The sequence below is a fragment of the Carassius carassius genome, chromosome 22 (genome assembly GCF_963082965.1).
Source record: "Carassius carassius chromosome 22, fCarCar2.1, whole genome shotgun sequence".
In the NCBI taxonomy this organism is placed as follows: domain Eukaryota; kingdom Metazoa; phylum Chordata; class Actinopteri; order Cypriniformes; family Cyprinidae; genus Carassius; species Carassius carassius.
The window spans coordinates 20,167,336-20,311,514 of record NC_081776.1 but is presented as its reverse complement, the minus strand read 5'-3'; the positions used below and the strand labels follow the sequence as shown (position 1 = coordinate 20,311,514).

Sequence of the window (144,179 nt, the reverse complement as noted above, 5' to 3'; positions counted from 1 at the left end):
AAACCAGACACCTCAAGACCACTAAGCAAGAATGTGTCTACAGACCTCTCTTGGCCAAGAGTACGAAGAAGAATGCTAGTCTTGACTCCTGAAAGATTCAGTTTTCTCATGAGATGTTGAGTACAGAAAGAAGCTGAACTCCCAGGGTCTTAAAAGGCATAGGTGTTCATAATCGTGCTCCCGGACTTGGCCTTCACCTGTACAGGCACAATAGAGAGAACACATTCATCACTTCCGGCCCCAGTATGGCCACATGTCTCCAATGACACAGATGCATTATTGACTGACACCTCATGTGTTTTAAGTTTAATGTGTAGGACAGTTGGATGTTTGTGTTTACATATATCACAAGTCAAAGGCTTGTCACAGTCCCTGCTCATATGACCTCTCCTCAGACAGCTGAAACACACTCTGCCAACCTTCAAAACCTCCAATTTCTCCCTGTGTGACATCTCATCAAGCTGTGAACACTTCTCCACTGAATGCTGACTCTTACAAACACAGCATGACTCTTCGTCATTCCTTTGTGAAGCTGGCCCTCTGTGCTGTTGGTACCAAGCTGCTGATGTGGTTGATCCTAAGGCAGTATTAATGGCAGCAACAGTAGCTTGACCTCTTCCGGTATGTCTACTCTTTTGTTTAGAGGAAGAGTCTGATGGCATACCCTGTAGGTCACAGAAGAGAGGATCAGACAGAATCTTTACCTGACGCTCCATGAAGGCCACAAAGTCTGGGAACATAGCTCTGTAACCACGGCGCTCCTGTAGCTCCCAAGCGACAGACCTCCATTTTTCCCTCAGTTTATATGGCAACTTTATCATTATCAGGTGAAGATTGGATGGCACGTTCAACTCCTCCATATGCTGTAAATCTTCCATAACATTACAACAGTCCCTTAAAAAGATTGAAAAGGACTGCAGAGCATTAATGTCATCAACCCTCATTGTAGGCCACGTCATAGCCTTCTCCATATAAGCTACAGAAATTTTTATTTCATTTCCGAAGAATTCTTTCAATAGATTCTTTGCTCTCTCATAGCCTACCCCAGGAGCCATGTTATAGCAACTCCGAACCAGTTCTCTGGGCTGCCCTCTGGTATGTTGTTCAAGATAATAAAGACATTCTTGTTTATCTGTAGTTTTCCTTTCAATTGCTTGCTCGAAAGCTCTAATGAAGGCAGCATACTTAAGTGGATCACCATCAAACTCTAGGATAGCTCGTGGCGGAAGAGAGGCTAAGGCTTGGTTCTGTACCAGCTGACAGATTATGTTAGTTTGCTGTTGCATAAGGTCATACAAAGTAGGGTGTTGAACATTGTCAACAGAGGAATGATGGTGCGACTGTGATTGCATACATGTACTCCCTTGTGAGGTCAGTGGTTGAAACCCTGCTGTTGAAGCGTTAGTGAGTCTGGATCTGTCAGAAGACTGGGCTTGTGGAATATGCGGCCTTTCCTTAGGCCGTACAGCCAATGGCAGAGAATGGTCCTGTTGGAAAGAGACAGTTTTAGGAAGTTGCAAAACAGGAACGGTGTTCGCATAACTTGATGTTTGTGATTTCAAATGAGCATGAAGATAGGTATTCATGGCATCCTCTCCATTATCCTCTTCATACTCATCCACATCTTCACCACCACACACATTTTCAAACACAGACAATCTAGCCGTAGCAACAGCCAATTTGGCCTCAACCTCTAGCTGTTCCTTTTTCCTTTTCAGCTTTGCCTTTTCCATTTGAAGAGCAGCTTCTTCAGCGTCAATGTCATGCTTTTTTCTCAAAGCAGCTGCAGACTGTAAAAGTGCAGCCCTTTCAGCCTTTGCCTTTAAACGCACAGAACTAATACTGGAAGCATTTGAATGGACAGAAGAGTGATCTTTATGTTTTGACCCTTTACTTGAGATATTGGAAATACTATCTTCAGGCCTTATATCAACATTTGTTATAGACAGCACATCAATATTCCGGTCATCATTTTTTGCAGCAGCATCGGCCAACCACTTCTTCACGTCATTCTCAAATGTATTAAATTCCACTGTTTTATGTGCAAGCCAATATTGTTGTTTGTCGTATTCAGAATCTGGCATAGGCTATTCCAGCAACGTAGTTTGGGTTTCTAAAGCCTCATTGCACAACGTGGTATATTTGTTTAGACATTTCTTCACATCAAACACAGTTTGAGATGTTATTTTTCCAGAAAGAACCTCATTAATCCTCTGCTTAATTTTATTAGCTTGCATAAGTTGGGATTTCCGATTTTTTCCGATGGAATTTGCAGATTTTCGAACAACATTGTAAATCCCTTAGCTGTTAAATTTCTTATGCGTTTCCCCGAGTCATCAACAGCAACACTCGACTTATCAGAAATATAATTTTTATCTGTAGCCACAGAAGCAATTTTGGCTCTATGGAGCTCAGTTTCTTCCTCTGCAATCATCTTTATGCATTAAGCGCATCCAATTCAAAGCACTCAATGATAACAGCACAATTAAACTTGCTCATGCAGAGGCAACCAACAGCACACACAACATCACTTTAAATTTTATGAAGCAACAACACTGAAACAGTCTTTCATTTCAAATTTGAGAATCCTTTTTCCAATTCCATACATTAGCAGAAATATATGAAAATGTACCCACCAGCTTTCCGTGATTACGGTCTGCGTGAGGACTTACAGATGTTTCAATTATAACTTCCAGGCTCCGTGACAGGTAAGCAATCCAATGAAATGGGCAATCCTTTCAATATCCAAGCGATCAGGCCACTCCTGTCCAATTCAGAAGCATCTCCCAACGAAAAGGAATAGGTTCTTACTGTGTTGAGGCTATCCTATAAGCCTTGGCATAGATGGCATGGTGTTCTCAACGCGTAGCAGAAAATTCTGAGTCCAAACATTACCTCTCTTTGGGTGGTGTTCCCGTTTATTATGAAGGTAAAAAAAGGGGATAATTTATATAAAATGATACTTCACGCAGTGCTGAATATTAAAGTGCTGTCATGCTGTTGGTAAGCTGAGTGCTCACGGCTACGGTAAGAACCGTATGTTCCTCGCCATCCACACCCTTTCCTAACTAATTGCAACACCTGTTAATATATCTACCTCCCAGTGACGTGTCACACATAGTGCAACACTCCCACCCAGTGGCTAGAATAATAATAGCAATATTAACCTATCCAGAGAAGGTGAATATATAAATGGCTCCTACATTTAGGCTGCATTAATTAGTTAAACCGGAATCTGGAACACTTCCCATAACACCCGATGTACTTGCCTCTATGCTAATATTTCTCTCTTATTCCGAGGTCACCGTGGCCACCAGATCCAGTCTGTGTCCAGATCAGAGGGTCACTGCAGTCACCCGAAACCAGTACGTATCCAAACCAGATGGTGGATCAGCACCTAGAAAGGACCTCTACATCCCTGAAAGACAGCGGAGACCAGGACAACTAGACACACTATTGACACACTGTTTTCCGAATGAATGTTGGTCAGTTGCTTTGATGCAATGTATTTTGTTTAAAGCGCTATATAAATAAAGGTGACTTGACTTGACTTTATTTACCTTGATGTGTGAGAGATGGGCGATACACACAAAAGCACACACATTTACACACCTGTCACTAGACTGTCGTGTTCAGACTGGCCACCTGAATACTAAAACCAGTGGAGATTAAGTTTTTCTTATAAACTGTTGGCTGGTATCTGGATCAGCATACATGTGGATGGCCATCTTGAACTGAGTAAAAGACCCCAAAAAAACTTTGTCAGCCTTTTTATACCTTTGCTGTGTTGCATCATGGGGACTGTGAGATACCAAGTATGCGTGGAAAGGGGTGGAAACTGTTCATGAGTTTTTGAATTTGACTTTTTATAATTGCTGTAATTATTGCTTCATAACTATTGAAGCTATGATATATTGGGCTATTGATATTTGGTGGAGGAAACAATGTTACTTGGTTTTTAATCCTTTTTATGTTAGTACTTTATATTATTTTCATATGATATTACGACTTCAGTCCACATGGTTAAACCCATGTTTATAAAATCTCACGTAATGAAGCAGTCAGGCAGGGATTTAATGGGGTGCAGTGAGTGCAATAGCTACTGAGGAGTACTCTGATTGAAACATTGTTATACCTGAACCAAAGTTGGTTGTTTTTGTGTGTTTGTTTGTTTTGTATTTCGAAGTTGGATTTGACCCTATTTAACTTTTTCTATGTTTTGCACCTGTGAGCACTCTTATTGGCTTGGGAAAAACAAAATAAAAAGAAAAGATGGCATTAAACGTCCTCCATTTATTGTTTGAAGAACTTTAGACGGATATAAAATTTGAAGAACTTAAGATCATTTTCCTATTTAGTGCCCAAACTCTGGAATAACATACCTAACATTGTTCGGGAGGCAGACACATTCTGTCCATTAAAATCTAGAAATAAGTCCCATCCCTTTAACCTGGTTTACACATAACACACTATTTCTAATATTCAAATCCATTAAAGGATTTTCAGGCTGCATTCATTAGGAAAACCGGAACCGGGAATACTTCCCATAACACCCAATGTACTTGGCATCTACGCTAATATTAGTCTATTTCTTTCTTATTGCGAGGTCACCATAGCCACCAGTTCTATTCTGTATCCAGATCAGATGGTCACTGCCGTCACCTGGATCCATTACATATCCAGCCCAGATGGTGGATCAGCACCTAAAGTGAAAGTGAAAAAAGTGAAAGTCGTGACATTTGCCAAGTATGGTAGCCCATACTCAGATTTTGGTGCTCTGCATTTAACCCATCCAAATGCACACACACAGCAGTGATAAGTGAACACAAGGTTAACACAAGTGCTCGGGGAGCAACTGGGGGTTCAGTTCCTTGCTCAAGGGCATTTCAGCCATGGGTATTGAGGGTAGAAGAGAGCAATATTCATTCACTCCCTCCCACCCTACAAAGACAGTGGAGACCAGGTGACCTAGATGAGCCCCAGAGACAGACCCACAGTCTATATCTTTCTCTTAAATGGCCACCGGGACAAGACCACAGGAAAAAGATGATTGTTCTGCACAACCTGACTTTGCTGCTATCTAGAATTGAACTGCTGGTTTTGTCTTGCCATAGCAGAACTGGCACCCTGACTGAGCCTGGTTTCTCCCAAGGTTCTTTCTCTTTTTCTCCATTGTCACTGATGGAGTTTTGGTTCCATGCCACTGTCGTCTCTGGCTTGCTTAGTTGGGGACACTTAATTTCCAGCGATATCATCGACTTGATTGCACAGATACTATTTAAACTGAACTGAGCTGTAAAAGTATTATATAAATAAAAGTGATTGACTTGATTTGACAAAAGCATGGGAAAGTCTGATAGATAGATAGATAGATAGATAGATAGATAGATAGATAGATAGATAGATAGATAGATAGAATAACTGTAATGTTAACGTGTAGAGGAAAAGCACACAAAGATGAAGGTCATCTACGTTCATTCAATTTAATAGAATCCAAGAATATGAAAATCCATGAAAGCAAAGGGAACACACAGCAAAACAACATCAACAATAACAGCAAGGACTGAACAGAAATGGGGAGTACTTGTAGAAAAGCAGGAGTAAAAGGACTAATGACTAAATTAACAGGAACACAGGTGAAATGAATTAACTAATCAAAGGAACTGAGGAATACCAGGTCAAGGGACTGAAAAAAGGCACGAGAACAGAAAAAAAAAACGAAAACAAGGTTCAAACTGTGACATTAACCTTGTCATAATCATCTTCAGCAGTTCTGTAGCCTGATGAACTACCACGTGACTAAGGCAGTTCATGATCCAAAGAAAAATTGGAACTCAAAGGAAAAAGCACAAAACCAAATAATAATAATAATAAAAAATAAAAATTAAATGGCAGAGGTCTCGGAAACAGATTAATTTTCATGAATTTATACAATGTATTGCTAAGAACTCAAGTATAGAATCACAGTTTTATTTGCCTCAGATATTCACACATCACACACAGTAAATCACACATGGAACAATTAAGCTGCAAATTAACCAACCTGTGTATACAGTTGTATATAGATATAGATTTTATTTTTTAGTTGTTTAATTTTTTAATTTTCTATATTATTTATACTTTAATAAACTTTTTAAATATTTTGCTATGCATGATTTTCAATTGTTTTAAATTACATTTCAGCATTCACCAGACTTGTGTGACACATTCATTTATTAACAGGTTTGATCCACTTCTCATTTACATTTTTTGTTCTAAATTTACATAGATGTGACACTTTAAGGTGCATGTTCTCCATAGTTAATCATATACTCCGGATCAAACCCTGAGTTTACAGTGAATGTTCATAGTAAGCATTGTGAACCTAACCTGGAAATGATCTTTAAAAGGTTGGATTTGTTTGGTTTTATCACCTCTAAACCTACTCTCAGTTTGTTCAGCTAACTTTGTTTAAAAGGCAACAGAGTTAATCATGCATATGGGAGTTGACAGACATCTTTGAATGGTAAGAACAACCTGAGCCAAACCTGACCTGAATCTGATCTTTGGTTTTATCAACTCTAAACTCTGTTCAGTTGTTCAGTTTCAGCCTCGTTCAGTTCATAGTCTCATTGTACTATGACATCATAATAATTGAGAAACTACAAAGTTATACATTTAGTAGTTATTTTGTTGTCACAATTAATTTAGTTAATTAAAAGTAGTTCAGCACAACATGACTGCCAGTCTGATATTAATTAATTTATGACACAGGGGCAGTCAAATTGCCAAACTTGAAAATAGGTTGCATTAATGTGTAGCTAGTACCATGATGTTGTGATTTTGCCATCTGTTGTGAAGAACACTAGACTCACAAGGCCTCAGATATGAGACTACATATAGTTTCAGCCCTACAACCCAGAGGCTTTTAACAATGATTGTCCTACACTTCTGTTTGTTCACAGCCATGACAACCATCAACTATAGCCCCTAATATATACTGTACTTCCACAGCCCCAACAGCTGTCCCTTCAGCATTCAATTCCCAGTACTTCTGCTTCTGTACAATAGAGGAGTGATTAGAGATTAGTCAAGCATTTTATGTGGTCTTTGGATCCACAGTTCCACAGTTGATGACCAGTTTTTGTACACTGGTTTGTCACATTTAGGCTACAAGTATAATTCAACAATAACAGCTACCATAAAACATACCTTCATCTGGGGTTTAAAATTATAATATATTTATATATATATATATATATATATATATATATATATATATATTAAAATGATATATAGGAGGTTAAAAAAAAGCATTACAAAATTCCAAAACATACAAAAAATGGAACTGGGTAAGCAGGCACAAATCAGAATAATAATAATTTAAAATAAAAACCTTTCCTGAGCACGCCTGCCAATCTGTCATGAGGTGCAGAGTGGAGAGGACCCTTGCTTCCTTTAGACTTGTCAATGGGTATCTAGCCCCAGTGGGTTTTGATGGTCAACACCAGTCCTCTAAAGACATTCTTTAGACTTTAAGTTGCTCCCTGAAGTTTACATCATCCTGTGTCTCCACTTAGAAGTTTTAAAGAGCTATTGAATGGGTTCCATTCAGTTCTTAATTTTTCCACCCTGGATGGAAAAACCATCTTACATAAGTAAAGGCTGCAAAATCACCAAATCGACAACACAACATGAATACATTTATACAAATACAGCCAACGATAAATTATCATGCATTATTTGCTCCTTCATAAGAGGAAATAAATGTTTATATCAGGAGGTGGCAGTCATCTATATTTGTCCTTAAAAAAAAGAAACTGTAACACTTCTAGAACACTGTTCTGTCGTTAATTAATAACTACACATGAAAAAATTACTAATCAAGTCACCTTTATTTATATAGCGCTTCTAACAATATAGATTGTAACAAAGCAACTGAACAGCATTAAATAGGAAAATAGTGTGCCAATAAAGCAAAAAGGCAGTTCATCATTGAATTCAATTATGTCATGATCCAGCTTAGTTCAAATAGTTTATGTGTTTATGTGTTTAAATAGTATATGTGTGTTAAGGAAGCAGACGGACAACCAGGTAAACAATAGTGAAGGTGGTTTATTGTGAACAGCTGAGTGGCAGAATGAATGGACGTGCAGGAATGGGTAGTGACAGAGTTCTGGTGTGTGGAATCCTTGAGTTCGACCCGTGAATGGATGACAGTACTTTCCGTAGTAGGAACAGCGAAAGGCCCTTGCCAGGACGGGTTTGGACTGGGGTTGTGGAGGATGACAGACCGATGGCACACACACACGCACCACAGACTGGGCTGACTGGATTTAGGCTCGCACACTCCTGGAGAAAGTATCTTGACAGACGGGGAACGCCAACGGTTACTGGTAAGTAAACACAAGAAGATTTGGTTAGTGACACTCGCAGAGAGAAGCACTATGAGTCCACTTTGAACAAACGAGCCCGGACAATGAGAGGTGTGTGGTTTGTGCTTATGAAGCAGAGTGGCTGATGGAGTGCAGGTGTGAATTGTCAGAACTCAGGTGACTGTGATCGCTGGGTGATTGTGGTGGAGGAACCTGGCCAATCCGTAACAATGTGCAATCAAGTCAACGAAAATGATAGTAATTAAGTGTCCCCAACAAAGCAAGCCAGAGGCGACAGCGGCAAGGAACCAAAACTCAATTGGTGATAGAATGGAGAAAAAACTTTGAGAGAAACCAGGCTCAGTCGGAGGGCCATTTCTTATTTCACCAGACAAAACCAGCAGTTCAATTCCAGGCTGCAGCAAAGTCAGATTGCACAGAAGAATCATCTGTTTCCTGTGGTCTTTTCCCGATGGCCGTCTAGGAGACAAAGAATTGCCTGTGGATCTGTCTCGGGGGCTCATCTAGTTGTCCTGGTCTCTGCTGACATTCAGAAAAGGGAGATTCGAGATTGGTCTGTAATTAACAAATTATTTTGGGTCAAGTTGTGTTTTTTTGATGAGAGGCTTAATAACAGCCAGTTTGAAGGTTTTGGGGACATATCCTAATGACAATGATGAATTAATAATAATCAGAAGTGGATCTATGACTTCTAGAAGCACCTCTTTTAAGAGCTAAGATGGAATAGGGTCTAACATACATGTTGTTGGTTTAGATGATTTAACAAGTTTATAATTAATTCTTCCTCTCCTATAGTAGAGAATGAGTGGAATTATACCTCAGGCGATCTATAGCATGATATCCAAAAATAATCTAGCTGAAGGCTGAATGGTTACAATTTTATCTCTAATAGTATCGATCTTAGAAGTAAAGTAGTTTATAAAGTCATTACGGCTGTGCTGTTGGGAAATGTCAACACTTGTAGATGCTTTAGTTTTCGTTAATTTAGCCACTGTACTGAATAAATACCTGGGGTTATGTTTGTTTTCTTCTAAAAGAGACAAAAAGTAATCAGATCTAGCAGTTTTTAATGCTTTTCTGTTGGATAGGTTACTTTCCCGCCAAGCAATACGAAATACCTCTAGTATTGTTTTACTGCAGCTGCGCTCCATTTTCTGGGCTGCTCTCTTTAGGGTGCGAGTGTGCTCATTATACCACCGTGTCAGACTGTTTTAGTTAATCTTAAGCGTAAAGGAGCAACTGTATTTAAAACGCTAGTAAAGAGAGAGTACATAGTTTCCGTTACATCATCAAGTTGTTCTGAGGTTTTGGATATGCTAAGGAATTGGGATACATCAGGAAGATTACTTACAAAGCAGTATTTTGTTGTAGAAGCGATGGTTCTACCATACTTGTAACAAGAAGTAGAATTTACAGTTTTAGCTATATTAATTTTGCACAAAAAAAGAAATAATGATCTGATATCTTTTACTTGAAGCCTGCCCTCTGAGAAATACTGAAAACTTTGTAATAAATTGAAGCACCACCACCCCCTTTACCTTTTGGACGTGAATCATGTTTATAACAGTAATCTTGGGCAGTAGACTTATTTAAAATAATGTAATCATCAGGTTTTAGCCAGGTTTCTGTCAAAAAGAGTACATCTAGGTTATGATCAGTGATCATATCATTTACAGAAAGTGCTTTCATAGAAAGGGACCTGATATTCAACAAGCCAAGCTTTATACTTTGTTTATCTGTATTGCATGTTTTTTATCTGTTGAACCTCAATTAAATTGTTACTCTTAAATTGGTTTGGATGTTTTTTGTATTTTCTAGTTCGGGGAACAGACACGGTCTCTATAGTGTGATATCTAGGTGAAAGGGTCTCTATGTGCTGAGAATTAACTGACTTCTGTGACGTGAGGCGGCAAGCAGACGGTCAGTTTAACCAGTCTGTCTGCTTTCTGACCTGGGCCCCAGTTAGTCAAGTACAAACTCTAAGACTATATGCCATATTTCTAGACAGAAAAGCAGCACCACCCCTGGAGGGATGAAGATCTCTTTTCAACAGGTCGGGTCTGCTCCAAAAACTTGTCCAATTGTCTATGAAACCTATGTTATTCTGCGGGGACCACTTAGACATTGCAAGAGTGTGTCTGCCTCCCAAACAATGTTAGGTAGGCAGTTTAAACCTAGATTAAAGACCCATCTCTTTAACCTGGCTTACACATAACATACTAATATGCTTTTAATATCCAAATCCGTTAAAGGATTTTTAGGCTGCATTAATTAGGTGAACCGGGAACACTACACATAACACCCTATGTACTTGCTACATCATTAGAAGAATGGCATCTACACTAATATTTGTCTGTTTCTCTCTTATTCCGAGGTCACCGTAGCCACCAGATCCAGTCTGTATCCAGATCAGAGGGTCAATGCAGTCACCCGGATCCAGTACGTATCCAGACCAGATGGTGGATCAGCACCTAGAAAGGACCTCTACTGCCCTGAAAGACAGCGGAGACCAGGACAACTAGAGCCCCAGAAACAGATCCACTGTAAAGACCTTGTCTCAGAGGACCACCAGGACAAGACCACTGGAAACAGATGATTCTTCTGCACAATCTGACTTTGCTGCAGCCTGGAATTGAACTACTGGTTTCGTCTGGTCAGAGGAGAACTGGCCCCCCAACTGAGCCTGGTTTCTCCCAAGGTTTTTTTCTCCATTCTGTCACCGATGGAGTTTCGGTTCCTTGCCGCTGTCGCCTCTGGCTTGCTTAGTTGGGGTCACTTCATCTACAGTGATATCGTTGACTTGATTGCAAATAAATGCACAGACACTATTTAAATGAACAGAGATGACATCACTGAATTCAATGATGAATTGCCTTTAACTATCATTTTGCATTATTGACACACTGTTTTCCTAATGAATGTTGTTCAGTTGCTTTGACGCAATGTATTTTGTTTAAAGCGCTTTATAAATAAAGGTGACTTGACTTGACTATGCACCTCATCACCACGGTAAGCAGGGAGGGGACCAGAGCATATTACATATTACCTCTTTAATGTTATTTTTAGTGATCTCCGACTGGCGAAGTCGAACATCATTAGCACCGGTGTGAATAACAATCTTAATGTATTTACGTTTAGCATTAGCCAGCAGTTTTAAATTTGCCAAGATGTCAGGTGCTCTGTCTCCCAGTAAATATTTAACTATGGTGACTGGTGTCTCTATTTTCATGTTCCACGCAATGGAATTGCCAAAAACTAGAGCACTTTGATCAGGTTTTTCAGTGGGTGCATCACTCAGTGGGGAGAACCTGTTTTTTGTTTTGATCGAAACGGAAGAGTGGTGTTTTGACCTGTGACTATGCCGACTCACTGTCATCCAGTTGCCCTGCTGCAGAGGCAGAGGTGTGTGAACTTTATCACATGTGAATCCCTCGTTGCTGACAGAGAGAGATAAACTATAGGTGTGGCAAGTGGTGCAAACACCAATAGCAGGAGAAGCCATTACTCAGCGGGATTGATGAATAATTCTTTCCACAGTTGTTTGATGAACCTGTGAAAAAAAACAGAGCGAGCGAGTGAAGAGAAAAGAAAAAAGAAAAGAAAACAGCAATAGGCATGAATGGAAACACTTAAGACAAGCTAACGGGCAAACAAATGCTAACACGCTGCAGGTGCGCTGCAGTCAAGGATTTAGAATAAAAGCGAACGATCATAATTAAACAGATTAGATTTATAGATAATATCAGAAATATGGTGGGAATTAAGTTAGATTTTATCATTTTAAACAACAGAGAGTGATATTAAGACAGTAAGAAAGTACAAACCAGCAGCATGGCAAGCAGGAATAACACTGTTCAATAGCGACAGCGGCAGTCAGATAAGTACGATTCAAGCCATGCTAATGCACTTACATTAATGCCAGCAAAGTTTTCTAGTCTATTCAAGAGAATGTTGTGGTCAATATTATCGAATGCAGCACTAAGATGCATTAGCACTAATAGAGAGATACAACCACAATTAGATGATAAGAATAAGTCATTTGTAACTCTAAAGAGAGCAGTCTCAGTAAGTTGATACGGTCTAACTAATGCGCTAATAACGTTCTAGTAAATACTATTAAACAACAAGAAACTCTGATCAATGATTTAGTTAATAATAGGGCTCAGTTGTGGTAAGTGGTAGTACAGTATTAGCTAATCAGTAACTATTTTCTTTTTCCACATATCCCTACTACTATATATAGAGCTACAACAGAGGTTCATAATTAAGGTGAATTATGCATAATGTATAATTAATTCTAAAGTGAAGATCATGGTAACCCACTAGTAGTAATGACTCAAGTATTGCCAAATCCTTCTAAAGTAACTTTCTAAATAGAAAAGCATGATAAATCCCTATTATTGACTGACGTCATTGTAAGCTTTTAAGGTATATGTAAGGTTTTGGATAGTAATGACTCAAGTTTTACTACTGTACATCCTTCTAAAGGAATTACAAATTATTTAGATCAGTATTCTAGAGTTAAGATCTCGGTAAGCCACTAGTGACTCAAGTGTTACCAAATCTAGCAAAAATAATTACTATCCAGAATCTTACAAAAACATCAAAAGCTTACAATGTTTTCAGTAATTAATAGAGTTATCATGCTATTCACTTTAGAATACTGATTCAAGTAATTAGTAATTGCTTCTAAAGAATTTGGTAATACTTGAGTCTCTAGTGGGTTATCATGATCTTCACTTTAGAATCAATTATACATAATGCATTATTCATTTTTATTATGAACCTGTTTATAGTAGTTCTTAGTGGTTCTTGGGGAGGTATGGAAAACCTAGTAGCTCCTGATAGTGAGCTACCACATTAAATTAAGCACTATTACTTACTAATTCATTAATCAGAATTGCTTGTTAGTTACTAGTAGTTTTTAGAGTGCTACACGTAACACGTGTTCTTGTGTAGTTATTCATTTCTAAAGTGTTACTCAAACAAACCATAAACAAAGCAGCACTTGCTTACCATTTTGAATATGAATCATACTTTACAATTTTTCATCACTTTTTTTCATTCCAGTTGAATATGTTTTGAAAATATATAAGCATATATGAAAATATATGCATATTGAAGATGACATAAAATTATATATACTGTTTGTGTTTGTCTGACTTCATTCTAGTGACTATAATTAACTCTGCATGTTAACTTATTCTACTAACCCTAACCATGACCCCTATTTGTGCTGGGAATCAGGGCAAGCTGATAGAGAGTGGAAGTGGAATAAGGAAAACATATTGGATGAACATTAAAATGTTGCATGCATCCATGCATTTCATTGTAGGGAAGTTACTGTAAGTCCTGGAACTGGTGTGATTAGTGTCGTATAGACTTTGAGCAGGTTTGTCTAGGGTCCAGGCATGTTGCTGATGGGAAATTGGCTCTGTAACACTTCTTCCCCCATATATCTATAATTAGACTCAAACTCATCTATGTTAAACGATTAATAAATATTTAGTTCTTGTTTGTTGTGGTTGACAGTCTTTAGCATTAGTAGCATGCCAGAGGATGCCAGCTGCATGGATGTTGGCTCCTCCACTTCATTCATTTATTAACACTATTCACACTACAAAACCCTTAATGTCAATCAAATACTGGCTGATAATAGGTTGCTCTTTTATAGCTTAGAAGATTTCATGGATCTCATGTATATCGTTTGCTGTTGTTGTATCGTTCAAGTACAGTATCAACAATGTTTTGTACAAAGTTTTCGTCAAATTCCCTCTAAAATGTTCCAACTTTGTTGTCTAAAAGAGTCTGCTAGGTACAGTTTGAGACACTGCTGGAAACTATTTTGAAACTTTAAAGGAGGCACATTTGGATTATTTTTTTTTATTGCTTTTGTTTATTTTTGTGGGGCACAGATGCTTTATCTTTTCAATTCTGTGGACTAAAATATCCATTTAGATAGAACGTACATCCTGACCTCTGTGAGAATAAACAGCATCACTGTGTCTGTCTTTCACTGAATAATAAATTATATTCAGTTAGTGTGTGTGAGGTGCCATGAACCCTTAAAGTTAAATTAAATTTAAAGGCTGACACCTTTATCCAAAGCGACTTACAATTGCTATATATGTCAGAGGTCACACACCTCTGGAGCAACTAGGGGTTAAGTGTCTTGCTCAGGGACACATTGGTGTCTCAGAGTGGATTCAAACCTGGGTCTCTCACACCAAAGGCATGTGTCTTATCCACTGCACCAACAGCCAAGTTATGTTAAGGAACAGCCTCACTTTGCTCCATGTTATATTGTGGTTATACATTTCTTGTGATCAAAGTAAGCATGATTGGTTATTTCTTTCTTAGCCTTTAACATGTCGATAGTCATGAGTAGTATCGCAATAATGGGACAATTGGGGCGCTTTTTACTTAAGGTTGTAAATAATGTATTAGGAACTAACCTTTTATATTGCTTCCATGTCAGTTGGAAATAAGTAATCTAATCAACATAGTGGCACAGGTCATAGCTGTAAAAGAAAATGGGGTCAGAGATCATCAGTTAAGGTCCGAAATCTACAATGCATTAATGATTCCACTCAAAAGTAATACTTTATTAAAAAGAATGCTTTAAATTGCTTAACAATGCTTTATGATTTTGTTAAGGAAACCTCTGTGTGCTTGACCCATGGAAATTTCCATAAGACTGTGACCAAAATACGTATGTAGTGTCAAGTATCTGGAGTCTACACAGAAATCTAGACCTCTAAAACATACTCCTGAGAAACGTTCCAGTCTGTATGCATATCTAACCGTCAACACCCCTGCACCACCATGAAGTGACATATCCTGTTTTGTGTTCAGACCACTTCCAGGAACAGTATTCCCATCAAAGGTTGATTTTTGGCCATGTACTGCTTTAGAATCTTTCACTTATGTGGCCTTCCAGCGTGTTGATTTTTCATTACATCCACTTATGAGCTATTGCATTTCCAAATCACTTTATTTAGCCTGCGCAGATGATGAAATGAACCCTCCCATCTCAGGGTCAGCATGGTTGAAATCTGAGGTTGAACCTATTCAGCTTGTACCAGGGGGACAGAGGCAGCCAGCCAGTGAGCGATATTACCAGACAGCTGAACTAGCAACATTTAAAAATGTTAAATGTCAGAGGCAGATACATTTGTGATGAGGAGTGGGGGTGGACAGAGGGAATATTATGATTAAGACTAATACTTAATAGTATTTGCTTGATCAGCCTGATTCAAAAGCACGAGGAAAATAGTAAAGGCTTCTGATCAAAACAAACAGGGTTGGATTGCTGTCTAAAATTGTTCCTATCCTCTCTGGAAGAAATCCCCAGGGTCTATATCTGTGACATGACTATTAATGGATATGCTGTTAAATAGAAAATTTACCTTTTTGCTTTTAGGGGAGTCGTGGCCTAATGGTTATTTGAGTCGGACTCCCAATCGAAAGGTTGTGAGTTCGAGTCCTGGGCTGGCAGGAATTGTGGGTGGGGGGAGTGCATGTACAGTTCTCTCTCCACCTTCAATACCACGACTTAGGTGCCCTTGAGCAAGGCATTGAACCCCCAACTGCTCCCTGGGTGCTGCAGCATAATATGGCTGCCCACTGCTCCGGGTGTGTGTTCACAGTGTGTGTTCACTGCTCTGTGTGTGTGCATTTCGGATGGGTTAAATGCAGAGCACAAATTCTGAGTATGGGTCACCATACTTCACTTTCACTTCACTTCACTTTATTTGTGAGCAAAATCAATCATCTCTTGGGACGTTTTGGTCATTATTTTTCAAAATAAAAAAAATCTTTTCTCACCAACTCTAAATCTGTTGAATTTTTGACTCAGAAATGTCTTTCCTGAAATGGGCCCAGGAGAGAGCTTTGGGGAAGTTGCATTATTTAGAATGCACTGCAACAAACTGGTTGCCACACATATTGTGGCCTTTAAGTCAGATAAACCAGATAAATAAAATAAAATATGCCCTCCATTTATTCCTCTGCTTTGGGGCCAGTATGGTGTTAAAGAAGAATATTCATGGATCTTTATACTAAAAAAAAAGAAAAAAAAAAAAAAGATTTTTGGCTAGATATTGTAGGTCTCTTGGGTTTGGTACATGTTTCTTTGGAGACTGAAAACAATACTGATACTACATTATAGGTACATCAGTCAGATAAATTTGTTCTGTTTACAGAGCCAGAACATAGATGGTTCTCTTACAGCATCAAGACTATTGTGGGTCCAATTATAAACTTATATAAAAGGTTTTTAAAAACTGTACTAACCCCAAACTTTTGAACGGTAGTATACCTGCTTTATTTTGCCCATTTTCTTCTTAGGAAGAATTTTACTCTTACTGACTCTTCAGAATTCAGTGTATTTGCTTAAATTTTTCTTGAAAGCTTATCTTATTGTCATTTTGAATGAGAAGTCCCAAAATCTATGACATAAAGGGTGGGGTGATTTAGACAACTTAAGTCAAGTCACCTTTATTTATATAGCGCTTTAAACAAAAAGGATTGTTTCAAAGCAACTGAACAACATTAATTAGGAAAACAGTGTGTCAATAATGCAAAATGACAGTTGTGAATCTCAATTCAGTTTAAATAGTATCTGTGCAATCAAGGACTTACTGTATTCATATTCTTATCTCTCGACTTTGGTTCCTGTAACTGGTTCCATTTCTTATCGCTGTGGTACGTGTCTAGACACATTTTCATTTAGTCATGTGATTTAACTTGACAAAGCAACTACTTAAGCCAAAATACATCGGCACCTAAAAACTGGATGGTCAACCTGGTAACTAATAAGATTACTGTTTATGAATATAGATCTATAAAATAACCATTAGGATAATGACATTACACTTGTCGTTTAATTTATTTCTGATGTTGTCTAAACAAATTATGCTTAATGATACAAGAATAACAGCAGAATAGCTCTTTAGAATTGCTTTGCATGATTTGATTTTTTTCTATTAAATTATAAATTCAAAGTGTAATATAAATGAATGATAATGACTTTTGAATGAAATTAAGGATTTAATTTAGGATATCCATTAAATCAATTCAGTTGTTAAGGTTATGGTAGCCCTTTGGGAATTAAAAACAAACACATGAAATAATTAGGATGCAGAAAAATTGGCCGCAGTAGTAAGGTCCTGAAAACTGCATTTAGGAGCCATCACTTCACAAAAGTCTATTATCTTTTGGTAATGTTAACAGTCCAGTGTGTTCATTACCAGTGGCTGTTAAAATGTTATTTTTTTTAATAAGTTTTGCATTAAGAAACTGAATCTAGATTCTTGGTAGTTCTCTAGGCATGAAAAATAGTCACTAGACAAAATTGTCTTTGGTCCTAATAATTTGTTTTTGAGTCACTTAACATCCTTTTAGCTACTGCCATAATGTAAAAGAATAATAATAATCATTATTATCCAAAACAACAAAAGTTTAAATGTGTTTTTGGAGAATGTAAGTTATATTTAAAAGGTATATATAATATTCCAGTGAATAATGCTATTCTGTTATTATGTTGCCATTTATTTACTGACAAAAAGTTTGCAACAAACTGTATATGATCATATGTATATGATGGGGTGGTCTAGTGCCCGGTAGACCTTAGTCTCAGCCTCAGACGTCATGGCCACAGACCATTGGCTGAACGTCTGATGCATACAGCACACAAAATTAGAAACACCTTGGAAGTTTTGAAGTCGTCATCGGACTGGTTGAAATTAAATATACAGGATTTCCGGGAGACCTGTAAACAAATATGCTGTGACATCAAACCCCCTCATGTTAGAAGACAGCCGTCATGTTTACAACTTTGACAGTGAGTGCTTATCAGGATCAACTAAACACTAAAATACATCCAAGAGTTTTACAGTCTAAGAGTTTTAAGAGTCTGTTATTTCTACACCCCTTTACATGACGTGGCAAAAAAACGAAACATGAGTTTCTGGTCTGGCTACGCAAATCTAGGTAGGCCTATGGGTTAATCCAGCCCTGACTGTAACTGAATAATGGTGCTCTAGCAAAGCCTAGGTCATGGGTTTGATTCCCAGGAAATGCATGAGCTGATTAACGTGCTAATTTTGAATGCAATGTGGGTTTGGATAAAAGCATCTGCCAAATGTAAAATGCAATTTCATAAATGTAAATAATGTAATATAATATGTATATTAATATATATATTTTTATAATGCAGTTGTAGTCACTTCAGTGTTTAGCATAATTCAGGATCAAACCACAGCAATACTTGCCTTTTGAGGCAGCACTGTAAAACACAGTCAATATCAATAGACATAAACCAGTATACTTCTTTATGGATCATTATTTCCTTTCATGTTGTTTGCCCTCATCCACCTTCATGAAACAAACATGATATATAAACACTGACTAACGGATATACAGTACATACAGCATAGGTGACAGTTCTGTTTCCTTGATATTTTGGGTAATCATTACTGGCCATACAGTACGATAGAAATTCCTGAATGTGATGTCACACATGAATGACCTTGCAGTTTTATTCCTGTCCCCCAGCAATCAAATTTATTGAACGTGTGGTGCCCCAGCACGCATCACTGTCAGTACAGCATAGCTGAGGGATGGCATTAGAGATTGATTAACTTGTGCAAAGGAACCTATTTATATCATGGAATCTCTCATGAGCAGTAAAGAGGCTGTGTGGGAAACACACATTAAGCGGAGCAGCTGCACAAATGAAAACAAATGCTTTGGCAAAGCCTGATTCCAAATAGCATCATATCTGAGGTGCTTTATGAGCACTATGACCCTGAATATGTATGTATGTATGTATATATATATATATATATATATATATATATATATATATATATATATATATATATATATATATTAATTCTGAATGTACTGCACAGTGGGGTTGACCCCAAAAAGATTTTTATCTTCTAATGATAATCTTGAGAAAAACAGCAAATGTGACAGCAAAAGTAAAACGAACCAGGGACTTCAAAAAAGGGTCCCAGACTTTATTGCTTTGTATGCTTTGTAAATGATCACAGTATTCAGCTGGCCAGCTTCTTTGCTCTCAGATCTGACCAGATCAGATCTGTATTTAGCTTGGATGTCATCTGAGGTGGGTGGAACGTTCATTAGCTCATTAGCTTTCATTTCTCTCCTGGCCTTGTGTATTGTTGTTGTTTTGTTTTTGTTTTTTGCACTTCCTGTAGCTGTTACCCTCTATTAACTGGCCCTCCATCCCTCCCCTGGTCCTCCGCCGGTCCACCTCCCTCCTGGTCTCATTGTTTTTGTTTTTTTGCCCTTCCTGTCTCTGTTTCCCTATATTACCTGGCCCTCCGTCCATCCCCCTGGTCCTCCACCGGTCCACCTCCCTCCTGGTCTCCTTGTTTTTGTTGTTTGCACTTCCTGTTTCTGTTTCCCTCTGTTGCCTGGCCCTCCGTCCCTCCCCCTGGTCCTCCACCGGTCCACCTTCCTCCTGGTCTCTGTGTTCCTTGGTCTGTTCTTGTGTTCGGGTGGAGCATCTGGTAGCTGCTCCGTAGAGGAGGGGGTAATGTCACGGTGTCTGTTCTGTCTTTCCCCGGGTGTCCACTAGTGGACTCACTTCCCCCACAGGCACCTCACCTCAGGCACTACAATTCCCAAAAGTTCTTGTCCCTTCATCACAGTAATTGCACTCCTGTTAATTGCACTCAGGTGGCTTCACTTCATAGTCATTATCTTGCCTATTTAAATCGGTCTGTTTCTGTTTGTGTATGGAGTCCTTACTTTCCGTCACCCAGTTTCCTCGCGTTCCTAGTTTTTGAGTTCCTGTTTGTTTGTTTGTTTATGTTTTGGACTGATTTTTGGTTTTGATCCCCTGCTTGTTGGATTCTGATTTTGGATTACCCATTAAAAACTCACACTGCTTTTGGATCTTTCGTCTCCTGTGTCTCTGTGTTCCCGATCATTACAATTGCCAGTTGTGTGTCCTTATAAAGGCAGTAGGCCGAGCAGCTCCTCTCGAAAGCATTTGCTGTAAAAAAAACGGACATATATGCACAACTGAGCAGTATCAGTTTTGTCTGTGGACTCATCTACTGCTATAGACATAGTATCAGCTTTCATCAGGTCTCCTGTAGCCGGCGTTGCATCTTGATTACTTGACCCAAATTTGACAATCTCTTCTCCGAATTGAAATTGTCAATAATTGTTCTAGTTGTGTTAATGTTGAAAGCTGTTCTGTGAAAGAGTTGGTTGGTTATCTTGCTTCTGACTTGTGGCACTAGGAATGATTTACAACATCCTGTTGCCTTTCTGAGGAATTCGGCTTGTGTTTCAACCACGGTCCTGACTGACTCTTTAATTTGTCTGGTTCGGGTCTGATACGCTACATCTGCATTTTACCCATCCAAAGTGCACACACATAGCTGTCAACACATACACACCATGAACACACACCCAGCAGTGGGCAGCCACTATATCTATGCTGAAGCTCCCGGGGAGCAGTTGGGAGTTCGGTGCCTTGCTCAAGGGCGCCTCAGTCATGGTATTGCTGGCCCAAGACTCGAACCCACAACCTTAGGGTTAGGAGTCAAACTCTCTAACCATTAGGCCATGACTTCCCCCCTTAATTAAATACAGTGGCTAAATAAACTAAAAATAAAGTATCAACAGGTGTTGACATTTTCCTACAGCACAGCAGTAATGACTTTATGAACTACTTTACTTCCAAAATCAATACTATTAGAGATAAAATTGTAACCATGCAAGCCGTCAGCTACAGTATCCACTGAGGAACAATTCCACCCATTCTCTACTAAAAGAGATGAAGAGTTTCATAAACTTTTTAAATCATCTAAACCAACAACATGTACAGTATGTTAGACCCTATTCCATCTAATCTCCTAAAAGAGGTGCTTCCAGAAGTCATAGATCCTTTTCTGACTATTATTAATTCCTCGTTGTCATTAGGATATGTCCCCAAAATCTTCAAACTGGCTGTTATTAAGTATCTCATTTAAAAAAAAAACATAACTTGATCCCAAAGAACTAGTTAATTACAGACCGATCTCAAGTCTCGCTTTTCTGACCAAGAAACTAGAAAAGGTAGTATCCTCACAATTATATTCCTTCTTAGAGAAAAATGGTAGCTCTGAGGATTTCCAGGCAGGATTTAGACCATATCATAGTACTGAGACTGCTCTCATTAGAGTTACAAATGACCTACTTTTATCATCTGATCGTGGTTGTATCTCTCTATTAGTGCTACTGGATCTTAGCATTGCATTCAACATTATTGACCACAACTTTCTTTAAAATAGGCTAGAAAACTTTGTTGGCATTAATGAAAGTGCATTAGCTTGGTCCAAATCATACTTATCTGACTGCCATCAATTCGTAGCAGTCGATGAAGAGATATCATATCGATCACAAGTGCAGTATGGAGTACCTCAAGGCCCAGTACTAGGGTCGTTACTATTCCACGCTTTACATGTTACCCTTGGGAGATATAGTCAGGAAACACAGTGTTAGCTTTCACTGTTATGCTGATGATACTCAGCTCTAAATTTGTGTTCATGGCCTGGTGAAACATACCAATTTGAAAAACGAACGGAATGCATAGTCAATATAAAAAAACTTGATGACGAGTAATTTCTAACTGCTAAATTCTGAAAAAAAAAAACACTGTCTAAAACTCGATGGCTGCTCTGTCAATTCTTCATCATCAGTTAGGAACCTAAGTGTGCTATTTGATAGCAATATTTCCTTTGAAAGCTTCTAGCATTTGTAAAACATTTTTCCATCTCAAAAATATATCTAAAATTACAACCTATGCTCTCAATGCAGAAACATTAATTCATGCATTCATGACCTCAAGGTTAGATTATTTTATTGCTTTATTGGGTGGTTGTTCTGCATGCTTAATAAACAAACTCCAGCTGGTCCAAAATGCAGCATGCATCTACTAGAACCAGTAAGTATGACCATATTAGCCCAGTTCTGTCAACACTGCACTGGCTCCATATTAAACATCATATGGATTTTAATTTATTGCTTATTACTTATAAAGCCCTGAGTGGTTTAGCACCTCAGTATTTGAACAAGCTCTTATTGCATTATAGTCATGTCAAGTCAAGTCACCTTTATTTATATAGCGCTTTAAACAAAATACATTGCGTCAAAGCAACTGAATAACATTCATTAGGAAAACAGTGTGTCAATAATGCAAAATGATATTGAATTCATTTGCAGTTCAATTTGCGTTGAATTCAGTGATGTCCTCGCTGTTCAGTTAAATAGTGTCTGTGCATCTTTACAGGGGATCTGTATCTGGGGCTCTAGTTGTCCTGGTCTCCGCTGTCTTTCGCTGTCTTTGTTATGGGAAGTGTTCCCGGGTTCCGGTTTACCTAATTAATGCAGCCTAAAAATCCTTTAACGGATTTGGATATTAAAAGCATATTAGTATGTTATGTGTAAGCCAGGTTAAAGAGATGGGTCTTTAATCTAGATTTAAACTGCAAGAGTGTGTCTGCCTCCCGAACAATGTTAGGTAGGCTATTCCAGAGTTTAGGCGCCAAATAGGAAAAGGATCTGCCGCCCGCAGTTTATTTTGATATTCTAGGTATTATCAAATTGCCTGAGTTTTGAGAACGTAGCGGGCGTAGAGGATTATAATGTAAAAGGAGCTCATTCAAATACTGAGGTGCTCAACCATTCAGGGCTTTATAACTAATAAGCAATATTTTAAAATCTATACGATGTTTGATAGGGAGCCAGTGCAGTGTTGACAGGACCGGGCTAATATGGTCATACTTCCTGGTTCTAGTAAGAACTCTTGCTGCTGCATTTTGGACTAGCTGTAGTTTGTTTACTAAGCGTGCAGAACAACCACCCAATAAAGCATTAAAATAATCTAACCTTGAGGTCATAAATGCATGGATTAACATTTCTGCATTTGACATTGAGAGCATAGGATGTAATTTAGATATATTTTTGAGATGGAAAATTGCAGTTTTACAAATGCTAGAAACGTGGCTTTCTAAGGAAAGATTGCGATCAAATAGCACACCTAGGTTCCTAACTGATGACGAAGAACTGACAGAGCAACCATCAAGTCTTAGACAGTGTTCTAGGCTATTACAAGCAGAGTTTTTAGGTCCTATAATTAACACCTCTGTTTTTTTTCAGAATTTAGCAGTAAGAAATTACTCGTCATCCAGTTTTTTATATCGACTATGCATTCCATTAGTTTTTCAAATTGGTGTGTTTCACCGGGGCGCGAAGAAATATAGAGCTGAGTATCATCAGCATAACAGTGAAAGCTAACACCATGTTTCCTGATGATATCTCCCAAGGGTAACATATAAAGCGTGAAGAGTAGCGGCCCTAGTACTGAGCCTTGAGGTACTCCATACTGCACTTGTGATCGATATGATACATCTTCATTCACTGCTATGAACTCATGGCGGTCATATAAGTACGATTTAAACCATGCTAATGCACTTCCATTAATGCCAACAAAGTATTCAAGTCTATGCAAAAAAATGTTGTGGTCAATTGTGTCAAACGCAGCACTAAGATCCAATAAAACTAATAGAGAGATACACCCACGATCAGATGATAAGAGCAGGTCATTTGTAACTCTAAGGAGAGCAGTCTCAGTACTATGATACGGTCTAAATCCTGACTGGAAATCCTCACATATACCATTTTTCTCTAAGAAGGAATATAATTGTGAGGATACCACCTTTTCTAGTATCTTGGACAGAAAAGGGAGATTCGAGATTGGTCTATCATTAACTAGTTATTTGGGGTCAAGTTGTGGTTTTGTGATGAGAGGCTTAATAACAGCCAGTTTGAAGGTTTTGGGGACATATCCTAATGACAATGAGGAATTAATAATAGTCAGAAGAGGATCTATGACTTCTGGAAGCACCTCTTTTAGGAGCTTAGATGGTATAGGGTCTAACATACATGTCGTTGGTTTTGATGATTTAACAAGTTTATACAATTGTTCCTCTCCTATGGTAGAGAACGAGTGGAACTGTTCCTCATGGGGTCTATAGTGCACTGTCTGATGCGATACTGTAGCTGACGGATGAATGGTTGCAATTTTATCTCTAATAGTATCGATTTTAGAAGTAAAGCAGTTCATAAAGTCATTACTGCTGTGGTGTTGGGAAATGTCAACACTTGTTGAGGCTTTATTTTTCGTTAATTTAGCCACTGTATTGAATAAATACCTGGGGTTATGTTTGTTTTCTTCTAAAAGAGAAGAAAAGTAATCGGATCTAGCAGTTTTTAATGCTTTTCTGTAGCATAGGTTACTTTCCCGCCAAGCAATACGAAATACCTCTAGTTTTGTTTTCCTCCAGCTGCGCTCCATTTTTCGGGCTGATCTCTTTAGGGTGCGAGTATGCTCATTATACCATGGTGTCAAACTGTTTTCCTTAACCTTCCTTAAGCGTAAAGGAGCAACTTTATTTAAAGTGCTAGAAAAGAGAGAGTCCATAGTTTATGTTACATCATCAAGTTGTTCTGAGGTTTTGGATATGCTAAGGAATTAGGATACATCAGGAAGATAACTTAAAAAGCAGTCTTTTGTGGTAGAAGTGATGGTTCTTCCATACTTGTAACAAGAAGTAGCATTTACAATTTTGGCTATATGAAGTTTGCACAAAACTAAATAATGATCTGAGATATCATCACTTGACTGCATAATTCCAACACTATCAACATCAATTCCATGTGACAGTATTAAATCTAGAGTATGATTTCGACAATGAGTAGGTCCTGAAACATGTTGTCTAACCCCATTAGAGTTCAGAATGTCTATAAATGCTGATCCCAGTGCATCTTTTTCATTATCAACATGGATATTAAAATCACCAACTATTAAAACTTTATCTGCAGCCAGAACTAACTCGGATGTAAAATCACCAAACTCTTTAATAAAGTCTGTATGGTGCCCTGGTGGCCTGTATACAGTAGCCAGTACAAACATAACAGGGGATTTATCATTAACATTTGTTTCTCTGGATAATGTTATATGAAGCACCATTTAGCCCTCCATGTCCGCTGCGTTCTAAAAACTGATATCAAAATATCAAAATGAACTGCCAAGGGCAGATCCTTTTAATATTTAGTGCCTAAATTCTTGAATAACCATCCTAACATTGTTTGGGAAGCAGACACACTCTGTCAGTTTAAATCTAGATTAAAGACCAATCTCTTTAACCTGGCTTACACATATCACACACATTTTTTATATTCAAATCCATTAAAGGATTTTTAGGCTGCATTAATTAGGACAACCGGCACTGGGAACACTCCCCATAAAACCCACTGTACTTTCTACATTATTAGAAGAATGGCATCTACGCTAATATTAATCTGTTTCTTTCTTATTTCGAGGTCGGCGTATCCACCAGATCCAGTCTGCATCCAGATAAGATGGTCCCTGCAGTCACCTGGATCCAGTACATATCAAGCCCAGATGGTGGATCAGCAACTAGAGATTTCCTCTATAGCCCTGAATGTCAGCAGAGCCCAGGACAACTAGATGAGCCCCAGCGACAGATCCAGAGTGAAGACCTTGTCTCCTAGATGGCCACTGGGACAAGATCACAGTAAACGGATGCTACCTCTGCACAATATGACTTTGCTGCAGCCTGGAATTTAACTGCTGTTTTAACTGGCACCCTGACTGAGCCTGGGTTTTCAGAATGTTTTTTCTCCATTCTGTCACCGATGGAGTTTTGGTTCCTTGCCGCTGTTGCCTCTGGCTTGCTTAGTTGGGGACACTTAATATCCAGCAATATCAACTAATTGATTGTACTTATACTACTTAAACTGAACTGAGCTTGATGATGACATCACTGAATTCAATTATGAACTGCCTTTAACTAAAATTTGAATGTTTACTACTGTTTGTATTATTGACACACTATTTTCCTATTTAATACTGTAAAGTTGCTTTGACACAATCTGTATTGTTAAAAGCACTATATAAATAAAGGGGACTATATGCAAGACTGTGTGAGTGTGTGCCAACGCAAATAGCAGTGAAACTTAAACAAGGTAAGATATAGGTCAGACTTACTCATTAAGAGCAATTATTTAAGGCATCTAGAGGCAGACTGTTTTTGCACCAATTATTATATTGTATTTACTGTATAAAAGTCTGTAGTAATTATCAAAAGTATGTATATATTTTTAATTGTTCATTTATATAGGAAATTCAGTGGTCTTTACACGTAGAAGTTACAGCACCACAGATTTATACCAATATACCAATTTAATTTTCTCATATAGCTACTGTATACATAGTTTCAGAAATAACATTTAGGCTTGATCACTGTGCAGTTTCTATTTTGTGTACTTTCAAGTTCACTCCTCAGACCAGAGTTTCTGACCCAACAGTAAATTAGCTTTTTTTTCCTGTCCTGCTGTGTGAATGAATATATCAGTATGATGAGGGAACCTCATTTTGTGTCTGGAAGCATGGGAACAAATAGTTTGGAGAAATAGTTTTGGAGGGAAAACCTCTGGAACAAATAAACATCCTTTAATGTTTGAATCACGTCCTCCAGTAACTTACTGGGGCTGAAGAAAGATTTTATTCAGTGATACAATTTAATTTGAATGGAATTCACCTCAAAAATCATCCCTCAAATAGAGTTTAAAAATTGAGATTATAGATGTCGATTATTTTTATTTTATTTTATGTAGTCCAAGGGTGTGCGTTTCTATTCATCCATTATATTCATCCATTCTGACTAGATTTAATGACTCAAAATATAATTAGAACTAACAACACATATCAAACTTTCAGGGGTTCAACAACAACAAAAAAGTGTCCATGTGCAATATCTGAGGAAAAAACAGCCATTGTCTTTCAAAACATGTTTTATGCCTACGCTGTTATATTCAAAATGTCACTTGTGCACAAAACTTGTTTGTAAAGTGATATTTACCTTTTCTGTTTTCTTTGTTTTCTTCACACATTCAGTGTCCCATATTTCACCTTAAAGGGATAGTTCACCCAAAAATGAATATTTGATGTTTATCTGCTTACCCCCAGGGCATCCAATATGTAGGTTTCTTCAGTAGAACACAAACGAAGATGTTTAACACAAACTGTTGCAGTCTTTCAGTCAAATAATTTAAGTGGATGGGAATCACAACTTTGAGAGCCAAAAAAAACAAAAACATACACACAAAACCAAATTAAACCCTGTGGCTCGTGACAATACATTGATGCTTAGATACGATTGGTCTGTGCAAGAAACTTCACAAATACTCAAAGCCATATTTATATCGTATTTAAATGACTCTCAAAGCAGTATTTATATAGTTTTTTACCTCTGATTCACACAATGTCCAAACTGTTCGAACTGTCCTAAACGCAAGTCCTGAGCATGTTCTCAAAAGCAGGCATGTGACCTGTCTTCTTCTTCTATAAGTGCATTACCGCTATAAAGCAAGAAGAAGAAGAAGATGCGTCATGCGCCTGCTTTTGAGAACGTGCTTAGGACATGCTCAGGACAGTTTGAACAGTTTGAACAGTTTGACACTGCGTGAATCAGAGTTTTAAAAAACTATATAAATTATGTTTAGTTTCATGCACAGAACAATCGTTTTTAGCGACATCATTTATTTTCATATTTTAAGTATTGCTAAGGGTATAGTGGACAAACTGTGATATTGTGGTGTTGGCAAAATGAAAGTGAAAAAAAATAGTTTGGAGAAAATGAGCTTCTCCGTTGCCTGTGGATCTTGATCGTTTTTCAGGGTCACTCAAGGACATTAACCTTTCTAATGTGATCTTTCCCTGAGTTTTTGCTGTATGTTTTGGATCATGGTCTGCAGTGCACTACTTGGATTACAGCATGCTTCCCTTTAGGGTATGATCTCCTTCCTTTTTTTATTTTCCACAAGAATTCCCAAAAGACAATGCTGTCGATCACCAAAATTCACTAAAGGGAAAGAGCTCTGTCTGGGATGTGCTTTGCGTATTGCCTGAACATCAAAACAAAGACACTCCATACTGAGTCTCTTGAACACCAAATGACTGCTCAAAGGAATAGTTCAGTCAAAAGCTCAGATTCTTCTAATCTTACGGTGGAGATCAAAATTAGAGAACAACATACAATTTCCTAAATTTCAAGGTAAATTCTTAGTCCTGTTTGAAGTTAACCTAACAGGGTAGTAGGGCAGTATTTAAGCATATCTCATAAATTAGTTGTATTCTGAAGCACAGTATATATATATAAAAAAAAACTTAAATCAGATATTTGAAAATGCACTGTGATCAAAATTAGAAAACACTACCTCCATGTATGTCCAAGTCATTGATGTTAATCTGGTACCTGGTGGTAATTTCCTTAATAACATGAAAAACGTCTCAAGGTTATGAATGTAACCCTGGTTCCTTGAAGGAACGAGACGCTGCGTCAAGCGCTTTGGGGAACGTCCCTGACGAGACCGACTCTGAATATCGTGTGCAATGTTTCCAATGGAAGGGCGTGACGTCACGGGCAGGGTGACGTAGCGACCAGGAAGCTATAAAGGCACCTGCCATGCAACTGGCTTCAGTTTCGAGTAGGGAAGCAAGCGCCGGCAGGGATGCCGGGAGTATGCCATGTCAGATGGCGACCGCTCCACAGACAGCGGGCAGGGTGGCCACTCATGACCGCACCCCAACCGGTGAGGGACACATCTGTCGCTAGCGTTACACGGCGACCAAGAGCTCCCAGCACAGGGCCCTGATTCAAGAACCAAGGTTTCTTCCACATGTCTAAGGCACGAAGGCATCGCCACGTGACCTTGATAGTTCGTAATGGATTCCCCCTCGGGGAAAATCCCTTGGTCTTGAGCCACCACTGTAGGGGTCTCATGTGCAGGAGGCCAAAAGGTATCACGTTGGACACAGCTGCCATAAGCCCTAACAGTCTCTGAAACTGTTTGACAGTGAGTTACTGGCCTTCTTTGACTCTCTTGACTGATGTGAGGATCGACTCAAACCGAGCAGGAGACAGACGTGCCTGCATCGTGGTCAAATCCCACACTACGCCTAGATAGGTGGTTCTCTGAACTGGAGAAAGTACACTCTTCTTGATGTTTAGTCTCAAACCCAGCTCCCCCATATGTGCGAGAACGACATCTCGATGTCGAACCACCATTTGCTCTGATTGAGCTAAAATCAACCAATCGTCGATATAGTTCAGAATGCGGATGCCCTGCATACGGAGGGATACCAGAGCCACATCTACACATATCGTGAACGTGCTGGGTGAGAGTGCAAGGCCGAAGGGAAGTACTCGATATTGGTAGGCTTTGCCCCCGAAAGCAAACCTCAGAAACTTCCTGTGTTGTGGAAGGATGGATATGGAAGTATGCGTCTTTGAGATCTATTGTGACAAACCAGTGCGATAACCTGTTTGACAGTCAGCATTTTTAACTTCAGTGACATTACTGAGAGGTTAGATGACGTAAGTCTAAGATCGGATGCAACCCCCCATCCTTCTTTGGAACTATGAAATACCGGCTATAAACCCAGACTCCCTGTCTAGAGGAGGGACCACCTCGATGGCCTCCTTCCTTAATAGGCTATTCACTTCTTGTTCCATAACCAGAGCCTGCCGGGGGCCGACTATTGTCGGTGTAACCCCGTTGAATGTCGGCGGTGGATGGCCGAACTGAATGCGATAGCCTTTTTCTACTGTGTGCAGGACCCATTGAGATACATTTGGCAGTAGTTTCCACGCTGCTAACTAATGTACTAAGGGAATCAGTCTCTGAGAGACTGACCTCTGGTGTAAAAGGCCCCCGAAGGGGCGGCGAGTGAAATAACTGAGAGCAGTGCTCGCTGGAAGCCGCTGCACCCTGAAACTCTGGCAGGGTTGGCAGACCCACCTCCCGAGGGCACTGAGGTGAGACGGGCACCGTGTAATGAGGTGGACACCGCTCTACCCCAGTGGGGGACGCCCTCTGTAGTCGTGACCGAAATGCGTCATGACTTCTTGGCCGTGGACCTCCCAGCCTGAAGTACGCTCCATCGGATTCGGATTAGGCTGAGAAGTCACTGGCCCAGAGCGTTGCCTCAGCCTCTGGTCCCGAAGCAGCAACGCTCTGTTTGTACGCGGAGGGGGCTGCTCCCGCCCAGCAGTCCCTCAAGTACCAGACACGCGGTCGGGTATGGAAAAATTCACATCAAAACTGAAAATGATGTAATACACGCGTTGCCTCGACAGCGCACGAATAGCTTATTCACACAAACAATATTAATCCCTTCGGAGATTAAATAGCTGCTCATTAACGCTGCCCGTATAATGTTAGGCATAACACTGTTTGTTGTATACTGGTGCTTATGCAACATTATGTTTGTGCAACTACAAGCTGGCCGACGCCCTCCGTGTCAATCTCCTCGGAGAAAGAAAGGCAGAGCGTCAAGCCCGATGCTCGGGGGGGGGGGGACCGAAGCTCGGGCTTCCGAACCCCGGAACCGGGCAGATCTGGTGGGTAAGGTAGGAGATAAGGACGTGCCCGTCTCCATTCCTTCCAGCAGATCGATCTGCGAACCCAACGAAGGCCGGCGACGCTCGCCTCAGCGAAAGCTGGACCGGCATCGCGAGGAACGCTGGCGAAGGCTCACTTCTCGAATAGAGCCCTCCGGGATCGAAGCGCACGTGAAATCATACGCAGCACGCTTTGATCCCGGGCAGACCACGCACAGACCATGTGTATCCCTGCCTCTAACGTTAGCTTTGACCAAAGGGATGATCTTTTCAGCCACTGCAAGAGAAGTTGGTCATTTCATTATGTTCCTGTTGCTCAAGTCGTAGAGCATTGTGTTAGCAGTGCAAGGATGTGGGTTCGATTCCCAGGGAACACATGTTAGGTAAAAAATGTTAGCCTGAATGCAATGTAAGTCGCTTTGGATACAAACATCTGCTAAATGCATAAATTTGTTTAATTTATTTCAAATATGTCATTTCCTGAATATTGCAGCTTTACAATGACACTAATTCATTCAAGCCCCCCCAAAATGCTAGTCATCCACGTAAGACAAATGCACGAGAAGACAGGATATCAGGACTCTCAGTTGGGAATCGGTTAAACGCTGCAGCTGGAACTTCTCACTAGATCAGTGCTGAACAGGGTAAGGATTTGTCTCCGCACATGGAAGAGAATTCGGACTGAAAACGTACTCTGCAGTGACCAAGCCTTTCATCAGCAGAAAGGATCACAATACTAGACTCGCCTTTGCTGAGGAGCATGTTGTGTTGTTTTAGTGATGAGAGCAAGTATATGAAAAACAAGTGCATAAAAAAGTCAGTGAAAGGTGGAGGAGGAAGTGTCATGGTTTGGGAGATGATGTCTGCAGCAGGAGTTGCGTCTCTTAAACAGATACATGGCAGGTGAGTGCAAATGTTTATCAGAACCTCCTTCAGCAACATGCAATATCTTCCCAAGTATTTCATAATCCGCCTGAAATTTTCATGCAAGACAATGTCCCTGTCACATTGCAAAATGGATAAAGCAGTTCCTTGAAGTTAAGAACACAAAAATAATGAAATGGGGATGAAGTAATAGCTAAGAAACCCATTACAGTTACCAAACTGTTGAAGAGACTGGAAGAAGACTGGACCAAAATCACACCAGCTCACTGCGAGAAACTAGTGATGTATATTGCAAGTCTGCAGACATCAACCTTTAGCTTTTTGTGAGGGACTAGAGCATTGAAATGCTTTCAGTCCAGTAGTCAAATCTGGTGCAGTTATAAATGTATTGTTTACAGTTTAACTTTAATATTATCTAAGATTACAATATAATTTTTATAATAATAATGTTGTGTTGGGCAGTCATGGCCTAATGGTTAGAGACTTGGACTAATAACACCAAGGTCATGGGTTTGAGTGTCAGTACTGGCAGGAATTGTTGGTGGGGGAAGTGCTTCCTGGGTGCCGCAGCAAAATAGCTGCCTTTGCTGAACATCATATTATCTTCTCATATCCAGGACTTGCTTGTTTGGACTACACAGGATATTATAGCTTTAAGGCAAAGCATTTTTTTTTCATTTCATTTTATTTATTTTTTCGATATCTGCATTAAAGTCATAAAGACAAATTGAGTTACAATAGTGTCCCCGTTTTCAGAGAATGGTCTAGAATTGATTTACTCTGTGTTATGGCAATCCAGTTCAGCTCAGCAGAATCTTATACAGTTCTTCACTACACTGAGGTGTAATATTCCAATCGATATATCTGTTATCCAATCCATATTTCCTACGAGCATCATACTATGTTGGATGTGCCGTATAAATATTTAATGTCGATTCAATATTTACACAGTACACCCAACTTAGTATGACACTGAGTAAAGAAAGCAATGACATTGCTCAGCATAGCTCTCACCTTGTAAAGAGGTAATACTCGGCTCATCATTACTGCTCCGTTCTGATTACAGGTCACTGATTCTGTCCAACCTCTTAACATCATGCAGCCGCTTGAAGAAGCGCTTGCATTACACAAGGATCTGTGATCTGTGAATCTTTTTGGTCACCACATTTTGCTGTTAAATGTAATGCTGATAAAATAATATCCAAGCATGTTTTTTTGTTTTTTTTCAGGCTGCAAAGCAACAAAATGTGGTTATTTTAAAGCGGGGTTATCCTTTTCTATACCCACTTTATAATAAAAGTTAAAGGGAGTTAAAGCTGTCAAGCTTCAAAATTATGAGTATACCATAAAGGAATCTTCAGACTATAATAAAGGTGCTCCATATGTCTGTGCTATGTCTCCTGTCATCATATCATAGCTTTTAGTAAGAAACAGATGATGGTGTTTTTGTCACATAATCTGTTCAGATTTTTCTCAGGTCTAATTGTCTTGACCAGCCAAGGTCAAAGTTGAGGTGATGTACTCTATGGCACCTATTTACCACTTTTCTCCATTTATAACTGGGAGAATAAGACCTGTTTATGCTAATTTGACCACCAATACATCACCTCTACTGTATTGTTATGTGTTAAATAGGCTGTAAATCATAATTAACGTCAATGTGTGGTGGGCTAAAGCTGTAAATAAAAAGTCATCAGGTCCTTAAAGAAAATCAATGCTCCTGTGCCCTTGCGGGATGCTGGTGGTGGACAAACGGGTGGGCTGCTTGACTTTCAGCAGTAGTGATGTTTCCCAACAGAGGTCAGAGCTTTTATTAGTCCATTCAAACCACAGACACAAGAACACACTATCAGCACACTGATCTGTCAATGCACGCGGCATCTAAGGTGGTGCTGTTGTTGGGAATTGTGTGCTATCACAGGAGATCAGATGTGGCTCAAGCAGGATTACGCTGGATGTGGAACCACTCACACAGAGGACGTGACGGCCCTGGCGCCATCACCTTTGTTAACTATCTGTGAGCCACAGAGTATATAATAGACCACCACAGCCTATTGTATACACCGTACAGAGACGATACGTCTCTCAGGGTTTCCCAACACATGGATGCATGTTACATGCAATCATTGAGATGATAATGAAGCCTAAAAGGGTATAACAAACAGTGTTCAGCTTTCCATATGAGCCCAAAATAGGCTTTATTGAACTAAATACAGTAAACTGCAATACTGCCATCTGCTGGATGATGTTAGTTTTTAGACTAGAATCTAGTGTGCTGTTGTGAGTGCAACAAGATAGCTACTGTAAAAAAACAAACAGATATTTGAGGTTTTATTCAGAGAGACAACTATTTATTTGCACTATGCATGACACAAATAGCTCTGCTGCTTGAGACTCCAAAATCATGGTTTTGATTCTCACAGTATGTATATGGTCCTCACTTTAATTTTCTGTTCAACACAGTTTACAGTGGTTCGTTTGTCTTTTGTAAAAATGCTCATTTACTTAGTCACTAATCTGTAGCCAACTAATTTAAGTCGTTTATACTTCTGCAATCAACCAGCTTGACATTTTTAGGCCTGGATATATTTGCTTTGACATAATATATGTTCAGTAAGTGGCTGTAAGTAAATAAGAGTTCATTTAAAAGAGTTTGCCCATATGTCATCCATCCGGGCATGTTTCCTTTCTATGCTTTGCTGTATAGGACTTCACCAAAACTGCTCTCAGATCAGCATATGTACACTTAAACCAAACATAGTGATGAAATTGTAATCTTCACTTCTCTTTATTCTGGGGTCTTCCATTTTCCATTTGCTTTGCTCTTTTATAAACAGCAACTGTAGGAACGAGGTCTATATAAGAACTCGAAGCAGCCTGTCTGAATTCCCACACTGGGTTAAATATACATGAGGAATTGCCTAGCCCCTCTGTCTATACTTATTATAACTCGATTATTAATATCATAAATGCATTAGCTCCATATGACTTCTGTTTACATGAGCAACACTGCACGAAAATAAAACCTGATGCCATTCCAATGAACATTTTTTTATTTTTTATATATTATATAAATTAATTATGAATTATATAAAATAAAAAATAGAATGAGATTATATTTTAGGACAATACATACACAATAAATGCACTGTCAATGCAGTACCCTATTAAAGGTTATACCTTTGTACCATATTTACAGATAAGTGGTGCATATAAGTACATTAAAGACACATAATAGTATCTTAAGTGCTTTTTAAAGAGCACTGCTCAAGTGACAGATTTTGTACCTTTTTTTCTGAGAGTGTAATAGTGTGTAAAAAGATAATGAAATCCTATCTCAAATAATATTTTAATGATTCATGGTGCATTGGTGCATCACTTTGTATAGGTATGATACAACGCTTTCCTACCAGTATCACAGACAAATGTATGATCTTGAGCTTTAAAGCTTAGCAATCTTCCTGCATCCCTCCCTATACAGCTAGTTTTTTTCTTTAATAAATAAGTATACATCTATACATGTTGATGGTGTGACAGCTTAAATCCAGTCCCTAGTTTCTCTGCAAAATGGAGTGAATACCAAGCTTTGCAATTGCCCTAGATTCAACCATGTACCCACGACCATGGATCACAAATCTCAAAAGTGTTTATAACATCTATACCAAGAAGCCTTGCATGTAGAACATTCCTTCACAACTTTTGTAGGTATAAAGCTGGTTTTATTTCATGTGCATTAAAAGCATTCAAATAATTTCAAAACCTTGTTCCCAAATGAATCTTTTTGTTTTTTTGTAAATAGGTTGAATGAATGATCCACTGACTCACCCATAAAGAAACTTGTATTTCTACCCATGTGTTTTGAAATGGTCCTGAAGACCACAAGTGTGTGTATTTTCAACAGATTTAGATTTTCTTTGAATGTTCTTTCCTTCATTTCCTGATTTTTGCCGTTTGGATGTCACTGTTGAAAAGCCATCTTCATTTCTGTTTCACTAAAAGTGACCAAAGCAACATTTTTTTCTTTTGTTATCAACACTCGTGCTGCCTGTGTGATCGCTGATATTCGAGAAACTCAAAGGGCTTATAAGAGCTTCGGTGACCATTCATTCATTCATTTAGACCATTAACTGCAGCTGTTATACCAGGAAACCTGGAGCAATTCTCCAGCTCTGGATTAAAGTGTTTGGAGCAGCAGTTGGAAACATTCAAAAGCCAAATGAAGCTGATCAGCATCACAACGGTCCAAATCTGAGGGTCATCAGCTCTTCTGTGCTGTGATTGGCTGTGAGAGGGGGATGTTGCATCAGTCATCATCCATCGTCCAATCAGAAGCGCAGAAGGAGGGGCTCTCGTGTGTTGCTGGGAGGCGATTGTTAATTTTGGGTTGTCAGTGTAGTGGTTTTATTCGTGCAGTGAATGTGCATTGTTTTTGTGATATGTTGGAAATCAATAATGCAAACCGAGTGGCAAGTGAGCAAAATTTAGATAAAAAGAAAATAGCAAATACACTTATATTGAAAATCCAATCCATGAAAACAGGTCTTAATATTTTGTTGCTTATGAGGATTATAGTTAAAAGCTCATTTTAGTTAATTAAAAGCTTTAGGACGTTTTCTTGTGTGTTTGCTAAGGTTTTCTTAGTAGTTTTTAATATGTTTCTATGCAGATGGTAGGGTGTTTTAGATAGTTGCAGAAGAGATTTTTATGTAGTTTCTTAGCACTTTTTTTTTTGCGTTTCCTTTGTATGGTTTTTTTGCACATTGTAATGCAATTTCTAGGGTACAGTGGGTAACTGCTAGGGTATTGCAAAGTGGTTACCATTAATTTTTATAGTAGTTTTTAGTATGATACTATGGTGTTGCGGGTGGCTGCCATGGCATTACTACACAGAATGATTTTCAGAGTGTTTTCTTCAATCTAATCTTACAAGAAAATGTAACTATGTTATGAGGTAGTGATGTGGATCATATAAAATCAAGCTTTTTAGCTCCAACTTAAACATAACTGTCATTGGAGCGTAAGCAGCTAGTATAAAACCATGAGATTATGTTAGTTTTTTAGTGTGTTGGCATGCGATTAGTGATTGTTACGCCATTTTTGTCTATAACTATGCAGACGTCAGGGGGATGTAGGTGGTTGCCAGGATAGCAATACATTTGCTTAAGTGTTCTGTATGGTTTATAGCACTATGTGGTTACGGCTGTTTTCTGAGTGCATGACAAATAATAGCTTTTTCACCTATTCAATTTTTCACCAGGTGACCATTGTAAAGTAGCCACACATCTAACCACAGTAAAACACATGATTTGTTCAAATCACTAATAGTAATAGGACTCAACTGTAACAACCCTTAGCACACAATTAACATGGTATCATATTCCCAGAATTCTCAAGAAGCACAAAAAGGGAGACAAGTCTTACAATTGATGAACTTCCATCAATCAACTTTAATAGATCATAAGATGATGTAAAAACTACATTGGCATATGTAAGACAAACACTCTTCTATATGTACTATCCACTGGACAGTCCCCTTCAGAATGACGAAGAAAAACACAGTCCAAAGACATCTAGCTAAACACCTCTGGGTTGTCTTAACCGATTCGCTTTGCTTCCTTCTCCACTACAAAAGGACAAGTCACACATCGCAAGCTAAGTCAAAATGTATAATTAGCAAACAATAAAAAATGTTTTGTCTTCCCTCATTTGTTCATTGATAAAAGAATATAATTAGATTTTTGTTCAACGTAGTGTTGAGTGTAGTAAAATAGATCTGTATAAGCACTGCACAGTTTCTCCCGGAGAGGAACATGGGCGACAGCGGGTGAACACCATCAGGGAAGTGTAGCAATGTAGATGGAAGTGATATGAAGAACAGAGCACAGGTATAGTTTCATAACAAATCAATAAATTAAATACAAAATAAACACAGATATTACATAAAGAAATACTAATAAAAATATCTTGAATATTCATGGAAAGGGTTAATATTAACGTCACATCCCACTGCCCTGTCATATGTTATTTTCTCAATCAGCATCATCTTGTCGTCCAACAAAAAAAAAACAAGTAAACATCTGTAGAACAAGACTAATTACTTCAAAATAAAAACCATTTCATTTCCAGAAAAAGTAAATTAGGGGTGTTTTTTTCTTCTACTGATCTCAATGCAGATGATATGCAGTAAGTTACATTCTGAGTATGGTAATACAGAAACTGAAAGAGATTGTGTCAGATGAGATTAAAATTTGGTCAAAAAAAAAAAAAAACACTTTTTATGATGTCTGTATAGAAAATGCTTCATAATATATACAATAAATACTTATGGTTATACCTTTTAAATATCGAACACAAAACAACAACTGTGTTGATGTCGTTGAATGTATTGTACTGACCATAAATAATTACTGAAATATTATAACTTTTTATCTGTTATAAAATAATTTGACAATAATACTTTTTTACATGTATCAATCTTGGTTCGTTTTAATTTCTAATCTGTAATAGCAACAACAACAAAAATTGAAGGAGAAAAAAATGTGAAACTACAAATTTGTTTAATTCTGGATAGAGAACTAACATGAGCTAACAATTCAATATTTATAAATTACATAAATAACAAAGGTATTATAAGAATAAATGCTGTATAGTTTTAGTTTTTAAAAGTTAATGCAATAGCATGTGCTAGCATATAGAACCTGACTGTAATGTGTCTACACCTGACGCGACAAAGCGACCGTTAAAAATCATTAGAGATTTGTGTCAGCACATCATAAATAGAACGCAGCAGCAGTTTACTGTCTGGAATTTGTCGCGCCGTGCCACATCCACATACAGATTCTGTTGTCGCCTCTGGCTTGCTTAGTTGGGGTCACTTCATCTACAGCGATATCATTGACTTGATTGCAAATAAATGCACAGACACTATTTAAACTGAACAGAGATGACATAACTGAATTCAGTGATGAACTGCCTTTAACTATCATTTTTGCATTATTGACACTGTTTTCCTAATGAATGTTGTTCAGTTGCTTTGACGCAATGTATTTTGTTTAAAGCGCTATATAAATAAAGGTGACTTGACTTGTATTTTGTTGCGTCGCGTCATTCCGCTCGCGTCCGGTGTAGACACAGTATAATGTTACCACATAATATTACATAACATATACAGACTTCATAGAAAATGTCACACAAAAGACAATTTTTAATTTCAGTAGATATATCTTTTAAACTGAAGAAAGAAAAAAACTAATTGTACTCCAAATGTGGTTAAATACAAGTCAGTTAGCCCTTAAAGATACACATATATAATAATGGTATTTATTATGCAACACTAAATCAAAACTAAAACCAATGTTTGTTTTTTTTAAATGAAATATTCTTTGTTGAGATTGATAGTGCTGTCGTTAACCGTGTGTGACTTGTTATTTGTTATTTACTTCTTTTTGTTTTTCGAACCAAACAGGAAGACAAACCACTCAAATGAACATGCTCAACTTTCCCTCCAAATAAGTACCATTCAAATTATCCCATATTTTCGCCACTGAGTGTTTTAGATATGAATTCTTTACTTTTATTCATCAGGCAGTGTTCACTTCTAACATCTAAATAAATAATAAATTAATAATAATAATAATAATAATAATGCAACTTGTTATAATCCTGGAGTGACCTGAAATACGAAAATGAATACATGAAGCACTTCAAAGAAAGCGAGATGAGATGAAGACATTATACAGTTAACGGTACAAAAACACTCAAGGGTTTTTGGCATATTTTAAATACTGGGGAGACAAAACAAGTTTTTGGATTCCGGGATCAGGCACTCAAAGAACTCAAATGGCCTTTTCGTTTGTGTTGTTGGGACAGCCGAAATAAAAGAAAAATCATATATGTACAAAAATCCCTCTCTCCAATACTTTGAAAATCATTAACAGGCATCGGCATGAAAATACTAAACTCTTCACTAAAAAGGCTAAATTCTGTTGTTATCGTAAATACTTTGTTCTTTTATCTCTATTAATACTGAAAAATTATCTCATGTTGTTTTTGTTTTTTTTAAGTTTGTATGCTCACAAGTACACACAAAATGAACGAAATGAAAGCATTTCCCTGTCTCACTTTAACCTGAATTATTATGGCAAACATTGTTCATCAAAAAAAAAAAAATCAAACAAATGTTTATTCGATATATCAATGTACAGTGCTCTTCATTTCATATGTCGCTTGTCTTCGGCTATAACTACGCTAACCTTCTCGATAACTAAACGCGAAACCATTATTCCCCCCGATACGCAAACACACCAAACCCTGGTAAAAAAAAAAACCCCGCAAAGCATAAAAAGAAATGTTTCTAACTATGTAGAATACTTATTTCATATACTTGCAACTGCATCGTAATCTAGTCATAAATACATTAAGGCCAAGAAAAATAATACATAAAAAAACTGGGAATAAAAAAAATTACATCTTGTGAGCACTGTGTGTTGGCTTTAAAAAATACGTATGAATTGAGTGACGCTCATAATTTCTCATAATCTTGTCCACTGTTTTATGGTAAGACGTTACCAGAAGAAAATGCACGTTGGTTAGATATCAGCGTCCGTGTCTCTTTACCAAGACGTTCGGTGGTCTTGTAGAGAGCTGTTCTATGTGTTTGTGTGGGTTGGGGGTCAGTTGTTGCCGTGCGGCTGAAGTGTGGTTTTGTGCAGTACTGCGGAGGAGCCAGCTGTGGGCGCCGTGGAGCTGGTGCCCGAGGCTTTGATCCACGGCAGCGAGAGCAGCGACGCTCCGGTGGTGGTGGTGGCCGTCATAGTTACTTGGATCATCTGGTCACGCTGAATGAGTCGGATCAGAGTCTTGAGACGCTCAAGGGACGTCTGAGTCTCCCGTTTCTGACCCAAAAGATGCTCCTTCTGCTCAATGCATTTCTGTTGAACACAGGTTTCAAATGATTTACTTAGATTTTACTAAATATGTCTGACAGAGAAATGTCAGGCACAGACAGTCTTAATGTTCTTGTGTGTGTGTTTTTAAAATCAATAGATTTGTAACTATTTAGCCCTATTTAGCATTTTCTTACAGTGAGAGAATCGTAGAGTTTCTTGTCCTCTTCACTCAGATGTTCGCACTCTAGTTTCAGCTCAGTGTTTCTCCTCATTAGCTTCCTGCATTCCTCCTCTCGCACTGCACAAACACACACATCATCATCATCATCACTCATCTTCATCATCACTAGTGAGTGCTAGATGTGTCTGACAGCTCACCTGTTTTATGTGTAACATACGACTGGATGAAGTTCTGTGGCCAAGACAGGTTCTCTTTGTTCAAAACCTTCCAAAAAAGAAGCAGAACAGAGAATGAGCAGATTCAGTTTGTCTTCTTTGCACAAACAAAACCTAGAGAAATGCACACTCTCGTTTTCGTTCAGGGTTTAGCTTTGCATCACTTCCGTGAGTAAAATGTATTTTCTCTAGTGTACGAATGAATAATTCACGAAGACAAACAACACTTCAAACTTTCTAAACAACACCGTAATAATTACAATGTTCAACAAAAAAAGCGGAAACTTGTAGAACATTATTGTAAAAAAAAAAAATAATTGTAATTTGATTGAAACACTTTACAATAGGGTTAATGTATTAACTAACATGAACAAACAATGAACAATGCATTTATTACCGTATTTATTCATCTTTATCAATGTTAGTTCATGGAAATACAGTGATTCATTGTAAGTTCATGTTAATTAACCTTGCATTAACAAATGTTAACAAAGCACAACTTTTGATTTTAATAAAGCATTAGTAAATGCTGAAATTAACATTAAGATGTATAAATGTTGTTAGAAGTATTGTTTATGCTTAGTTCATGTTAACTAAAGTAGTTAACTAATTAACCTTATTGTGAAGTTTTACCAATTTTATTTTATATGGTCATGGATAGTTTTACATGCGCTCTAAATCAAAAACATCTTAAAGACATTTTCTAAATGTCTATTTGACGTCTAACAGGAAACGTTCTAAAGACATATTGCTGATGAGCAACACTCAAAAAATATGTAAGCACACGCATTAAATAGTCGTCTCTGAGATGTATGCATGCTATCAGGGATAAGGCGACTACATTTAATAATGCTTACCAAATTAAAGCTTTTAACTGTAGACATTTTTATATTTTTTCTTCTAAAAAAGCTAACTGTCTACAGTAAAGAATATAATTATTCCCCTAAATTATTCAGCTTTTCCCCTTAATTATGTATTTGTGACAAAATATAATTTTCAGTATGACTTGGGCACCTTCATCAAAAATGTTTATTTATGTTATCATTATGACATAAAAGGACAGATATATATATATTATTTTCTAGTAAAAATATCAAATTATTCCTAAAACAAGATCAATTTATTACTTTAATAACCGCATGAGACAAACATTTAGGTTGTATCCATGCAGAATATTACATTGTCCAGATGAAATGAAAAACAGCAAATAAATGTCCTGCAGACATCCTTGTGCTGTTGGGGGTTTTATAATGTGTGTGTTCAAAGCAAAGAGGAACATACTTTCTTCTGGCACTTGGGGCACATCCATATGCCCCTGGTGGCAGTTTTGAGAAGTGGATGCAGGCAGTCAGGGTGATAGGCGCGGGTACAAGTGTGGCACGGCTGAAGATCTCCTTCCTGTTTACACACTGCACAATGATCATCATGCTGCCGCTCCTCCTATGTCCCACACACACACACACACACACACACACAACTGTCAGGAATTGTTTATATACACTTTTAATAATATTTAAAGATATAACAATTAGCCCTTTCACAAAAAAAAAAAAAAAAAAAAAGATTAACATTTTAAATATTCTGAGCCCCTTTTGTGATTAAGGAGTGCATTATTTTAGAACACATCACATTACTATTTTCACTGCAATGCATCAGGCTGGTCACACGAAACTGTATGTGCTTTATGATAGTGCTACTGGTTTAGTTTAATTTTTATTTTATTAGAATGATCATGGTAGTTGATCAGTATGTTTGTTTACGACTAATTTTTTTAATTATATTTCCATTTCAATAAATGTTGTTTTTTACTAACTAAAATGGTTTTACTGTATACTTAATAAAAGATTTACTTGTGTTTACAAATAACTGAAATAGAAACTTTTGGTTGAAAACAAAAACAGCTTTATGACCAAAGCGCTATCGTATTTCAATTGTAATTTACTTAAAAAGTATTTCAATGTTACTTCATTTCTAAAGTACTTTACCCTGAGAAGTGAGTATTGTAATTGTATTCAAATGAGAAAGTACCATAACAGTACATTTTGTGTGGGAATGTTCCACAAAAGAAAGTCATCTGTCAACTGAAGAGAAATGGTTAATTAAATGATGCCTGAATTCACGTTTTTCTGATATATTTCGTTCATTTTTGTATATTTAAAACACGTCAGAACAATATCTGAAGATATATATACATTGTCACGAGATTCACACACAGAGAGTGATGTTAGAGTAAAGATGTACCTTCCAGCAGAGCTCCTCAGAGTCTAGCGTGTGAGTGAAAGCAGACAGTAGGTTAGTAGCGGTCACACTGACAGAACTGAGTTATTAGAGTTAAACAGCAATGTTGGCAAAATGCAGCAGGTTAAAGCAGGTAGCATTTGGCTTCATTAGTCAACCTTTCATGTCACAGAAAAGTCACTGGTTATAGAACTATTAAGACATGAGTATTTATGATGAATGTGTGACTTTAATTTATCCTTTTCAAACATGTTTCTGTGTATTCCATGCATTATTTTTCAGCTCAACCCCATTATGTTGACAGAAGAAGAAATCTATTTTACCTCTCGCCGACAGAAACATCGCACTGTTCAGGTAATTGGAGGCAAGTCGTTTGCGCTGAAAAACAAGATACAAGATGTTTACAAACGAACAAAGCCATAAAATGAACATAATTTAAAGAAATTATGACTGGGCAGACAGACCTCTGGTTCAAACAGTCCGCTGTACGCAGGGTTAGCTGTGCTTCGCCTTTTTCTCTCCTGTCGTTTACTCTGGATCTCTGACAGAAATGAAAACACCATCTTTGATGGATCTTTAAACCCCAACATCTCAAACTGAGTCCTTTACTTAGTTTTTGTTTGAAACTGACTTGACATATTCTTTCAAGATCAATAATATCAAAAAAATTAACAATCAACAATCAAAAAGATTTTTAACAAACAGCACCACAAAACCAGTGTGCCATCACATCAAAAATGAATACTGACATCAAAAATTCAGTCTATTGATAATATATTGATATTTGGCTCTGTTTTGAATGGTGATTTCAATCTTGGAAAATAAGATATTCTTCCACACTAGTCTATAAAATAAAAATGAATTTTCTATTTCTATATTTGTAAGATTTAATTAATATATCTTATGTTTAATAGAAATAGTTCATATGGGTCATTCATACAAATTTCATAAATTTCATTATTATAAACTACTTCTTTTAATTGTATTCCATTTTAATTATACTCAATTTAATTCATATTATAATTACAAAATTCACCATATTGCTAGATACCTCAATTCAAATTCAGGAACTGAAGTTGCATTCACGTGGCACTTCTTGTACAGTGTGCAATGCTCTTTAGGCTTTGTTTTGCTAATTTGTCTCAGTTTATGCGAAGTAGGACTGCATTTTAACTAGTATGAAATAAACATGAATGAACATCCGAGGGCATGTTGTAAGATACACTACAAGTTAATTATTCAATCAGTGTTTCAACTGTGGAAGGACAGCAGCTTGAAAGCATTGTCACATAACCTCAGAAAAATCATTCATTCTCCATAAACTAGCGAGAAAAATGTACACAAAAATAGCATTAATTGAATTTTAACTCATATAATTACTTTATTATAATTATTAAACATTTATAGATATAAAGTAATTATAAAAATGGTTTAATATGAACAAATCAATTGTTACTTTTAACCTTAACAATAGGGTTCCCTGTATAGTTTAGTTTAGAAGAAATTGATAAAACAAAAAAAAATGTGCTTTATTAAAAGCTTGTTAGTTATTGCTTAATAATTCTCACTCCAGGCTGAACTCAAAAGTTGGCAGTTCTGTTTGACGTAAGTTTTAGGTTTCCTTAAAAAACATTTACAAAATTCACTTTTGCATCTTTTGCTCCAAACGCTGTTTAATGAGATGATAGAAATAAGAGAAATAAGTTCCAATAGACTTTTGAATTTGAATTTTTGAATGTAAAGATAATGTGGTATAATCAGCAATTGCAGGATTTATTCATGCTTTTTTATGCCAGGTTGGAGTTATAGACTGATTTTCTGTCATGAATTAGCCGATGTACAGTATAAAACTCTTTCTCTGCCACTAAATGTAACTCACCTTCCAAGTGTTCTGTGGTGACCAGGCCTAGTGCGACCATGAAGGCAATTTTCTGTAGGACAGAAGGTTAATAAAGTTAATATATAAAACATTGAACTACCTTTGATGTGAATTTAAGTTTTTCTCTTCAGAACTAAATTCACTAAATTCACAACATCCAAGCACCAGCAACAGATATTTGGGCTGGATTCAGGGCAGCGGAGAGAAAATGGCGCAGATCAAAAGATTCAGCTGATCTCAGCAGGTACTTTATCAGTCACTGCTATGTTTATTTTCCACCAAAGTTCACGCTGCCAAAACTAGCCTCTTCCATAACAAGATCAACAGAGCATCAGGCACAAGCAAACTCTTCAAAATAGGGCTGGGACAACGCGTCGAGGTCATCGATGACGTCGACGCAAAAAATACGTCGACGCAAAATATGCGCATCGATTCGTCGACCTGTTTTTATTTCTCTAAAAAACGTTTGCAAAACGTTTACCTTATGTGCGCTGAATATACGCGATGGCCGGATCAACATTCTGTCCAACGTTATATAACCAATCCAGGGGTTTTTCTGCATTGATCTTTTTTTTTGGCGGCTGTCAAAGCCTTATTTGATCGGTGAGTGATGTAGAATAGAATGACTGTGATGCGCCTGACAGGGCGCGTACGAGAGAGAGCCCCGGCTGTGCGCGCGCTCACTCACAAGTCTTCAAACAACACGAGCGCTTCTTGCTCTCTCTCTCCATCGTGCATAATAATCAAAATTATTAAACACGATAGAAAAAGGGCGAAACACCCAAGTTTCACACGCGCTCGCGCACTCACAGTCTTCAAACTACACGAGCGCTGTCTTGCGCGCTCTCTCTCTCTCTCTCTCTCTCTCTCTCATTAGACACGATAGAAAAAGGGCGGAACGCCAAAGTTTCACGTGGAGCATTCGGAGATTTTTTTTTTCTCCATGACAGGCTGCTGGCTCCCACTGTTAATTTTTATTTTTTGGAAAAGCACTCTCTGTATTAGCTTAAAGCCCTAAAGTTTACATTGGTTACTGTATTCTTTCAATTGCTCTAAACAAGTATTTTGGATGAACTTTTTTATTGAATGCTAGACATCAAGTTTTTGTTATTTTCATCTGAAAGAAGAACTTTTTTTCAGTAAGCTAGGCCCTATGTGTTCAGTAAGCTTGTTTCAGTAAGCTATGTGTTTTCAAGGCTTCAAGGTTTTATTGAATGCTATCTCTATACAAGTGCAAAGTAATGCATTCTTAGTCAGTCTTTTATTTTGTAATTTTAAGAGCAATAAGCATATATTGCAATGTTAAGGAATTCATGTTTTTTTTTCATTCAGATATGTAAATCAACATATATAAATTGTTAGTAGTCAATTAATGGGGAGATAATCAAAATCTAATCGGTCTGGGAAAATAATCGTTAGATTAATCGATGCATCGAAAAAATAATCGCTAGATTAATCGTTTAAAAAATAATCGTTTATCCCAGCCCTACTTCAAAACATTCAATATAACCATCACCAGTCTCAGGAAACCCTACTACTTAAAAAAAACCTACATTAGACACCTCACTTAATGACAGCTACAGGCCTGTGTCTCTCCTTCCTTTCAAAGCATTGTTTTCAAGCTAGTGTCTTCCTTCCTCTCACAAAACAACCAGCTGGACAATGACCAATCTGGATTTAAAAGTGGACATTTTAGAAAACACTTTGCTATCAGTCAGTAAAGCTCTACAGAGTGCGAATGCTGAGTTTGGACCTTCAGTTCTCATTCTCCTAGATCTATATACTGCATTTGACACTGTTAATCATCAAATTGTTCTGTCCACCCTCTCATGGCTAGGCATCACCAGAACTGCACTCCACTGGTTGGAGTCTTACCTCAGAGGTACTTCACAGTTGCTTGAGGAAGAGGGGTATCCAAATTATATCAACTGGTCTCTGGGGTTCCTCAGGGATCAGTTCTTGGGCCCCTCCTCTTCTCTATATTTACTACATCACTGAGACCCATCAATCATGTGCATGTTTTTTCCTATCATTGCTATGCTGATGACACACAGCTCTACCTCTCATTTCAACCAGATGATTCCACAGTACCTGCTTTGATCTCAGGCTGCCTGACAGACATCTCGGCATGGATGAAAGAGCATCACCTGCAGCTCAACCTGGCAAAGACAGAACTTATCTTCCCAGCCACCCCCTCAGTACAGCACCAGTTTACCATTCAACTAAACTCGTCAATGATAATCCCATCGAGTTCGGCAAGCAATCTTAGACTGATCCTTGAAGATCAGCTGTCCTTTGAAGATCACATTGCAAAAACAGCAAGATCATGCAGGTTTGCACTACACAACATCAGGAAAATCAGATCCCTCCTAACAAAGCATGCAACACATTCTCTTGTTCAGGCCCTTGTCATATATATATATAATATAGTCTGAGTTCAAGACTATATTTTCAGGAATATTGTGACTTGGCTTGGACTAATAAACTAATTGGACTCAATATTAAAAGTATTACAACACTGCTGTAATTAGTCACTGCCATGCCAATCAGATGGTCTCTTCCTATCTAAGTGCACTCGTCATATCAACAATTAATTGTAATACAAACTTTTTTTTTTCTAACCGTAGAAACTGCTTGTGAGTGTACCTCTGGTTCCTCCACCTTTTTAGCTGGGGTTGAGAGGTCAGGGCTTGGCTCCTTCACAGGACTGTTAGTTTGTGAGGTCGGAGAACTCTTAGAGTTGCTGGCAATCTGGGGCTGAATGATTATTACCTGGATACACACATTAACAATCTTAAATTAACTGAACAGATACTGTGTAACTAATTAGCATTTGCCACAGCGTGACACTAACAGCATCATGCACGTTAAAAAGCTAATTTGGCATGCTGCGCAGCATGTTTAATTGTTAAGTAGGTGATGAAAGGTCTTCTAACCTTGCTGTCAGGGCTGAAAATCAGTGGTTGCACCTTAATGGCCTCGGTTACTCCTGACACTCCATGGGCTACAGGCGAGGCTGCTGAGATGATGGCATAAGCCACCCCTTGACTTGCAGAGGCTGTGGAAGTGTTTGGCGCAGACAAGGGCAAAGAGGAACTCTCTTCCTGCCCGTTGGAGAGTCTCTCGTGATTGAAGGTGCTGTTGGCAGTTGGCAAAGATGCACCTTGGCTCTTTGGGCTGACCACAGCCATGCTCTGCAGCACGGCCAGCGTTTGACCGGACTGCTGCTCTCGGCATGGGCTGTAGGGAAGGCTGTCTGGAATAAGAGTCTTTGGCCTAACCTAAAAAGACACAGACCACAAAGTTTAGTCCCCAAAGCAGGAGATGGCTCTAGGCTTTGGCTTGAAATCATAGGTATAAATCCATCTGAGGGTTGTCCAGCCCTTAAAAAATTATGATTAAAAACCACACTGTGTATTGATACTAACAATGTTTTATACTTAAAATAATTGTGTAAATGGTAAAACAACACAAACGCAGTGAACTAAGACATACACTTACATATATGTAAATATGCAATATTATTCAGAAATCTTTGTTGATGAAAAGGATACTACATAAGTCGACCACTCAATTTATTCAGTTTAATTCAATGTATTCATGAATCAATTATTAATTACAAAAACAAGAATCTCTCTTAAATGAAAGAATAAAGTAGCAACAAAAACCAATAAAATGAATAAAACTGTCAGTTATGAATCTCTCTTATTCTCAATTTTCAGCTGCTCCTGATTTATTATCTGCACTTGAAACTTGCCGTGTCTTTGACATGTTTTAAAAGTGTCTGCTATGGAAATGATTTGTAAATAATAAGTTTTCATGAATAAAGGGTTGAATGTTATTTAATGTTGTGTATCACCTGAGGTTGCACACTAGGTGAGTGTCCTGCCAGCCGCTGCAGAGAGCTGATGTGAGGCACCTTTATCGGGATCGCAGTGAGGGCTCCCAACATCTGTCAGACAGAAACCAAACATATGATGAGACAGGAATCATTTCAGATGTTAGGAGGACAGAATGATGGAAAAAAGATCCTTGATTATGCAGTTACTTCATCTACTGTTCAAGCAAACCAGCCGAACAGGACAGAAGAGCCAGAATCATTTCCATTAAGTGGTTCCTCTTAACTGTGCTTTTCAGGAAACTGAAACCAAAACTCTTGGGATTGACTCATTTCATGGCTCATTCTGAGTCAGTCATTAAGTGGTGATTCTTTTGTTTTAGTGCGGTAGTTTAACTCATTTATTGATCAGAATAAAACAGTGGATCAGTGGGTTGAAAGACCAATCTGTACAGTGATTTCTTTATACTAATTTGTACAAGTTTTATTAACCCTCTGGAACATCTACATATGAAACTGCATTAGAAATGCTAAACCGTTCCATATCTTCTCTTTTTATGATAAAATCATTCAAATAATCACCGATGTAACTAGCATAAAAGTTTATAGTTTGGATCTGACGCTGACTTCTACAGTTTCAGTTAAAAAAATAATAAAGAAACACATATTCTCTAAGTAGGTACTTTTTTGAATACGCTCCTATTTTGCAACTTTAAACAATTAAAAGTGTGTTCTATGTAGTTTATGTACAGATGTACTACATTAGTCACATTGTTACTGTCAATCAGACATATATAATAGTATTATATATACACTAAGTATTACAACCCGAATTCCGGAAAAGTTGGGACGTTTTTAAAATTTTAATAAAATGAAAACTAAAGGAATTTCAAATCACACGAGCCAATATTTTATTCACAATAGAACATAGATAACGTAGCAAATGTTTAAACTAAGAAATTTTACACTTTTATCCACTTAATTAGCTCATTTAAAATTTAATGCCTGCTACAGGTCTCAAAAAAGTTGGCACAAGGGCAACAAATGGCTAAAAAAGCAAGCAGTTTTGAAAAGATTCAGCTGGGAGAACATCTAGTGATTAATTAAGTTAATTGATATCAGGTCTGTAACATGATTAGCTATAAAAGCTTTGTCCTAGAGAAGCAGAGTCTCTCAGAAGTAAAGATGGGCAGAGGCTCTCCAATCTGTGAAAGACTGCGTAAAAAAATTGTGGAAAACTTTAAAAACAATGTTCCTCAACGTCAAACTGCAAAGGCTTTGCAAATCTCATCATCTACAGTGCATAACATCATCAAAAGATTCTGAGAAACTGGAGGAATCTCTGTGCGTAAGGGACAAGGCCGGAGACCTTTATTGGATGCCCGTGGTCTTCGGGCTCTCAGACGACACTGCATCACTCATCGGCATGATTGTGTCAATGACATTACTAAATGGGCCCAGGAATACTTTCAGAAACCACTGTCGGTAAACCCAATCCGCCGTGCCATCAGCAGATGCCAACTAAAGCTCTATCATGCAAAAAGGAAGCCATATGTGAACATGGTCCAGAAGCGCCGTTGTGTCCTGTGGGCCAAGGCTCATTTAAAATGGATTATTTCAAAGTGGAATAGTGTTTTATGGTCAGACGAGTCCAAATTTGGCATTCTTGTTGGAAATCACGGACGCCGTGTCCTCCGGGCTAAAGAGGAGGGAGACCTTCCAGCATGTTATCAGCGTTCAGTTCAAAAGCCAGCATCTCTGATGGTATGGGGGTGCATAAGTGCATACGGTATGGGCAGCTTGCATGTTTTGGAAGGCTCTGTGAATGCTGAAAGGTATATAAAGGTTTTAGAGCAACATATGCTTCCCTCCAAACAACGTCTATTTCAGGGAAGGCCTTGTTTATTTCAGCAGGACAATGCAAAACCACATACTGCAGCTATAACAACAGCATGGCTTCGTCGTAGAAGAGTCCGGGTGCTAACCTGGCCTGCCTGCAGTCCAGATCTTTCACCTATAGAGAACATTTGGCGCATCATTAAACGAAAAATACGTCAAAGACGACCACGAACTCTTCAGCAGCTGGAAATCTATATAAGGCAAGAATGGGACCAAATTCCAACAGCAAAACTCCAGCAACTCATAGCCTCAATGCCCAGACGTCTTCAAACTGTTTTGAAAAGAAAAGGAGATGCTACACCATGGTAAACATGCCCCGTCCCAACTATTTTGAGACCTGTAGCAGAAATCAAAATTGAAATGAGCTCATTTTGTGCATAAAATTGTAAACTTTCTCAGTTTAAACATTTGCTATGTTATCTATGTTCTATTGTGAATAAAATATTGGCTCATGTGATTTGAAAGTCTTTTAGTTATCATTTTATTCAAATTTAAAAAACGTCCCAACTTTTCCGGAATTCGGGTTGTAAACTACATTTGCTTCCTAAGCTTTAGTTTGCTGTAGACGCTCTAATGTCGTCCATGGCCACTGTGAGCACCAATTTTCCTACTGTCCTACTGTCACAGGGGGTTTATATAACCAGAAGAAATCAAGACAAGAGTTTGAGATGTGCTGCTTTAAAATCCCTCTCAGTCACTCATCTCTGTCTATTATGCAGGAGCGAACCGACGTGAGGAGGGGGGGGCAGCCCGCGGCCTGTTCCCATGACAATGGTCCGGATGAAATGTCTTGCTCCGTCAGGGCTGTGATTTTAGTAATTGCTGAATCCCAGCAGACAGAGAGACGGCAGTAACCTTGAGCTGCGGCATTCAGGTTGTATTTTGTGAAAGTACTGAATTAAGCAGCAGGCCTGCAGTGAATTACCCATCAGCCCATGCACCTGCCATAAGATGGAAATGTCAGGTGAACACTAACAATTCTGCTCTTTCCGGGAATGTCACGGACCGTTTGAGGATTCAGAGGCCTGATTAGACCTGTGTAGGACAGAAATTAGTGTAAAAGACTTTTCTCACAGAGGAACAGGCTGAAACATTTCCAGCAGGCGTTTATGATCAGTCAGAAGCTATAAAGCTTATTTTGGCCTGGAGCCCCATTATGATTTGTAAATATAAACTGAAGCTCCCATTTTTAGCGGTTTACCCGAACATTTAAAATGCAGTGGTCTATTTTAGTGGTAAAAAAAACAAGAAAACAAAGTATTTCAGGTTTGGAATGAAACAAGTTTTTAGCTGTATTCACTAACAGTCAAATCTGACATTTCTATATTACTGTATGAGACATTCTGTGTGGCCTTATATATCCTAATGTGGAGAAAACTAAATAATTTTTTATGAGTTTATTAATTTTGTACCTGTTTTCCAGTAAAATAACTTCAAATCTATTAATTTTTAGTTAATTTTAGTTTAGTTTAGTTTAAGTTTATTTGTATAATAAGCCTTGTTATGAGATCAAACTGTATTATTACAATTCATCAATCAATCTATAATTTTCATGTAAGTCTTCCCGTGGCATTTTTTAGTAAAATGCTGTGGTAAAAAAATGACAGTATATATTGCTATTTATTGTTATATTGCCATAAATACAACTTATTTCTTTTTCCAGTAAAAAAATACCTATACGTTCTATGACAATATTCTCATATTACAAGGAATATAAAAAGAAATAACCAAAAAACCTGTACGTAACCAAAATTGCTCACAACACAGTTCTTTTAATATTAGATTAAAATGAATGCATTTAGCAGACGCTTTTATCCAAAGTATCCACTGTAAGTGCATTCAGGCTATACATTTTTTACCTAACATGTGTTCCCTGGGAATCGAACCCACAACCTTTTGCGCTGTTAACGCAATGCTCTACCGTTGAGCCACAGGAACAATAAATAAAAACAACATATTAAAATATTATACAGCTCAACAATGACTTGTTTTATCCCATCTTACTAGTGGTTCAGTACCAGCAGACTCCACAAGGAGGCGCTATGAGCAGTTAAAATACCATATTTAATAAAGTCACTATCTTCAGCGGTTTGGCCTACAAGGAAATGACACTTACAGATGAGTGTTCTATAGCTGGAGAGGGAAAACTTCAGTGATGTTTATCTCAATAAAGTTGGACAACAAGCATACATTAATTATTATGTTTTTCCACACAAACTTAAATTAGCCCTTTGCTGGAAAGGACGGCTGACTTCAACCATGGAGACAGACAAACAACAATCTTAAGAAGATGAAATTAAACTAACATCTATTATTTAACAATTTTGAAAACTTGTCGCACCGAAAAAAAAAAAAAATCTTAAATATTATTTTACACGTTAGCTGAACCAGGACAGTAATAACCTACCTTCTGGAAATGAAATAAAGCAGTGAAAATGTATCATTAGAACACCCCTCTGCTTTTCTCTCCGCATATGTAGACGCTGTGCAATTCAATTAACACTTGACACTTGCTGTTTCACTGGTGTGTGGGAGTTATTAGTGATGCTCTTTGGACCGGCGTGTGCTACTGTGCTGTTTGTAGCACAGTACCCCAATGCAGACTTATCAGCGGGCATAAACATCAGCACAGAGCCCAACTCTGTTTAGGTGGTTTGAAGGAGCGCTGTAAGCCTACACTAGATTCATCTGAGGGCAACATTTTTGAGGCAGTCTACACTAGAAGCGTCAAAGCTGCAGATCATGCCAAAACATTTACTAACACTGATAAATGGAAAAGAAGGCATGGTTTTGACAGGGATTGTAAATGTGAACTTTTAATTTGACACAGCGTCTTAAAGACAGCGTTCATGCATGAGGAGCTGAAAACAGCAAGATATGGCAAAATGGTTAAAGATTGACATCTAGGACATGCTTACATTATAAAATAAATAAATAAATAAATAAAACACTGAAAAGCTGTGCAGTGGAACACAAAAATGCACTTTTCTCTCCATTTCTGTTACCAACGGAGTTTTGTTTCCTTGCCACGGTCACCTTTGGTTTGCTTAGTTAGGGACATAAATTCTGGCAGCATTGTTGACTTGACTGCACAAACACTATTAGAAGAGAACTGAGCTGAATCAACAATGAACTGACTTTAACTGATAAAATGACTGTTTTCTGTTGTCCTCTTGCATTATCAGCACACTGTTTAAAGGGTTAGTTCACCCAGATAGCAAAATTATGTAATTAATAACTTACCCTCATGTTGTTCCACACTCGTAAGACCTCCGTTCATCATCGGAACACGGTTTAAGATATTTTAGATTTAGTCCGAGAGCTCTCAGTCCCTCCATTGAAGCTGTGTGTACGGTATACTGTCCATGTCCAGAAAGGTAAGAAAAACATCATCAAAGTAGTCCATGTGACATCAGAGGGTCAGTTAGAATTTTTTGAAGCATCGAAAATACATTTTGGTCCAAAAATAGCAAAAACGACGACTTTATTCAGCATTGTCTTCTCTTCCGTGTCTGTTGTGTGAGTGAGTTCAAAACAAAGCAGTCTGGAAGAGAGAACTGAAGATGAACACCGAGCTGAGCCAGATAAAGAACAATAGACTGACTCGTTCACGAGTCAAGAACCGGTTGCATCAGTTTTCAGATCAACAGTAGTTCTTTCGGACAGTTCGATTCAATAAACCGGTTGAAGAAAACGATTCACCGGTTCTTTTGCGCTCGACGTAATGGCGTCATTTGCGATGATTGCCCTTGATTCAAGCCTTCGGTTTACCCACGCTCATAACATTAGCACAGAATCAGTTCAGAATCAATCACCAAAAGAATCAGTTCGGTTCATGCGCTCTGTGTTGTCAGTCTGCTTCACACTGAATCACACATGCGCAGTATCATCAGCTCCTCGGTTCTTCTTATCTGGCTCGGCTCGGTTCATCTTCAGTTCTCTCTTCACAGCAGTTCAGTCAGTGTACTGTTTGAGTGCATGCATTACTCCGGGATATTGGTTTGTTTGAACTCAGAGGAAGTGACAGCCACATTAAAAAAGTGAACAGCTTAAGTCATTTGTGGATTAATGCGTATTAGAGATGCGAACCGTTTAAAACGATTCAGTTCGATTTGGTGAACTGAATGATTCGTTCGTGAACCGGATATCCAGACTGCTTTGTTTTGAACTCACTCACACAACAGACACGGAAGAGAAGACAATGCTGAATAAAGTCGTCGTTTTTGCTATTTTGGGACCAAAATGTATTTTCGATGCTTCAAAAAATTCTAACTGACCCTCTGATGTCACATGGACTACTTTGATGATGTTTTTCTTACCTTTCTGGACATGGACAGTATACCGTACACACAGCTTCAATGGAGAGACTGAGAGCTCTCGGACTAAATCTGAAATATCTTAAACTGTGTTCCAAAGATAAACGGAAGTCTTACGAGTTTGAAACAACATCAGGGTAAGTTATTAATTACATAATTTTGCTATCTGGTTGAACTAACCCTTTAACACTGTATGACTTCAACGCTCTTGGAGGGTCACATGAAGTGATATATAACTAAATGTGACTTTACTTGACTTTTTTGCAACAATGGTAATTAAATCTATTCAACTGATTCCTGGAAACCAACATAAAGAATTTCCGCTCATAATAAGTCTCTTTTGTTCTGCACTGACATCAATGCAAAACAGCTACTGTTACTTAAAAGTAAAGACATCTGTAGAAGGACGGTCAGAGGGAGGTTGTAAATAACCAGACAGAAGAACGAGCTTTCTCAAAGATCTGCAGCTGGACTCCATCTTTTTGAACGCTGTAAATAGTAAACCCAATCTCTGAGCACAATCTGTTGCATAATAATCCTCTTTTGTGTTTCCTGAGTTTAAATATATGTTGCCTCCTGAAGTAACCTTTTACTTTCTTCATCTCATTTGCACATGGACACTTATATGTCTCTCTTATTCCGAGGTCACCGTAGCCACCAGATCCAGTCTGTATCCAGATCAGAGGGTCACTGCAGTCACCCGGATACAGTACGTATCCAGACCAGATGGTGGATCAGCACCTAGAAAGGACCTCTACTGCCCTGAAAGACAGCGGAGACCAGGACAACTAGAGCCCCAGATACAGATCCCCTGTAAAGTCTCAGAGGAGCACCAGGACAAGACCACAGGATACAGAGGATTCTTTTGCACAATCTGACTTTGCTGCAGCCTGGAATTGAACTACTGGTTTCGTCTGGTCAGAGGAGAACTGATCCCCCAACTGAGCCTGGTTTCTCCCAAGGTTTTTTTCTCCATTCTGTCACCGATGGAGTTTCGGTTCCTTGCCGCTGTCGCCTCTGGCTTGCTTAGTTGGGGACACTTCATCTACAGCGATATCGTTGACTTGATTGCAAATAAATGCACAGACACTATTTAACTGAACAGAGATGACATAACTGAATTCAATGATGAACTGCCTTTAACTATCATTTTTGCATTATTGACACTGTTTTCCTAATGAATGTTGTTCAGTTGCTTTGACGCAATGTATTTTGTTTAAAGCGCTATATAAATAAAGGTGACTTTGACTTATAATACATGATCATACAAACATTATTGGAGGTCTAATTTAATAATACACAAACATATTATTCATACATTGTTTTACAGTGATTTTTAATATATGTCAGGAGTGCACATGAAAACATGCAACAGTCCTAACCTTTGCTGTCCACTGGGGATTTGTAAATCCAATCATACAAACTTTGGTAAAGATTTTGGTAATTCTCATAACTGATTTGGAATATATGATTTGGATTACTCTACCTCAGGACATAAGTAATAGTTTTAGTCTATACATTTTTAAATCGCATCTCAAAACTCATTTTTTTAGATTAGCCTATCCTGAGGAATTTAGTTATGTTATTGGGTTTATTATTGTTTGTGTTTTCCTTTGCTTTATTTATGTATTTTATTATTGTAAGGTGTCCTTGAGTGTCTTGAAAGGTGCCCATAATTTAAAAAAAATTATAATAGTAAAATTAAAAAGAAAAGAAAAGTAAAACACACATAATACAACTTGCTGTGTTATCCTTGTTGTTTTGTTTTTGGTAAAACTGCTTCATATGGTACATACATGTGTGCTGAAATTAAGCTGTTAGCATATGCATCCCCACCCGACAACAATCAACTTATTATCCGGCTCCAAATGACTGGCCAGGTGGTCTGAGATGTCTCCCCCCTCCTGTATTCATCAACAAAACAAAAAGGCTGTGATTGGTTCTCCTCCTCCAGTGTGATGGGTATTTCAGGGTTTGAATCAGTGGGCAGCTGGTAGAGCTGAAAACAGCTTCACTCTCCCAAACAATACAGCTATAAAAGGCAGTAAAACAATCCCAGCGTTCCAGCAGGGGGAAGGGAGAGAGAGAAGGGGGTGGAAGAGTGTAAGAAGCAGTGGAGGGGGTGACTACTCATGCGAATAAAGAGTCTCTTTTGTTGGGAAGATGCTATTATTTATAAAGAACTGCACCAGGAGACACTACAACCAGAGCAGACCATATTTTTGATTTGATCTAAACAACAAGTCTACGGGTGACTGTACAATATTTTGAAAATGCGTTGTCTTCAGAAGTTTGTGGTCAGATTATTTTGACTATTTCAACAAAATAGTGTGATAGTAAGTGACAGAAGTACAAATGTATCACAATACTGTCCTTTGAGTGTGTCCAGTGTTTGATCTGAGTAAATAAAAAACTATTGTAGATGTTCGAAGACAAACATATTAGCATAAAATAAAACAACTGACAACAAAAGAAAGGCAAGACAGTACTGTGAGTGAGTGAATGAGTGAGTGAGTGACTGAAGAACAATATGCCAATACCTTTAGGTCAAGTTTGAACTTTATGTTATGTTGTTTACAGAAGTTGAATGATTAATTGGAATAAAATGTATGTTTATGTAAACCATGCACTGTCGCAGCTGTGTGTTTAATGTCTTCATGTTTAATCAAAGTTTTTCTCGTTATTTTTAATTGAGCTACATCAATAGCTCAATGTCTGCATCCATATTAGGGATCTCCTGGAGCGTCATAAGATATATTACTTCTGGGAGGCAGTTTTGGAATTTCTGCACTAATGCACCTTCCAGCTTCCAGTATGAATGAAATATTATATAATAATGCTCACACCAACCTATTTTGGGAAAAAAATAGGGAAATAAACATTTTTCTCTAATGAAATTTACACTGTAGGGATGTATAGTAGTTTAGTAGAGGTCTCTAAGAACTGTCCAGGGCTGTGTTTCTCAAAAGCATTGGAAGCTAAGTTGATTGTAGAGACCATTGGTAGCATTGGATCTATGATCTATTTAGGCTTATGATAGTCTCGAATAGCCAGACTTCAGACTGCCGGCTGCAGGTCTGGAATCCATGGCAGCTTTCTTTGGCCAAGGCCCGCCCATGATGCCATTTGACTGACAAGTCAAACAACCAATCACAGTTCGTTTCGTTCAGCGTCATGTTTCGGGGCATGGAAATGTCGCAACAATAACAGACCGTTGTGTAAAATTTTCCAACGTATTTTAAAGATTCTATGCCGCAAACTTCAAATATTTCACCTACTTTTGAAAACCCAGCGTTTAGTTGATCCTGATAAGCGCTTGTCGTCACAGTTGTAAACACTACAGCTTTCTTCTTCCGTGAGGGGGTTTGGCGCCACAACGTCTTTGTTTCCAGGTGGAACGGTTAAGAATACGACACACAAGTCTCCTGGAAATCCTGTATAATTCAACCAATCCGATGATGACTTCGACACTCCTGAAGTGTTTCCAATTTTTTATCCCATATGCATCAGACGTTTAGCCAACGGTCTTTGGATGTGACGTCTGAGGCTGAGACTAGGCTTATGATGCTTTTTTTACTTATGATGAGATTTTTTCTCAGTGGATGTATAAGAAGCTGACATTGCATATTTAAGGCATGGACTTCTGACCTGGCAAAAATTAAGAAAGTGTTGCTGTATATTTTATCATAATAATATAATATTTTATGATAAAACCTTAAACCTTTCTAATGGTTTATAGTTACAGGTGTCTCTATGTTAATAGGTCACCTGCAGTTATAAAAAAAAAAGTATTATTATTATTATTATTATTATTATTATTAAATACCTTGATTTTATTTAATATTGAAATAGTTTTATTACGACAGTGACATTTTTTTATTTTGTTTATTTTCATTTAGTAATAACAAGGTCATCGTGATTTTGCCAAGCAAAACATATTTCTGGATCAACATCTTTTGATGATCCTGGATCAACATTATTGTCCAAAAATATAGACTTACCCAATCCCTACCCCTAAACCTAACCCTACCCATAATGTATTCCTAAAATCAGTGGGAAATGATAACTGATTAACAAGAGTGCAGAAGCACCTATACCTGATTGTAAGCCTAAAACAGATATTTCCTAAAGTTACATCTCAATTCTGATTGGTTGATTGGAATGTTGTTCCAGGATCACCAAGGATATACTTGTTGTACTTGGTGAAATCACGTCCACCTAATAACAATACCAATCTTTCTTATTAGTCACTGATTTACAAGCACAATCTCAATTTTAACCAGAAAAACAAACATCTGTCTACAAATTAGGGCTGCACAATTTGGGGAAAAATTTACCCAAAGGTTACGCATGACAAGAACCAGAACCAGTGTTTACAATGCAAACCTGCAGAAAAACGAGTCAAATACCCTTTACAAAAAAAGGTAAATCAACTATGTCGGATGACTTTGAAGTTGGAGGAGAAAATGAGATGGAGTTTTTCTACACTACCTTTCTAAACCAGAATATACAGACAAAGAGCTAACCGTGCATGACCTTTCCAACGTGATTACATAATGTGTGAATCTGTGTGAATGTCGTGAGGTTGAGGTCTGAACTATTTCAGAATGATGAAGTATATCTGTAGAGGTTGTGGTTGGAAGCGCTTCGGATGAATTTACTGTATTTGTGGATGACTGATGTTAGTAAAGTGTTGTGTAGTTGTACCTGTGAGCGGCTGATGTGCTGTCCAGCGGGTGTTTGGAGGTTGATGGGGGACGTCTGGAGCGTCTCAGAACTCAACGCCTTTTGTCCATTAATGTGTGCTGTCACCATGGAAACAGGAGTCTTTGCCGGCACCACAGAGATGGCGATGCTCTGGCTGGGCGGCTTGATGAGGGCGAGCGGTTTGGCAGCCGTCCCCACAGGACAACTTCTGACAGCGAGCTTCTGTCGCACAAAACACACAAACAGCAGCAGGTCATTAACCCTGAAAACACTGATAACCTTAAGACCTCGGCAGTGGATTCAAACTTTAATGGTGGATCAAACAGGCCATTTGTCTCTAGAGTTTTCTTTTTGAACCAGCAAAAATTCATGTCAGTTGGGTATGCACATGCTAATTGTCATGCATAATCAAAGTATCTGCCCAATTTCCAGCACACAGCAGCTCGTACACAATGAAGAGATTGTGTTTTGATTCTTGTTCATGCTCTTGCATCAGCTCAAGTTCAGGGACTCGGATTTAAGTGTGCACTTTAATGCAAGTGTGTTTATTTGTTGTTCAAAGTCTGCTTCCATTTCCTCTCATTTACCTTGGGAAATAATACAGCACATGATCAAACAGTCTTTAAAAGCAGAAAGTAGAACAACAATCACTTTCATGCGTGTGCTGTGTAGAGCCAAGCACACTGCAAATAAAATTCTTAATCAGTATTTTTGTCATTTTTTCAGTCAAACAACCCTGAAACAGGACAATTTAGCCTACATTTTAATAAAAGATTTAGATATTAAGATTCGTTTTAGTGTTCCTGTAGCTCAATTGGTAGAGCACTGCGCTATCAAAGGTTGGGGGTTCAATTCCCCAGGAACACATGATATGTAAAAATTGACTGTAAGTCGCTTTGGATAAAAGCGTCTGCTAAATGCATCAATTTAATTCAATTTTAATTTAATTCAGAGAAAAGATCATTTAATTTTTGTTATCCTTTCAGCATTTTTATGCATAAACCTAATTTATTCATATTTGTGTTGTTTTCAATTCATCTTGAAGTTAATTCGAGATATATTCTTTGAAATCAAGTATTAATTATCGCATGCAGAATTATTTCTACACAATGAAATGTATCTTGTTTTAAGGGTTTTTAGGATTTCTAGGAAAACAAATACACTAAACTTGCTTTAAAGCATAAATTGTTTACGGTTAATGCTTATGAAAATAAAAAGCTATTAATAAAACTTTTATTAATACTTCTGAAATGTATACAGTTTATAAATAGATTTATTTTTAATAAATAACTATTTATTTTTCTGATAACAAATCTTAGTATATTACATAATTCCACTTCAGTAATTTTAAAAAACATTGGTTTAAGGATAATTAAATATCGTACTGGAAAACAAGTCCAGTTTTGACCGAGTGGATTATAGAGTCTGACGATGCATGAGAAAGTGTCATCATTGTTCTACACACAGAACCCCTCTTTCCCTGCACAATTCACACTATAAGCGCTCTGAATATTTCATATTCCATTTCTGTTCTCATTTCTGAACTGCTTTTATGGTTTTCTGAGAACTGTGAGGGGGAAGGGAGCAAGAGAAAGGGAGAGACAGGTCTTTCATATTCAAAGGCCGTCTATCTGTAAAGGAGCTTTTTTCAATATGTTTTCACATGTGAGCACCTACAGCCAGTAAACCCTGACTGACACACATATTCATAATGTAAATTCAGTTTATGACAGTTTATGAAGAATTGCATTGCCTCTGCAGTGTGATGTGTTTGCATTGCTCTGACTGCGCAATATACATTATCAAGACTTTTTTTCAGATCACAGTCAAAGCTGCAAAACTGAAGGAAAGACCAAACTTGCTCACAGTTACGTATGGCCAGGGCAGGACTTAGTAAGGGCGGGGGCCCCTGGGCTTGAGGTTATGTTTGGCCCCTATACCTACACTTCTTTCTAACATAGCTAAATGGAATTCTCTAAGTTGTTGTTTACTATACATTTGTGATCTTGCAGAGATTCGGAAAAAAATATCTGACCAAATATATTTTTTGGCCAAAACTCAAGCAGAGGCATTTTTGCCCCATATCTTGAATTTTAGGGACATTCTAACTATGTTCTCTAGGCTCCATTATGCAGCGAGTTGTTGGCCTGCCTCATATTTGTCATCAGTCAACTGCATAAAATATCAGGTGACCCACATAGGTCTGGGGCAGGGCAAGTGCGTTAAATGCGTTAATAATTTTAACGAGTTATTTTTCACTGTGTTAAATTACCAGCCCTTAGAGACTTTTACAGTGCTATAATGAAGCGCTCTGACTTCTCTTGCCTCAGGCTAAACAAATCAGCCACATGTCTCATGTCAACACTGAGCTTCCAGTTTCATTATTCCTTATAAACAGAATGGAAAAGAAATGCTCTCAGATATTAGACACCTTTAGGGAGTCACTTTAAAGGGCTAGTTTACCCCAGAAATTTAAATTCTGTCATTAATTACGTCCCAAACATGGAAGACCTTCGTTCCTGATCTTCAGAACACAAATTCAGATATTTTTTGATGAATCCAAAAGGGAAAGGGGCTTAATTTGGCATCAAACATTCTTTGCAGAAGATGTTGTAGAAGATGTAGAGTAGGTTACATCCAAATGACCTGAGCACCTCCTCCCATCACATAGGGTGATCCCACTGGAGAATGGGATAATCCGGGTCTGCCTCATGCTGTGTGATTTGGCCTCAACACCGCTACCCTCCTGCCAAACAACAGGCCATGAGCCAATCCTCCACTCTGTGTGATGATAAGACTGTGTGCACATCAATCAACACATCAGAAGACATAAACCTATCAGTAAGAGCAGCTCATTCTACCAAGAACCGCCCACTTAGACAGGAAATACAACTACAGTTTACAGTTACGTTGTGGTGAATGTATTGCACTATATTCAGAAACTGATCATTTTCTTGCTTTAATAAAGCTGCCGTTCAATATTCAGCTTCTGCATTCTGCCTGTGAGATTCAACACAGCACTTCATCTCAGAAAGCATAACTATTTCATTACACACACAAATGAAATGCCAAATGTGAGCTCCTGTAGCCTCTATGACTGTTAAAGAAATCAATCTTTACTGAACTATAGCATACGTCCGTGTGTGAATGTGACGAGTGAAACCACATCTTGTTTCTTTTATTGTGTGTGGTGGAGCAAGACGGCCTGAGTTCAGTTCAGTTTGACTCCTCTGTTGGCTGTATAACAAACAGCTTGCATCATTTTCCAGATGAAAATGTGCCACACGCTTGACGTTTCGTCGATGTTTGCTAACATTTATTTCCAGTGGAATCGTGCATGAAATCTTGATTAGATTTCTCTCCTAGGAAATCTGTCTTTTACTGTTGTTTTACTATTGCGAGGGGAAAAATGGCTCAACATTACGATTCTTTCAAAAACATTTCTGTATCGATCCACATAGCAACAAATAACTGGAATTTAATCATTCACATGCAGGAGCCTTTCAGATCATTTAAACAGTCAAGAGAAAACAGGCTAAATACATTTCATTCTTCATCATAATCCATTTCACATTTTATAAAAAGAACAAATTAGGTATGCATGATATTATCAGAATCAGGTGATAAAGGCTTAAAATGCAAACATCGTAAAAAAAAATGATGCTGATATGCAATGGATTATGAAAACATAAATACAAGAAAGTTTTTATACCTTAAATATTATTACTGTTATAATGTCTGTTAATGTTAAATCTACCAATAAAATGTAAAATTCCAACAGCATCTGTCTAAAAAAATACACTCACTAAAAAAAGAACGTTAATAATGTTTATTAGTTCTAGCAAATACGTTTCTGCTCAAAATGTAAAATAAATGGTTTATGATTTCTACAAAGGAGAAACTTGGTGTTGGAAACAGGAAATATATCGGTATCTGTATTGGCATCGGCTATCGCCCAAATTAGTAAAAAAAAAAAAGGCATATTCCGATATCGGCAAACATTTTATTTATCAAAGTTTAATGACATTTAGGAAAGTTTGTCACATTTCATTTACACAAAACGACAGTTGTAGATCTGCATCTGATTTGAGGTTATTATAGCAGCATATACAACTTTAACCATAACAACATCGCTGCCTACTGTAGAACTGCCTTTAGCTGATCGACTAACTTCACACTGTTATTGATCTGAACTAACTTGAATAAATGATACTATCGTCTTTAAACATTGCTTCACAGCAGAATCTGAACAGTCCACATAATTGATTCTGCAATTTCCTGTTTATCTCTGTGAAGCTGCTTTGACTCAATATGTATAAAGCACTATAGAAATGAAGGTGTCTTTCCTATACTCCATTTCTATTGACGTGTCAGGACAGGCATATTTATTTACTACGACACAAGCTAAATCTTTACCTGGCAAACAGGTGAACAGTTTTAAAGATGTCTTTATGGTTTGATTAACCTGAATGATAAAGACAGCAGCAGGTTTGTTATGCTGAATACACAGATCCAATATATTGATACACATCTGGTTTTCAGCCAACGGTTTCTGTTTACTTATGACATAACCGACTGTGTTTAATTAGTTATCAATACATGTTCTGCAATTTATTTTCTAATTCATGAATGATTTTGCTCTTGTTTTCCCTGAAGGGGTCTAAACCTCAATATATAAATTGTGTGGCTAAGTGTTTTATTTGTTATTTTGAATAAAAAATGTAAAAAAAAAAACTGACCAACGGAGAAGAAAAGCTTAGTAGTTCTCTACAACCAAGTCGCAGTCTCAATAATAACTCAAACACCTCGAGAGCACCATGCTGAAGAGAATTATTGATCCTCTTTTGTTTCGGTCTTTCTGTGTTTGTGAATTATCCACATGATCAGGCTACAGATCTGTTATGACATGATCAACTCATAACTGATTCAAGAGATGTTAAAAACACTGTCATGTTCTTTAGTCTTTCTAATTACTCTTTCAGCTTTTATTCATTTGTTTTGCTTTCAGGTTATGGTGTTAAATAATGTTAATGGATCCCAGATCAGGATGTGACAGGTAAAAAGCACAACCATAGGACACACATAAGCCTGACAAAGCTTTCTGTCTCAAGATGGATTATTCTTTTTAATCCTAATGTGTGCTTAATGTGTCTGTGCTTGTCTTTTATACACTAAAAAAGGGAATATGTCTCTGCCCTTAACGTATCAAAAACATACAACATACTAAAATGCCATCAATACTAATAAATAACAATGTCTTTTACAGCCCATGATAACAGCTATGGCTTGCGTATGAAATATATGAATGAAACATGATTACAAAATAATATGATCATATTTAGTCACACTTTATTTTAATGTTTCATTGTTTCAGTATAATTCCACAAATAAGTACTAAGTAATATTAATTAACAACATGTACTTACTATAGATTTAGGGTTGGGATTTGGCAGGGTCGATGCCAGAGCATACAAAGTGAGGGGGAAGGGGCAATTTTTGGGGGGGGCGTGGGTTAAACATAGGATAAACACAAACACGAAACTTGTAAATAAAATAATTTGGTATATATGTTCAATTTAATAACATATAGCCTAGTTTGATATATGAACTGGGTGTTTTAATTGTTTTATTTGTTTAATTGTTTTAATTCTTCATTGTACAGTACATTAAAAAAAAACAAAAAATTTTTTTTTTTTTCTTTTTTTTTTTTGAGCAAAATAAAAAAAGATAAGTCTTGTATAAGTCACATTTTCAGAAATAATAACTGTAGGCCTAATAATGTTATAATTTTATAAATTATGAACACTATATGATACTTTAGTTCACCTCACTTTGCAACAAATCCTTTAAATTTAACCGTATCAGAACAGATCAATAATTAAAAATATATCATTCTAATGGATTAATGGATTATTATATACTGCAATAAATATAATTGCATTATATAATAATATGGGCTTAGCAAAAAATAAGCCAAAACAAAGTCATTTAAAACGAAACTAGGCACTCGTTAGGCACAAATCCAAATGTGTCCATATATCTGAAGCTAAACTATTAGCGTATTTATTAGGTACAATAGGAATTGTAGTTTACGCACATTCCAGTATTAATTAAAATATCATAATGAGAAAAAAAATGCCATAGTGTAAGGAAAATCCGGAAATCCACCCAGCGAGCGGAGAGATTCACGCTCACGCATTGTATTCGTGTGCTTTCGCACTACAATAATGCGCTCTTGACATTTGTCACATAGTTATTACTAAAGGAAATACAACAGACACATAAAAATGAAGTGCAACTAAAGATTTTCAGTGAATAGCAACTTAAATTTGGCCTGTTTCTCAAACAAAGCAATTATATGACTTGAGTATACTTGGGATAAAGTGCTATAGTGAATATAGTAGCATTACACTTACTGCTATTATGGTGTTGATGGTTTTTTTTTTTTTTTTCCTTTTTAAAGCCATTTACTATGGAAGTTAATTACTATGAGGATCATTATTTACATTTGTAAAGCTATTCTTGCTATTTTTACAGATGTTTTAGGGGGTTATGAAGTTGTTAAATTGTATATGACTTTACACAGTAAATGCCAAAATCATGACAACATCCCCTCTTCATTTCCACTGTTGGTTCCACAACTTAACCTAATTTTTTATGGAAACAAGGGATGAGTCTTACTTTTTTGTTCATTAATCAACATTATGCCACAAATGCTGTCAATTGAGCTTAAATCTCAAATATCCTTTTAATTATGACATACCTTTTAGTTCTCCGGGTGTATTGCCACTATTAAAATCACAGCAGCCAGCTCAAGAACATGACGTTCATCTCACAAATGCCGCATTTACACCGTAAATAAAGAAGAACATAGAAGACTGTTCAGGAGTTCTTTTCTGTGTCTGTCTTTTTTGTCCATGTTCATACAAACTGATTTTGTTTTTGTGACCTTGTCAGACAAAAACAAATCAAAGTCTCATTCATTACAATGGGTGGCTCTTTTTTTTCCGCCCATGTCTTTGAGTGACAGCACAAGGACAGCCTCTCTTTCCTCAGTCATTTCTGTTCTCAGCTGTTTTACTGCCACCCTACAAAGACAGACCGTGAAACTGAAGCTTTACAAGATACATGCTACACCAGGACTACTTTGAAGCAATTTAACTATAGCTACTTTTCTCTGGCGTCACCTGACCGCTCAGAAGGAAAATGCATCTGATGGGTCGAGCTGATCTCACTATTGATTACCGCAGTTAACATGGTCAGATTACCATGGTTTAAAGAATCCTACCAGATCCCAAAGCTTCCTGGGAATTCTCCGAGGATGTGAGAGGAAGTCCAATAACCGTCCACATGAGACACTGACACCCACCAAACGCTGATCAATGGAAACGATCACATCACCCTTCAGCCGCACTGTTAGAAAGTGGTTTATTTTTGACCTTGCATCACATTGCAGGTTTTGAACTTCAACTCTGACTATCCGTTCCAGCTTGTCCACCATCATACTGGGATATGAACACATTTCTGTTAAAGGTCTTCAGTCACATTCTAACTGGCATGAGCAAGGGCATGTGGTGTTTTAAATGATCAAGTAAGTTTGATCTGCGGACAGGAAATGTGAAGTGTCTTGTGAGGCTTTCTTTATTTACAGTGAGTCACTCGAGCGCCCTTGCGACTCTTTCCCAGAGGGCGTATGTTTAAACTGTCCTCAAGCTATTAATAGCTCTGCTGCTTGATCTGTGCATGCTGAATATGAAGCATGCCACCTTCCGGCTGCTGGACGCCAACAACACCAGGAGAAGAATGTCATGAACCCTGAAGCACCATGTGCTAGAAATGCCAAGATAACACTGGATAAACCATTTAAGTAAACAAGAAGCCTTTATCTAAAGTGACATTTATAACAGTCTATGAACACAGTACCCTTGTTTCCCATGACTTTGTATAAACCATTTGAAGGCCAAATCCATTTTTTTTGCCAGAATAATTAGATAGATTTGATAACATGAAAAGTAGTTGTATATATCTGTTTCCATCCCCATAAAATAATGATTTATTTTTAAATATCACCTTTAAGGTCATGATTTTCGTACCTGAATCTAACAATCGTACAACAGTGTCATAATTTTAACATAATAAGTTAAATAATCAAACACACTGAATATGACAACAAGCTTGGAATTCTTTAATATGTAAGCAGTTTAGCATTTTATTTAACTAAGAGAGGTATATTTACAGCATTTATATCATTTACAAAGTACTGCTAAATAAAAAATACAAAACATAATTTTTAATTTAAATAAATGCATTATCCCTCTCTTTTTCTAATTTGATAAACATCTTGCAGATTCTGCACATGAATAACTGCGTAAATGGAGCCATGAGAGTTCAGTAAAGCAGCATTACTCAGAATTATAATTAGTTTGACTTCCCAGGAATGTTAGTGACAGAATGTGAAATATGAACCAGCAGGCGAGCCTTTACTTGACTGGAATAAAATCAATTCTCTGAACACTTTGTTTCCGTTTGGTAAAAAACTCAAATGCTGCATGTTTTCTCCAGCAATGAACCTTCAATATTGTTCTTTTACAATCAATAGAGCTTTTCTATAACAGTTTACTCTTGAAAAACGTGCTAAGCATTTGAATACCAAGGTTAAGCATAACTGTGCCATCATAAAGGTTGTGTTTCTATCCTATAATACTCAAATACCCTTGACAAGAAAGTTTCTGCACCGTATATAAATGTCAACGTTCAAAACGTTCTTCAAAGCCACTGCTCCTCCACTTGGATACAGATGTTTTGATGTTCACCATGATCACTGTGGTTTGATGCTGGTCTACAGGTCTTGGGACCACAGCCTAGTTGAATATCCCTCTGAATCAAAATATTACTACTGGGACACCCTCTGTTTTCATTGAATTCACAAACACATGAAAGCAAAGGCCACAAGGCCAGATCAACAGCACCAAATGGGCCATATGTTCCACAAGAAGCACATGGGCATGGGCTCTGGGCACTTCACCATGCTTCAAGGTCAAAAGCAGGTCCACATGACTACAGAAAGCTCAAACTTTGATGGTGCATTGAAATTTCGTCAAACAAAAATATTTGGCCAGTATTAAAGTGTAGGAAATGAAAGAATTTTCATTCTCAGGTGAATTAACCCTTTAACGCCAATATTGACAATATTGCAAATAACAATAATGTTTTCCTATTTTTTTTTTATTGATCTTCGTTTTGATTAACCAAGATCTTAGGGTGAACTCACAATTGCATGGCACAGTTGACAATGAGCAACCAAATGTTACACTGCAACTAACAATTCATGCTAAAAAAAGGTAGCCTATAGTAAGCCCACCATGGATTTGTATAGGCTTGAAGAGGAGAAAATCCTAGCTCCAAAAAGTTTAAAAACTCCTGCGCTACATCATATAATCAATTATATTTTTACTTAACCTTTCGTTTTCATCACATAATGTATGTTCGGATAAATCTGTTGAAAAAAAAATCGGAGACCAGTTTAGAATTAAATGATTTTTTTTTATGCATCTCAATTTTTGCTTTATGTCGGTTTAGGTGTTTTGGTAAAAAAAATCATTTCAATGTGTCATTATCGAAAAGACATTTAACAAAATAAAATACAATAGGTTTAGTCATAACCCTGAGTCATACACGCAGTTTTGTTCCATAAAACAGGGTTCTTCAAAGTTATTCAGAGCAAGGACCCCTTAGTTGATAGAGACATGGAGCATGGACCTAGGGCTGTCGCGGTTAAGAAATTTCCCCTGCGGTTATTATGGGTGGCTCAATAGCGCGATATGCGGTATTACCGCGTTTTTTTGGCCCACCAGGACAGTGGATTCACGTTGGAGTCGATGCACTCCTCATGCAGATAGCGTGTGAGCTCGTTATCTGCTCACGCTCTCTTGGGTATGGGCACTGACGCGGAGGTTGTCCGTGACTTCAGCAGTATGCCTGTTATTTTCACGGCTGTATTTTACAGATTTCGCAAAGGCTTCAGCTACTCCTAACTGTCGGCTGGTCTCAGCTGTTCTTTTTGATGTTGCTCCGCGACCTGATGCTTGAAGGGGCAGCTGTGCTGGATGACAGGGGACACTCTAAAATTTTTCACGTTAAGCGTTTTAGAATGTGCCGATGACCTCAAATTAGATGTATTGCCGCGTCACAGGAACCTTTTTTGCAGCAAATTTTGCATATCGGCTCATATAAATTCGCTGGCTCGCCCTTTTCATTGGGTTGAAAGCCGAAATGTTCCCAAACTGGCGACGTGACATTAGGTTTTGGGACGAGATCGAGCGCCTCCAATCGTTTCAGCCGGCCTATTCAAAACAAACGAAGCACCATAAAGCTCCATAAACGGCTCGCGAGAAAATTACAGTCGTAACCATATTGTATCATTAATTTATTTAACATTGAATGCACAGTGACAAATTGAAAAAACAAGAAGGCCACAGCCTCAAATAAAAAAAAAAAAAAAAAGAAACTGAACACTGCGGTTGCCGCGGTTGCCGCGGTTTCTGCGGTTGCTATCTTTCCTCTGCGGTTTGCTTGTCAATAAAATGTTTTTTTTTTTACAAAATATATGTGTGAGTACTGTGTATTTATTATGTATATAAAAATACACAAACATACATGTATCTATATATATATATAATTTATACAAAAATTATTTGTGATCACAAATTAATTGGCGGACCCCCTGCAGTGCAGCTTTCCATAAAGGATCTTTTTTTGGTCGGAAAGGGTATTTTCAGCACTGCATGTACTTGTTCAGTTTTATTTCATTAAGATCAATGAAGCAGCAGAAGCAGTTGTTTTATTTTTAAGAGAGTCTGTTGGCAGTAGTAAACACCTGTACGCATGTGGAAACACTTTCAGCTGTTGGTGACCTACTAAAGCACTGCCCTGCAGCCCCAATAACACTACAGGCAGCCTCACATGAGCATAAAGACACAACCTCATCTCATCAATCATTAAACAGTCTTCATGTATTTTAAGGGCACCTCAATAATGCATCCACTACTGAGTCTGATGGCCTAGAAGAGCATGCAGATTAGAAGGCAGAAGAGGGTGGGACATCTGACAAGACACAACCCCAACTGAACAGTAGTGTAGTGCACTAAAAGGAAAAAAAAAAACACAACTTCAAAGCACATGAGCAACCGTACTGACATCGATCTGTGTCCAGCATCCATGCTGATCACTTTCAGCTTTCCAAAATAGTACGCTGGGTTAACTCAAAAGAATATTTCAAACTCCTCAGGCCTCATACTGCATCAAAGAAAAAACATAAACAAAGAAAAATTGTGGAGTAAATCTGACAGACTTGGTTCTTTTCCAAAACCTACTAACTGTCTTGCTGTATAATATGTACAGGCAGCTGCCTTCTAAAACAGCATTATAATTTATTAGAGACCAATTCAGACTTTTAGAGACAATTATTGTATAAAAAGTAACACCCAAATATTGTACAAAAAGTTACATTTTAATTTGTAACAATGTGTGTTGCTATTATTTGGTACTGAATTATAAGTATATTATATTATAAAAGTATTTTGAAGTACATAAAGCCTGTTTAATGATTGACGAGATGAGGTGGTGTCTTAACGCTCATGTGGGGCCAGAATATGGAGTTTTTTCCCCTTCACAATGCTGCTTTAAAATGGGCCAAAACAAACCAAATCTTGTGAAGCACCAAAAGCAGGTTTTGGAACAGAGCCATACGCTCATCTTTGAAAGCGCCAGCTTCAAATCGAGTAATCCTATTGGTCATCTAACGTGATCTAATCTCATTACCTTATTAGCTCATTACAGTTTCACAGAAGAGAAAGCCAGAGTGTTAAATCAGACATTAAGCTCAGATGCATTTCACTGACAGAATGAACCTTGTGCACTCTGGAGAAATGTACTACAGTTCTTAGTGACCACATCTGTCAAGCTCTAAAAAAGACAAAAAAAACCAGAAATGGTCCATATGGTCCATTTCAATTCTTGTAAAACTCTGTAATAGCTCTGTGTGAGAATCAGACTGAAATAAAGTCCTTATTAACTGATAGAATTCCCCTCTGCTGAAGCTTATGTCTAGCTTTTGTCTACAGTCAAAAAATGTCCTTATTGAAATTCAAGAGCTACTATGAAAAAAAACAAAAAACATCATTAGATAACTACTTTGGTCTGTTCCTCCTAACAAAAGATCTTCAGTGTGACTATTTTGATTCATTGGAATATAGTGCACAAGTTCTGGAAAAGAGCTGCTTGGGTGTTTTATTAAGTATTTCTTTTCTGTTCTGAGTGAAAAATTAAAAACATTTACATTTTACAGGACATACAGTATAATTACATACTGGCTGTTCACATGTAATGTAGTTTTGTAAGAATATACACACATACTTTTTTGGAATGACATTTAAATATAAAAAAAAAACATTGAATATGCAAAAAATAGCGTTGTTTTGTTCACCATGGAGTCAGCACCATGTGTGCTGTTTCACATGTTGTGTCTTTACTGAGGCACAAATGAAAAGACATACAGTTAAACTCAATTTATAGAATCTGGAGATATGTCCAATGTCTTTGAAAAGCACTGCTATCTTGAGAAGGATATTAAGACAACGTTGATGACAAATGTAATCACTTCGGTCTTTAAACCTCTAATGCATCACAACTATTTTAAAAGCATGGCACAAATCACTTATGTGACTTAATGTTGTGATTGTGAATGAATGGCTGCAGAAGCATTTGACAATAATAGAGTGAAATACATCAACAGAAATAACCGCATGAATGATTTACCACAGACAGTGTTGCTATGAGACACGAGCACAGATCAAAAACGGTACAAACCAATTAAATTCATTAAAATGAAGCTCCTGCTGGTCATCCATCATGTGCTTTTGGATGTTTCCTTCAGGTCTTATAGCCTCACACACTGAGCTTGAGTCTGGGCCTACAACGGTTTGTGTAGGTAACACTATCATGTCAGAACTTGAATGATTCGCACTCCTGCTGTCCTTAATATGTGTTACCATTATATACGACCAATGTGCCTGATCAAATCTGGATTAAAATATCAATCTTGCCAATATAATGGATTGCGTGTACTTTAAATGAGGAAGCATGTTGTGACAACTAGTGACAGTGATATTCTGCTCTTATAAGATGTTGAGAAAAACATTGTGAAACAGTTTCACACATTTCCTATATGTGCCATAAACATGTGTAACAAACATGTGCTCTAACAGCAGGCCTAGTCTCGCCCAAATCTGAATCTACCGTACAAAAATGTATGCAGCAAATACACATAATAGGAACATTCCAAGTGTATATAATATGTTTATAATAATTTTTTACAATTATAGTCAGATGTTTTTACATAGCATGTCAGTCTGTGGGACAGAGTTACACAAATCACTCTGGACAGAACGCTGAACTGCTTTCGGGCGAAGAGATACAAGTCACTTGCATTTGTGCTAATGCACATAACTTATGCAACTTGCACTTTCTTCACTCTCTATAAAATGAGATTTTGGTTGAACTATTCATTTATCACATGTAACAGAATTTGAATAAACAGACGGTGCAAATGTAGCCTTTCCTGCAAGCTAATGAAAACAGGGACATCTTCGCAGGAAGGAGCTATTATTTCCTTCCAAAAGACAAAAACAATACAATTCATTTTACACTGTGCACGAGGGACACACATGAACACACACGGGGATCATTTTAAGAAGGATTTGTAAGCCCTGAGAGAGACCAAAAATTGAGTAGAAGCGAGCAGATCAAGGCTCAAGACTCACACTAAGTTTATGAGCGTTTCTGGATCAGTGATGCAACAACTAGCAAGAAGACAACAATACAAAACCCTCTCACGCAATATGTATTAAAAACTCACAAGCTAAGATAGATATTTATACGTGGATGAAAGACGTTTCTAGTGTTCAATTTTTGAACACTAGGTACTTACAAAGGCTTCACACAATTATGATGTTCTCAGCTAATAAATGCTGGAGGGTTTGCCTTCCCTGTTCATCTGCATTTCAAGCCTCCTTCAAATGAAAGTTCGAGTGAAATATAAAGAGGATAGGTCAATACAGGCCCAGACGTCCAAAAAAATGTCCAGTGCGATGTTCAATTACAGCTCAACATATTTCTAGTTAGACTAGATTTTCACAAATACAGTTCATCACATTTAATTCTGACAACATAACTGCAACGTTCCCTCAGAATTCGCATATAAATGTTGTGGTTAAGTTTGCAACACTCTGGATTATCTATTAAACCACTGCATACGGTACCTTCCACAGATTTATAACACATAATTCACTTCTTAAAATAAGCAGGACAAATATGTGAACTGAAAATGTAGAAACTAAACTGCAAGGATCCAGCTTTTATATGGTTTGTTAAAGCCAATGTTTTATTTTTTAAAATGTTTTAACATTTAGCTGTGTATTAATAATACCCTTTCAAACCTTTGGTTTTAGATCTTTGAATGTATTATATTATTAATTCATTATACATGCATCATCATGCCTTGTAATACTGTAAATCATTTGATATGATTACACAATCTACAGTTATAAATACAATTAACATATCATACCTACATTAGGTAAAACAACAGATATATAGTGTATTTTAATGTATTGATGTATTTAAATGCCTTTCTTATAGTATATTTAATGCATTATTTTACTCTTAAGAGTATCATTGAGCATTCTAACTGTGATAGCCGCTCTTAATTACAAGAAGCTCATAATGAATGTATTATAAGGCCAACAGAGGCCTGCCTGTAGTGTCTTGTGTGATGCTGACTAGTGTTTTCTGCTCCCTTCCCCCTCTTTAGTATGGCCATGAATGAGCCCTCCCCCCAGCCAGAAACTCTGCAGACTTTTGCTCCATGTTAGGAAGAAACCAACACCCCTTCAGCACAAAATGGAAGCTTCCACTATCAAACTGAGGTACACCAAAAAGCCTCACTATAAACATTTAACACAAACAGCTGCAGCACTGGACGTGTCAAAAGCAGGCGTGCGCCGCTGTCCGAGGTGCTGAATGTCGCTCAAAACCCTGTCGTTCTGTGGGATTCATCCTGATAGACGAATTCAGTGAATGATTGAGAGTTTCTCGAACAAACGCATCAAACCAAGGCCAAACAGACGAATTACCCATAAACATGTTAATAATAGCTATCGGAACGCTATTAAATGACCTTCCTTATGAGTCGCGGTTATAAAAAAAAAAGTGAAAGTGAACTGCAGAGATCGAATCAAATTCAACCACGTCGTCATGTGACCAAAAAAAAAAATTACCTCTGGAAAGACTAAGTATCGAATAAGTACGTTTAGGTTAAGAACGCGTTTTAGTGCAACTTGTCTGAGTGAGTAACTTTCCTTCACAAACTCCCTATGTGTCGACCTACTCAAATGGACGCGTTAAACGATAGTACCAATCCAATTTTCGTGTGTAAATAAAGCAGTTGAGATTATTTCTAGTGGTTTTCATTCATTTTGTGGGGGCGGGGGGCAAATATGTTTCTAATGCACGCGTGACGCAAAATATAATCATTAATACTAATAGTCGCAATTTTGGAAACGTTACTTTTCTTACTTTTTTCACTTGTTATTCTATTTTGCCTTTATTGTACTTGTAGCTATCTCATATACATATACATACACACACACACACACACACACATATATATTTATATATATATATATATATATATATATATTAAATATATGTATAAACAAGCAAGATATTTTGAAAACTTGACTAAGCCATGTGTGTTATTTGGCAAAGTCACGTAAAGGACAAAGCATAGCGAACGACCGAAAGAACTACTGATGCCGACAAAGTTTCTCACCCACTGTAAATGCCTCATTCTTCAACGCTTCAAATAAAACGAATTACCTGTGGGTCCTGCTTCATCTGTGCAACTAGTTTCTAAATGAAGTAAAACAACGAAAATAGGTTTCGTTCAAAGTGTTTCAAGTTCGGATATGAGGGAGGAACAAAGCGACGAGCAGCGAGTCCGTTTGAGCCTCATAAATATTCAAGTCTCGTCCCGATCGCTACACAAAACCGCCGCATTATTAGTGCAGATCGCAAAAAAAAAAAACCGCACCGCACGCTTTTAAGTGCATCAAAGAGCGTTTGAACAATCTGCGCTCAAAGTGGTTATGGCGTCATAAAGGCGAAAGAATGTTACCGATGTATCACTCTGAAAGGCTACGGATTCCAACCAAATGAAAACGTTCGAACACGGCGGATTCTGTCTTCCAGCGTGTGTTCACATAAGAAGTCCCGGGAAAGCTTCAACAAAATGCCATTTTTATTTACCTGATGACATTGGATTTCTACTTTCAATGCTTCTTGAAGGCCTTGTAGCTCCATATTCCGACTCCAGAAGCACTTTTCCCCCACTTTCGACGCGTTTCGCGTTATTTGTGGCGTGATACAAATATTTTTAAAGCAACAATAACAATCGCAAGAACTACTCGGGCTGCACAGCAAGTTCTCGCTTCTTTACTGGCCGCGAGATTCATCACCCACTTTACGCCAGGATTAACAAAAGTGCTCAAAAGGCGATCTAAAGATTTCAGCGGTCACATAGATCCACTCCGAAATCCGCACGGCAAAAGCCTACCCGACCTATCCGAATCGCACGGCTTTATTTTTAAGACTCTGAGTTGAAAACGTGGAACTATATTTTGTCCGAGTGCGCGGCTTGATTTTCCTTTGGGTGAAAAGTTGCGCTTTGGTTTTCAATGCTCATTCGGAAAGTTCCCGGATGGAGCAGTGAAAAGAAGAACTCTCCCTTCCTCTGTCACGTGAACGCGCTCCCTCAGTTATGGAGTCATGCGCGCTCCCACACACGTCTACAAAACAGCAGAGATAGTTTCAAATGTTCACCGACATGTGGTGTAAAAGATACACTGATGGGCTGTTAATCGAGTCTGTAACGGTTTTACAATTTGAAAACAACATCATAATACAAACCAGACGTTTTGGCAAGGTACTGCCTTGAAATGTTTATGAATAGCTCATCAACTAGTATGTATATTAGTCTACCAATAAATGATATGTAAATCAAATACTGTGGCTTTTCTGAAAATATCTGGGGGTCTTTTTTATTAGGGGGAGACCAAAGAGTGTGTATTTTGATTAAGTGTGAGCTGTATGATTGACGTTAAGGTTTGGGACCCCACCAGCCCCTCACAGACCTCACCCCCACAAAGTTTAAATGAACACAAATCCCTCCAGCTATTAAAATGCAAATATGAGCCCCATACTGCCTTTATTGGTAGTCTAACAGTGCTTCTACGTCTATTGGTCTGCTATTGGTACACTACCTAATGTATCTCTTTGACAAATTATTTTCTTGCTAACGTTATTCAACATGGCATCTGATGTCTATCACTGAAGATAAAGTTTATTGTGTTTACTTCTATGAAAAGCTTGGTTCAGTTACTAGTACAACATAAATGAACCAAAACCCTGACTGTGTATTAATATTAAATTTACCCCCTGACAGCAAAGTTATAAAATGAACATCCATACTAATGTGTTTTGCAATTCACAGTACTCTCCCCTCCAGCTGATCATTTTTATCCCAGTTAAAGGGTTTACTCCACCCTGCCCCCATACCAACCCCCATCCCCTCTCTCATGCGCCCCCGCACAAGTCAAAATGTCATTGGAGCATTACGGTGTGTTCATGCGCTGCTCTGCCCTGCTGCCCTATCAGGAGTTGCGGCAGTAGCATATGCATCCAGACTGACACCAGCCGAATGAATGAGAGCCAATCAGCTTTCAGGACAGGATGAATGTGATGTGGAAGTTAATGTGATGTAGAAAGGACAGTCCAGTGCATTTACTTACAACTGACTGTAAATCTTTTTATTCGTAATTCGTATGTGCTTATGAAAGAAGTCAAAAAGCATTCTGAAGAGTGTACATCTTTCATCTTTTTTTTTCTTCCACTAGTTCATTTCAAATGGTCATGTGGTCCCTGTTTGATATGAAAGCTGCATGCAGTAACTATAAAATAATGTATCACATTACTAAAAGAGTTTTTAAAAGCATGCCTTACCGCAGGACATTACAAATTCCGAAAACAACTTTATTTCAACTATGCACTTTTTTTGGCAGTAAACAGAATTGCTCAAATGAAACAAACACTTATTTTGGAAATGACACGAGATAGACGAAACCATGATCAGGAATGCAATGTAATGACATCATATACTCTTAAAAAATGAGAAGTCATATAGATGACAAATGTAATAATGAAATTAAGATATATACATGTATACAGTAAATTAATATAAATATATATTTTTTAAGAATTTCAATACCTTAAAATAGCAAAGAAACACAGTAGCTGAAAAAAGTCCCGTCAAGTTATTTGTAAATAAAATTAAAAAAAAATAACCTTTTTTAACTCTTGCAAGTTTTGTGTTTATCAATTTTTTTTCTTCCAATGTTTATTATTTCTAAGCAGAATTGAGAAGAAACTAACATGTATTGTAATTTAATAATTAATTTTTTTTTGAATATTTTAATTTTAATTTGATGATTTTGTTGTGTTTTGTTGTCATTTTATTGTCTATATATATATATATATTAGTTATTTTAGTTTGAAATTTTGCTTTGGTAGATAATTGAAATACAATAAGTTTAACATTTTCTATATTTTATTTCATTTCTATTTCTATTTGTTTTAATTTCTATTTGGGGGGGGGGTAGTTTTAATCTAATCCTGTTTACATTAAACAAAGCTCTGGAGCTGTTACTATGACAACAACTCCAAGATGAACGGAACAATCCAGGATTGGGTCGAAACCCTAAAATACAAAAAGAAGACGGTGCCAAACACTAAGTATAAAAACTAGCAATGCCAATATATTTAGCATTATATAACATAAAATATATAACATAAATTCCACCTTTCCAAGTTTCCTTTACATTTAGTGTAGCACATGACTGCTCATGACATGAATGGCATCAGATACTTGCCAGCACATTATCTTGTCCTGAGAGACCCTCTGACTTTACTAAGGGAGTTTCCTGGAACAGATGTGAGTGTGTCACTTGAGCTCAGCTCTTACTGTAAGCATCAGATCTGATCACACCGTAACCTTCATGTACAGATGCCACAGCACTATGACTATCACACAATGAACTCATGTGCTGTCACTGGGTGTAATTAACATACAAAACAAACATCAAATCACTAAAATACATCAATATCAGGGGCGTGCCAACCATTATGCATTTATAAATACTGTAATTCCCCCACTTCTATAGAGAAGCAGTGCTCGTGTGGGCGCTACGAGTTTGATTGTGGAGTTGCCCCTTGTTTTTTTGTTTTTGTTTTTTAATATCCGATTTTCAAACCTAGGACACATACCCTAAATATCCTTTAGAGTTATGTTAAGCTCTCCTGAAACTCTGAGGTGGTCCGTAAACATTCATATTTAATGGGTGTAAATATACATTGTTGTAGACTGAGTTCTGTTGAGTTTTAATAATCCATCACAACCACTTATAGATTTCGCATCTTCGGGCCATTTTAATGTAATCGTTGTTTTCGATGACAACTTTCATTGAAAAGATTAAACCGATTGTACTGCAGAGGCTTAATGGTGCTGAAATAATGTTCAAAGACAAGCAGATAATGTCAGAGAGATGGTTCCATTAAAAGAAACCAATTAAATTTCCTCTTAATTTGTCCATTCACTCCTCTAATTACAGCATGTTAACTAAATCTGCATAATTAGACTCTCACTGATCTGTGCTGCCTGACTGACATTTTAATGTGTCCTCTGAACAAATTAGCCATTAGAGATGCAGACAGCATAATAATAATAATAATAATAATAATAATAATTGTAACGTCATTAAGAAACTAGTGAGGGGAACCCATGACTGCTTCAAGTCAAGGTCACAGATAAGTCAAGTCAAAGGTGACTGAAAGAATCAGAATCATGTTGGGATCACAGGAAGATGGTCTGCATTATTACTTACTGACTGAAAGAAATTCAGATTTTTTTGAAGTCAGAATGTCTCCCCATTTTCTGCTATATTTAGAGAAGTTTCTGTCTAAGTGCGTGGATCTTGGCTGGAATAAGCTGCGATATGGACTCAACCTTATGTTAATAGTAAAGGTGAGATTAATGGAAGATTATTCCCATCAGATTTATGAATATGTTAGTTAATCCTTCTGTTAATGGAAACTGGAAAAGTGAGGCCTGCCAAGAGCCTCTTCCCAAGCTCTTTCAAATCTTCAGAACAGTGCTTAATAAATGCTTTAAAACGCTTACCTTAATCTTCTCCACATTCTCCACTGTTCTGTTCGCTTACACTTAACTCTTAATTTTTAAATAAAAAGCTTCCATTTAGATTGAAAAAAAGTTTTGATAGCTGAATATCATGGATGAAGATTATTTTTAGCCTGTTTTGGGGCTGTTGCACTAAAAATAGGGGTTTTCAAACTTTTTGAGGCCAACCAAATATAAGGATTCCTCATGAAGGACCCCTTCCTATAATATAAATTCAGCCATCTATTTTCATCTACAAAGACCCAATGTTTGAGTAAAACATTGTGATATTATAAAGACATGTTTGTTGGTTGGTTTTTCCCCAAAATAAAACAACAGGCTTTTATTTTGTTTTTGTGATATCATAAAGACATGTTTGTTGGTTGTTGTTGTTTTTTTATAAAACAACAGGCTTTTATTTAGCTTTTTTTGTAATGCCAACTGTTGCTTATTGTTCTGATATCATCCAGAAGATATTTATTTTGTATTATGTTGACCTAACAAGTTAAACACATTTTCAGCTAAAATCATTTTATCACATTTTTTGCTTATGACAAAACTATTTTTGAACGTATGTGCAATACAAAGAAAGATTTAAAGACTAATTTTGAACAAACAAAATAATAATTAAAAAATAATATTATGTCTTACAGTTAAAAACTGATGTCAATAGAATAGAATAATAGCTATTAATCTTATTTTGCCCATTCAGCCTTTAGAAAATGACATGAAACAGTATTCAAATTGTGAAATGCGTTAAAGCCACATTAAACATTTAATTAATATCTTTAGTTAACATGTTAACTATGACATCCCTGAAAATTTCATTAAAAATCAAAAAAAAAAAAAAAAAAAAAGAAATTCTTGCACCCCCTGGTGGCCCCATAGGGGGTCCCCCAGACCCCAGTTTGAACCCCCTGTTTTTAATCTCCAAAGAAGAAAAGAACCATATACAGTGAAAAATAAAGATTATTGATGTACTAGAAGAATGTACTATTCTGGTACTCTTTTTATGATACTATAATTCAACTGAGTACTAGAATAGTACAATCTCCTTATCACTTAAACCTAAGGTATAAATAAACATTATTACTTAAATATAACGTCATTACTTGTATTGTTTTGCTTAAATGTCACTCTGGATAAAAGCATCTGACAAACTAATAAACTTAAAGGTATTTGGCTATAAACAGAGATCCTGTCCAGACATCCACAGTCTCTTTCAGTGCTTTATAACAGTGCAGCTGAGGCCTAATGGTTCGAGAGCCGGACTAGTTACCAGAAGGTTGCTGGTTCGAGTCTCGGTGTTGGAAGGAGGTCGTAGGTGGGCAAGAGTAAATGAACAGTGCTCTTTTCCACCCTCAATAACCATGGCTGAAGTGCCCTGGGTGCTGGATCTATAGCTGCCCACTGCTCCGGGTGTGTGTTCACTGTGTGTTTACTTCTCACTGCTGTGTGTGTGCACTTGAATGAGTTAAATGCAGAGCACCAATTCCGAGTATGGGTTACCATACTTGGCAAATGTCACGACTTTTACTCATAATATAAATGTCGACATGTCAAGTCATGAAACCATACACATTCCTGTACCCTAAACAGTAGAGCATGGTGCTAGCAGGGCCAAGGTCACAAGGAAATACATGAACAAATAAAGTGTTTAGCCTACCTTAAACGCAACATGCATCCTAAAATCTTTTGGGGGAAATGCTGTCCGAAAGCCTTCAATATTCTTTAATGAACTGTCTTTTTCACTTTTAATTATTAGAGATGATTGGACACAGCAGTCGGCCTCATATGCTGTCTACAGATCTTCCTCACATCCAGCTGGTCAGGGGTCTCGTGTGGCCATCAGGACCTCTGGCATCACGTCCTGATTTCTGAAACACCTGCTTCTGAGTTGGCACAGAAGTGTGGGATGCTGAGAGATTGAAACACAGCCATCTGTTCCTCCGCCTGCCTGCAACTCTGCCTACAGGAGGGAACAATGCTGGATGAATTAACCATGGTTATTATACTGTAGTATAACAGCAATATAGTTAAAGTTGTGTGTACTGTTTATAGCCTAGTAAACATAGTAACTCTAATGTGTGCTGTCACTTTCAGGGTGACTATCTAAAAAATACTAAACCTTATTACTTAATTATAAGAAGTTTAAACAATACAACATTATTTAGCTTACAAGTTATAATGAAATAAATGTAAACATTTGTTCACGACTACATACCCGATTCTGTACTGAGAGACTACATTTCCCACAGAGCCCTGTCCGCTACTGCTCTGTGCGCATGCGCAGTATGAGGCGCGCGTAGGTGCCGCTTCTTTGTGTGCATGCGCAGTGTGCTGCTCTGTGCACACTGCACAGGCGCGGTGTGGGGACGCGTTTGTAAGATGGCGGTTTGAGTGCGCGGCCTGCTCTTGTATGCGCGAGATCTCCGCGGTCATCATTCAAACACTCGATACTGTGTGCGTGGCGCGAACGGTTGGTGGGAGACGGCGAGAGGTATGTTACCGACTTAAGTAAATAGTGGTTTATTCCACAATGGTCCCTGTTACATCATATTCATATTTACTCAAAACCCGGCCCGTCATTAGCACATTTAAAGCATCACATTCGCATAAACACACTATATAAACACATAAGAAACACTGCGCGTGTAGTATAATACGATTTGAATCAGAAACTAAGTGATTAAAATCATGTGTGACCTGTCTAATATTCATCTGCCGGTAGTTTGCGCAAGCCGTAACGCCATTCAAATGAAATGCTCTTCAAAGACCTGACATTAACTAGTAAGTCATGTTTAAGTCTGACGGGATTTTAGCACTATTTGAGTTGTTTAAGTCATTGTGATATAGCTTTGAATGTCATCTTGTCTTTAATAAGTCACATGTAATATTATGGTTATGAACAGAAGACTCCGGTTTGAATTTTGGTCCAGGAACTGATCCTGCTTGTGGCATGTCACTAAAGCTAGTTAACAGAATAAGGCATCAAAACTATCCATTTTCAAATCAAAGTTATGAGTATAGATCTGTGGTGAAAGAAAAAAAATAATTTAAGATTATTTTTTTTCTTTAAATTTAAAGAAATGTAATCCATGTATTATAATCTATATATTATAGATATGATTATAATGTAATATAATTTAGTCTTCTTTTTATTTGTATTTTACAGCTGAGCTGTGATGGCCAAGCGGATTGCAGAAAAAGAGTTGACGGACAGGAACTGGGATCAGGAAGATGAAGGAGAGGAGGTGTGCAACTTTTCAGCATCTACTACACTTTCACTGTCAAACATCCAGTCTTTCCCTGTGGAAACACTCCAGTATATGAAAGTTTGTTTTAACCAAGAATGTTTTTTTGGGGGGGAAATATTATCTTGTGTTCTCAGGCAGGATTATTTTCAGTTGCGAGTGAAGATGTGATGAAGAATCGTGCCATCAAGAAAGCCAAGCGGCGTAACGTAGGAGCAGAGGTAACGCATCTCTTGTGTCCCAGCAGACCTCAAGTTATGCGTTCTGTATGTGTTTTATAGATGAGCTTTGTTGTTTTGTCACAGGGCGAGAGTGGAGGGGCTTTCAAAGCATTTAAGGGGTTCTCTCTGACCTCGGCCACAGGGTCAACATTATTCTCGGGCTTCGGTAATGGAGCTGGTTTCAAACCTCTGTCCAACCTGACCAATGGCAGCGTAGCATCGGTGGCTCCATCTTTTGCTGGTTTTAACGTTCCAACGTCTGCTAAAGCTAACAGTGGTAAGTCTTTTACATGAGCTGGGCATTTCAGTAGTAAGTCCAGGTTCCAAAATAAACACATTGCCTCAGATTAAATATAAGTGAAACTGAGTTTTACTAGTAAATAAAATGAGTTACGGCTAGCTGGTACCTTGATCATGAATTGCAAAAGTAATAGATTATTCATGAAACATACAGGTCCATGTCGTGGAAAAGTTAATTTATTTCAGTAATTAAGCTCAAATTGTGAAACTTGTGTATTAAATAAATTGAGTGCACACAGACTGAAGTAGTTTAAGTCTTTGGTTCTTTTAATTGTGATGATTTTGGCTCACATTTAACAAAAACCCACCAATTCACTATCTCAACAAATTAGAATATGGTGACATGCCAATCAACTAATCAACTCAAAAACACCTGTAAAGGTTTCCTGAGCCTTCAAAATGGTCTCAGTTTGGTTCACTAGGCAACACAATCATGGGGAAGACTGCTGATCTGACAGCTGTCCAGAAGACAATCATTGACACCCTTCACAAGGAGGGTAAGCCACAAACATTCATTGCCAGAGAAGCTGGCTGTTCACAGAGTGCTGTATCCAAGCATGTTAACAGAAAGTTGAGTGGAAGGAAAAATGGTGGAAGAAAAAGATGCAAAACCAACCGAGAGAACCGCAGCCTTATGAGGATTGTCAAGCAAAATTGATTCAAGAAGTTAAGTAAACTTCACAAGTAATGGACTGAGGCTCGGGTCAAGGCTTTAAGAGCCACCACACACAGACGTGTCAAGGAATTTCCTGAACCACAGACAAAGTCAGGGGTGTCTTACCTGGGTTAAGGAGAAGAACTGGACTGTTGCCCCGTGGTCCAAAGTCCTCTTTTCAGATGAGAGCAAGTTTTGTATTTCATTTGAAAACCAAGGTCCTAGAGTCTGGAGGAAGGGTTGAGAAGCTCATAGCCCAAGTTGCTTTAAGTCCAGTGTTGAGTTTCCACAGTCTGTGATGATTTGGAGTGCAATGTCATCTGCTGGTGTTGGTCGATTTTGTTTTTTTTTTGAAAACCAAAGTCACTGTACCCATTTACAAAGAAACTTTGGGGCACTTCATGCTTCCTTCTGGTGACCAGCTTTTTGAAGATGCTGATGTCATTTTCCAGCAGGATTTGGCAAATTGTCCACACTGCCAAAAGCACCAAAGATTGGTTAAATGACCATGGTGTTGGTGTGCTTGACTGGCCAGCAAACTCACCAGACCTGAACCACAGAGAGAATCTAAGGGGTATTGTCAAGAGGAAAATGAGAAACGAGACCAAAAAAATTCAGATGAGCTGAAGGCCACTGTCAAAGAAACCTGGGCTTCCAGACCATCTCAGCAGTGCCACAAACTGATCACCTCCATGCCACGCCAAATTGAGGCAGTAATTAAAGCAAAATGAGCCCCTTACCAAGTATTGAGTACATGTACAGTAAATGAACATACTTTCCAGAAGGCCAACAATTCACTAAAATGTTTTATTTTTATTATTTTTTATTTTATTATTGGTCTTATGAAGTATTCTAATTTGTTGAGATCCTGAATTTGTCGGTTTTTGTTAAATGTGAGCCAAAATCACCACATTTAAAAGAACCAAAGACAAACTACTTCAGTCTGTGTGCATTTAATTTATTTAATACACAAGTTTCACAATTTGAGTTGAATACTGAAATTAACTTTTCCACAGCATTCTAATTTATAGCTATGCATCTGTATAGCACATGGACTCTTTTTTTTGAGAATTACTGGGCTGTCTCTTAATTAATCATAATATTTTAGTCAGTTATCACATCTTTTGCAGTCTTGAAATATATTTATTGCCCAAAATTCGCACGTAGTCCGTCTGCAATGCGTATGTGTACATGGTTCAGAAGCAGCAGCGAGAGTGCATTATTGTACCGCAAAAGCACATTAAAATAATGTGCGAGCGCGAATCTCTCCGCTCGCACGCAAATTTCCTTTGCTCTGTTACAAAACCAGACGTGTGTGCTCTAGGGCTGAAACGATTAGTCGACATTATCGACAATGTTAAATGTTTTTGTTGTCGAGTAGTCGTTTGATTTAATTTGACCTAATTTAGAGCCTGCAATAATGTGGTTTGACCAGTGTTGCACTGTGGCGCAAGACTGTAATTTAGACCTCCTCGATGCAATTCAAGAGAAGAGATACAGCGCTCGCTCAGCGCTGATTCAGAGAAATGCACCCTAGCCGAACCGAACACGTCACATCTATAGCATTTTATGTAATACCTTAAATCAAGCAGTTTTACGGTATTAAAAATTATTATTAAATATTTGATTAAAGTGATAGTTTGGTTTGCAGAGATCAAAGCTTCATCTAGCTCAGGACTGTTTTGATTATCATAAACCAGTAAGGTATTTTAAGAGAGATTACTCTACCAGTCAAACATTTTTTAATGGTAACGTTAAGATTTTTAATGTTTTTTTTTTTAAAGAAGTGTCTTCTGCTCACCAAGCCTGCATTTATTTGATCCAAAATACAGCAAAAGCATTAATATTGTGCAATATTTTTACGATTTAAAATAACTGCTTTCTATTTGAATATATTTTATAATGTAATTTATTCTTGTGATCAAATCTGAATTTCCTCCAGTCTTCAGTGTCACATGATCTTCAGAAATCGTTCTAATATACTGATCTGCTGCTCAAGAAACATTTATTATTATTATTATTATCAATATTTAAAACAGTCGAGTAATTTTTTTTCAGGATTCTTTGATGAATATAAAGATCCAGAGATCAGAATTTATCTGAAATTAAATAAAAAGCTTTTGTAGCATTATACGCAATACCATTCAAAAGCTTGGAGTAGATATTATTTTTATTTTTTTCTAATTGGGGTGGGGGGGGGGTATATTGTAGAAATTAATACTTCTATTTAGCAAGGATGCTTTAAATTGACAAAGACATTTATAATGTTACAAATGATTTATATTTCAGATAAATGCTGATCTTCTGAACTTTCTATTCATCAAAGACTCCTGAAAAAATTATATTCAGCTGTTTTCAACATAATAATAATAATAATGTTTTTTTGGAGCAGCAAATCAGTATATTAGAAAGATTTCTGAAGGATCATGTGACTGGAGTAATGATGATAAAAATTCAACCTTGAAATCACAGGAATAAATTACGTTTTAAAATAAATTCAAATAAAAAACAGTTGTTTTAAATAGTAAAAAGAATGTCACTGTTTTTGCTGTACTTTGGATCAAATACATGTAGGCTCGATGAGCAGAAGATACTTTAAAAACAATGTTACTGTTAAAAAATGTTTGACTGGTAGTGTATATTGTGAATAAAATTGTTTATCCAAAAATAAAACATCTAATCACTTACCTCTATTTTGTTTCTTATCCATATCATATACTTACAAAAGGAGATGTTAGGCACAATGAGCTGTCATTCAGTTAATTTTAGTAACATAAGTAAGTAATATATTAATTAAATGTTAAATAAGAAGGTTTCTCTGTCTTCTCATTTTTTCAAATATATTTATTTGTATAAATTAATTGTATAATAATTGTAATTACATAATATTATTTCTCAAAGCTGAAGTGATTAGACTTTTGTCTTTTATTTTTTATTACGTATAACAATATTTTAACTAATTGCAAGAGCTGAATAATCAAATTCTACTGATTAATCAGTGAAATAATCGACGATTAGTCGATTAATCGTTCTAATCATCGTTGATGTAATCGATTATCAAAATAATCGTTTGTTGCAGCCCTAGTGTGCTCCGATACACGCTGCTATTCAGATATAAATTGCTATAAAGCAATTTAGAAATCGTGCACGCTCAAATCGTGATTTTATGATTTCGATTAATCGCAAAGCCCTAATTTAATATAAAGCTCTTTAAAGGGTTAGATCACTCAAAAATGAAAATTAGCTTGTTTTACTCACCCTCAAAGCATCCTATGTGTATATGACTATCTTCTTTCAGATGAATCCAGTCAGAGTTATATCAAAAAAATTATCCTGGCTATTCCAAGCTGTGTCGTTGTACTGTAGTTGAACAGTCCACATGTCGTCAAATAAAGCTTGCGCATTCATAATAAAATATGCCACAGACGGCTCTCGGGGATGAATAAAGGCCCCCTGTAGCGAATCCATGTGTTTATGTAAGAAAAAAAATCCATATTTCAAGTGGATATGATGTATGATGCCAAGCATTTTAAAGTCTGTTCTGATTTTAAAAGCCATGTAGTGTATTTCAGCCTTAACTTTTTGCTAAATCCTCCTTTATGCCAGAGTACAATATCTCTGAAGCATAACTAATTAGACTTTATAGTTAGACTAGGTTTTAACTATTTGAGTACTGTTTATTTTATTTTTTTTTCATTTTTATTCAAATATTTTTAATGAAGTGAGGCAGATGGATGGATGGAAAAAAATGAAAGTGAAAGTCCAGTACCCGGAGAGAAACTGGGGGTTAAGTGCCTCGCTGTTCATTCACTTGTTTTTATATATATAAATTTGAAAGCATAGATCAGACAAAACCATGTCAAATGCAGATGTGGATTGATTAATAATTCATTGATTTAGGTTTTTATTTGGAAAGATTGGTCTAACACAGGGGTTTTCAATACTGGTCTACATTCACAAATCATTTTTTGAGAGGGTTCTTTACGACTGTATGTGGCTCACTCTGGATCTGTTCTCAATTCATAGTCTATTTTGGGCAGAAGTATTCTCAGCTGCTTTTGTATTTGTGCATTATAGCTCTTCATTTGGCAATCACAGCGACTGTTTACCCTGTAAACCACAAACTGGTATTTTAAGTGTTGTGGCACCAACCCAGTCTGATAATGCCCAGCTCTGAGCACACTGAGAATTGGCTTCCTTTCAATTCATGAGTTCAACAATAACACAACCAAGGAAATTAAATAGTATGAAACAAGTTTTGACACAACATAATTATATGATTGATTGCTTTGTCCATCTAGCATCTACTCAGGGAAATCATTTGAAGACCAGATTTTGTCTGTAGCCGCCAACTTTCATTGTTCTTATAGGCCAAATATCTATTCATGACTTGTCATTAAAATGCACCTATTATGCTATTTCCAATATTGCCTTTCATGCAGTATCTAATGTAGCTGTATGTGAATGTTAACGATCTGCAAAGTTGCAAAAGTGCACTATAAAGTTATTGTCTCCCAAAATAAAGAATCGACTCTGTACAGCCTACATGAGTCATTGGTAATTCAAATCCCACTTCTGTGACAGCTACACGTCAGGGGGTAACACATTTGCCTAATGTGCACCTATGGTCTACATTGGCGGGCAGCGAACTACTTGACCTTGCCCACAAACACATCATTCTACTGACGACTGCTTCTCTAATAAACACTTGGATCAGTATCCTGTTTATTTGGACCAGCTGCTCCACTGAATTACATCCTGCAAGTATGATAAATAATAATGTTTATATTTTCTATAGAGCATTCAAAATACAGAACTATATAATTAGGCGTATCATTTCTGACATTTATGCTGCGGCACCCGGGGAGCAGTTGGGGGTTCAGTGCCTTGCTCAAGGGCACCTCAGTCATGGTCTTGCCGGCACGAGACTCGAACCCACAACCTTACGGTTAGGAGTCAAACTCTTTAACCGTTAGGCCACGACTTCCCCGATTTCTTTTGAACGAATCGTTTGAGAATCCCTGGAATATGAGTTGATATTAAATGCATATTTTGAGAAAACAAAAGCTACAATTCCTATTGTAGGAGACTCTCAAAACAATATTAGGAACCGTAAAAATGGCTTAATATAGGGGCACAACACACTGCAGTCAGAGAGGGAGAATGAGCATCATTTAGAGCAGTTAGTCACCATTATGTCTCTCCTTTCATCCTCAGGTCTCTTAACATTCAACAGCTCCACCTCCTCCAAGCCCACAGATGATGTCACCTCTAATGGCTCCACCCCCAACAATAAAGAATACAGCCGGCAGCTCACCGCACTAAACTGCTCTGTGCGCGACTGGATCACCAAGCATGTCAATGACAACCCCCTGTGCGACCTCAATCCTATCTTTCGTGACTACGAGCGACACCTGGCCAGCATCGAGAAGAAATATGGCAGTGCTGCATCAGAAAGTGGGGCGGAGAGCGTGTCATTTGGAGGGGAGCAGAAGCAGCCTCTGATGAGCGGAACAGTAGCTTCAGTTTCCGGCACGGGTGCTACAGTGTCTGTCAGCGGTGCAGCGCCACAGCTCTTCTCTTTCAAAGACAAGGATGGAGCTGCAGCAGACAAACCATCAGCCGTAGCTTCTCCAGGCGTCTCCTTTAAGTTCGGCCAGAAGGTGGACAGCTCTGTGCTTGGTGCACTCGCATCCAGTGGAGCACCGTCTTTCTCGTTTTCTTCCTCTTCCTCCTCTTCAGGCGTATCTATGTTTGGAGCAGCGGTCAGTAGTGTCAGTCCTGCGGTGTCGTCCTCTCTGAACACAGCCAGCAACAGTCAGACCGCAGGTGATTGTTTTCACATATTCACTAATACAGCAAACACTGATTCACATTCACAGCTCAGTGGTGTCATTTAGTTTGTATTTCAAGGCAGTTTACAGTATTTTCTGTGATGTATGTTATGGGGAAGTGCTGTGTAATGGACAAAACATGATACAATTAAGTTAAATGTGAGAGAAAATGTATTCTATCAGTAGAGATGTTGTAGAAATCGAATTTCATTAATGTGCAGAAAATATTTTTTTCATTTGCTATTAAAAAAGAAACCGTGTTAAAACCGTGTTTTTTCAGTGGATTAACTTGCACAGATACATTGTTCAGCTCAAGACTAGGTGCTAACAAAATGAATAGTGTACATTTTGATTTCATGCAGACTTTAAGTCTTAAGTTCAAGAAACGAGCACATATTTCAATATGTTGTTTCAAAGAATTTTTTGATTGTTTTCTGTTTCTGGGTTTAAAATCTATATCGATAGGAGTGATGTGGTGTTGTTTTTTTCGATATCCCCTGGCTAAATCTTGTATATCTTAAGACGGTGTACTAAAGTATGTGTATGGTGTGGGGTAAGATACTCACGAAGGTTCGAATTGATAATGAAATTGCCTTTGTGCTATTCTCATTATCCATTTTATCGGTCAAAAGTTGCAGTTGATGCATAGTTTAACAAAATGGAGTTCACACAGAACTAACATTTATAACCATTATTTTTTTTTCATCATTGTTATTCTGTTTTAGATGAAAATGGGGAGGAATCAGAAGAGCCGCCTGTTCCTGTGGTGAAAGAGATCAAGGAGAAAGACGCCTTCTACTCCAAAAAGTACACATCACGTCCTTTTCAGTCGATTTTTAAACATGTTTCTCTCATAAGTTATTTTTGAGAATGATCTTTGTGCAGGTGTAAGTTGTTTTATAAGAAGGACGGAGAGTTTAAAGAGAAAGGGGTGGGAACACTGCATCTAAAGATGGTGGCTGAGAGCAAACTTCAGCTGTTAGTGCGAGCCGACACCAACCTGGGTAAGTGTCTGTATCTGTGTGTCATCAGTGAACTCAATCCCCATGCACATTTATCTTTCAAGAGACTTTTTCAGGCTGATATTGATGACAACAGTTGAGCTCTGTGTTAATGAGCTCATAATTAATTAATGAGATGTGAATTGTGAGCTATGAAGTCACCGTCACAAGTAAACACAGTTATCGCTGCCATTTTATCTCAAAGGGGGTAAGAAATAAAGTTGCAGTTATAGATATGAGGCACATGGTGTGTATGATTAACAGAGATCAAATTATTCGATGAAATCGGGACCCCCCTGCAGGGCATTTCATGAAACGCTGTCAACTAGTTTGTAGTTTAACTGGCAGCATAATGATGGCATCATAATGGCATTGACAGTCGACTAAAGCACACCCTAAACCTCATCCTAATACGCTGATTCAGTGTGCTTACTGGCTTCCCTGCTTTCTCATAGGGAACATCTTGCTGAACATCATGGTGCCCTCTTCCATGCCCTGCTCGCGAACTGGCAAAAACAACGTGATGGTGGTGTGCGTGCCAAACCCTCCTGTGGACGACAAGAACCCCAGCACACCCGTCCCAATGTTGATACGCGTGAAAACAACAGAGGACGCAGACGAGCTGCATCAAACCCTGCAAGAGAAGAAAGCCTAAAGCAGCATCCACTCCCACTTGTACATTTACTCTATCTGTCTGATCTAGAACTGTTCGTTTACGTCCTGTAAATCGTCTAGAGTGATGGAAACCAATCGGTTGACCTACTGTGAAATCACTCGTGGTCTTACTGTAAATGCTGCTCATAGTATCAGAGATGGTTGAGGCCACATTTGTTATCGCAATGACACGAGTCCGTATTCATTGACATTCCTTGGAGTTTTAATTTAGCTGCTATTTAAGGAACTATTCGAGATTTAGATGGAGCCGATTGTTTTACGAGGATCGCTTGTTGATTTGTTTTTAATCCTGTGACTCAATTGTCAAGGCAAGTATGGAGAAGATCAGTTCTCCACACTCTCCATGCTTGCGGGAGGAATTGTTTAGGGGTCAGTGTTACATTTGAAGATCTTGATTTGCTTCTAATGTTTTTTTTTTTGGAGAACAAAATAGCCACCTGAAGATTTCCACAGCTCTAATCAAAAGTAATTCCTCACAGTTCTTCATATGAGGAAGTGAGCAGATAGACCTAGTTATTTTATATACATGTATAACTGTACTGTACTCACAGTGATTTCCTGTGACGGTATTTATTTTGGGTTATGGCACGTGTGGATGTTGTTTTCTGTACATTGAATGACCCGATGTATATAGGCTGAGGCTGAGAATGAATGCTTTATGGCAATCTGTCCTGAAGATGATCTCCCAATTTTGGTCTTTTTTCTTCCTTTCCCTTGTAAGTGTCCTTTTACTGCCTTACACGATGAGGTATGTGTTTTAAGTGTTGAGCAGCACTAGATCTACCTTCAGTTAATTCAGTGGTGAATAAATCAAATAAACCCGACATGATTTCTTTAATTTCCAGTACACGCATGGTGATGTAAATCACATCTTTGTACAAATGGGTATCCTACTTGCTGGCTTAAAGATTAAAAATATAGTTAAAATTGACCCTCTGTTGTTTTCAGTTATTGCTGGTTATTTGGTTTGGCTATGCTGTTACTCACTCTTGCCTAAATATTTAATATGATTTAGATAAGTATCAGAAATAAGGTTGCAAATCTCATTAAATAGGTAGAATTATTAATATAAGCAGCTTTAAAACCGCTTTAGTATTTTTTGTTATGGTCCATTGGTTTATGTATTTAACAGATAAACAATTGTTTTAATGGTTAAGCACCTACTTTTCACTGAAGTTAAAGAACTGTCTATTTACTAAGACCGCTGATGATTTGTGTTGTTTGATCAAACATCTGGAAGATTCTATTCAAGTGCTGCCCCTTTTAAGAGTTTGAACTTGAAGCACTGAATAAGCCACTCTATATCACAAGCTTGAATAAACAGGCCCTTCAGGATGAATTGATACCACTGATTTCAAAAATGTGTACAAACCAGAGCCTGGCACACTGCTGTATTTTTATTGGTTGTAAACCGCGAGAGGTACTTCATTTTTAATAATAATAATAATAATCAAATTTTCTAATTTCCATTTGGGACTTTAAGAAGTTTGATAATTGTTTTAATTTATTATTATTTTTTTTTTTTTTTTGATTTTCTAGCAATAAATTCCAGAATTAAAATCATACATGAAGTTAAAAGATAAATGGAACTAATAAAGAAGTGACAAATCAATGTTTTCAAGTAGTGGCATGCTAGGACCAGCAATATTCAACATTTCCTTTAGGTAACTTGTTATATATATTTGTATTTATTTTAAATGTTTTGTAATTATTTAAAATATAGAGTTGTGAATATTTTATTTGTAAATATCAATATTTGCAAAAGGGGAAAACCTGCAGTAACAATGCAAAATGTGGGAGACAGCAATATTATGTTTTTGGTGATTCATTTTAAAATAGTTTTCACTACAATTAATCGGTTCAATAGATTGATGTTGAATTTGATGTGATTTTGGAATGGTTTCACACTGAATTCTGTATGTGCACAATCTGCAACAATGAGCTATATAAATACTTTCTTTTGAAGTTACCATAGAACTAAATGATCTGAGATATCATCACTTGGCTGAATAATTTCAACTACTATCAACATCAATTCCATGTGACAGTATTAAATCTAGTATTAATCAGTATTAAATATTTCGACAATGAGTAGGTCCTGAAACGTGTTGTCTAAACCCAATGTAATCATCAGGTTTAGCCAGGTTTCTGTCAAACAGAGCACATCTAGGTTATGATCAGTGATCATATTATTTACAAAAAGTGCTTTCGAAGATATTCAATAATGGGATGAAGACCATCTCTTTTAAACGGGTCAGGTCTGCCCCAAAAGCTCGTCCAATTGTCTATGAAACCTGTTATTCTGTGGGCACCACTTAGACATCCAGCCATTGAGTGATGACAATCTGCTATGCATCTCATCACCACGGTAAGCAGGGAGATGCTTGTAAAGACCTTGTCTCAAAGGAGCACCAGGACAAGACCACAGGAAACAGATGATTCTTCTGCACAATCTGACTTTGCTGCAATCTGGAATTGAACTACTGGTTTCGTCTGGTCAGAGGAGAACTGGCCCCCCAACTGAGCCTGGTTTCTCCCAAGGTTTTTTTCTCCATTCTGTCACCGATGGAGTTTCGGTTCCTTGCCGCTGTCACCTCTGGCTTGCTTAGTTGGGGACACTTCATCTACAGCGACATTACATTGACTTGATTGCAAATAATTGCACAGACTATTTAACTGATCAGAGATTGAATTAAATGATGAACTGCCTTTTTGCTTTATTGACACATTATTGTATTATTAAATGCTGTTCAGTTGCTTTGATACAATCTGTATTGTTAAAAGCGCTATATAAATAAAGGTGACTTGAGTTGACTTACAGTGCAGTGTTGACAGGACCGGGCTAATATGGTCATACTTCCTGGTTCTAGTAAGAACTCTTGCTGCTGCATTTTGGACAACCACCCAATAGCATTTTTACATTAATCTAACCTTGAGGTCATGAACGCATGAATTAACGTTTATGCTCATTGAGAGCATAGGTCGTATTTTAGATATTTTTTTAAGATGTAAAATGCGGTTTTACAAATGCTAAGAACATTGGTTTTCAAAGGAAAGATTGCTATCAAATAGCACACCTAGGTTATTAACTGATGAGGAGGAATGAACAGAACAGCCATCAAGTCTTAGACAGTGTTCTAGGTTATTACATTGACAGTTTCATGAAGCTTTGAAACTTTTAGTGTGTTGAAAGCGCCCATCACTAATCTACACAACCAGTAAGAGCATTTAGTTTTGTTGTAGTACATGGTATGTTCAATTTTGAATTATAATAACTCTTATAATAACTCTTATTTTTACCCAAAACCAAAAAGTTTTACTGAACTTTACAGGTATTGAATTGCACTCAATCAACACTACACTGATTTGAGCTAAATCACGAAACCATTGTATATTTAGAACAGTGGCGGTTCTACATTGAAATACACCCTGGGCGAGACCCCTTTCGAGCCCCCCCCCACCCACCACCACCACCACCACCACCACACACAAAAATAAACAAAGTTCTGCACAAACAGTTATATTTTATTATAACAACATAGGTGGTAATTTATTAACTATTGCAATTTAAACAGCAAACACACTTTTTAAGGTGCACAATTTCCACCTCCAACATTGCCAAAGGACAATGAACACCATTCTGCACAAAATATGAGTATAAGTTATCAGAACTTAAATAAATATACACTATATTAATATGCCAAAAATATATACAATCAGATATATAAAAAGTAACAAAAGCAGAGAGCAACAATATTATCAACAAAAAATATTAAGAATATTTGGGCTTCTCCATCAGTGACACCATCTAATGACCACTGACAACTGTTCTGTGTGGCTTATATCTGGGGTGCAATCCAAAATTATTGAAAAAAACTTTGCCTGCTTGATGTCATCCACTATAGCAGATATGATTTTGCTTCTCAACAAATCAATCAGCTCATTCTGCACATGATGGCCTAGGTAGCTGTTATGACTTGCTGTTCCTCTTTCGACACGGTTAAGGTGATCTTTCATGATGGGATCAAGCCTGGCCATAAGTTCGACCTCTTTAAGGAAGTTCCCATTTGATGGTGTGAACAGTGTTTCTGTGTGAACGAGTAATTTCGAATAACCAGTGACTGCATCTCACCCTTTCAGCCTCCAGAAGTGCCATCTCCTGCTTATCAATAGTTGTCCCACTTTTTAACCTCACTGACAGTTCCTTCCATGCTTTCATGCAATTGAGGTGTTCTGTACTGTTTTCATGTGATGTGAGATAATTGCTTGCATGTTTCCAATTTGCCATTCCTGCACTTGTTAAATTGATGTTCCTCTTGGAAAACAATTTGCAGCAGAAGCAAAAGAGGCTGTTGTTCTTAATTGAATAAATCAGCCAACTTCTTGCCATCTTTTCACCACTTACTAATGTCTTCTTAAAATATTGTTGGTGGCAACTTCTCCCATCACTCTCATTCATACGGAAAACAAAGCCAGGTGGCACCTTACTTGGTCCTCTGCGAACCAGCTCAGTCCGAAACCTGTCAGTCAGATGTGAGGGCCAGTTAGCAGGGTCGGTTGACAGAGGCTCATCCTCACCAGTGGGGCTCAGTGGGGGTTCAGCTCCAGGCATTTCTATCAGACAGCATATTGGCATATTACTCAAAACACATAGCAGTGAAAAAACATAGTCCTACTCATAAATGAGCAGAAATATTAAAATTACATTAAATTGCAGTTGTCCTGTTGTCTTGTAGCCTACACACACACACACACACACACACACACACGATATGCACACCTGAAAGCTCATGCTGGGGAGAAGTAGAGGCAAAGAGGTCTTCATCCTCAATATCAGATATTTGTGGAGACATATGTGTATCGGAAGAGGTGGTTGGCTCATCCTGAAGGGTCGAGACCATTCCAGAAGAGGCCTGTGTATCGGAGGAGATGGTTGGCTCATCCTGACCAGTGGCAGAGGATGCTCCAAAATATTTTAGAAGTGCCCCTGAAATTGCAATTGAATTGCATTTGAAATCAAAAGACCATAGGATAATGTTTTATAAAGCTAAAACAGCCTGGGGTCAAATTGACTCAAAACATAATAGAAGGGTTACATAAACATGCTCTAACACACTAAATGTCTGTCATTACACGCTATATCCTCCTAGACCCGGAAAAAAACTTTTTCTTTTTTTCGCCTATTAATTAATCTAACTTTCATGGAGGAACCATTAGCTCTTTGGTTACTGTCTCAAATTCTATGCATGACACACTCTTAGTTATGACTTGTATTCTTAGGAAACTATACTTAGCATACTGTGTAGCAAATAAATAGCAAATGTTCGTCTTTAACCTACAGATTTGAAAATGCCGTTGGTTATTTACAGGGCCTAACGTTAAACCAAATGATGGAAATGATAACTGAACTTGTAACAGTTTTATTGCAAAGCACAATATTATAAATTAGATCTCGTGATTGAGTTGAAACCAAATTATTGTTGTATAAGCTTAGCAAGCATCATAGCAAAAAGGCTAACAAAGAGTTATACCCACCACCAATTAACATTAGCCCTTCATTCATGAAATGGATACTGTAATCATACAGAGAGAGAGAACATAGTTGCATACCTTTATCTTTTGCTCGTTTCTCCTCTTCTTCTTTTCTTTTCGAAATTGGGCACCTGATGGCTTTGACCTTTTCTTCTCCATCTCTGTTTATTTGGCACTCGACAATCAACAGATTTCCCATCCCCCCAACTGTCACTCACGACCAGAAGTCAAGACTAAACCAATTCACCTTGATGACCGCATAATCGTTTTGTATTACCTAGTATCATTTGCAGGAACTATATGCCTGTATTATAACATTATGAATGAAATGTGCGTTATTCGGAAGAAAGTCGAGCTGTGTGACTGATTTTAGCCTATTATTAATTATATTAATAGTGTGGATTCCCCCCCCGCCCTGTCCGTTCAATTTGAGAGACCCAGAGGTGAAATCTCGCCAGCGCCTCTCGCCCCGCCCCCTTTTACACTTCTCTCACAACACACAGCTTCTGTGCATGGTACATTTTCAGCAAGCAGGTGCGCCGGCAGCTGCAGGGAGCGTCAATTTGCCAATTCCACACACAGTGAAATGATATAAATGATGAAAAACCGTTTCGCGACGCAGAGGATTTTTTTTAATCTGCTCGTGCTGCCGCCCCCCAATGTGTCACGAAAAAATGACGCCCCGGGCGGCTGCCCGGTTCGCCCGTGCCTAAAACCGCTACTGCTTTAGAACAACCGATTTAAAATTTGTATTAAAAGTTTGCATCAGTCTTTACAAACAATAGTGGTTCCTTTACCTTTTGCAGTCTCCAAGAATTTGTGCGATATCCCACAATTGGGCAATAAATTTGAACAAGAGCTTTTTTTATAATGTGTATTTTCATAAAGATGTACAGAAAAGGTGTGTATATATTACAACATAAATACGACAACATGCACATTTACTGCCTAATTACCACTTGATACAAAAGCGTTTAACCAACTGGGACTTCCTTAAAAACAGCCTTCCACCGAAGCTTTGCACCTCAAGCGAAACAATGATTTAAAACTGAAGACTAGGATCTTAAAATAGTTTGAACAACATCTTCAAATGCTGATATCAAATAGATATTAAAGCTGTCAGGTCAGTTACAATTACATTCAGCTGACACACACACACACACACGTACGTACAAAATAAAACAATACTGACACTTTGGGTTGGATATACATGTTCAACTCCAAAAGCCCTTTAGTGCAAAGAGTATTCAAAAACTCGACAGTCACGAAACGTGAACAAACCCAAAAATGAAAAAAAGCAATATCTGCTGGGCGGGATCATGTGATCTAGTGTCACGGACAAATCTAGTGTCTTTGTGGACGGAGATGTCTCCAAGAACTGTGCTCAGGTTGTGTCCTCATCCATCTACCAGAAATCGGCCTGCGAAACGTGCGTCAGCGTCTTCTCAGGAGATACGTCACGTTCACTAGTATTTGGAAATCAGGAATCCCCTCGAACATATCAGACAGTCGTGTAAAGTACAGGAGGACATTTGCTGGACATCTGTGATTCATTCAGCGATGGGCTATCAAAAAGACGACGTGTGATATATATTAGCTGGTTAGCGAAATATTAAGGCCTAGAGCTGCAAGGAAACGTCCTTTGGAAAATATACTACACACAAAATCAGTAATATCGTGAAACCTACGAGTGTCTTTTGAAGGAGGGTTGAAGGGAGACGGCTGTGGTCGGTACAGTTCACTGAGTTTCTAAGCAGCAGTGTATTTACAACAACGACATTCGTTTATTGGGTTTCATCTCCCAATAAACATTTCCCTTCCGTGTCACAGTCTAGTGCCACTTTAGATCCAGGTCTCGAGCCATTCTGGATGGCGTCTCTCTCTGAAGAACATATGGAAGAGGCACTTCTTGATGGAGTTTGTTCCTTCGGTTTCTCTTTTCCTCTTCTCGTTCACGGTTTTTGTTTTTGGTTATCTGTCCGTACGCCACACAGCGGTTCCTCGGAGGCCTGATGTGAGGAGGCACTTGGTCATGTGGTTTTTGGGGAGTCAGTAAATGCTATGTCATCAGAATGGGCTTTTGTCTCACCTCCAGAATATCTAAAAAAGAAACAACGGAGCCATTTAGCAACTACAGTTAGTGTAGAAGATGGAAAAGAAGCATGATTGTATGGAGGGCAGGTGTGCTGTACCTGTGGTGATGCGATGCAAAGGAAGAGTGACGTAGGTGAGATGAGAATACAACAGAAAATACTCCTCTTTTCTGTTCAGCTTGAGCCATGAACCCACCAGGGAACGGCCTGTTCCTGACAGAGAGCGGGAGCGCAAGTTTGTGGCGTTGCACATGTCTGAGGAAAGAGGAAAGTACCTTTAATTTCACTTCAGACTGAAACCATCACTGTTACAAGGAAGGAATGCTTTTCCACCCACAAAAGTGCATGCATATTTGTTTTTATTTCTTCCTGTTAAAACTAGGACTATCAATAAGCTAGACACATCTGATCTCAAGATTTGAGTCTGAATACAAACATAATTATATAAAGCATAAATATATAAACAATACTTTTTTTTTAGCAGATTAATCAAATGTTATATTATATGAGTGAGTGATTGATTGTTATAACAATTAATCACTAATATAACAGTATTGGGTAATCTTTTTAAAATTATTTTTCAGATGTAGAAAATTCAGAAATTGTAAGTTCTGAAATTTAAACGTTTAGTTTGAAATTTAAAATCAGATCATACAAAACTAGGCCATGGATTATATTTATTATTATTTATTATTATTATTTGCTGCAGTAGTTCGCAGTTTCAGACGGCAGGATATCATCATTAATAGATCAGAAAATGAAAGCTGAAATTTCTTTTAATTTGTATATTCACAGCTATTACAAGAATCAAGTATAAGAACCAAAACAACCAGTTTAACTGTGCGTTCACACCAGACACAACTTGTGCAAATAAATCGCGATATTCGCGTGTAGTTGGACGCTTGAACATTTTGCGTTTAGACGCTTCATCCGCGCGTGAAATTAACTTCACAACAGATGCGAATTCGCGTCATGGGCGGGCTTCTGCCAGTTGAGTCCACGCAGCATTTTCAACCACCATTTTTATTCGGATAATTTTCAAAATATTACTGTTATCGTGTCATGAAATGTAGTTTTAAAAGTATATTAGAAGAGAATGTAGTTGTTTTAAACTCAAATATGCGGTTTATTTATAAAGACAGCGTCTATTTAAAAATGTGTTTCACCGATCTAGGAGACGGTGAGCTCCATGCGATCAGCGGGAGCTCAGTAATCATGTATCTGCCGAGAGCATCCTCACCTCGGCTAGACCTTCTGACATGTGCCCCTGACTCTGATATCGCTTTAGTGGTTGAAGATAAAATACAACTTGTTTGGGGTAAATCTAATCTTTGGTCTTTATTCACTTAATCTATTAATGTTATATATACACAAGCAAGATCCTTTTTATTCCTGTTTCTGTAAAAGTATGAAGAAGTATCATACAGCTCCAGGTATCCACATACAGCGATGATAAGTTTGTCCTCCATTGTTGTTTCGGATTTTCCCTCTGCTCGCTACGTTGTAATCACGTCACTACTAGAGCAAGCTCCTGATTATTTAATGCAGCGCGAAATTTCGCCAAAGTTCAGATTTTTCAACTCGTGGGGCGGCGCGAATGGCGCAGGTTGTCTATTCGCGTCTTTGCATTGACTTAACAATGAAATCACTCGCGCCACACGCTCTATTCGCATCTGGTGTGAACGCACCATTAAGATACAAATGAAAAATTAAGAAAAAACTCTTCAGTGTTGTTAAATGTAAGTACTGTCCCAGTGTGTTTGTGTACCTTCATCATCCTCTTCTCTAAAAAACTCCTCACTGTCGTTTGCCGAGTGTGATTTCTTCATCTCAGCGATTCGGTTTCGGGGGACTTTCCGTCGGAGTGACGGTGAGAAGAAGGAGGGCCTGTTTTTCTCCGGGGTTGGGGGAGTGCTGAATGATGTCACCTATGAGGAAAACAGGGCTATCAATTACTTCAAAAGCGTAAATGAAAAGAAATGAAGAGAACAAATGCAAATGATTTGTGCATTAATTCAAAACATCTACTGAAGTGGCAATAGAAAATGGGTTTAACTGACCCTCTCGTGAAGAGGGGAGTCTTGGTCCTCTTCAGTGCCGCAGGGTGAGGTGTCTCCAGTGGGCACTCGACTCACAGCCATCTCAGCATGACCTTTCCCCTGAGGACCCTTCATCCGCACAAACTCCATGTTGTTGTACTTGTAGAAACCGAATGACATCCGCTGGGCCATCTTAGCAGCCACACTTACCTACGAAGATATAAACACCATGAAATACACACAAGAAACTTTTATAAGACAATAAACACTTTGGACAAATGTAAAAGGAAGCATACCCGGTTATCATAGACCTTCTTGAGAGCCTCGTAGCGGATGGAGCCCTGGAAGATGACACCCTGAAATGTGTTGCTTTTGTCACTGGCCACCAGCTCCACACATACCATCTCGCCTTCTCCAACAGTCATCTCGCTGAACACCTGCCCAACACACACACACACACACACAACAATTACAGCACTAGTTATACAGAATTACTCATTATTAGGGCTGTTAGTTAATGTGTTTATGCAGTAAAGCTCACCAGAGGTAAAATTCCCTTTGTTTTGTCTCCTCCGTTTTGTTCAACACATTTAATTTTTATATGACAGAGTATAATTCAGCAGCCCCCCAGCTGTGTGTAACGGAAGAAAAACACACTTTGTGGTGGGAGGGGTAGGGGCTATCAGATTCTGATTATGAATGACAAATAACCTTACCATACTAGCTTTCATACACTACACGGTTGAGTACATATTGTATAAGTGCACAGTGTTTAGTGCATCATTTGGGATGCAGCTTATGCATCGACAAACCAACAAAAAATATTATATCTTCTGAAACCAATATACAATTGACTTCTTGAACATTTATGACTTAAAACTCAGTAACCTGACTGAGCTAGGTATCAATGATACCAGGAAAACCAAGTAAACCTGCCCAACCTGATATGACCTCAGAACAGATATACAGTAGTTTATTTCCTTATGTTAGATGACACGCGTAGATGTTGCAGTACACAGCTTTTGAAATTACCAGCAGTTTTGTTCTAGCACCACAATGGGATTTAAAAGCCTAAAAAAGGTTACCTCCTCAAAGTTGTCAATCATGAAGAAGATGTTGGGGTAGCTCATTTTTGACTCCTCCCCTTTGCTGTCCATTGGGTGTTTGCTCGGAGAGGCAAACACTTGCTGTAAAGAAAGAGATCCTCTGTTTTAAGTTGCAAATTCACAGAAATAACATGAAATCATTCAGCTATGATATGTCTGTGTCATCACCCCTACAAGGAAGTAAACTCTTCAAGGACTAGTTAAAGTCTCTTTTATCAGTTTGGTTTGGGTTTCGGTTGATGATGTAGAATGTATGGAAAGAATTTTATCAACGTCTATCAGACGTTTTTGGAGATGTATGTGTGCTGTCTGGGTGTGTCATTAGCGACTGAGCTGGAAATGTCAACCTTTTTACCATGATTTTGTGTAGTGATTGTATTGTAGCTTGTAGTTTCATTATCCTATTATTTTTTTCTAAAAACAGCTGACTGAATGATAAGACTATCAACCCTGTAACGAGTATTAGTGTGGTAAACAACTGATGCTTCATGCTTTAAACTTTAAGTAGCAAACTATAATTTGTATTTTATAACCTTATGATTTTGCCTAATAACAGCCAGACTGTTACAATGATCTTGTGTGAACCAGACATTAGATTAAATGGTTAGTTCACTCAAAAATGAACAAAGCAAAGCTGACCTCATATGTCATCCGCCCGGAACTGCTTCAGTTTACAACAGTGAGCGCAAACTAGATTAAAGTGATTATTACATTTTGAATATGGATATTTTTCTAACAAAAACACATCGATTCACCACAGAATGCCTTCGTTCACCCCCCGGAACCGTTTGAGACACTTTTTTATGGATGGGCGCTTTTTATTTAACTTCTTTTGGACTGATGCATGCAACACCCGCTGAGCGCCGTTAAACAGTTTGAAAGATCAAAGACAATTTTTAATAAAACTCTGACTGGATTTGTCTGAAAGAAGAAAGTCATATACTTAGAGTTTTCTTTTTTAAAGAACTGATTACTTACAAATGCGATAACTGCTCTAATAATAAAAACCTTCTAGTGTCAATCTTCAGCTAAAGCTAATAATGGAAAACTACAAGACTCTCAACTCTGTTACTATGATTTTGTGCAGAAAACACCTGATTATTGACAAGTGTAGACAATTCCTTTTTTAATAATAGCATTCTATGATCATAACCTTAGATTAACGTGTTATCTTGTGTCTGAACTGCGTAGCTATATCCCATCACATGAACTGAACAAATGTGGTCTTACCTGTGATTTCTTCTTGTGGATGTGGATGTCTCCTGCATCTGAGCGTGTGCAAACTGCACATGTGACCACATAGTCCAGCTGTGGGACAAGAAGACTACATGGGCAAAACTACACCATAATGACATTAAGTCGCAGAGAGAATAGTCTTTGTTTTACTGTTTCTATTTTAGAGCAATTAATTGTGTTTACATTGCACTTCATAGCGTCGGATCATTGAGGTTTGCTTACTTTCTGCAGGATGAGATTGAGATAGACGCTCTCCTCCCAGTCGATGTCAGGATCACCGAGTCCAGGCAGCTTTTTAGAGTCTCTTCTGTAAACCTCGACCTCCACCTGAAACCAACACAAATCATAGCAAATCAAATGCAAGGTTTAGAACCACATGAGGGTGAATAAATGACGGTATTTTCAATTTTGGGTGAACCGCTCACAATATAGTACACACTATTATGTTAAGGACCTAATGACTAAATGCTACCATTTATAAGATGCAGTACTCACAAAAGAATCTAGTGCATGTATGAAACTGTCCAACCCCCAGGTGAGAAATTTTAGAGACCATTTCTCTGTCAACTCTACACCTCACTCAATGAGAATTAATAGGTTCATCTCACCTTCTTCCCTTCTGTGTTGTCTGCACCGACGTAGGAGAGCTTGCGGCGCACATAGAAGAGCATATCATCCTGACGTGGTGCCCATTTCTCCATGAAGTATGTGGAGAACATCCATGTCCAGAACACTATGCGGTCATCCTTGAAGCACCCTTAAAAAAAAGAAGAAAAAAAGATTCTAATTAAATACAGTGAAATCATACAAGCATTTTAATCAAATGCAGCAAAAAAGCAGTGCAAAATTTCAGCTGTATCTACTATATATTTTTTTTCTTTGTTAGAAAAACAATAACTGACTGCAAACATATTTTTTGGTCAGATTTCATCCTCAAGAAGCAAAATTTTTGACCATTGCTGTCAGATGTTATCGGTGATTTTCGATGTTATTGGAAGTTTAACAAAAAGTGAAACAGATTTACAGTCAACATGAAATCAAAATGTATCTATTTGCTTGATTAATACACATTATTGGTCTTACTGTGAACGATTTATTATTACATATTATTCTACATTTTTATAATCTTTCATCAATATTACAATTTTGCTTTAACTCTGGAATTGTTTTAGCAATTAAGCATTAATTTCTGTGTTTATTCCATTATGAAAAGCCCACTTTTCACCATCCAATCAATTCGCAAAAATAGAAAAATAATTGGATACAGACATTGTATATGATAACAAGGTTTGAAAACATATTTCAAAAGAAATTAGAGTCAGTGTCTGTATGTCATCATTAGCTGCACTGTACATGTGAATGGTGGCATCTTTATTGATGTTAATGAACCATTTAGTTTTACTGAGTGTCAATCCAGAGACTGAGTGTTGTTCTGAAAGCTGGAACACTTCCAGATCTGCTCCAGCACTCTGTCAGCTGAAAATGAGCTACAGTGCTGTGTAAGCTCCTAGCATGACATTTACTTCCATGGTTTTCAACCTACAAAAAAGGAGAAATGATCACAGGACCTGGACTTCCACATCCCCATTTAGAAAGAGGAAGATACAGCTTGATATCGGTTCAGTTCTTCCCGATGGTCCACTATACTCCGCAAGCTTAGAGGGATCGATCACACAAAAATGAAAATTATAATTCACTCACCCTCAGGTTGTTGCAATGAATGTATGAATTTCTTTCTTCTGCTGAACACAAAAGAAGCTATTTAGAAGAATGTGGGTAACCAAACTGTTGCTGGTCACCAATGCCTTCCACAGAAGAAAGTTCAGCAGAAGAAAGAGATCCATTCAGGTTTGGAACAACTTGAGGGTGAGTAAATAATGACAAAATGTTCATTTCGGGGTGAACTACCCCTGTAAGCTTGTTGAGAGGAGGATCCTCAGGAAGAACTGAACAAATACACTTCCCATTTCCAAATCCCACTAAGTTTTAAATCCATGAGCTGAGATTAATGCATCTTTTATAACAAACACAATTAAATAAGTCTGATGTCAAGACAGTGTGCACTGTGTGTGTACTTCTTTCTTCTCTTTAATTCCACTAGAGATACTGACATTTTTCAGCTCTTCTACAGCTAGAATCAAATGGCAACTTCTTTGGAATTTAATCAGAGTAAACAAGTATAAATCATTGAGGATTTGGGCCTTTTGTTGGATCAATTGTATAGTTGTTGATTTACTAACAGATATTTTTATTTCCAGTACTGAATGCCTCTATGAGACACAAACTGAACCATTTGGACTGAAAGGTTTCAGTAACACCACAGATCTGTTCCTTAAACAGAGCTTGCTTGTTTAACTGGCTAAATTCAGGATAACGTGGCATAAAGTTGCAATATTTACTTCTAAATTTATACCCAGTGGTCAACAAACATGTTTCCTAAATATATCTTTCAATGGTAACACAACTGGATAAAGTTTTTTAATGCTCTGAAGCACAGAAAACCCCTGGTTTATTAATAACATATCCTGAATATGTATCCAGCTAACCAAGCTGTGCTTAAATAACAGGATTGATGGGGGAAAAATATGTAACATTTTAAAATAAGATGAAATTCAGTTAATGCAGTAGGTTAATACTGTACGTATACAACATGTATTAATGTTATATCTGTAATATCTACATTTTTGCTAATTTAAAATTTCTGTTGTGTGAATTAACATTAGTCACTGTATTATGTACAAGCTCAATGAACAACATTCTTCTATAATGATAAAAGCTGTAAAAAGTTCATTATTAGTTTATAGTGCATTATTAATTATCGTTAACAAACTGAACCTTGTGCTAAAGTGTTACCAAAAAAAAAAAACATGCGGCAAAGACAGCGAGAGATAATAGATGTGTCAGTTGTAACCGAAGGAAGATGTGCACGAAAGCAGAAGTGAAGAGCTGTGCAAAACAGCAAACATTAACCGTGTGTTGCACAGAGAATGAAATATTTAAAAGGGACAAATCATCAAAGAAAGATGACAGAGAGAGAGAGAGAGAGAGAGAGAGAGAGAAGAATGAAGCACAAAGACAATCACAAAGAAAATCTAACATTCTGATGAGGAGAACTGAAATATCTAGTACATGATCTCGAATGATGAAGAGCGAGTCCCTCAAACAACGTGTTTGTTGCGAGTTAAGATGATGATTTTGTGTGTGACTTGAGTTACTCAGTAATCAGCAGAACTCTGACCCTGACAACACGACAGTCGTCTGTCTGTAAGAGCAGCTATGGGATTTGGGATCTCTCCTCGGGGAACGGTCAGGATTTCCGAAAGGAAAGCTGGTCTTAATGGGGCCAAACATGTACTCTGACAATACAAGCCAAATAGGGTCGGTAGAAACTCATCTTCTCTTCAGATTACACTGTAGAAACCACCTAACATGATTAAAAAAAAAATCAAAACCCTTGCAAATCATTTCCATGTTAATAGGATGGGGGGGGGGGGGGGGGGCAAGCCAAAGGCAATTTCAATGAAATCAATAAGCCAAAATGTAGTTTTATAAACATTTGGTCTATATCGTCAGTGTCATACATTACAGCAAGGCCATTTTTCAACAGGTGTTAGCTAAGAAAGAGTTGTTTTGTGATTTAATCAACCATAACATGAAGTAAAACATCTATAGCTTGACCTTATATGATTACACAGATGATATACACAGACTGACAGACGTGTAGTCTGGAAGGCTAGATAGATAGATAGATAGATAGATAGATAGATAGATAGATAGATAGAAGACAGGACTATGACATCACAGACGCGAGAAAGCGGCGGCACGCCTCGCGAATTATGATGTCATGAAGGAGCACCAGCTGAAACAATAGCAGATGACCGCGGCCCGTTTTCGCCTTTGACCGTCATGACCAAATCAATTTCCGTTGACGCTTCTGCGGCGTTCATGAAGGACAGAGGCTGTGACAGGCTCGAGGGGCGAGTGTTGACGGCTGTATGTACTGACCCAGTCCGCTGAGGTCCTGTCTGACGCTCAGGCGGTTCCGCTCGTCCGCGATGGCCTTCAGCATGTGCTGCAGGGACTGGTCCGGCTCGGCGGGATCATCGCTCTGACTCGACGGAGCTGCCATGATGCGCGCGGATGTCACGACACGAGCTCACCGCTCATCTCACAGACACGAGCCGAGCACAACAACACAAGCGCTCTGTCTGCACTTCCGACAGCTGCGACGCGTCGCGTCGGGAACACCCCGTGCTCGGCCCGTGATGTCACGCCGTAGGCGTCACTTAAAGGGGACGCCGAGGAGCCACTTCTAATATCACTAATCGCTCTCACTTCATAAGTGCAATATTATGAGAATTATGTAACAGTCAGTCAATTTTATACTTAAAAAATATTTTGTTAATTATTCAATATTAATAATGGACATGAAAGAAACGAAACATTCAAAACAAAAGGCAACTGAAACCAACATGCATAAATTAATACGAATAAATAAAATGCATTATTTTAAGTTGTCCCTGTTACACGTTACATGTACTTACTATTATAATAAAAATGACTTATGCATAATTACATGCAAGTAACCCGAAGCCAAATCCTAACCCTAACCCTATAATATAGTTAATTAATATTACTCAGAACTTAAATGTATAAATACAATGTTACAAAGACACCTTAAAATAAAGTGTAACCTGATGAAATGATTACTTAATTAGTTATCACTATTGCTAATAATAGTAGTAACTGGTAAAGTATTCTTTGATAAATAATTTAAACCAGTGTCCCTTTATCACATGACAACTGCATTATCTTATATTCAATTGTCTGTTTTCTTTAACACGTTCTCTCTAAAATGAATTAGAACAGTTCATAGTATTTCTGAAGACTTTTATTCTAATTTACAGTCTATTGTTGTGACATTGAGTTTTCAAATTGGCTGACAAATTTTTCTTATGTGATGTTCAGTTACATTTAATATTCGTGGCACTGACCTTACTAGCATGCTAAATTAATAAATATCAAAGAAAAAATGGCAGCTGTTTGAAATATTTTATTTTTTTTCATATAAACTGATGACACATTAATTCAGAGAATGACACTTCAAATTCTTTTTCAAAAATGTATGCTTTAAGTGGTTACCAGACACATCAAGAAAATGCAGTGAATGTATGAAATATTCAAACGGTGTGCTGCATTTAAAAAAAACATTATTTTGCACTGTAACATCATGTGTGTGACAGAATAATAAGCGGCAAAGACACAATGTTTAATTCATGAGCCGTTTTATCAGTGTTATCCTGAAAATGTGGCTGTTTATATTCATATTCAACACACACTTCAATCAGCATGTGCACATACAGCTCTGCACATCAGTACTCACGCACAACCTCAAGAAATACTGACAAATAATGACACCGCTCCACAACAAACATCTAAGCGAGCGCTCAGAACATCAGTAGTAACTTGTATCCACATCAGAACATATCAGCACTAGAAGATTTTACTTAACAAAAAAAAAAGCAGCAGCAGCCACAACAAATGTTGTCCATTATTAACTTCAGCTGCTGGTTTTACTGTTTACGTAGCAAATTCAGGAGACTGGGGCTAGCTGTCACAGAGAATACTGTCATTTTGTAATACAGGTTGAACAAGTGACTTCAAAATATTATGACATTCGTCGTTTTCTATGATTTTTGTGCATGTGTATGTGTCAAAATGCTTTAAGATTTAAATTCTGATGAAAAAGAATTTAAACAGCCAGACATATTACTCCATACAGTGTGACATCATGCCTCTGTACTGAATGAACAGTTTTTTTTTTTCAGAACAGTACTAGTGAAAATGTCTCAATAGCTTTCTTAAGACTATAAGGTTTATGTCTATATAGAAACTGACTTTAAAAATAAACCCACCCCTGAGAAACAGTCACTAAAGTTATAAAAAACAAAAAAGGACAACTAGCCCAGGTCTGCTCTAATGGACCTGTAACTCTTGAATATGAGCAGCACACATTCATTGCGTTGTATACACAGACTATTTTTTATCTGCTCACATTAGGCCCAAAACTTACTCCAAGTATGTAAACACAAACACTTATTCCATAATGTGTCAAAATTGGTGCTGTAAAATGATTAATCGCGATTAATCGCATCCGAAATAAACGTTTTTCTTTACATAATATATAAGTGTGTACTGTGTATATTTATTATGTATATATATCAATACAAACACATGCATGTATATATTATACATACATATATTTATAATGTAAAATGTAAATATATAAATGTATATACATACATAATACATATACTGTATGTGTTTATTTCTATATACATAATAAATAAACAGCACACATACATATATTACATAGACAAAAACTTATTTTGGATGCGATTAATCGCGATTAATCGTTTGACAGCACGAGTCAAAATGCAACTGGTAATGCAGTGCAAGTGCGAATGCGTTCTCAGCTTTGCCACTAGGGGCTCTATAGGAAAAACCGGTCTATGGTCCATTCCAAATAATAAAATAACACAAAATAAAGCAGCGGACCTGTGGGCGAGGTCAACTTAAAAAGATGATCTCACTGGCATACTGTAATGCACATAACACAGACTGTAGCCTATTAAAAGCACTTCATTGATACCGCAGTAAACACACTGAAGAACGCATCAAGTTCTAAACATTGTGTGCAAACATCTTGAAAATATCTGATTCACAAAAATTCACAATCATAAATGTGATAAACTGCTGAATGTCAGACAGGAAATGTTTTAGAGACATGTGGCAGATGAAAACTAATACATAGATGGCTCTGCAGCATTGAGTTTGTGTGCTGTCAGGGTGGCAAAAGACAGCTTATAATTCAGTAAAAACAAGAGCCTGAGTCAGACTTGATGTTGGCTGATAGTCTGTGTAGAAAGTAACCACAAAACACACTCATGACATGTTCTGCTGCTGCATCAGCATCAACTCCACTATCTTTTACAAATTATGAAGTAAATGACTAAGTCTTTGTTAATTAAGCCTGTGATCAAGCGCATAAGTCTATTAGAATGGAGTGTGATGCAGTCAATAACACTTGAATAACCGTCTCTAATGTGTCAATGATGTGTTCACTTTGGCCTCTCATCACGTATTATTGCCAGTCCGATGAATGAAGATCCCTGTTTATTACATTTGTTCACATCTGCACTGAGAATGAACACACATCCAACTACTTCACCACACATAACATTTGTCAACACTGAGAAAGAAACCTTAAATCAAGAGGAAGAACGAGAGAGTAAAAAGACAGATTGTGGGAGAAATAGTTGATATTAAGAAAGCAGACAGATATAAAGAGATAGTTTGTTAGATATAGGTGAATTGTTAGACAGGCAGATCATATATATATACATATATATGAGAGAGAGAGAGAGAGAGAGGCAGGAAAATATATAAAAAATATACAGACAAATAGAGAGACAGAGGTTATAGGCAGACAGAGAGGCAGAGAAATATAGCCAGATTGTTTGACAGAGACTGTTAAAAGAGATAGATATATTGTTAGACAGAGTGAAAGAGACAGAGAGAGAGAGATGCAGACAAACAGATGTAAAGAGATATAGACAGATTGTTAGATAATGGAACAAACATAGAGATTATTAAAGATATAGGCAGACAGAATGGAAGAGAGATAGATAATGCTTCGATATAGTTTAACTGGGTTTGTTAGAGATATAGACTGTGTTAGATAAAGATATCAACCAGAAAAGCAAGAAGAGAGATATACAGTGGGTATAGAAAAAGATTCACCCTCTTTAAAATAATCACATTTGTTGATTTGCAGCCTTGCAGAACCTTCTTCCCATTGACATCTTTCTGGCAGAGGAAAGCAGATTTTTCTCAAGAATATGATGTTATTTTGCCCCATCCATTGTTCCTTCTATCCTGACAAGTGCTCCAGTCCCTGCTGCAGAGAAACACTCCCATAACAGCTCCATGCTTTACTGGAGGAATAGCTGTGTTGGATTTCCACCAGACATACAGTATTATTTGATACTGTATAGCCAATTAGTTAATTTTAGGCTTATCTGACCATAACACCTTATAGGCCTCAGATTCTTCTAGGTTTGTTTTGGCAAAGCTCAGCATTGACTCAGTTTTGCCTTTCTTGATCAGTAGCTTTTTTCTTGCAACCCTCCCATACACACCACATTTGTGGAGAATGTCACTCTTTGTCATAAATTCCTGCAGCTGCTTTGGAGTTGCTGTTGGCCTCTTGGTCGCCTCACTGACCAGTTTCCTCCTGGCTCTTTCATCCAGATTAAAGTGACGTCCTGATCCAGGGAGGGTCTGTGTTGTACCAAATACCTCCCACTTTTTAATAATAGACTTCACTGTGCTTCTAGGCATTGATAAAGCCTTTGAAAGTTTTTCTGTATCCATCCGTGTGCCTGTCCACAACTTTATCCCAGAGGTCTTTTGACAGTGCCTTGCCACCCATAGATGATTGTTTGCTTCAGTTGCACTACCAAGGACTGAAATGCTCCAGTAAAAGCTCTTTTCATGCTGAGCTAATCAAAATGACCACAGCTGAAACTCAAATGGCAAATTGTGGGCCTTTGCGAAGGTGATTAGCCACACTTGATTGAGTTTACAGATCATTTTTAGAAGGGGGTGATACTTTTTCCAATGCTGTGATTGTTTTTTTTTTTTTTTTTAGTTTTTTTTTTTTTTTATTACATGTTGGCATTTTATCTTTCACTTGGATGTTACAAGCTGCACTGAGTAAATACATCTGGATTAAACAAAAACTGTCCTTCATTTCAGTTTGCAAAGCAAAAAATTGATTTTTTTTTTTTTTTAAAGCGGGGTGATTGTTTTCTATATCCACTGTAGAGAGACGGTTAGACAGTCCAATAGAAAGAAAGGTATAGACTGTTAGAAAATATGAAAATATTACTGAAAATATAGAAAGACTGTTAGATATAGACATGAAACCGAATGATTTATAGACAGCTAGAGAGGCAGAGACATACAGATTGTTAAATGGACAGTTTGTTAGAGATCTAGACAGTTTGTTAAACAAACAGATGTAGAAATAAAGGTACTGCTAGATAGACAGCAAAACAGATTGTTAGACAGAGGCAGAGACAACTAGACAGAAAGACATGAGATTGATTGACACAAACAGATCAATAGATACTCTTAGAAAGAAAGATGCAGACATATTGCTAAATAGACAAACAGAAAAAAACAGATACTATAAAGACAGGCAGAAATACAGATGTTAGAAGCAGAGGCAGAGAGAAACAAAAAGACTGACAGACAGGTAAGCGAATAGTTAGAAAGGCGGAAAGACAGACAGAATGACAGACAGATTCAAGGCTTTAATCTGAAGTGCATCAGTGCTGTTGTCCTTCATTTAGACCGTATTTATTCTAGAAGTTTTCCTTTGTAGGATCTGCTTTCCTTCTCACAAAAGTTCATCAATGACTTCTAATCATCAGTTTATTTCTCGGCACATTAGTCAAACACCACTGATAAACGTCTTATCGGATCCCTGAATGAATGGATGATCTCGAGCCGTGTCTCCTAATGACCTTGCAATCTCAGTTTCACTGAACACATCCATAAAGGTGCCCTCACACAGCACTCCTTGATCAGCTTATTTTATTGGTTATTTCATCGGTTCGCTGAACAATGTGCTCGGCTAGCTGTTGTTATCCACTGTCATGTATTTGAGCGCAGCGAAACCATAACGCCGAGACATATTCTGCTGAAACTCCTCTTTCAGCGTCTTCAGACAAGCGCGGTACTGTTTATTCGAGCGAAACTTGGTGATGTCAAAACTGGGCGCGTGGGGCATGTGGATCATGTAGGCGTTGGGCAGAACCACAAACTCGTACTCCTGAAAATACACGAAAAACAACATTTCGCATGCTGACAAATCAGTTAATTTCCAGAAAATAAGACCAGAAACTAAACAAAAAGGGATTTAGATTGTTAATAACTGTCAAAATGCATCATGGCAATCTGTGAAAAAAGGTCCATTTAAGGAACCGTTAATTAAAAAATGTAAATTTGTTGAAAATGTGCTTACCCTCAAGCCATCTGAGATGTAAATGATTTTTCTCTTCATCGGAAGAGATTTGGAAAAATTTACCATTATGTAATGACACTTGGTTACCAATGGATTCGCTGCATGAAGTTCCAAATGCTAATAAAAACCTCACAATAATCCTCACGTTTCAAATATTTCAATTAACTGATCTATCATTAACATCTTGTAAAGTGAAAAGCTGTATGTTTGTAAGAAACAAATCCATAAAACACAACCTAATAACAACAAAATATCAACGTCAGCCGACATCGGTACTTGACATCAATTTAACACTGACATTAGACGTTGAATTTAAATTGAATTTTGGTCACCCGACGTCACAACCGAAATTTAACCAAATATCAACGTCTAATGACGGTTTGTGCCATATATTTTAGACTGAGACAATGATTTGAAGTTAAAAATGTCTTGATGGATGTGTTTATTCCAAAAATGCATAAAAGGTATCAATTGATGAACTTGATGGGTCATGTGGATTACTTGTGGAGTGTTGTGATGTTTTTTATCAACTGTTTGGACTCTCATTCTGACGGCACCCATTTACTGCAGAGGATCCATTGTTGAGCAAGTGATGCATTGCAAAATGTTTCCAAATCTGAAGAAAAAGCTCATCTACTTTCTTGGATTGCCTGATGGTAAGCAAATTGTCATTTTTGGGTGAATGTAAGTGTTACCTGAGCGTCCAGCTCCATGATGTGAGCTACTTTATTCCACCCGAACCCCACAAAGCGCCGGTCATACTCTGGGCTTTCTCGTCTGACCATCACATATGGCTCAAAGTCGGCCTCCCACTGAACTCGGTATGGTGTTGTAGCAGTTCTCCATTTAGCAAAGTCTGTTGGAGCGTGACCTTTTGTCCAAACATGATATCTATGGACAAGCAAATTACTTAACTTTATTAAGTCGATATTGACTTTATTAAGTCATTGTAAAACTGTCAAGAATCCACTAAATAAATAAACTATGAAATATATATTATTTAGATAAGTTTGTGATTGGTTGGTTCAATTGATATTAACTGATTTAAAAGAATCATGAATGATTCAGTCACATCTGAGAAAATCTCATCTGCCATTATTTTTCATCAGTTTTTTTTTTCTTTTTTCTTAGATTAATCACCTGAATGTGAACAGAGTGCCCATGTCGAGTTGTGACAGGAGCTCTGCTTTTGATTTGGGAAAGGACAGCCGATAGCGCAGGGTTTCAAATGCTGGAACCACAAGAGCCTTTTTAGTGTTCCCCATATCCAGCTGAACAACCGATTTCCTGAGACAGAAACAAGATGGATTGTTTGTAGAGTGGGCTGTAATGGATCGTACTCATGTACAAATCACATTCACAACCTAAGAACATTTTGCTGGCACCAAAAAAAAACCCCTTCTTTAATATACAGTATATGGAAAAGTGTGGAAAAGTCTAAAGAAGATCACCAATTACAAGACACCACCCCCCAGCACTGTGGAGAATCAACGACTGGCAGACGATCTGAACGAGTTTTACTGCAGGTTTGAAAGAACACCCATCACCTGCCCTGAACACCTCTCCACACAACCATTCACACCATTCACAACTCCTGCAACCAACCCTGAACACCTCTCCACACAACCGTTCACACCATTAACAGCTCCTGCAACCCATCCTGAACACCTCTCCAATCAAGCGCTCTCACCATTTACACCTCCTGCATCCCCCCTCTCCCCCACACCTGCAATACAGATCAGCGAGGATGCGGTGCGCCAGGTTTTCCGGAAGAAGAAAAGGAAAAAAGCACCAGGCCCAGATTGTGTTACACCAGCCTGTCTGAAATCCTTTGCTGACCAGCTGGCCCCCATCTTCACAAAGATCTTCAACAGATCGCTGGAGCTGTGCGAAGTCCCTTCATGCTTCAAACGCTCCACCATCATCCCCATCCCAAAGAAACCCAAAATTACAGGACTAAATGACTACAGGCCTGTGGCTTTAACATCCGTAGTCATGAAGTCATTTGAAAAACTGGTGCTGGCCCACCTGAAGGACATCACTGGACCCTTACTGGATCCTCTTCAGTTTGCCTACAGAGCAAACAGGTCTGTGGACGATGCAGTAAACATTGGACTGCATTATGTTCTGCAACACCTAGACAGACCGGGAACCTATGTGAGGATCCTGTTTGTGGACTTCAGCTCGGCTTTTAACACAATCATGCCAAACCTCCTCCTGCCCAAACTAACTCAGCTCTCAGTGCCCACCTCCGTCTGTCAGTGGATCAACAGCTTCCTGACAGACAGGCAGGCAGCAGCTAGTGAGGCTGGGAAAATACACATCCAGCACCCGTACAATCAGCACCGGAGCTCCCCAGGGCTGTGTTCTCTCCCCACTGCTCTTCTCCCTGTACACTAATGACTGCACATCTAAGGACCCCTCTGTCAAGCTCCTGAAGTTTGCAGATGACACCACACTCATCGGCCTCATTCAGGACGGTGACGAGTCTGCATACAGACAGGAGGTTAAAGAGCTGGCTGTCTGGTGCACTCTCAACAACCTGGAGCTTAACATGCTCAAAACAGTGGAGATGACTGTGGACTTCAGGAGAAACCCCCCTGCACTCCCCCCACTCACCATCATGAACAGCACTGTGACTGCAGTGGAGTCATTCAGGTTCCTGGGAACCACCATCTCTCAGGACCTGAAGTGGGACATTCACATTGACTCCATTGTGAAAAAGGCCCAGCAGAGGTTGTACTTCCTTCGCCAGCTGAGGAAGTTTAACCTGCCACAGGAGCTGCTGAAACAGTTCTACTCCACCATCATCGAATCCATCCTCTGCACTTCAGTAACTGTCTGGTTCAGCTCAGCTTCTAAATCGGACCTCAGAAGACTACACAGGGTAGTCCGGACTGCTGAGCGAATTATCGGTACAACCCTTCCTTCTATTCAAGAACTGTACTTATCCAGAGTGAGCAAAAGGGCTGTTAAAATCACTCTGGACCCCTCACATCCAGCACACTTCCTCTTTGAACTGTTGCCATCTGGTCGATGCTACAGAGCACTGAGCACCAGAACGACCAGACACAGGAACAGTTTCTTCCCTCAGGCAATCCATCTTATGAACAGCTGATACACACTGAACACACTACACTTTATATTTATATACACATACACTTAATTTATCTAACACACATAATTAGTATACAATTAAATTTTGCACATAATATACATGTACATACATAACTGCATTTTTGTAATATACCTGCCTACAATTGTCAATTTGTATATTGTCATTCCTTATCTACTTATTTGTATTTTTTGTATTTTTATATTCTTTTATTATGTGTTTTATGTTCTGTCGCTGTCATTCTGTTGTACTGCGGAGCTTCTGTCACGAAAACAAATTCCTCGTATGTGTAAACATACCTGGCAATAAAGCTCATTCTGATTCTGATTCTGATATGGGTTTTCACTCTTGTATTTCTTATGATTTCTGAGCAAAATGAGTTTTGCGATCAGCTTTAATCAGATATAGTAATATTCACTTAGTATCTAACTTCACTTTGTTTGAAGCAAACATGCACTTATCCCCCCCACATCATATTTAAAAAAGTGCCAATTTAAAAATGTTTTTGAACACATGATTTAATAAGAGAAAAATATTTCAGTCTTTTATTAGTATTCCATTATATCGTCCAGCTCAGATGCTCAACACAGTTTTATAAAAAATAAAACAATAATGTTTACAATATATGACAAAATATGGTGATACAAAAGAATCAGAACATTCTTGCATTGCCTGCATAATTTTACCCCCAAAATATCTGAAAGTAGCTGTAACAACAAATTTAGGATTGTTTATAATTCTGCCATTGAAGAAGCCATGCTTACTGACCCCTAATTTGAATATTGTCATGACATGTCCGTCTGTGATGGTCCTACAATATTTGTGTTGATTATGATTCTTTGGGGCTTAAGTGAAAAAATATGATTTATTGTATGATAGCTTTTAAAAAGATTAAAAAAAATAAATAATAATAATTGCATCTGAGAATGCCCCACATCGAGTTGAATACTGAAATTAAATTTGCTTTAATACAAAATATTTTAAAAGAGAACTGTCCCATTTAGTTGAATTATAATGAGTGATTGTTGTGCAAAACACCAAAATGGCAGTGACAGTACCAGGATGTACTCAGTTCCTATTAAAATGACAATATATGAATTTAAAATGTACTGTGACTGGTTTGAAGAATGTAGCACCCTGGGCTAAGTTTAGATGAGATGAAACTAAAATTGCCCCGATATCATTTTACAATTCTAAATGTAGGTTTTGTCTCACCTGAGGTACTCATAGAGTCCATACATGGGCAAAAAGTCAATATCCGACAGGAACATGTAGGGTGTGTTGACCTGCCCCATAGCAACATTACGCAGCAGGTTAACAGGGTAGAACTGGCCTTCTTTATAGACTATGTGGTATCCCACGTTGCTCCTGCTCATCAGGACCTCAGAGCCCTGAGAGTATCGCAGGAACTGCTGGGCTTCAGCGTCTGAGAGGTAGAGGGCCAGACTGATGGGCCCTTCCCAGTGTTTACAGATGGCCTCTAGCATCTGAAGTCTGGAACAAAGAAACACTCCAGTAACTCACCAAAAACATGTAACATACAATTTTATGCAATAGGTCGACACACATCTTTCTGCTTTCACAAAATACGCTGATGTAAAAAAAATCTAATGATTACAAAATGGTTAAAGGTACAGGTTGTAGGACATGCCACTAGAGGGCGCACTACCAAAACAATAACAATCACGTGGTTTGATGATGCTAAGGAGGAGTGTGGAATGATGGGATGTGTTGTCTTCTACCCAACCGCTGATGGCCATCAATCAGACGAAAAGATAAATCATGGATTTAACGCGAGCTCAACGATTTGCGCGAGTAGATTACATACAAAGTCAATGCAAAGACGCGATCAGACGATGGATCAGATGCGGATGCCCCATTATACTAATCTTGTTGATCGTTATAATAGCATACGTTTTCTGTAAAGATAGGAATCAAAACAACTCACCTGTCGAGTAAAACACAAGCGAGACCGGCATCTCTTTCTAGTTGAAGTTTGTCGCGAAGCTACTTCCGCATTTGTCCATGACACTGTTGTCATGTGGTTTCTACGTCAGTAAAGGCGGTAACTAACATCATTGATAGGTGACTGCACTGCCCTGTGTCACTGTTTAGAATGGAAATTTTCTCATGATTTACAAGTAGTTATAGATATTAGAGATATTGTTAGTAATCAGCTGGACAAAATATATAACACTAGCCTAGTGGTTTTTGGATATTTTACTGCAAATATCTTACAAATTGTACCTTTAAACAACAATAATACTACTACTGTTAATAATAAAACTAATACTAATACTACTAACAATAATATCCAAATAGAGGCGTTTTGGAGCTTGTATTTGGCATCTCACTGCTGTGAGACATGGTGTTAACACAGTAAAAAGAAAATTCTAAACTTTTTTTTTTTTATTTTAGTATTAATTAATAAAATAATTCTTTAGAATTAGAAAAACCACTATAGATTTTCCAGACCTGATCATGCCCAAATATTTCCAGGTTTTCCCAAGAATGTGGAAACCCTAATGATTTTAATTAAGTATACAAAGAAGTCTGACTAAACGAACTATAGAACATAAAAGGATTAGAGAAGCACATTTTTTAAAATATTTATTTTTTATTTTATTTTTATTTAGTTTAATAAACAAGCTTCAATAAACAAGTCTTAAAATGTAGAATTATTACAAGTGCTTTTATAAAAATATAAACTTCTCATTTCTGCTTCTAAATCCTCTAATTGGCCCAATTCATACCCATTCAATCTGTATAACTCTACTCTAGGTTTTTTTTTCTTTTTTTTTTCTTTAAAAACAACAAGGGACAAATTAAAAGATTTTTGTTAATCAACATTTAACAAGTTAATCATCATTTAAGCTTAACTTCTATAAATAACCCCGGCTATTTCTTTGAGAGCTCTTAAATGACATGATCCTCCAGGAAGTTTGGATCAACTTGCTTTAACGTGCCTTATAAAAGTCTCTTTTTTTATCACAGTGTATTAAATATCTGTTGGTGAGGTGATTTGTGCGCTGTTGGTGTCTTTAAGAAAGTAAATGTAAGTGTGTTTTCTTACCTGTCCATAGACAGCTGGGCCACCAGTGTCACGTCAGTGTTATCTAACGGTGGTTCGTACTCATAGTGCAGGAAATAGTCATGTGTGCGGTGGACTGTGAAGCGCTCCCGACGAAACTCATAACATGGGTCATCTTCATCCAGCTCAGACAGGGTCTTCTGGAGCTGCAGGGATATTAAGAAAACAAAAATGATTCCATCATGCTGCCTGAGCAAAAAAATTAATAAAAATACAGACAATAAAAGCAGCAGTTACCAACATGAAGCACCGTGAGGTGATACTCACATTCTCTGAGTTGTGGTCCGTTTCGCTAGGACAGCCGAAGAGCTCTCGCCTCAGCAGATTCCCATCATACTCCAGGAACGTCAGATAGAGATTCCTGAAGAACTCCACGTGTTTGTTCTTCACACGCAGTTTCTTCGGAGAGTTCCAGTGAATCACCTGCACAATCAGAAGCAGAAGTTCAGAAAATGTGGACCCTGCTTGACCTCTGTCTCAAACTGAACTGCTTGTGTTTTAAGTAACAATTCCATATTAAGCACACATATACATATACACAGGGCAGCTACAGAAGAAACTGTTGTTTGTCATCTAGTATAAGTGTGAGCTCATCTTTGTGTCTCCACTGTGATGTCACCTTGAGGTCGGACACATCTTTGTAGCACTTTTCGGAGCGGGTGTGATCCGACAGCTGAACATTCCAAAAGCAGGGCAGCTGGTGCACGAGGAATGGGTTTTGCTTGATCACAGCATTGAAGATGTCCTGCAGGCAAAATATTGTCAGTAGGTATATTTATCATATTTTTCGTAGGTATCTCAGGTTTAGCTTACCAACCAAAATTTCGCAAAATTTTGCAAAATTTTGAAAGTGATTTTTATTCGCATCTCTTCAGTAAAGACGCTCCTGAAATTTGAAGTATATCTCCAGCACGTGTGTTCAGATCAGGGTTGCCAGGTTTTCACAACAAAGCCTGCCCAGTTGCTTCTCAAAACTAGTCTAAATCTAGCCCAATCGCGTTTCCAGGGGGTTCCCTGATACAAATTGCGACCTGGGGATAAAATACAAATTTTTTTTGGCAGGGTTGCCTTGGTAAAATTAGCATTTAGGGGCTAAACATCACGCTATTGGTATTGGGGTTGCTTCCATCCGCGCACATGAAAAACAACCGCGGACTTGGCAACACTGGTTCAGGTGGAGCAGCATTTACTACATAGAGCCGTAGTTCACTGACAAGCTACACAAAATCGCTTTCAAAACCGACAAAGAATCGCCTGCGATTTTGAAATCGATTTCGTGTAGATTGTCGGTGAACTACGGCTGTGTAGTAAATGCCAACCAGTGTTGCCAAGTCTACGGTTGTTTTCACGTCCGCGGGTCGAAGCGACCACAATCACAATAGCATGATATTTAGTCCCTAAAATGCTAATTTTACCAAGGGAACCCCGCCAAAAAAAAGTGTATTTTATCGCCCGGAACAAAACACGATTGGGCTAGTTTCGAGAAGCAATTTGGCAGGTATTGTTTTGAAAACCTGGCAACCCTGATCTCAACGCACATGCTGGATATATACTACTAATTACAGGAGCGTCTTTACTGACGAGATGCACATGAAAATCGCATTCGATTTTTTGCGCAGCCCTAGTCTCCCATGTGCTTCTCATGAGAGACAATGTCCCTAGTGAGTTGCACAATACATTATGCTCTCCTGTCTAAATAGACAGCAGGTCAGATTAAAACAGAGCTCACGTGTTTACCTGATCAGCGAGGGATGTAGACAGCATGCTCATGAGCTCTCTCTCTGCCGTCAGCCGCCACATCTGCTCCCACTTTAGCTTCCTCAATCGATCCAACAACAGTAGAATCACCCCTTCAACACAAACATCTTTTGTTGGCAATTACCCTAATAATTAACACTTATAAAAAAGTGTCATTGTCCTGTTCAAAATCACAAAAACATGATTTAATTCATCAGGAACTTTAGTATTTGTTTCAAAACTGGTCTTCCCCTTCAGATAAGCCGGATAATCAGAATCCTGGCTGGCGTACCGGTGTTAAAGCCTCTGCCCAGCGCTGGCCACGGCCGATGGTTCTTCCACAGGTTCCCAAGGTACCAGTCACTCTGATTCTCCACCAGACCAAGAACCTGCTGACCTGAAATGCACAAACACCCCCACAGCGACATCAATGCGCCTGTACCGACTGATCGGAAGCTATAGTGAACTATGGACAAAAATCTGTGCAGTTCATTTAAAGCTTTCACAGGTGTTTTGGTCAATGACACAGGAAAAGGAAAAATCTTTTACAAATCTTCTTTAAAGCAAATGTCGGAATGCTGGATTCATATGGTTTTGGAAAACTACAGTAATATTTTCAACACTAAAAATGTCATGTAGTGCCCAGTATCAAGTAAAAAAGTATTTTCCCTTGCACACATGTGAGTGTACACGTCTAAAAAAACAAACAAACAAAAAAAGTAGCACACCACACTACATGAAGATCAGAACAAATGGTTAATAAGACAAGCACATCTCTAGCTTTCCTAGCATCCGTCCTTCAAAACAGTAATCAAATCTATTTAACAACAGTGTGTCGTTGTTTCTAAGCAACAGGATTTCAAGTCAAAGGCTGGTAGAGTTCGCCAACACCTGCATTTGGCTGGTGATGTGTGTATGTGCAAGTCACGGGCCATTGCTCTGTTAAATAAAGCTTCAGCCATGAGATCAAATGTAGTTAGTCACAAAGGCTGGTTCATTACTGAAATCATTGATCACTGTGGTTGCTGCGGTCAGTGTCTGGTGGAATAATCTGTGACATTATTGATCTGAGCTGCAAACACGTGCCTCATTGAACGTTAATGATCGTCTCAACTGACAAAAGGTTTTCTTGTTATGGCAAGTATTTCTATGGGATGCACACAGTTTACACAGGTTTTCTGAACTTCGCCAGCCACAAAACTTGCATTATTTAATTCAAATGACAAATAAACCATGTTTATTCAAAAGTACCTTTGAACTTGTGGAAAACGACCCACAGCTCAGCGATGTCTGTGGCAAAGGTGATGTCAGTGTCCAGGACGATGACCTTCTGCAGGTCAGAGGGCAGTGTCTTGGTCAGCACCAGCTTCATCAGGCCGTAGATGCCAGAATAATGCTTGTTAGGGATCCAAGAGACCTCAGACTGATAAACACGCAAAGAGCAAATATGAATATTGCAAATAAACAAAAACTGCAACAACGAAAGAAAAAGCAAGGATCAAATAATCATTAAGGGACTTGAATGTGTGTAATATCGCAGCCCTTCAGAGTCTAACAGTCAGGTTCTAGACATAAAAATCTGAATTATTTTTGCAAAGTCTTGCATGTTCCCACCTGGACTAACCAAATTGGTTTTGATGCTGGAGCTAGTACTCAACTAGGGGGATCTGCATATCTCTCTGGAAAATATCCAGTGAAATCAGCAGAGCATTGCATGTAGTACATGCAATTAAGTGTCACGGTGGTTTTACATGTCAGACGTGCACATTCTCTAGTTCAAGTTGAGTTTTATTGTCATTCTGCTATATGTATGGACATATATGTTGTGCCTCACAGGACCACGGTGCTACATAAATACAGACATACAACAATGAAGTAAAACAGTATAAACCTATACACAACTAACCTACTGACAGATTTTGACTATAAATATACTATATATATATATATATATATAAATGTTTGCATATACATAAACTAAAAAATACAGACTATACGAATGCTTCACATAATACTGTACATGTGCAAAGAGAAACTTCGTAAGTCAAGCAGCTGGCTGGGGAACAGTGCAAGATGATTTGTAGTGCATGAGCATGTAAACACACACATATTACTGAGTCTGTTTTGGGATTATTTACCAACTGCAGTGTGTGTGAAAAGTGTCTAGTGCACACAGAGGAGAGTGTGTTACTACAGGTGGTTTGTACAGGCCCACTCACCTGTGTATAGAATAGAGTTTCAGCCTGTTTTTCTGTGATGTGGTAAGGTTGGGGGTGTTTGGGGCAGGGGGTGAGATGGTACATGTTACTGAAGATGGGGAGTTTCTGATTATTGATGTATAAATATGCACATTACAGAGCACCAGCAAAGCGTAAGAAGATTACTGGTCTGATTCATTGTTTAATTATTTGCCTACATGACAGAGCCTATTACTCCCGTGTACGACTGGCAATGGTTGGTTTAGTTAAGGAATTGGAATCTTAAAAAAATATTTTAAAAACCCTACGTAGAAAATGAATAGAGAAAAATACTTCATCGTCAATTCTGCTGAAATACTGAGCATCACTGTTGAGGTCTACTGAGCGAACCACAAACCTTCAGCTCATCAGCGTCATAAAAGTTGACATGAACTGCTGGCACCATCCAGGTGTGGAAGAGATCAGCCAGGATCTTCCGAGCGATGGAGTCCGTGATGAAATGGAAGTGGAGAGGATTCCGTCTTGACACATAAAGAGAACAAACGTCATTTAATATTGAACTAGTTAACCCAAAAATGAAAACTCTCATATCATGCATTCACTTTTCATTATTTTTTATTACATACAAAAACCAGGATATTCAAAAATTCATGTTCTGTGCCAAAAAGGTCATTAGTTTTAAATATCATTAGGTATAAAAGATAAAATTGTCAATGCTGGCTGAACTCTTGCTTTTATCCTTACCAACTAAGATGAGTGTAATACTGGCAGCGCATTAAAACCATAACAGCACAGTAAAGCAATTTGACTGCATGTGATAAAACAGTGAAAAGTCATTTCATACACTGCATTACTGGAGGGTGTATAAGCAGAGAGCAGCATATCAGTAAAGCTGATGATGAAACTTAATTCTAGCATTACTACTTTTTACACTGCATTGTAGGGGTGTAACGGTACGTGTAATCGTACCGGACCGTTTCGGTACAGGGCTTTCGGTACGGTGCACGTGTGTACCGAATGACCGAATGCAATATTTCGTTGACTTGATTGCAAATAAATGCACAGACACTATTTAACTGAACAGAGATGACATAACTGAATCCAATGATGAACTGCCTTTAACTATCATTTTTTGCATTATTGACACTGTTTTCCTAATGAATGTTGTTCAGTTGCTTTGACGCAATGTATTTTGTTTAAAGCGCTATATAAATAAAGGGACATTGACATTGTGTGCGGAACATAGGTACATTTTCGTGTTTCCAAACGAACATATTAAGTGGCGGAAGTCTCCGCGTTCAGCGCAAATCCCGCCCTGCAGCTGATTCTAAGGCCGGTGACACACTGGCTGCGTGGCCTAAGTGTGGCGTTTCTGCTGCGTGTCAGTTGCGTGATGGCTGCTTCGCGTTTTCTGTGTCTTTAAACACCAGAATCATGCCTGACGCGGCGCTGGCGCGCTGCTGCTACTGTAGGTGACATAGAGGGAGACAACAATATCTATACTTCATGTTGAATATAAATATAAAGCCTACTGATAAAGGACACCGTCAACAGTATTGACGGCAAAATAGACTATGTTTGACAGGTGCAATATGCCAGTGTGTCACCGGCCTAAGGTTTTCAAAAGTCATCACGCGAATGTGAACATCACTACAACTAGGAAAAAAAACGATTGTAATTCAAACGCAGATCCCGTCGGCATTTAAACAGACCTTTGCTCTTAATTTCGATCGGTCAAACGCAATAACGAAATCTGAGCAGGTCTAAAAACTGAAACTGTTGATGTTGCACTTTACACTTTGGAAAAGTTATATATATTTTTTAAATATGAGCAGGCCTACAAGCTGGGATTGGTAATGCTGCACTGTAATCATAGTTATTTATTTATATTTTTCATTATATGATATTGGTTTGAGACAGAGTATTTTATTTAGTGGAGAACTTTGCAGCAGTATTTTATTTCTTATTCTTTTTTATTTTTATATATATTTTATTAAAAAGTATTTAAAAAAAACAAATTGTATTTGTAAACGAATTGTTAAAAAAAGTTTATAGTAATAAACAACCTGCAGTTTAATGTTTGCATTTCTTTCCCTTACTATACCGAAAATGAACCGAACCGTGACTTTAAAACCGAGGTACGTACCGAACCGTGATTTTTGCGTACCGTTACACCCCTACTGCATTGTAGAATAAAAGAAATTTCAGTCTGATTAATAACAATTACAAAGCATGTGGACACTTGAGCTCTGTTCAAAATCTGTGCTCACTCACTGTAGGGAGCAGTGAATATCCTGTGAATGTGGACAGACACAGACTTTAATTTACCTGTGAAACAGAACTGACTTGACCAAAGTGACAACATCTCTGCTCGCATTGTACCCCGCACACACTATGGCGATATGAATTGTCTGTGATGAGAAAGACAAATAGCAATTAGAACAGTTTAAAGCAGCATTGATGCATTCAGTGTCGGCGCCACGAGTGGCCCGGCCGCTTCGGTCCCTGTGCCCCCTTCACCTTTCCGATTGCTACCGAGGGGGGAACTCCCCCAGAATGCAATTTCTACCGAGATCCCCCTCGGTGCCGACTCTGTGTGCAATACATACATTTCAGCTCACAATTTCTAAATAAGACACTACAATTTTATGAAATCGCATCTTATTCAAATTCACAGAGTAGGGAAATGCCAATAAACAAAAGCTGTTTTTCAGAAAAAAAAATGAAGACATTATTCTATTATTCTAACTAAAACTATCAGTTAAAAAAACATTTTCGTTAACTGAAATAAAATGTAAAATTCTAAATAAATGAAAAACTAAAACTAAACTAGCAACAGTTATTGAAAAACGAACTGAAATAAAATAATAAATATCAAAAATAAGTATTTGTTTTCGTAATCAATAAGCTTTCATCCCGTGGCGGAAAACTTTTAGTTTAGTTTAAAACCAAATAGGCTGTATAATACATTTACCTGTAGATGGCAATTTATGTATGTGAGGTTAGCCGAGGCTGACAGCAACATCCGTTAACTGATAAATACGACAGACAAGAATGATGGCAGGGGGTAGGAAACGACAGAGCCCTGTTTGGGACTATTTCGAATTGAATTCCGAAACAGGAAAAAGCAAATGCATTGTCACGCTGAATACCGTATTTTTCAGACTATAAGTCGCATCAGTCCAGAAATACGTCATGACGAAGAAAAAAACATAAGTTGCACTGGACTATAAGTCGCATTTATTTAGAACCAAGAGAAAACATTACCATCTACAGCCGCGAGAGGGTGCTCTATGTTTTCAGGAGTAGACTACAGGGGCACTGAGCAGCATAGAGCGCCCTCTCGCGGCTGTAGACGTTAATGTTTTCTCTTGGTTCATTTCTCTTGGTTTGTGTCAAATTAATTTAGATAAATAAGTCGCACCTGACTGACTATAAGTCGCAGGACCAGCCAAACTATGAAAAAAAGTGCGACTTATAGTCCGGAAAATACAGTAATAGACTTTGTGGTGTTGAAATTAAGGGGGAAAATTCCACAAAAAAGGTGCATTTGTTTGGTTCTTTTTTGCATCTCAAACCCTTGTTATTTTTATCAAGAGTTAACTGTAAACTGTGCAAACATTACATTTTGCTGAAAATAAATGTCTTTGTTTGGTCTACACTGGAAGTGTTCTGTTAGCTGCTAAACTACAATTACTAAAACTATAACTGAAACTAAATAAAAGAAAAACTAAATAAAAATGTGTTGGCAAAATATAAACTAAACTAAAACTAACAAAACCATTCATGAAACTAACTAAAACTAAACTTAAATTTAAAGCAAAATTGAAAACGGTATTAAAATAACTAATTTAAAATAGCAAAACTACAATAACCTTGCTGATCACTAAGTTAAGTAACAGCACATCTCTCCTCAACAAATCATCAGATCTGAGGATGTCAGGGTTAGAGTGCATTATTGACACACTGTTTTCCTAATGAATGTTGTTCAGTTGCTTTGACGCAATGTATTTTTTTTAAAGCGCTATATAAATAAAGGTGGCTTGACTTGACTAGAGTCCTGATCATGAGCGAATCTGTTCAGTGGAAGGTCCTGATTCAGGATACTAACCTCACATTTGTTCACCACAGGCTGAGGCACACAGTCCGAGCTGTTGCCCGAGGCTGCTCCTTTTTTAGCCTCACTATCACCTGTACCCTCTTCTGTGGAATGGGTGTGTAACTGTTTCCCTTGGCGACTGTTGCTATGTGTTGGAACCCTGGGTGGTAGGCTAATCTCTCTCCGCAGTGCATGGTTACGTTCTTCCACATCTCGTAGCTGCAGCTCCACATCCTGATGCTCAGCAGCGGCTCCGATCAGCACGGATGACTGAGGATCCAGCGGCGACAGAGGCAACGGTTTGACTGAGGGGAAAACACACAGACAGTCGAGGATCACTAAACATCTGTCCAGCAAATCACAGCCACAGCACTAAATCTGTCAATTGTATATCTTATGATTGCACTTTTTTAAGAGGTCTGTCTTAAAAAAAAAACATACAGCATCTGTAGATCTGAACAAGTAGAATAGTATGCCATTAAAAAAAAATTGAGTACACCGCAAATCCCAATAATTCCAAACTGCAAAATAACAGAATCCCCAATACACAAATATTTAACACTAAGAAATCTCCCAATACACCTAATACAGTCAAAAGCAATGCATGATGGAGAAAAACAGTTAATTGTTCATGGGTCATGAGGTTTATCTATGCAACTCACTCAAATTTTTGAGTTGTTCAAGTTACATTTGAAGTATACTGTTTTCAAAGAGAATGAGCAATAATTCTTGAAACAGATTAGTGTAACCATTCCATTTTCAGATATTTTGATTAAAATGTACCAAAAATATTAAGGGTATCTTAAAAATATAATTTGTTAATTAAATGCTAATCCCTTTTGTTGCATTTATTTCAGTAAATGATCAACTAAAACAACCACTTAAATTATATTGAGAGATTTAATTAAGGTAATACAAGTTTTGTGGTATGCACATACGCACCGAACGATTTTTTTGAGTGTATTTGATATTATTGACATTATAGAGAGTTGACAGGTAAGAATATACTGCAAGAACACTTCAGAATGACCCTAGAGAAAAAAACTTTAATACATTATTTGAGCTGTTCAACATCAATGAGCATTAATCAGAGGATTACTGATTAATTCAGTTAATAAAGTGACAGCAAAGACATTTAACTGTCTGCCAAAAGTCATTAAAAGCCACTGGAGTAAATCATCAATTTTAGACAGGCTAGAGTAACTCCATTCAGCACACAGTGTAAAAATGTTTCAGTGGACCTATAGTACTTTACTAACTAGAAAAGTACAAGGACTGGCGGAATGAACTCGAACATGTTTATATTGATATATTTTACAGCACAAAAAACAAAAATTTTTAGAAAACAAAAATCATCATTCACATTCTTTTACAAAATTATTACAAAATTAAACAAACAACCAACTTTAGAGTTTGTTTTTGCATGTTTTTCAAATGAATCCAAACATCGGTTGGTACAAGGATAACAAATTTGCACTGTATACAGTACATGCACATTCTCCAACCAATTATGCTTAAGTTAAAAGTACATGTAGTCATGTAAATGCATTACACTTTTATCGTGTTAGGTCATAAATGGTTTAAGCATAATCTGATTGACACAGCTAGATTTTTGCATCAAATTATCATCAGTTGTGGTAATGAGAATGCATTTGATCAAAAACGGACCATAGACCATATGGCAGAGGCACATTCACTTTGAAGAAAATGACTGAAAAAATTGTCTAGCATTTTATCTGGGTGTGGTAAATAAATATATAATATAAGCAGGGCCAAGTTCACACATTATAAGATTGATGCTACCATACTCCATTAAGACTTTATAGAATTTAACCGATGAATAGTAAATGGGTACCCTTTTACACAGTTTATGGGAATGCAGTTGTGCCAAACTATTCTGGCTACAGGACATTTTAATTTGCTGGTTTAGTTCCAAATAATTTTTAACTCTTAAACTATGCCTATTAGGTGACAGGCACCTACTGACAGGTTTTACAACAGTCAGTAGTTTTATTCTAAGACATTGAATGGGCCAGTGAAGTGGTGGAAAAGGTATCATATAAATCATGCTCAGCAGAGTACATGGTGTTTACTTACATAGTAAGATCTGACCTTGGTTTTAACTAAGTCAACATTGATTACAATCATTATGTGAAGGAGCACATGTACATCTATTTTGTTAAAAAATATATTGTTTCTGAATAGAACCTCTTATTATGTTTATATAGAATTCCTACCACCCCGATTTGAATCAGATTTGAGTTTGAGACCTCAGTTACAGAAAATGCGTCTGTGATGTGTAGTCGTATACCCGTGAAATTTGCTGATGACAGATAGAGCCAGGTAAGGGCTGGGATAAAGATCAGGGCGAGGGAGGCAGCCACAAACTTCCTGCGCCCACGACACATTCCCAGCATCCTCTGCAGCCAGAGGGTGTCTACTCAGACACCTCTATGCGGGCATCAGCTGTTTGGACAGGGGTTGCATGGCACTGTTCTGTAAAATTTCAACAATTAGTGTTAGCAATAGCATAAATATATTGATAACCAGTGACGGGCAGTATTACAGATACATGCATGCATTTAAAATACGTATTTGGAATACAAAAAAAAAAATTGCATTTTAAAGACTTTGAAAAGAAAAATGTAATTTGCATTACAAGTACATTTTCCACACAGTATTTTGCATTTGTATTTAAATACTTTTTTCCACACAGTATTTTGTATTTGTGTTTTAAACTAATTTTCATGTATTTATGCCCATCTCTCATCAACAAAATCTCAACAAAATACTCATCTGCCAGAATATGCTGTGTAAACATCAACAAAATGAATTCAAGCACTGCCAGTCCAAACAGATCCAAACCATCTTTTGCTTTGAATAAGGACTGAAACGATTAGTCAATATTATCGACAACATCGACAATAGAAAATAATTTGACAAAAATCTTTTTGTTTAGTAGTTGTTTGATCATAATTGGCCTAATGTAAAAATCTGCAGTTATGTGGTTTGACCAGTGTGGCACTGTAACGCATGACTGTAATTCAGCTCTTCTCGATTAAATTTAAGAGAAAAAGACACAGTGCTTCAGTTCAGAGCAAACGCAGTTGAACCTGAAGCTGCCTGCTGAGGGATGTTTGGATGAAAATGTAAATATATGCTGCACGCTTTCCTATAATAATGAAATAAACATAACAACCTGACAGCGGTGAGAAAGCAGCAGTTAAGAAAGCATCTGATTACAGAGATGTGGATGTTTTAATAAGCTCTGCAGTTTGATACTCCGGTAAAGTCCAGTCACATTTATTTATATAGTACTTTATGCAATAGACAGCCTGAAATCAAACCGCTTTACAGTATTAAACATGAAAACCCAGAGTCAGTGTAGCTTTCAGTTAGAATTACAATCTGATTTTCTGTTATAAAGCAGCTCTCCAGTGTGAAGCTAATGATGACATGTTTTTGTTAGTGGGGGAATAATATGGTTTAATTAAAGTGATAGTTTGGTTTGTATAGATCAAAGCATGATCTAACTCAGGACTGTTTTGATTATCATAACCCTAAAAGGTATTTTAAGCTGTGAAAAAATAGGTCCAAAAATAAAACGTCTCTTACCTTGATGTTAGGCAGAATGATGGGTCATTCAGTTACTTTTTCATATAGCTAATTAAATGGTGAATGAGAGAGTCTCATAAATATATTTATTTGTATGAATTAATTGTATAATAATTGGAATTACATCATATAATTTTCAAAAGCTGAAGTGATAAGCTATATTTGTTAGAATATGGATCACTCAACATTTTAACTGCAAAAGCTGAACAATCAAAGTCTACTGATTAATCAGTGAAATAACAGTGACGGTAAGTGTACATTAAGTGTGTTGTTTGGAACAGGGCTCAGATTCCAAATTTAACATGCATTTGCATAAAAATGTTTCATGTTTAAAATAACAAAATTAAATGCATTCATATCCCTCTGAGCTGAATTAAATAGTGTGTAAATAGGCCTACATCTAAATGAGCAGTGGGCAACCATTTATGCCCTAGACTCGAACCCAGAACCCTAGGGTTAGGAGTCAAACTCTCTAATCACTAGGCCACGACTCCCTTTAGTTAGGCTGCACAAGTTGCACAACATAAATGCAATGTTAAGGTATTAATATTTTTATTACTATTATCTGGATTTTGTTTGATTTTTTTTATGCCTTAATTTTAAGTTGTAATTTTTTTTAAGTAATGTAAAATAGTTTTTTGTATTTTATTTCTTATTTATATTTTTATTTTAATTGATATATTTGTTTTTGCATTTTGAATGTACTTTGGCAATCAAATGCTTTAAATGGGTTTAGTTTTATTAGTCATATATACAATTTCAGCAGTAAAAAAAAAAATTTTTTCTAAAAAGGAAATAAATTAGTTGTTTATTTTAAAAGACCCATCTTATTTTCTCTTGTATATCTAATATTGCTCTTTAATAAAGAAAAAAATTTCTTATCCGATTACTCTAAATAATTGGGAATACTCTATTACTAAATAATCTATAGCTACAGCCCCACTGTTGATCTTGCTACCAATCAAACATGCAAATTAGTAGATTTCCTTCTCCAAATTCAATCTTGTAAAATTGTGCATAATTACAAGAAACATCTCAAAACACTCCATCAGTAAAGCATTCATTAAAAGTTTTTAAATAAATAAATAAATAACAAAGCCCCCTCCCAGTTGACAGTTTGAAGAGCCCCTGACTCCAGATAAAATGTTTACAGTGACAACATCAGGCTGTGGATAATTAAACTATGATAAATCAATGTAAATATTATATGACTAGCTTAAGGAAACAAAAAATGGGCCTATTTCAGGTGACTGATTTACCATTTACGATACCAACAAAGTCTGAAACTAAGTTACTACAGTAATCACTCAGTAATTACTCAAAATGCCACGAATTAATGCAGTAAAACTAGTAGCAATGCCTTTAAAAAATAAATGGAAGAAATATGTTAAGGGTTGAACTTTATGTCTTTACAAACTTTATCATTTTGATTTGTTTTGTTGTTTATTTGTTTCTCGTTTGAGTTTTAGACTATGTATCCTCCTTTCCTGTTGACGTCACAGTGTTTATAAACTACTTCAATATTTCTTGCGTGAAAACAATACACAAATTAAAATGTCGCAGGTATGACAGTGGACTTAGCTGTAGCAAGATAAAAGAGTCGGCCATTTTATTACCCCCCCAAAAAAAATTTAAAATGTATTTCCCTCACATAATGATTGGTGAATTGACATGTAAAAAGATATTTGCCCATAACGGTACAGTGGAAATTACGCAAGTATGACTTTTGAGCGAATTAAATAACCTAATGAGAGTGTGAGAAGTGTTTTAAGAGTTTAAGAATGAGTCCATAAGGGCCATAGTGGCACGAAGAAACAACCATTCATGTGATTTAAAGGTGTTTTTGGTTGCAAATTGTAGGACTGTTATATCAACGCATGCCGTCTCACCTGTGATGTTGAATCACTTGTGATTGAACGAGTCCTTTATCGTCACTAAAATCAACCCAAAATGACCGACAGACAGATTATATTGAGTATCCGTGCGATAGGCTCGGTGCATGAATGAAGAACTAAGTTAACGCCTTAATGTCATTCGTCTTCACAAATCCAGTCAGAATCACAGAGAGGAGATGCCACAGATATTTCAGTCTCAGGACACGTTTGTGTTCAATTCATATGCAAGATCAGCGCGTAAAAATGCCGCATGCTGGACTTAATTGACGCGGTTTGTCTTTAGTAGGCTAAAGATCAGCGATAAATATCGTATTCCGTTTCCCCGCACGCTGAGTGTGCATTGCAATCCGCCAAACGCGCCGTTTATTCGATCATTTTGTGATATCGATGCGGCCTCTAGTCCACACAACACTCCCTGTTTGTTTCCCAGCCTCTTCCAGTTCTCATTCCCAACATATCCTCCAATCACTGCTCCAATCCACAATCCACAATCCAGTCCAGGCGAATGTGTTTGCACTACGACCTGGAAAGAATGGATAGGATTCAGTACAGCCAGCCAGCGCACAATTGCTGTGCTTTCCATCGTGCTACAAAGTAGTCTATACTGGACAAGCAACGCCAAAATGTAGCTAACATGAGTTTATATATATATATATATATATATATATATATATATATATATATATATATATATATATATATATATATATATATATATATATACACTTTGTAGTTTTGTATTTTAGCCACCATTTACCATATGAATACAGATTATTTAGACCTGGGTGTTCTTTTCTACAATAAAAACATTTCATAATAGTTCTAAAGTAAATGTCATGTATTGCTATTTTACAAAAATAAAAAAATTAATTAAATAATACAAATCGACCCAGGGATTGCATGTCATAACTTCGGTTCACGAGTTCACGCTTACATATAATTAGCTTAGGTATGGTATGCGTATTTGGCGTGCTGTCTGGGGAAGGGCTCCGAGCTCGGGAATGGCCCGAACCTAGAGTACCCCCCATTCCCCATCTAATTAAAAAGTGAACTCGAAGTGAGGAGTTGGGTGGAGGAGGGATGCTGATTAACCATCAATGGATAGATGTAAGTCAGCGATATTTACTTTATAATACCTAAGCTAATTATATGTAAGTTTTCATCGATCATCATCACTAGGGGGTGGTGCTAGCGCAGTGGATAAAACACATGTCTTTGGTGTGAGAGACCCGGGTTCGAATCCACTGTGAGACACCAATGTGTCCCTGAGCAAGACACTTAACCCCTAGTTGCTCCAGAGGTGTGCGACCTCTGACATATGTGGCAATTGTAAGTCGCTTTGGATAAAAGCGTCAGCTAAGTGAATAAATGTAAATGTATAATGTAATGTATTTCCATAACTGCTGTTTACATCCCACCACAAGCAGACACCGGTTTGGCTTTGTCTGAGCTTCACGATGTGCTCAGCGGCTACATCAACAAACATCCTGACGCTGCTATTATCATTGCTGGGGACTTTAACAAAGCCAAACTCAGGCAAGTTATGCCTAATTTTTATCAACATGTATCCTGTCCAACCAGAGGACCGAATACACTGGATCATTGCTACACTCAGTTTAAGAATGCCTACAAAGCTCGCTCACTACCGGCTTTCGGCAGATCGAACCATGCCGCCATTTTCCTCACACCGGAATATAAACAACGGCTCGTTCAAGATCCCCCGGTGCAGAGGGTGGTGACGCAATGGTCCGCCCAATCAGAAGCAACGTTACAGGCGGCTCTTGATGACGTAGACTGGGACATGTTTCGCATCAAAGTTCATCTGACCTCAGCGAGTTCACGGATGTAGCATTAAGCTTTGTAAACACGCTAGCCGAACAAGCCACGGATACAGTAACTACAAGATCATTCTCAAATCAGAAACCGTGGGTGGACAGATCAATCCGTGCAGCAGTAAACAAACGAACTGCTGCTTACAACGCCGGTCTTCTGTCAGGAAACATGAGCGAGTACAAAGCATCGTGCAATGCTCTCCGGCGCGCAGTAAGAGCCGCCAAACACAGATACAGGGAATGCATAGAGTCACATTTCCAGCTAAATGACTCCCGACGCATGTGGCAAGGACTAAGGACCATCTGTGACTTTGGAAATAAATCCTCTGCAGAGGTGAGAGCAGATCCGTCGCTGGCTGACGAGCTAAACACTTTCTACGGCCGCTTTGAAAACAATCTGAGCAGTGCGAGTCTGCCGATCAGTGCGTCAGGAAGCAGCAGTCAGATCAGCGATCATCATGCGATCACCGTGTCGGAGGACGAGGTTCGGAGGGCACTAAAGCGAGTGAATGTAAGGAAAGCAGCCGGACCTGATGGGATTTCTGGCCGTGTTCTGCGGTCCTGCGCTGATCAGCTCGCTGGTTTGTTTACATCCATTTTTAATGAGTCTCTTGCTACATCGGTGGTTCCCACCTCATTCAAAAAATCAGTCATCATCCCTGTGCCTAAAAACAATAAACCCTCTTGTCTGAATGACTATCGTCCAGTTGCCCACACATCAATAGTCATGAAGGTCTTTGAGGGAGTGGTTAAAAACGTCATCTGCTCCTCCATACCGGATACTTTGGACCCTCTTCAGTTTGCCTATCGCCCTAACAGATCCACTGATGATGCCATCTCTCACATCCTGCACTCTTCTCTCACACACATTGACAGCAATAACAGGAACTATGTAAGGCTGCTATTTATTAACTATAGCTCAGCTTTTAATACTATAGTCCCCATAATGCTAGCTTCTAAACTCATAGACCTCGGCCTGAATTCTTCACTCTGCAACTGGATTCTTGATTTCCTCACCGGCAGACCTCAAGTGGTGAAACTAGGCCAGTACACCTCCAGCTCCATCACCCTGAACGTAGGAGCCCCACAGGGCTGTGTCCTGAGTCCCCTGCTCTACTCTCTCTACACACATGACTGCTTGTCTTCGCACAGCTCCACATCCATTATCAAATTTGCTGATGATACTGTGGTTCTGGGCCTCATTCACAACAATAATGAGACCGCATACTTGGATGAGGTAGAGAAATTGACATCATGGTGCCAGGACAACTTTCTCTTTCTGAATGTGAGCAAAACTAAAGAGCTGATTGTAGACTTCAGGAAGAAACAGCAGCAGCCCTATACTCCTCTTATGATCAGCGGGACCCCTGTGGAGAGGGTGAGCAGCTTAAAGTACCTTGGTGTAAACATCTCCGAGGACCTGACTTGGACTACTCACATTCAAACACAGGTTAATAAAGCCAGGAAAAGACTGTACCATCTGCGACAGCTGAGGAAATTCAGGGTCTCACCAGCAATCCTGAAAACTTTTTATTCTGGGGCTATAGAAAGTGTATTGACTCAGTGCATCTCAGTGTGGTATGGGAACAGCTCCAGTCGAGACTGCAAAGCACTGCAGAGAGTTGTGCGCTTAGCTGAGCGCATCTCAGGGTCTGCTCTCCCCTCTCTACAGGACATCTACCTCAAACGCTGCAGAAGTAGAGCTACTAAAATCATCAAGGACTCCATCCACCCTAGTAACCATATTTTCACTTTGCTGCCATCTGGTAAGCGCTACCGTTGCCTGATGGCAAAAACCGAGAGACTCAGGAGGAGTTTCTTCCCCCAGGCCATCAGGCTCCTAAACTCTTAACCAGCACCTTAACATCCTCATGCCTCCACTTAATGTTCACTTTATCTTTTTCATTTTATTCACTACCTCACATAGACACACTGACAGTGTCACCGTGTTTGCACATTTGCTTCTTGTACATTCCTGTGTATCTTATATTTAAGACCACAGTAAAATGCATATATGCACATTGTACATCCCTGTACATCTTAATATTTAAGACTACAGTTTACGTTCATGCACATTATTTTGCGTTCTATATTTAATTCTACAATATACATCTTTTTTATATTTTATTCTTATATTTTTATTGTTTACTTTTATTTTATTCTTACATAGCTATATTTATGTATATTTTCATTTGTGTTGTTTTTCTTTAATAATTGCACTGTCCATGGAGCGGACCTGACTCACATTTCACTGCTGGTTATGTATGCTATATATAATTTAGTATGTGACGAATAAAAATCTTGAATCTTGAATTTATACTGTGGGATTGATTACTAGATTGTGGTCCACCTGTGTTGATTAGGCTAAGTATCTGACGCGCTCCTCCCGAACCTTGTTAACGAGAACATCATTTCACAAGTTCACGCTTACATATAATTAGCTTAGGTATGGTATGCATATTTGGCGTGCTGTCCGGGGAAGGGCTCTGAGCTCGGGAATGGCCCGAACTTAGAGTACCCCCATAAAGCAAATGGACAAGAGGACAGCCGCCAGATTAAGGACGCCCCCCAAAATAGCATTGAGTACTGGCGGGGGTGATTTTATTTTCTGAGAAGTCATCTTGTTGGAGGGCCGGAAGAGCCTACGTACTCCAATGGGAGCGACTTAAGTGTTGGGAAGGTAGGCCCTACCGGTTGCAGGCACTGGACTATGTGGTTTAGAGGCGCCCGGTCGGTAGGGCTCGAGCCGATGCTCAACAGGGGCTCACAGCGTTGGAACGGTGAGTCCTACCGGCCGAGGAGGAGGAGCGGCGTGGTTGTGTAGCCCGACCGGGAGGGCCCGAGTTGCCTTGACTGGAATTGGTCACGGTGTCGGCGTACGGGCCCTACTGGCTGATAAGCCCCTGCTATTCAGAGGCCGAAGGGCAAATGGCTGACCGAGAGGGCCCATGAAGCCTCTGACTGGAGATTAAGACTCAGGACGGTGGACGTCTGGGTCCTTTCGGTTTGGCAGATAAAAAAGTTTTACAAGGAGACAAGGAGACTCTGGCGACATCTGACGGGAGGTCGATACTCACAACATCGGATGGATGAGACTCGCTTGCGGCCAGCAAATATGGAACCCGACCGGGAGAACTCTCGCCGACGTCTGACGGGAGCACACGCATCAGACGGGTAAGCCTCGCCGGACGGGGAGAAGAAAAGAAAACCCATGCTGGGAGGCTCTCGCTGCATCCGATGGGGTATCAACTCAGAAAATTGAACGGGTAAGCCTCGCCAGGCGGGGGAAAAGATGTGAGGGTAGCGGAGGGTTTTTTATTTTTTTTACAGTATTTGACGGGAGGTTGAGACTCGCGGCATCGGACGGTTAAGCCTCGCCTATCGTCAAGTGGAAAGGTAAAGTCATGTGGCCGGGAGACTCTCGCCGACGTCCGACGGGAGCACACACGATTGAATGGGTAAGTCTCTCCGACCATAGATTGGAAAATAAGGTTGTCTGGCCAGGAGGCTCTCGCCGACGTTCGACGGGAGCACACACGATCGAACGGGTAAGCCTCTCTGACCATAGAAAAGGAAAAGGTAAGTTTGTCTAACCGGGAGACTCTCGCCGACGTCCGACGGGAGCTTGTACTCACGCCATTGAACGGGTAAGCCTCTCCGGATGAAAGACGGAAAAGTAAAGTAGGGTGGTCAGGAGGCTCTCATCAGCATCCAACAGGAACTTCGTGCTCGCTGAATCAACTGGGTCAGCATCGCAGGCCGTAGGATGGAAGAGGTAAGTTTGGGTGGCCGGGGGGCTCTCGCCGGCATTAGATGGGAGCACGCGCATCGAATGGGTAAGTCTCGCCGGCCGTAGGAAGAAAAGGTAAGGTTTACCTAGTCTGGAGACTCTAGCCGACGTCCGAAGGGAGCACACGCATCAAACGGGTAGCCTTGCTGGCTGTAGAGTAGAAGTCTCGCCCGCATCTGGTGGGGGCTCTATACTCGCGGCACCAGATAGGTAAGTCTCGACAACTAAAGAGGAAGTTAAGGATGTAGCTGGTGGGCTCTCGCCGACATACGATGGGAGCACATTGCATCGGACGAGTAAGCCTTGCTGGCCATAAAATAGAAGATGTAAGGTTGTCTAGCCGGGAGGCTCTCGCCGGCATCTTGTGGGAGCTCAATATTCGCCGCACCAGATGAGTGAGTCTCGACGACCATAAGGGGAAAGTTAGTTTGTTTAGCTGGGAGGTTCTTGCAATGTACGATGGGAGCGTGGCATCGAACGGGTAAGCCTATGCTGGCCGTAAATCGAAAAGGTAAGGTTGGCTCGCTGTCATTCGGTGGAAGATCAATTTTTGCGGCACTGAATAGGTACGCCTGTAGTCGGACGTGAAGGCCAAGGATGCTTGACCAAAGCTCTTGCAGCCTTTGGCGAGAGTTCAAAATTTGCGGATGGACGTGTAAGAAACGCCGTTGGTTGGAGGGAAACATCCACTCGACCGGTACATCTCTTGCGGCATCTGATGGGATTTAAATACTCGCGGCATCAGACGGGTAACTGCTCCGGTAGTTTGTCTGAAAAGTCAAGGTTTGCTCGACTGGGAGGCAATCTGGCGGGAATTCAATAGTCACTGTATTGGATGGGTGAGCCTTGCCGGTAGTTGGAGAATGTATTTATTTTGTTTTATTATTTTTATTTTATTTTTTTATTTATTTATTTTTTTACTGGGAGCACTTTGCAGCACCTGGCGGAGAATTCAATACTCAGAGCAATTTGAGTTGTCTAAAGGGGATGCTATGAGGGTTACTTGCGTAGTGGTTTAGCAAATCTTTAATTTTTTTTTTTTGTTTTTTTTTTTTCCTCTCTCTCTCTCAATATTGATTGCGTGATCATGTTCTACGGTTGTGAGAGAGAATTCATCAAGAGCCATCGAGGTGATTATGTTTTTAAACGGTAAATTATATGGAGCTGACGGATTGATTAAGAGTTTTTAAATTCTTGGTTAAGAAATTTCGGATTAACCACTCCAGTGGGCTAATGAGAAAACAAGGAGGCGGGGCTTCAAAAGGGTTCATGAGCAGCTTTTTTTTTTTGCCACCTATAGGGGAAATCTGAACAGATTATTTCGGAGAATAGCTGAAACGTATATAGCAACATTTCAACTCACAACTTATGATTTCTGTAGCATGCCTGTTGTAAAGAATTGTCCAATATTAAAGATGGTGTACAGTACATTTGAATTAGATGTTTAGCAAAACGAGGACTAGGTTGTACAGTGACGTGTAGAAACTATTGTCGGGAACGTTGATATGATTAGCATGTATGTTAGATTGTTGACGATGCGTTACGTTAAGTTTGTTCTATGGAACAGTATGATTTTTATTTTTTTTTTTTATTTTTTTTAAAGCTCTTGCGGGAGCGAGAACTGTTACAGCAGTAGGGAAAATACAGAAAAGAGATACAGATGCTACTGCAGCAGATGCTACTGCAGCGGGAGCAGATGCTTCTGCGGTGGTGGATAAATATAGATAGAGGTTACTGCGGGAGCAGACGCTGCTGCGGCGGTGGATAAATATAGTTAGAGGCTCCTGCTGGAGCAGACGCTGCTGCAGTGGTGGATAAATATAGATAGGCTCCTGCGGGAGCAGATGCTCCTGCGGGAGCACACGCTGCTGCAGTGGTGGATAAATATAGATAGGCTCCTGTGGGGAGCAGACGCTGCTGCGGAGGTGGATAAATATAGATAGAGGCTCCTGCTGGAGCAGACGCTGCTGTGGCAGTGGATAAATATAGAAGAGGCTCCTGCGGGAGCAGGCGGTGCTGCGGCGGTGGAGAATTATAGATAGAGGCTCCTGCGGGAGCAGACACTGCTGCGGCAGTGGAGAATTATAGATAGAGGCTCCTGCGGGAGCAGACACTGCTGCGGCAGTGGAGAAATATGGATAGAGGCTCTTGCGGGAGCAGACACTGCTGCGGCAGTGGAGAAATATGGATAGAGGCTCCTGCGGGAGCAGACACTGCTGTGGCAGTGGAGAAATGTGGATAGAGACTCCTGCTGGAGCAGACACTGCTGCGGCAGTGGAGAAATGTGGATAGAGGCTCCTGCGGGAGCGGACACTGCTGTGGCAGTGGGGAGGGATAGCTTCTTGAGCTGCCTGCGGCTTGAGCTTGCTTCGGCTGCTGTAGTTGTTGGCTGCAGGAAAAGTAGAAGGGTTAGTAACAATTGATGGGGCAAGAAAAAATAAAAAGTGCCTGGGTAGCCTACTGTGTTGCCAGCTTAGCAATTGGTTGCCTGGTTTGAAAATACCTCAAGCCTTGTCCACATTAGTACGTTCCTGCTGGAAGCATGTTTCCACTGGTTTTGGCCTTCTGGCCTTTTTAAACGGTCTCCAGCGAGAGCAGACGCTGCTGCGGCGGTGGATAAATATAGATAGAGGCTCCTGCGGGAGCAGACGCTGCTGCGGTGGTGGATAAATATAGATAGGCTCCTGGGGGAGCAGGCGCTGCTGCGGCGGTGGATAAATATAGATAGAGGCTCCTGCTGGAGCAGACGCTGCTGCGGCAGTGGATAAATATGGATAGAGGCTCCTGCGGGAGCAGACACTGCCATGGCAGTGGAGAAATGTGGATAGAGGCTCCTGCGGGAGCACACACTGCTGCGGCAGTGGAGAAATGTGGATAGAGGCTCCTGCGGGAGCAGACACTGCTGCGGCAGTGGAGAAATATGGATAGAGGCTCCTGCGGGAGCAGACACTGCTGCGGCAGTGGAGAAATATGGATAGGGGCTCCTGCGGGAGCAGACACTGCTGTGGCAGTGGAGAAATGTGGATAGGGGCTCCTGCGGGAGCAGACACTGCTGCGGCAGTGGAGAAATGTGGATAGAGGCTCCTGCGGGAGCAGACACTGCTGTGGCAGTGGGGAGGGATAGCTTCTTGAGCCGCCTGCGGCTTGAGCTTGCTTCGGCTGCTGTAGTTGTTGGCTGCAGGAAAAGTAGAAGGGTTAGTAACAATTGATGGGGCAAGCTAAAAAATAAATAAATAAATAAATAGAAAATAAAAAGTGGCTGGGTAGCCTACTGTGTTGCCAGCTTAGCAATTGGTTGCCTGGTTTGAAAATACCTCAAGCCTTGTCCACATTAGTACGTTCCTGCTGGAAGCATGTTTCCGCTGGTTTTGGCTTTCTGGCCTTTTTAAACGGTCTCCAGAGCGAATATATTTGGAATGCTGTTTTCGCGTTGTAGGATCGACTGTGGAAAAAGGGGCTTTGAAAACGATGAAGCATGTTTAGTCTTGTAAAACATTGTATCAACTGACGTGGTTATAATTGTAAAGATGATTGCAGTTATGTGCTATTCACTTTCAAGCAGATTCTAAAGATATTTACTTGCGTGCTTTTTGTATTACAGTCCTGAAAAGACAACAGAAATTTTACTCACCCTTGCTGTCCTGCGGCAAAACACGAGGGTAGTTGTGTTTTAGATAAATTCACGCAAGTGAACGGTGAAATATGTCCCTTAATAAATTGCAGATATGTTCACTGAATATAAACCTAACAGAGCACTCAGATCACTAGGATCGAGTCAGTTGAAATACCAAAGGTTCAAGCAAACAAGGGGAGTCGGCTTTTAACATTTAAGTTACTATAGAGCATCACAGTCCCGCCCACAGCCCGAGAGAGCTTTGGTGCCGGAAGTAAATTTCCCATTCTTTCCTCCTATTGACTTTCGGAAAAATCTGTATCTAAAGAGTTTTAGAGCATGTCTGAAGATAACCAGCTACGGCTGAACTCATAAGCATATAACATATCATTTTGAGTGAAAAAATTAAGAGAAAATCCCAATCAAAGGTACAAGACTGTACACATTTTTTTTCATTTCGAGCGAAGGAACTACTCATCTCATAAACCACCGCGCCTCACTGAATTCGACTGAAGCCACAACCGCGAACGAGCCTTTTGAGCGACTTCCAAATCTGACGACGGCCGCGCAAACTTTTTCCTCCAGTGAATTTTATTTTATATAGTTAATGTGCAGTAAAAGCAGTTCTTTCAGTATTAATCGTGTAAATAAATAGTGTTTTATATAGGTATTGTGTATTGATTTTTATATTTATCATCGTGTATTTTATATATTGTGTGCGTCAAGTCAAGTCACCTTTATTTATATAGCGCTTTAAACAAAATACATTGCGTCAAAGCAACTGAACAACTTTCATTAGGAAAACAGTGTGTCAATAATGCAAAATGACAGTTAAAGGCAGTTCATCATTGAATTCAGTGACGTCATCTC

General features: G+C 38.2%; 4 protein-coding genes and 1 long non-coding RNA gene across 6 annotated transcripts; 1 reads left to right on the top strand and 4 right to left on the bottom strand.

The window, feature by feature from the left end:
* Positions 1 to 39,942: 39,942 nt before the first annotated feature.
* On the bottom strand, positions 39,943 to 76,736 carry LOC132099097 (PHD finger protein 21B-like). 2 transcript variants are annotated; one of them, XM_059505544.1, is made up of 13 exons: positions 76,304 to 76,736; positions 59,939 to 60,157; positions 49,038 to 49,130; positions 48,115 to 48,459; positions 47,825 to 47,950; positions 45,179 to 45,230; positions 43,764 to 43,840; positions 43,623 to 43,677; positions 43,303 to 43,325; positions 42,343 to 42,501; positions 41,044 to 41,110; positions 40,860 to 40,963; positions 39,943 to 40,707 (listed from the first exon to the last, which is right to left on the bottom strand). In XM_059505544.1, the coding sequence occupies exons 1-13, from the start codon at positions 76,355 to 76,357 to the stop codon at positions 40,450 to 40,452; spliced, it is 1,632 nt and encodes a 543-aa protein (XP_059361527.1). In that variant the 5' UTR covers positions 76,358 to 76,736; the 3' UTR covers positions 39,943 to 40,449. The 2 variants fall into 2 exon arrangements, with proteins under 2 accessions (XP_059361527.1, XP_059361526.1); XM_059505543.1 differs by having other exon boundaries at positions 59,939 to 60,160; positions 76,304 to 76,734.
* A 5,891-nt stretch (positions 76,737 to 82,627) lies between these two features.
* Positions 82,628 to 93,156, top strand: LOC132099096 (nuclear pore complex protein Nup50-like). Its single transcript, XM_059505542.1, has 8 exons — positions 82,628 to 82,785; positions 83,461 to 83,539; positions 83,677 to 83,760; positions 83,845 to 84,037; positions 89,933 to 90,544; positions 91,275 to 91,356; positions 91,435 to 91,553; positions 92,006 to 93,156. The coding sequence occupies exons 2-8, from the start codon at positions 83,471 to 83,473 to the stop codon at positions 92,203 to 92,205; spliced, it is 1,359 nt and encodes a 452-aa protein (XP_059361525.1). The 5' UTR covers positions 82,628 to 82,785; positions 83,461 to 83,470; the 3' UTR covers positions 92,206 to 93,156.
* A 5,444-nt stretch (positions 93,157 to 98,600) lies between these two features.
* On the bottom strand, positions 98,601 to 108,499 carry LOC132099095 (uncharacterized protein KIAA0930 homolog). The gene is made up of 10 exons (XM_059505541.1): positions 108,237 to 108,499; positions 104,840 to 104,988; positions 104,454 to 104,558; positions 104,226 to 104,303; positions 102,975 to 103,076; positions 102,186 to 102,326; positions 101,911 to 102,099; positions 101,619 to 101,778; positions 99,950 to 100,105; positions 98,601 to 99,857 (listed from the first exon to the last, which is right to left on the bottom strand). Exons 1-10 carry the CDS (start codon positions 108,358 to 108,360, stop codon positions 99,817 to 99,819), a joined length of 1,245 nt encoding a protein of 414 aa, XP_059361524.1. The 5' UTR covers positions 108,361 to 108,499; the 3' UTR covers positions 98,601 to 99,816.
* Positions 108,500 to 109,810: 1,311 nt separating this feature from the next.
* Positions 109,811 to 110,431, bottom strand: LOC132098422 (uncharacterized). The gene is made up of 2 exons (XR_009422917.1): positions 110,243 to 110,431; positions 109,811 to 110,191 (listed from the first exon to the last, which is right to left on the bottom strand). It is a non-coding gene; the product is annotated as an uncharacterized LOC132098422 (long non-coding RNA).
* A 3,237-nt stretch (positions 110,432 to 113,668) lies between these two features.
* LOC132099101 (xylosyl- and glucuronyltransferase LARGE1-like) lies at positions 113,669 to 134,576 on the bottom strand. The gene is made up of 15 exons (XM_059505547.1): positions 134,069 to 134,576; positions 130,876 to 131,060; positions 128,577 to 128,869; positions 126,794 to 126,876; positions 124,863 to 124,986; positions 123,519 to 123,690; positions 122,560 to 122,664; positions 122,268 to 122,380; positions 121,150 to 121,275; positions 120,798 to 120,953; positions 120,513 to 120,676; positions 118,655 to 118,933; positions 115,465 to 115,611; positions 115,020 to 115,215; positions 113,669 to 114,132 (listed from the first exon to the last, which is right to left on the bottom strand). The coding sequence occupies exons 2-15, from the start codon at positions 130,979 to 130,981 to the stop codon at positions 113,935 to 113,937; spliced, it is 2,262 nt and encodes a 753-aa protein (XP_059361530.1). The 5' UTR covers positions 130,982 to 131,060; positions 134,069 to 134,576; the 3' UTR covers positions 113,669 to 113,934.
* Between the last annotated feature and the right edge of the window lie 9,603 nt (positions 134,577 to 144,179).

What these genes read in the sequence shown, in the direction of transcription:
- LOC132099097 (XM_059505543.1), bottom strand. Translation starts at nt 76,357, where the DNA reads ATGGAGCTACAAGGCCTTCAAGAAGCATTGAAAGTAGAAATCCAATGT. An exon ending in AGCACATCAGCCGCTCACAG is followed by an intron (nt 49,131 to 59,938) that starts GTACAACTACAC and finishes TCTGTCTGACAG; the next exon opens with ATGTTGGGAGCCCTCACTGC. An exon ending in CACCTAGTGTGCAACCTCAG is followed by an intron (nt 48,460 to 49,037) that starts GTGATACACAAC and finishes GTGTCTTTTTAG; the next exon opens with GTTAGGCCAAAGACTCTTAT.
- LOC132099096 (XM_059505542.1), top strand. Translation starts at nt 83,471, where the DNA reads ATGGCCAAGCGGATTGCAGAAAAAGAGTTGACGGACAGGAACTGGGAT. An exon ending in AGGAAGATGAAGGAGAGGAG is followed by an intron (nt 83,540 to 83,676) that starts GTGTGCAACTTT and finishes TTGTGTTCTCAG; the next exon opens with GCAGGATTATTTTCAGTTGC. An exon ending in GGCGTAACGTAGGAGCAGAG is followed by an intron (nt 83,761 to 83,844) that starts GTAACGCATCTC and finishes GTTTTGTCACAG; the next exon opens with GGCGAGAGTGGAGGGGCTTT.
- LOC132099095 (XM_059505541.1), bottom strand. Translation starts at nt 108,360, where the DNA reads ATGGCAGCTCCGTCGAGTCAGAGCGATGATCCCGCCGAGCCGGACCAG. An exon ending in TCAATCTCATCCTGCAGAAA is followed by an intron (nt 104,304 to 104,453) that starts GTAAGCAAACCT and finishes CTTGTCCCACAG; the next exon opens with CTGGACTATGTGGTCACATG. An exon ending in TCCACAAGAAGAAATCACAG is followed by an intron (nt 103,077 to 104,225) that starts GTAAGACCACAT and finishes CTTTCTTTACAG; the next exon opens with CAAGTGTTTGCCTCTCCGAG.
- LOC132099101 (XM_059505547.1), bottom strand. Translation starts at nt 130,981, where the DNA reads ATGCTGGGAATGTGTCGTGGGCGCAGGAAGTTTGTGGCTGCCTCCCTC. An exon ending in GTCATCAGCAAATTTCACGG is followed by an intron (nt 128,870 to 130,875) that starts GTATACGACTAC and finishes TTTTCCCCTCAG; the next exon opens with TCAAACCGTTGCCTCTGTCG. An exon ending in CGTTTTCCACAAGTTCAAAG is followed by an intron (nt 122,665 to 123,518) that starts GTACTTTTGAAT and finishes TGTGCATTTCAG; the next exon opens with GTCAGCAGGTTCTTGGTCTG.